Source organism: Dipteris shenzhenensis, chromosome 23, assembly GCF_047967505.1.
Source record: "Dipteris shenzhenensis isolate YYH24624 ecotype China chromosome 23, Dip_SZ_1.0, whole genome shotgun sequence".
Classification (NCBI taxonomy): Eukaryota; Viridiplantae; Streptophyta; class Polypodiopsida; order Gleicheniales; family Dipteridaceae; genus Dipteris; species Dipteris shenzhenensis.
The window spans coordinates 8,968,421-9,112,599 of NC_141618.1; the positions used below are offsets into that span (position 1 = coordinate 8,968,421).

The window sequence follows — 144,179 nt, forward strand, 5'->3', positions numbered from 1 at the left end:
GTGCTCACCTCCTCTAGTAGAGAATCTTGCTTTGCTCTTAGTCGTTGTAGCTTGTATCAAATCCCTTGTGTAGGCACCAAGCCCAATTCTATCTCCAGGTCCCAAATCCTCTTGTACTAGGACTTGTTCAACTTGCGAATATTCTTGAGCATTTGTTCCTATTGAAGATTCAAGGCCATGTGGATAGTTTCCAAAGTATTGTATGCTGCTTAGAGGGCAACATGATTGGTCTTTATTTTTCAACTCGGTCATGCGGTCGGCCATTTGAACCTAGAGAGTAGTTTTTGAGGCCTCAAGGGCTACATACCACTTGAACTGGCCCTTTGGACAAATTTTGCTGAGCTATCTATTGGGCACCCAATAGTCTACCAGGTGTCGAGTGTATGTAGGGCTAGTTTGCTTTCTTCTCTCAAGAGATGCCAGTTGTCATTGATTTTTTTGGCTCCAACACAAATTCATCAAAGAAGAAAAGGTTGTCAACATCTTCTTGCTTAAGAATATCGGTCTGGACCTTAAGGAGTGGTTAGAGCTCAAATTTGAAGGGAGCCATGTCTCATTAGGTAGTATGGTTGCCATCAACTTCATGGGACTCCTTGGCCTTAGACCTCTGAGACTGCTTAGACTTTTTGGAAGAGGTTGAACAATGCACTTGTGTCATAGCTTGCTTGGTTACACCAGATCAACCTTGTCTTTTAGGCATTACATTGGTGTAGGGGAAGGACTACCTACTCGCTTGGTCATAATAGGGTGCTTTGTAACCTCTTCCTCTCTATGCTCATTCAAGATAGTGCCTAGAGAGAAAGACATAGGAAGTGGGTTGGGCAAGGGAAGGGAGCTATTGTACGAGGTAGGTGCATCGATTGAGACACACTCGAACTAGATAATGCAAGCCAAGTAGCTTGTCTCGAGCATAGCCTGTACTTCCTCATGCAAAGATGAGCCCCAAGCTTACAATGGGCTTGGCCTCAAGTGGCTACTTGGATTTGTGAGTCACAGTTCTTAGTGAATACACCAAGCCAACCCACTTCCTTCTTGCTCTCGTACCTTGCCAGTGCCTTTGATACCAAAGCCCTTGGAATATTGCCTGCACTTTTCTCAAGCCCAATGTGCTCAAACAAGAAATAGAAAAATAGATAGATGCCCTTGTCCACAATCTTATTGACGAGATATCCTTGGGATGTACTATAGCTTCCCATATGGAAATGTGTATCGTAGTGATGGGCATTTAGGAGTGGTGTTGGCCTGGATGTGATGGGAAGCAGGAAGACATCGCAAAGACATCGTTTTCTCATAGGAACATATTTCCCCTTAATGAACAAATTGTTTTCGCTCAGGCTATAATAGTTGAGAAGGGCCTCAGCTTTGGCAGCATCCTGCAAGTTTTTCCATGGAACCTCGACGTTATCTTGGTGGGATGCATGAAGGATTCTTCTTATTTTGGGTCCTAACAATAACTACTTAGGGTTAGAGGAGGAGGAGGCCATGGTAGAAACAACGAAGATGATACAAGGGCTTGGAAGGTAGAATAAGATTAAGGAGATTGTAAGGGACCTTGAAGTAAATTGAAATGTGAGATGAAATGCCAATGGAGTTCCATATCACTATGCATGAAGAAACGGATCGTTTGAGCTGAGTAGCATGGAAATATACTCCCATAATCATTGAAAGAAGCTCGGAGTTAGGCCATCCTCTCCTGGCCACTTATGGGCTGGGAGTGCCTGCAAGGCCTCCCAAAGCTCCTCATTAGTAAAGGGCACCTTCAAACATATGCTAAGACTCTATGAAACAACTACAGCAGGGACCTACTCCCATACTGCCTCTCTAGCCAGAAGAGTGGCAGGTGAAGCCTCCTCCGACTGAAAGATCTAACGGTAGAAGACCGTGGCTATCTCAAAAATCTCCTGAGGGTCGATGTGTATATGTCCCTATGAGTCCATGAGTTACTCGAGCTGGATCCCTATAGACCGTGGTCTTGTGATCTGGAAGAACTATCTAGTCATCTTGTCACCCTGTTGGACCCATCAGTCCTGGGAAGAGTGATAGAAGAACTCTGCTCTATGACCTCTAGATTGTGTAGCTCCAAACATGCACACTCCAAGGGTCCTGCTCCCTGAGTCGCTTGATAGACACTAAGTCTCACTGAAGTGCTCTCTATCTAAGAGCCTAGCACTGGAGCTCCTAACTACTCTGCTAGATCCTCACAGCCACCCATACCTCCCACCATTCTATGGGTCGGTCCTTAGGTTGTCTCCAGAGCTTTTCTATTGCCTGCTACACCACCACCTCTTGTAGGAACTCATTTGGTATATGGACCTCCTTTTGGGGGAGTGTACGACAAGGCTACTCCAGGTGAAAGACCGTCGGAGAGTGGTCCGACATTGTGGGACCTTCTAGAATGCTGGTGGAGCCGCCTCGAAGTAGAGCCCAATCCCCTACGTAGAATCTATTTAGGCACTCCAGTAGCCCATCATGATGCTGTTGTCCAAAGGAGAAACGCAGGTTGCCTGAGAGCTTGGTAAACTCAGGCTCATGCCATGGATCCCTGCCACCACTGATTGCAAAAATAAACTGCTCCCAGGTACTCCTCTCCCTAGCTGGCATCTATGCAAAAGAGGCTTCTCTCTGCTTATCCTCCATGGACTCTAGGTTGTTGAAGTCACCTCCAACAAACCATGAGTTCACCTCTTAGAGGCAATCTGTAAGCCGCCGCCAGAAAATTGGCCAGGGGGTGCAGCTCACAATTGGCACTCTGAGTTGATGCTCGGCTTCTACTCAAAGGATTGGTACTAGAAATTCCAAAGGAACTATAGCTTCAAGTGTGTAAGCCATCTTGAATAGGGTTAGATTTATGGTTACCAGCCACACAAAACTTCATTCATAAAATGGGTTCCGCAGTCACTCACAAACTTGCTTGTGGTAGTCATGTTGATGTGGTAGTTGGTAATGATGTGGTTGCGTTGACATGGCACGTGACATAGCTTGATTATGTGTCACTGCTTACATGGTAGATGATGTGGCAAATATGGTTGGAGTATTGATATGGCAGATAGCATGATGTGGTATTGATGATGTGTATGCTGATGTGGCAAATAGGCCTACATGGCAGTCCACATGGTAGATGAGGATAGCATTGATGATGTGGCCCTGTGTGGATGAGGTGCCACGAGTCGCATGAAGAGAGATCATGACGTGTTAGCTAATTGACCAAGCCTTGTTGACCTTGGGTTGTGGCTGACCAAGCCTCTCTGACTCTAGGGTGTGATCTATGGAATAGCTATGTGGCCTTATCTTCCACGTGGTGTCCTCTCTCTCATATGGCTCTCAGGAGAGCCCCTCAAAATCGCAGGAGTTGTGGATGCCTTAGACACCCATAGAGGTGCAAGTTGAGTCATTTCCTACTGCCTCTGTTTGTAGAGCCATCGAAAGGCTTTGGTTTTAGATAGTAGTAGAGGCAATGCTGTGGTTGTAGAAGCTCGGTGCATCCATTGTGGGTCGCCATTTGTTGATGTCACTGTGTTAGAAGTAGGATGGTGGTAGATGGTGGAGCTAGCTTGCTCATTTTTTGCTTTGGAGCAGGAGTGTTGGCTTTATAGATGCTCTTGATTGCGTAGAAGCTTAGCACTACCATTTGTCGTGGAAGCGGTATGATGAAGGTTGTCGATAAAGGCTGCTATTGTAGTCGTTGGAGATGGGCTGCTATTGGTAGAATGTAGATGGTCAGAGCTTGAGATTGGAGGTCATTTTTTTAATGAAGGTTGTTGTTTGGAGCTTCGAGTTCATGGTAGTGCTGGAGTTGCACTATTGAACATAGGCGCTTGCTTAGGATAGGTCTTGGAAGATCGCCTTGGCTCATCGATGTGCACCATTAGAGTTGCTTGAAGAAGCACTTGGATGCACTTTGCTACCAAGAAGATGGGTGTCAGCTGGAGGCTTGCTTGCCTTAGGTCATGCTATCATGGGTTGTGGTGTAGTCACTCTGTCATGAGAGGAGCTACCAGTCAATTTGTAGAGCCCTTCTTTGTCTTCAACTCTCCCATGGAATAGCTCTTGAAGCACAACACCTCCCTTGAGTCATTAGCATTGACAGTAGCCGCCTGACGGAGCTGAGCATTCTCTTTTTATAGCACCTCCACCTGTTGCCTAGAAGAGCTTTGGGTCAACCCTTGTCTATTGTACTTTTGCCAACATATCTTTAAGCTTGATGTTGGCCCCTGCACATTCATGAGCTCACTTTGGACTTGGCAGCAATTGTTTGTACTTGTCCACCCACTTGGCCGTTAGCAGATCTGCCTCAGCCCATCTTAATCTTTCCATTTTCTCCTTGAAGAACCTAGCCAACTCCTTCTATAGTGTGATAGATTGTGATCTAAAACCTAGGGAGGGAGCTAGTGGTTGGCTAGGTAGTCAAGGGCTTGAGGTGCATGAACCATGTTCTCCCTTAGGATCTATCACTATGACTTGGTGCCATTCCGACCCTGGTGATTATCCTACATTAACAAAGGGTCAAGGGAGAATGGCTTAAGAGCAGGCAAACCTTGCAAACCAGAGGAGGCTAGGGTAATATAATTGCACTTGCTAGAGTCATCTCTGCTCTACTAGTCTCCAACTTGGGTTGCCACACTAATTGGCGGGTGTCTATTGTGTCTGGTTGATGGGTGTCTACTGTGGTTACTTCTTTATCTATTCACTTAGCAGCAGCAGGTGCTTCATCTACCCCTTGCTCCTTAGAGGTATCACTCTTATTTGCCCCCTTAGCAAAATTCTCCGATGCCAATCGCTCCTTAGGGGTGCCCTTGCCACTGCTGTTATTCCCCTCCAGAGTTTGATCTTGCTCATGCTCTTTTTTCCCTTGGCTGGTGTGGTCATGCTACTCTTCCTAACCGTATTCTTCCAAGTGGTGCTCATCGTCCTTAGCTCCTGATAGGCCTGCTCCTCCCGGCACTGGAATGGCATTTGGTCACTCTACATGGCTAGTTCGTGAGTTGGTAGTGTAGCATGAAAAGGTGGGGACAGAGCTTGCATTGTGTTTGTCCCCTACTCATCGCCTTCAATTGGGACTTGAACTTGAACGAAAACTTGCATACTGCCCTTAGGAATTCGTCGAATGCTTCGGTGCTGATTAGGTTGCCTTGTGAGATCGAGTAGCTATCTTCATTGAAGTAGGCGTCACACCATTGTAGAGGCTATCCATCCTGGTCTTGGGTGTGCCTTGAATCAAAATACCTACTCTAGTAACACTATGCTCAAGCAAACGTGAACATCATTGATGATGATGCTGGGGTTCTCAGCATTGTATTGATCTAGTATGTCTTCCACCATAGCCTGCTTCCATGATGGATAGGTAAACTTTAGGAGCTTATGGCTCCTTAGAACTCCCTTGATGAGCTTGTTGTCAAAATTTTCAATCAAGTGCAAAGGCGACACACAGGAAGGTGCCCTACGCCTCTTCTGACAATCTCTTCAATCTCTGCGCTCCTCCGTCACCACAAAGATTGCATAAAGATTGATTGAAGGTGAGGATGATGGAGAAGAGCAGAAAACAAAGGAAATTGCTGGGCATGACGGAAGCAAGAGGCTTCTTATAAGTGATGGAGGTAAGAGAGTTGCAAGAAATTGCAATAGCGAATGAAGAGGATGACGAAAACCCAAAACCAAATGTATCCAAACGAGATCTAAAATTGGACATCCCATTAGATGAAGGGCTGCATGATTAAGTGGAGTATCCCTTTCTTGGACATGATTATCTTGAATTAATGCCTCCACAACATTCAAATTGTCATGTGTTGGCATGCAGTGTATCTCTTCCATTGTCACCAACCAGCTAACTGGCACTCTTGTTGGCATAAAATTCACTAAGGCATTACCAACCAAGTAACTTGCATCCAAGTTTTGCATGACCAAGGAACCCATTGGTTGGTAAGGCTTCACTTTACTCCCATTATACAACTCGGGTACTACATTCTACTTGCAAATCTTCAAGTTGTATTGCCGCATTGAAAAAACTTCAGTTAGCCGATAGGGACCATTCCACCCAAGTTTGAAATCTAAGTTGCATTAATCCATCCGAATTTTTTATTGATTTGAAAAACTAGGTCAAATACGTGTTTTTTAAAATGTAAAACAGAGCAACTAAATTATCCAATTTTATTTGTACAAATAAAGTAACATAGTTTATTCGTACGAATACAAACAATATAAACAAACTAAACCTTCATTTGTAGCCTGTATTCGTATGAATACTCCATCATTTGCTTCTTGCCGACCTGCTTACTAGTGCCCCCACCTACATACCTGCCTACTAGTGCCCCCACCTGCGTACCAGTGCATAGTTTCACTCTCACACAAATAAACTTATCTCCGACGTTCGAGATTGGCACTCATCTCTCTTATGAGAGTTGTGTGTTGTAGTCTCGGTTTCAATATTCATGTTTGCATTTTTCATATCTTTTACGAGAGTCGTGTTGCAGTACTCTCCCCTTTGATTTTAATGTTTGTTTTTTACCTAAGGCTGGCACTTATCTCTCTTGTGAGAGTTGTGTGTTGCAGTCTCGATTTCAATATTCATGTTTGCATGTTTGCATTCGGGGCTAGCACTCAACTTTTTTATGAGAGTTGTGTGTTGTAGCCTCTGCTTTGATTTTAATGTTTGTTGTTTATCTAAGGCTAGCACTAATCTCTCTTGTGAGAGTTGTGTTGTAGTCTCAATTTTTATAGACGCTTTGAGAACCAATGATTATCTATTTGTACTAGAATGGAAACCATCTGGACAGGTGGTTGACCTATCTTGGACATGACAGTAAGAGACCATCACCATTGGTACATTGAGATGATGCGGACATGCCCAATAGATCTCCACGAGTAAGAAAACATGTTTGAGAACTATAAGTGCACTTGTACGCACGGTCCACTACATGCACCCACACAATGTCCTCCACAATGATTTGAATGCGCAAAATATTTTGTTGCACTTCTTCGAGTCAACCTATAAAGTATACTTGGGCATCTGTGATTGGGGAATGATGACACGAATGAGAATGACAAAGCACTATCAGCCTGCAAAGACAAATAGTCCCAACAACAAGCAAGCAAGCATTCTGCCACAAGTATCAACACATGGCAGTAAAGTGCACTGCAACAGATCCCCTTCCTTTTTCAATTGAGCAAAATGTCTACACAATGTCATATCACATTTTGAGAATGATTGACCATTGCGTACTAAGTGATTTGAGTAGTCTAGCACAAGCTCTGTTGGATCGGCTTTGGCGACTAGCTCAACATGGAAGGTCTCATAATCCTAGCAGTCGTCCAACTACAATAGAGTTATGTGGTGTCTTTGACATTGCATGGAGATGCAGGCTAGCTCTCACACCAAACATGGGACTTAGGCCTATGAACGAATAGATATCTGTTGTATACCATCGCATTGCGGTCCTGTACAAGCTTCAAACATGACTCTATTTACACATATTTGTAGCTTTAGTTTTTTTCAAGATGACTATGTAATCAACATTTATATTTCTTTCAAACGTGCAACTCTATCATGTGATTTATGATTTAAAGCAAACATGAACTGGGGATACAAGTGTTTATGGTATGCAAATCTACGATATACTGCAGTGTTTACAATTTGATGCAACTTTATGATTTAATGCAATTATTTTATGATTGAAAGCACTTGTGAACTCTTTGATGTAATCTTAATGTTTATGATTCCATTTGTTAATCAATGTGTTTGCATTTTAAATTTTCATATGTCTAAAATATGTTTTAATATGCTTGCATCTCAAATGCCTGCTTGTATTACATCCTAGGTTTACATCCTAAGTCGTATATTTTTAGGCTACACAATGAGCACTGAGGGAGACCCTATTTTCATGGATGAGAACCCCCACCTCGACGTGCCAACCCCCTCCGATGTCCCGGCAAGTTTTGTGTCTGAAGCGGCAAACCTAGTTGAGCAGCTGAATCACGAGGAGGCACAAGATATATTGCAAGAATAGAGAGAGATATTAGGAAAGGAGAGCCTAGGAGTGTTTTTTGTGGGCCCCTTCGATGAAGAGACAATGAGGGGAGAGCCATTGAGGCTCCAAGAAGTTGTGAAGGTATTCCCATCCGAGTTTGTGTGAAATACTTGTTTCTTCATTCTGGGACTGCCCCGTAATAAGTATTTGCAACCTAAGCTCCGACACTTGAGACATAAGACATTAGCACCCGTTGCAAAGATTCATAGAGGTAGAGGGATACATGCCAAACAACCAACAGGTTCCTGTATTTTTTATTCAACGAGTGTACGTGCATGATGTATTGCACCAACGTGTCGATTGTTCAGATAAGCACCACTTGTCAGGGACTAGAATGGGGTGACCTATTGAGCGCAAGAGAGCTCAAGAGGAGAACAAGGAGCTAGTATCTCAGAGGCCTCGCGTTCTGACTCCACAGGTCCATGCAGATTTGGTTGAGCTAGCTACCACTGCCCTACCTCGCCGTGAGGAAGGTGTCATGGTAGAAGAATTCCAAGATCGAATTGCTAGGAAAGATGAAGAGATTGCAACTCTATGAGTGAGAAACTTGAGACTACAAGATGAGTTCGCTCGCTATAGATCGATGTTTGAAGACATTCATGTGGATGAGACAATTGACGTGTTCAATATTAGAGATGTCATGAATTTGGATAGCCAAGGTCTACCATTGAACACTCAGGGCACTCCAGACATGGGACCTAGCATGTTAGCACCTCGAGATACTTTATTTTGATCAAATCTATCTGCAGCAACTTTGTTATGACATTTATTCTTTTATGAGATAAGCATATGTGAATCATATGTGATTTTGTAATAATGATTTTTTAATAATAATAAGTTTCAAATTGAAGCATTTGAGGGCAAAATAATACACACTTTTTTATTAACATCCAATTGAAAGAATAAATATATTCATTCAATAATAAGTGTGAGAATGTAAGCTTTATCAAATGAAAGAAAGTAAATTGAAAAACATTCATTCACATACGATTGAAAGAATAAAAAATATTCATTCAAAAGCAAGTGTAAGAATGTGAATACTTAAAAGTTCATGCACATAAAATTGAAAGAATACATATATATTCCTTCAAAAATATATTATTTCAACAATAAGTGCAAGAACTCAAATTTGCGGAGTGCAAATTAAAAAACATTCATTCACATTCAATTGAAAGAATAAATATATTCATTCAAGAGTAAGTGGAAGAATGTAACTTTATCACATGAAAGAATACAAATTACAAAATATTAATTCAGATACTATTGAAAGAATAAAAAACATTCATTCAAAAGCGATTGTAAGAATGTGAATACTTAAAAGTTCTATGGATCTTTGGAACTCATATGCATGAGATCCAAAGACAAGAAGACAAATTACAAATCACAAATCACAATTTAGAGATCTTAGGAACAATATCCATAGACCTCTGAACTCTTAACACAAACACAAATTTACATTCCCATAAGAGATCTTAGTATCTCAAATGAGATTATTAAGAACTCACACAAACAAAATAAACTCCATATACACACAAATCGCATAAAACAAACCCATTTACAAGAACACAAATCACAATTCACAAAAGAGATCTTAGAATCTCAAAAAAGAGATCCTAAGCACTCACACAAAAAACAACACAAACTCCATAATTCATAAAAGAGATCTTAGAATTTCAAAAGAGAGATCCTAAGAACTCACACAAACAAACACAACAAACTCCATTTTGATTAAGACCTTTAAGATTGCTTGAGAAACCTCCAAGGCCTACCTCCTTCTCTGTTCCTTTTTTTATCTCTTCTTCTCAACTAGAGAACCAAGCGCGAGATGAACACAAAAAGTTCCGTTGCATGCCTATATAGGTTTAGCAGCATGTATTTGTACAAATATTATATTCGTACAAATACAATAGGTATTCCTACAAATAAAGTTTATTCGTATGAGTGCAATTGGATGATGTGGTGAATTTTGAAAAAAACGTGACGTGGTAGCATTTCTTTGGCCGATTTTCAGCCCCTTCGAATCATTCGCCTTATTTTCTCAATTTTTTTGAATTACAAATTCAAAATTTTCTACTCAATTTGAAATTTGTTTTAAGAGGTCCCAACTTGGCATTATATAACAATACGAGCATGACCTTCTTCAAATGCTTAGGCACAATATGCTTGTCATGCCATGCTTTTCTCCTGTGTTGTATCAACTGCTATGACCAAGTTGCTTGGAGGCGCAATTCATCCAGGTGGCTTAGCTGATGCAATCACCTCTTGATTGCTTTGGAGTGATGCTTGGTAGCGATACAAAGATTGGGAACAATAAATTCTAAGGGAACCACTACTTCCAAGCCAAAGGCCATATGGAAAGGAGTCATATTTGTAGTGACCTTATAAGCAATTCTATATGTCTAGGGTGTAGAATGTAGTTTAGTATCTCATTCAGTCTTAGATGATTGCACTATTTTAGTAAGGATAAGCTTTAGCATCTTGTTCGTTGACTCAGCTTCACCATTATCACGAGGGTAACAAGTATTGAAACTGTATACATGATTTTGAACTCAGCCTTGAGCAACTACACGTCGTTGAGAAAATGTGAACCCTGATCACTAGCAAGATGTAGAGGGCATCCATATCTGTAAATAACATTTTCAAAGATAAACTTAGCAGTGTTCCGAGCCAAGTTATATTGGAGTGCCTTAGCTTCAACCCACTTATTTGCATAGTTACTAGCCACAATAATGCATTTGTTCTATGTGAACTTATCAAGTTTGAGAGGGCCAACAAAATCCAAACCCCATCTTTGAAAAGCTTCCAAAGGACAAGTAGGTTGCAATGGCATAGATCGATTCGACAATAACCGTCCAGTGTGCTGACAAACATCACAGTGCATACACTTAGTTTGAGCATCCTTAAACAAGGTTTCCTACCATAATCATGCCTGCAACACTTTTCTTCTTAAAGGAGCCGAGTGAGCTTCGTGTAAAACAATTGCTCGCTCGTGTGGCATAACCACCGACGAAGAACACCATATGCACACTAACGATAAAGGTGTCCACCAATTAAAGTGTATTTCCAAGCCTTGAAGGCTAATTGTCTGCACTTGTCACGAGGCATTGTATCAGGAAATGTACCCTCAGACAAATAATGCATCAACTCACCATATTCATTCACAATAATCAACTGCAAAGAGGAGGATCTGGGAACAGTTATGGGATGATAAAGCAGTCGATGTTGGTCAAGGCTTTGGGTTTTGCCTTAATCCCAAAGAGGTTGTTGTGATTTCCAAGGTGTTGAGATGTACTCCACGAGTTGGCCTATGAATTACATTAGCCGTAGCAGCTAGAGAGGTAAGTAATGGTTTATTGGGGGCTCGATCCATTAATAAAGGTGAGTATTGGTGCAGTTTATAAGTGTCTACACAAGTCTCTGGTGGTTCCTCTCAACTCAAATTAGAATCCCTCGCAGAGTTTCATGATGAAGGAATAGGTTTCTTAACATCTAGAAAGAATGTTATATGCTTGAGAAAGCTAATTTCCTGATGTGGAAGATTCTACGTAAGTAGCTTCCAATTACGGCTAGATTAGCGAGGTGCTTTGAGGTTAAACCCTTGTGTCGAGTTGGTACGTTGAACTAGAGAGCAGCTCTTCTTGGAGATCTGTAGGGTTGACATCAACATCGATGATAGTGGAGTGTTGGCCTTTCTATGGGATGCTGTCTTCCTTCCATTTAGGATGTTAGGAACATGCCTATTTTTTGGGGGAGGTGTGCTTGTAGTTGATAAACAATCCTATGTTTTTGGCTATTTGAGTGTCTGCTAAATGATGTGTGTGTGTTCATAAAAGTGAAATCTCCCTTGGTATTTTATGCCTTGCTAATGTTTGGAATACTATTCTCTAGGGTTTTTTCTCACTGCTATGCAATGCAAGCCATGAGCAATGGGCTGGCCAAATTTTGTCACTAGGTTTTTTTGGGTCTAACCAACCCGCCTTTTATTTATTTTTGTTTTAAAAGACTTGGAAGATAATTTATGAAAATTAGCTACGTGGCTGACCTTTCGTAAACATTTACTTTTGTTTTTAAAAACTACCTGGAAGATAATTGATTAAAATTAGCTACCTGACTGACCTATAATAAACATCCACTTACTTGTTTCCCTGATTATTGACCTTACAAAACTCTATACATTTTGTGAAATTACTAGGGGTTTGGCGATATTTCGCCATGTGGCGGTGAGAAAGTTCTTTGATTTGAAAAGTTTGAACACTTATTAGCACTGCCCCATTAGGGGCAGAGCTTTAGCTATTAGGAACTTCCTATTTTTGTTGCCCTTTAAAATCGAAAGAAGAGGTAGTATACAAGCAATTATACTCAGCCACTTGGCTTTGCACAGTGTGCCTCTTATTGGGTGACCTTAATGCACTTGACTCAAATATGATCACCTCACAAGCACCACCACTATCGTCTCCAAGATCCTCTCCATCCATCCTCTCCATCCCAAATTAACCTTTGCTGCTTGCAAGCTGCCCTTGGCTTGATAGGTAGCACTTTGACGTGTAGTTTAGGTAGCAACTCTTGTATTCCGGAGCCTTCAAGTCGCATTTGCATTATCAAGTGAAGCTTTGGATGCCAAAAAAGAGTGTTTACTAATTGAATTTCGTTTTGTGTGGTTTGAAAATGATGACAACAATCTTTCCATAAAAAATTGCGTCCTTTTTTATTTGTCATGCTGGTAGCTTCTACTTGTTAAAATTCTCATTGAGATATTTCTTCTCGTCGTTCTTTGTGGAACTTGGTTAGATGTCTAAGACAATGAGTCCTATTTTGGCTTAAAAAACCAGGTGACCTGTCGTACATTGCTTCCAATGGACTAAGCCTCGTTGAATCTTGTAAAGCTATGTTGTATGCTGTCATTACATGGAGAAGAGAAATGTCCCAATGACGATGTTGTGGGTCCACATGCATTGCTAGCATCAATTTGGTGGCGCTATTCAAGCACTCAATCAATCCATTGCAGTATGGATGATGAGGACTAGCAATTGATGTTTAATGTTCAGCTTATTAAAAACTATCTTCATGACTTCAGATTTAAAGTTGGGTCCTTGATCTGACAGCAGATATTTTGGACAACCATGCTTAAGAATAACTTTGATCTTTGCAAAAAAAAAAAAGAATGAATTTTGATAGTTTTTCAATAGCCCAGGCATCTTGTGACAATTAGTTAGCACAATTATATATATGAATTCCCTACTAGTTGGAAAGGGTATGGTGATGTCATATGGAATCAATTCAAAAGGCTCCGTTGCCTTGTTGATTGCATATCTCCAGCTAGTTTCTTTGTAGTGATTTGTAAAGTTGACAGAAACTTCAATGTCCTTGTAGGATGCGACAAAATCCGATGAAGTCAAGCAGTCCAAGGTCATTCATGCATGTATTTAGACTATATTATATTTTGAAAGAAGAGAGAGAAATGTGTTTAGTGTACTTTTAAAAAGAACGATTGGTAAAGACTCCAGAAAAAAAGAGCAAGTCTGCTACAAGAAACAAGAAAAGCCTCACAAGCTAATACAGATCAAGCTATAGCACAAACGTAAGTACGTGTCAAGGCTTTAGAAACGGGAAATGATGAAGATATGGAAGGACAAAATACAACCTATAAAAGCCTAGAGCAAATTAGAGGTACAAAAGAAGATCATGAAACATTAGGCAACAACTCACTGAAACAGCATAAAGTTCAGATTGTAACCTTTCTGAATATATCAGCTGGTTGCCTTGATGTTTCCATTTCTTATTGTACACATACCAAATTCTCTCTATTGAACAACAAAGGATGACAACACGTTGATTTAAGAACATGCTTGAGCAAGGGAATGATATTGCAGTACTTTCCAGCTTGTGCTCACGTTCTTACAAAATATACAATATATAAACAAATATGTCTACCAGCTGAAAAAAATGAATTACAGGGCGCAGTCCAGCTTATAATTGCATGGTCACAAATAGCAGGTCATCCATACATTATTACAGCATATGAAATAATTTAAGGTGGAGTGCCAAGCTTGGAACTAATCTTACCTACTGATCTCATACTCAAATATACTGTCCAATTTAAAAAGGAAATGAGTAGATAATTATTGAGTGATTTCGATGTCACCCCAGCCGACTGATCAGATGCCACTAATATCACAAGCGTTGGGTCTTCGAAGAGAGCCATTGCATTGATGGGCCAGAAGGCGGGCTTGAACTTCATAAGCAGGATCAGCTTTATACCTCTAATCGGTGCTAAGATGAAAGTGGACGACCAGTTTTTACAGACGAGATTTAACATCATGTTTGGGTGCCTCCTGCAAAAAGAAAAACATGAGGTCATTTTTTCCCAACCTTCAGCATCGTGCTCTCTTACCCAGGTAAAAGGGAAATTTCATTGCTAGTGAAATTAGTGTGCATACACATTAAAACAAAAGTTAGGTTACAATTAGATACCAATGAGATTCCTTTTGCAGCCCTCTGTTCCAAAAAGGAGCATGGCTTGTAGAAGGAACCAAAACTTTCCGACCACTTCCTTAACCTTTCAGTAACATAGGCTGCTCCTTTCGAATCACCCCAGAATACTACCCCACCCCTTCAATGCACGACAGACAATGTTAGAAAACAAAACAAAGAGTGTAGCAGTTTCCCCTGTTCAAAAAAGCTGACAGGACAAGAGACATTTTAATCTTCTAATGCTTTAAATAATTTGTACAATTAATACAAAAGGGATACTCCAGCAGCCAGAGACTTGAAACTGAAAACGCGTTTCTATGTAGGTCATAAAAAACTACGTGTCGTATGCCAACAACTAATATTCAAAAGAATGTTCTATTATCTTGAAAAAACACGACTTTGAATTCTGTGAGAAGTTGCATTCCCTGTCCATCTCAGTGTACTCAAACAGATATACATATATACAAAACATGTGTACATATATGTATGTACATTGCATGCGTGCGTGAGTGCATGCACACACACCCACACACTTTTTTATAATAGTGAAATCCATGTATGCTTATATTACAAGAAGTCGTCCCAAAGATGGGGCATGCAATTACAATGTTAGAAGATTTCAATATAAGACAAGCAAACAGAGTAATCTATCTGACGATCAGACAGGCAATCATAGAAAGATTGCCTGAGTGACATCCGGATGGAGTGGAACTTGGAAAAAGTAGAATCTCCAAAGACGCTATGAATTCTGTCTTTCCACACAGTCCAGAGTCCCCAATATCGACCCCAAGTGAGATTGAACTCTTGGCTCCAACCCAAAGAGCCCAAAAAGCTTGCCAAAGCAAGCAGTACCGGGCTCGGAGAGTTTATATTACAAGCAGCAGTCCCCAAAGAGGAGACATGCAATTACAATATTAGAAGATTTCATAGTAAGGCAAGTGAACAAAGTAATCTATCTGACGAACAGACAGGCAATAATAGAAAGATTGCTTGAGCGACATCCGAAAATAGTGAAACATGGAAAAAGTAGAATCTCCAAAGACTGATTTCTGTCTTTCCACAGAGTCCAGAATCCCCAATATCAAACTCAACAGAAAAAAAGGCACAAACACTTTTTTTTTGGGGTGAAGCACGCACACACACACACACACACACACACACACAAAAGGTTAAAAGAGTGCCATGCAGACTGGTGTCAATGGATCTTCACCCAATTACCTGTAAGCAGGGAAACCAAACCCTAATACTGATGAAATGTCCAAATCTGATGCTTTAACAGCGATTCCTTCGTCAAGAACTCGACAAGCTTCATTAATAACCGGAAAGAAAACCCTCTCCACAATCTCCTCATCAGTAACGACAAGGGGCTGCATTGGAGAAAACGTTCCAAGTTGAATGAGAAAAATGGCACTCCTCACTCATTATTATGAACACGATAAGATAATGAACCTAACCTTTCCATTAGGCATTATGTTTGCAAGCCTTCTTGATTCATCAAGAATTCTTTTGAAGTCTGGATCAGGATGTGCTTTACGTTTTACATCGTAGATATAAAATCCTTTTCCACTTTTCTCACCTGCAATATTTAAGAGAGTCAATGACACAAACACTGGCAGCCTACTAATGCCGCCTATGATCACGATCATCAATAGCCTGAACTAACCCATTCGGTTGTCTTGCATCAGCAACGGTATCAAGTGTGATCTGTAGCTTCGATCTGGATAAGCCTTGGCAAATTCTGATGCCACACTGCGACTCACTTCGTAACCTACGAGGTCTGCAAGTCTGCAGAACAAAGTAACGTGATTAATAAATGTCCCAACCCCATCCCTCATGCCAAAAAAATGGTAAGCTAAATGTTGGTAGAAACGAGTAATTCCAAGCTGGTCCTAAAGTACTTTGCTCATGTAAGAGGGTGGGCTTCCACAGCTTTTATTACATTATTCATGCCAATACATAGCTGAAAAGAATTCGACAGTGTCACCAGCAAGAACAAGAGGGCACTTAGAGACAAAAACTCCTCCAGGGACTTGGATTTGGCTAACAGGGCAGAGTTCTAGCCAAATAATCTTAGGCAAGCGCTCAACAGTGTTTCAAGAGCAGTAGAACAATTGAGATGGATCCAGCGGGGCTTGAAAAGCCCTATGAACCGATATTCCAGTAAGACGGATGCCAACCCCTTTGGAGACCCCCACCTTGATTCCCTATTCCAGCCTCAGTAAAAGGGAAAGGAGAAGAGTCCCCCTCCCCCCACCCAAGCCCCTCAAGATGATGTGAGAAGGGCCAGTGGAGGGGGGGCACACAAACAACATACACCAGTGCAAGACAACAAAGAAACGCATTAGCCAGTCCATGCCACATCAACCTAAGTTCATTTCAAAACAAACAATATTTTCTTTCATTAGATAGATCTCTCAACAACCTGAGCAAGACACATTACGACCTGTTCTTCTCTAAACCATAATAAAAACATAATGCCAACTGAATAAGGATTGGAAATATGAAGTGATGCACCCGACAGTTGGTGTCTCTTTGTATTTGAACACTGCTAAAGTGTATTTACATGAACATATGCTTGGATATTTAGCCATGTATCACATATGTTTCAAGTCAAGTACATGTTTTGATCTTAGCTCATGATACTCATAAGGATTTGCCCATCTATCCATGCAAATTCACTTTAAAATGGACCACATGGTTGATTTCATGCTCTTGAAACTCACAAAAGATTTAAATGGCCTGCATGTTTGGTTTCATGCAGCATCACTAACCCTTGTGGACAGTACGTCGATAGAAAATCATGATTGTAAGAACTTAGAAAACTCTAACACCCCTAGATTAAGGCGATATACTACAGGTCATTTGTAGAAACCATACGGAACACTTTGTCATGTTGAGATTAAACCCATGAACAGACTGCATGAACAGCATTAGTTGCTATTGATAGCTCTAAATTAACGAAAGCGATTTCAGCACCTTCAATCAGTCCATGTCCAAGAAGCTTTCAACCAGATGGCTCCCATAGAGCCCTTCATCCCCCCCTTGCTACATATTTGAAGTCTTCATTCTTGAATACAATGCAAAGAACACAGAAATCTGCATAGACTAGTAATGTTCTGTATGAGATTAGATTTCATGAATACATATGACAGTTTAAGATGAAAACTAAATTATCCAAACATGCTGTGTCATTACCATAGGAAAGAAGATTGAAATATTTCCAAGGGGAACACTGGCTGAATGTAACATTTGTATCAACAAATGTGTCTCAGTCAGTTCCTAAATTTGAGTGTTATATTTTAGCATCTCTCTCTCTATCCATGCACTTGGGATTCAATTTAGCATCTCTAAATGTAACGTTTGTGAAACATCAACAACGAATGTGTCTAAGTCAGTTCTTAAAACTGAGCATCTCTCAATTTAGCATCTCTCTCTCAGTTCTTAAAATTTGAATAATATTAATCTAGCATCTATCGCTCTACCTATGCACTTGGAGAAACAATTAACAATCAAGATGAAATACCAAGGCCTAACATGGAGAATTCTATAGCAACACTGGCCACCCTTAAAGTTCCCTACTTTATCCTAGGGCTGGACTTTTCACGTTTCTTGTTTTTTCGTTGTCTTCATTTCAGGATGCAGCTCCAAGATCCACTAGGTGATTAGGCAAAACAGTTTCAAGCTTGTGCTCGGTCACAAAGACCAAGCTTGCCTTTTGTTTAGGCCTTCCTTACACCAATGGGTGCTCGATTATGGAGCGGTCTCCTGGCTAAGGATTCCAGTTTGAACCATGCTTTCAAAAGACAGTCTTGTGACGTGCAGATCGGTACTAGTCATCCAGCGGGAATCCAGCTCCTTGGCACTCTTGAACTACAAGTGACACCCTGAATCCAAGGATCTAGAACAAAGTGCTTGCACACGTTATCACATCTGCATTTCACATTCTTGGCATCTTCTCATCTGCCACCTTTTCATTTTGCATAAAATGGATGAACCATGGAATCTTTGCATGCCGTTACTTTACCAAATCATTCATATCTGATCATGCACTCAAACACTAAAGCATATACGACTTTTTGTTCAAATAAGTTGCAGTGCGGAAACCCATGTGTTCATGCATGAAATTTTCGACTGCAATACAAGGACACATGCTTAATTTGCAATATAACCTATATCCAAAAAGTCAACCATTTTTTTGGTAAAGGGCCCGTTGAATCTACATAACAAGGCAGCTTGTAAAATTTAAGCCCTATTCAACAACCACCACCCACATACCTGAAAGGACCCATTGGCATCCCAAAGGCAGTGATTATTTGATCGATTCTGTAGACATCCACTCCAAGGTCTGCCAGCATGTGTGCTGAATGTGTATACGGAAAAAACATACGATTTACAGCAAAGCCAGTACAGTTTCCAACCACCACAGGCACCTTCTTGATAATCTTCCCAACATTCATAAGGTCAACTATTGCCTGTGAAGAAGTTTTATCCGAGCGAACAATTTCAAGAAGTGGCATCACATGAGCAGGGCTGTTGTTCATGTAAGCAACACCATTAGCTCCAACAATGTTCTTACTGTATATTCAAATATAACATCAAAAAGAACATACCAGATATGAAAGATCACCTGAAAAAATGGGCTCCAATGATTCTCTCTTGTGAATGAGTTCTTTGACCGATCAAACTTAGATCAATAGTAGAGGTGTTGCTGGCTAGAATACAATGTGAGGGGCAAACTTTCTCAAGGTCACAGAAAATTTGTTGCTTTAGTGGGATATTTTCAATTACAGCCTGATCAAAAGTACAAAAGAAAAACTTATCAAGCCAAAAAAACCAACCAACATTGAAACTATCTTCACTCATCAGGTCAGTACCCTGGTCCACTTTTGATAAAAGAATATGAGATATAATACCTCAATGACTAGGTCAACATCCCCCAAAGCATGATAATCAAGAACACCCTTAATTAGTGACATACATTTGTCACGATTTCCTTGACTCAAGCGCCCTTTTCTCACCCGACTTTCCAGGTTTTCTGTGACATAATGCAAAATGAACAATCAGCAAACCTTACATCAATGCAGAAAAAGAGACTGGATATATCTCAGGATGTTGTAGACAGCACTTACCTTCGATTCGCTCCAGTCCTTGCTGGAGGAAATTGGCATTCACTTCTTTCAAAACAACCTGAATATTGTTTAAAACAAGCGCAGTAGCTATTCCAGACCCCATAAGACCTCCTCCAATAATGGAAACCTTCTTGACAGGTTTTGGTTTCAGTCCAACATCAGTGACACCAGGAACCTGCAACCATATGCCAGCCATCATTGTCAGACTAATCGACCAACTCAGTCAAATAAAGAAGGATCAGCAGGTAAACCATATACCTGCATTTGGCCAACTGCCAAATGCAGCGCACAAGGAAGCATTCTTCTTGAATAAAGAGTAATTAACTCAACCCTAGAATGCCACATTGCAAACAATAACAATCCGCTGAAAAAAGAGAATAATGTTGAAGGAAAGCCATGAGGCTTCACAATCATCTATCACAAAGATAAGATGTAATATTTCCAAGGATGCTGCAATAGACCTTGGTAGTTGCACGTTGTGCAAAAAAGATGTGAACCAATGACTTTCCGGTTTCAGACAGAACGGCTTCCTTAAACGATTGCTCCTCCTGTACAGCAAACCAAAAAACTCTCTATGGTCATTATTCAAAGATAAGCTCATTGCAAAGTTTCAGCATCAGTATTACACTGAGGCTGCAAAATAAGCAGCTTTAATGGGTAGTGCTTTGTAAATATCAAAGGATATATATTAAGACACGCAGATCCCAATGCATTTCTTGAAATATTACCTAGCAAACAATATTTCAATCACCCACTGCCTTCTCATACTGATGATACTGTCATCTATAGGACAGGAAGCATTGTGCAAAAGGATGCAAATCCTACCTTAAGGCTCCCTGCAAAACCTCCAGAAATAATACCCTCTTCAACTGCATCAAGACACAAAATTGGATGGGAAACATTTGGGGAAGTCTTCATTGCCTGGGATCTTGCAAGATTCATAATGTTTCTAGACTCTCCAAGTGATTCAAGTTTATCTGTCCTATGCAGACTGACCACCCGAGGCCTGCGATGTTCTGCAATTTCTAATGCCCACTTTCGTGCTGCTGTCAAAAGTTCTCCAGGATGAACAACAGCATCCACTAATCCCAACTCCTTGGCCTCTTCCGAACTCACTGTTTGAGAGAGCTGACAACGTCCACATAAAAATTCAGCATAAATAATAACCCTAACAGGAATTGCTTTCTCCAAAAAAAGAAGTTGTAGCTTACTGAATTATTCGTGAAATGACATCACTTACAGTTCCAAACATTGTCTGAATGTGATTTAGTTTGGCGAGCAATTATGAATTCACCTAATGTTAAGGTCTCTCACACACACATGGTTGAAGCCTCCAAACCAAATGCTTGTCCTACTACAATCTACACGCCATAAAATTGATCTCGTTGACATCATGCAAATTTGAAATGGTACACCTGCATAAATATATATATCTGCAAATGAAACTGACCAGCCTCCAAGGTTGTCTAGATGCCTTGGAAGAGGACATCCATAGATTCAATAAGGATGAGCTGGAAAGGTCATTTGCCAAGATAGAAACTTTGGAAGAAATAACAAATTTCCCAAGAAAGGATTCAAATAATGCTACAAACACTCTCGGCACAAGGATGGCTGAAAAGAAAGGTGCCAACTAAACAGGTTTGGATATCCAAAGACAGAATGAGAGCACAGCTCAAGAGGAACCGACAGCAGCACCTCTAGGTATCTCTCAGCACCATGGTTCTTGCTGGAAGTGAGGCCAAGGCCAAAAACCAAACATCTTGAAAGTCAAGTTATGAAAAAGGGATCATCTCAAGCAATTAATGGTGTCACGTCCCCATAGAAGGCAAACGCCACAGAGGTTAAGGACAGAAGTGGAAATGGAGACCAAGATGACAATGACAAAGGCAGCATAAGATTTTTCATAAAGGAACGTAGTACCAAAATTTAAAGCATTATGACAAGTTTACAATAATTCCAAATGAGATTCACATGCATAAGGAATCCTAAATGTCCCAAACCATCCCTATGCACATAAAAGAAGCAATGTTCTTCTAGCATACTCGCAACTTGCAAGTCAACATCCCCTATAAAGATTGTCAAGCTCTACTAATTGTAAATAACCAATCGAGTGGTTAAGTGTTCCATATAGGATAGATTCAAATTTCACCCTTTACTTCATTTTAAAATGTGAATATACTCCCTAGGTAATCTAGGAAACCATAGAGTGAGTAGGTGATGTTTGGTCTCCATGTTAGGCACTGTGAAGACATGCATGCATCCCAATCCCCATAGTAGACTTAATAATTCGCAAGCACCCCCTCATCCCTCCAACTCAACCCATCATCCCTGCTTTCCTAGAGTCACTGAGCTCTAAGGCCACATCCATCCGCCTATCCTTTGGTAGCCTGCTCCGCAAGGGCGAGTTTCCTTCTTGGAAGGCGGGTTTCCTTCTTCATCCACACCAATAGCGTCCCTAGAGGCATGAGGGACGATGAGGGTTAGATGCATGCAATCACACACACACACACATTTTTTTTTTTTTGGGAAGTTTTTGATGCTTTATATTACACAGTGGCTGCCCCTGAATAGGGAGGTCAAAAGTACATAAGCTGAAGATCTCACTATATGACAAATATACATCATATTCTATGTAATTGGTTTGCAAACAACCGAGAGTATCTGAAAAAGGGAAAGTGGGAAAGTAGGATCACCAAAGACTATCCTTCCATAGAGTCTAGAGTGCCCAGTAATGAACCCAAGTGAAGAACATCTGCATGGGTGAATCCCAAAAACCAGAAATGCTTCTAGAAGGTAGCAATAGGAAACCTAGCTCTCAAGCTCTGCTGAAGAAGACCCAAGAAATTGCAGGTGTATGGACAATGCCAAAGGAGATGAGGCACAGATTCGCGTGGAACCATACATCTGTGACAAACAGTTGGAGCAATATGTCTTCGTGCCGAGAGCTGTCCAGACAGAAGAATCCCTAGCATCACCCGCCACAAGAAAACTAGTTGTCGAAGAGGAACTTTGAAGTCCAAAGCTGCCGCAATCTCTATCTCCACCAGGAGATTCAAGTGCAAGAGTTGATTTGCCTTATCTGAATCCCAAGGTGGGGGCAACAAAACTTTATACAAGGAAGATATCGTAATGCGTGCGTGCGCACGCATGCACACACACACACACTAGCAAGGTTTTGGATTTGTCCCATAATAACTAGGAAACGAGAACCCACCTTCTCCTTTCTACAAAGAACTCATTGGATAGGTTACCTTCTCATTTCTACAAAGAACTGATTGGTAGGTCTTTGATTGAAAAACGAAATTCCCTGCAGGTCTCTGAATATAAAACGATTTCTTCTGGAGGCTCCTTGGCTGAAAACAATTTCTTCTGGAGGCTCCCTACACAAAAATGAATTCTTTTGGAGGCTCCTGGCACAAAAACGAATTCGTTTAGGAGCTTTTGGCAACCCTGGCAGCTCTCAAACAGCACACAGATTGCTCTGGTACTCAAAAATTAGCAAGACGATTTGTTAGAACAACCCTGGGACACTTTGCCTCTCTTTGCCTTATAATTTCGCCCCTTTTTTGCTTGCTCCTCAAGCCAGCTTGCTAAACGTTGCCCTCTGACTATTTTTAGCAATGGGATTAATACCCCCCAAACCTTCAATCCTTTGCCTTGGCCCATGGAATTAATTGCACTTAAGTGGCCTTTTAACAATTTAAAACAACAAAAGGACTAGGATATTCACTTGTATATTCCTAAGGTCTACATATTCACCTGTATATTCCTAAGGTCTAGAAATTCACGTCCCGGTGACATCTTCCTTGGGATAGGGTGGCCTGATTGTCAAAGGGGTGGCATGCTTTCTTCATAGGGATAATCCCCCTGGTTTGTCTCATATGTGGTAAGCAAGTCATCCAAAGCTCGCGTTGGCAGTGGGGACAGTGTGTAGGAGCCAATTGCCAATATCACAGTCTAGGTAGCATGATGCAGTCTCATAACGGGGGGCAGCAGACACGACCTACAACTACCCTTGTCAATATATGGCATGATATCATCTACACCTTGTGAGCCATCTAGGAGTAGGGTACCAAGGCGTCTAGGAAGACTTCCGAAATGATTTCTAGAAGGCTTGGCCAGCGGTATCTTCTACATTCTCATGGATCGAGGTATCTGTTTGTTAGGACTGCCTTCCAAGCAGCGCTACAGTTACACTTTTGTAAAAAAGTGTCCCACACAGTTTTTTGCCAAGTGGCCCCCTTCCATTTTGGTTCTCTCTCTCTCTCTCTCTCTCTCTCTCTCTCTCTCTCACACACACACACACACACACACACACAGAGTTTGTAAATCATTCGGACTTCCTATGCATGGGCTTCCATCACAGGTGTTGCAAAATAATCATCCAATCATCTTGACAATTGTTTTCCTTTGACAGAACCAATTTGAAGGCAGTGCTCACAAGTACTTGTACCCACTTGTTGTATAATCCTCCACACTAGCTGTTGGTGCCGGCTTCCGAGGTAGTGAGCTCAGACTCTCACTCTAGGCACTAGACAAAGAAGGCAATTGGATGCCTGCTTAAAGGCAATCGGATGTCCTACAGATGGAAATAGACTACACAGGTAGGCCAAGGCTGCAAGAGGGGGGTATCCAATAGAAATAAATAACACAGCTTCTCAGATTTCAATCTGAGCACGTGCCCCTAACTCAAATAGCATCCAACAAACTTTGAGTTGTCATGTGCCCTTGATTTTGATAACATCCGGCTTGACGGACTGCAATCAGAACCACACATGCACCCGACCTATTTGTCTGCAAGGCAACCAACACTTTACTTGCCATGCCTCGTGAATTGCTAAACTCTTGTATTGTTTTCAAAGCTTCTAACACATGGTATTGTCTCCTGGAAAAATGCATATACATTAAAGATCTTTCAGATAAGGTCAAAAGAAGTGTAAACGATATTAAATGCATCCTAAATTGGTGGCAAGATGAAGACATGTTTTAAAAAATCAAGCCCTTATTGCTTGTAGCTCTAGTGGGACATCCTTGTCATAAACATACAAAATTCCATTAGAGAAAGTCGAATTATAGCACATAAACATTAAAATTGAAGTTTTTAGTTTAAGCATAAAAAGACAATAGACTGTATATACCTTTTTAAGGCTAGAATAAGTCCAATCATACAAATTTAGATTTTTTGTTGTTCTAAAGACCAAAAAATCTACACAGAAAATAAAAGAGAATGAAAGACAATAGACTGTACACCAAACATGGCTGCATTACATACTAGCATCATTTCAATGGCCTTTGATAGACCGACGAGTCGGGGCAGCCGTTGAGTACCTACCAAACATGAAAATAAATGTTTTAGGAACAGCACTAAAATAGGACAATGCCCATGAAAATATAATGGTTACCTTTACAAATAAAATTCCATCGGAAAGGATTATTTCAAATACAAGATATCTAACAGTTTGAACTAATATAATTGTAATTCCAAGTTTTAACTTGAAACTCAAAACTAACCACCAAATCCTGGAATGATTCCGAGCTGTAGCTCAACTAAACCAAGTTGAGCCTTTGGTGCTGCAATTCGAGCATTGCAAGCCTGCATAAAACATTAGCACATGCCCAAAACATAAGCACACATGCAAAATCAAAACTAATTGTACCACAACACACCTTTGAGAAAATTCAAGATTTTCATTGCTGGTACAAAAACATGGAAACATAAAACTAAGATTGCCACATACCATGGCTAATTCTAAACCACCACCCAATGCAAGGCCTTCAACTGCAGCAACCGAAGGTTTTTTTCCAGCTGTACAGCATAACAAACAACAATGTATTAAACATCAGTTCATTTTTCATATGCAAATAGAAAGTTTCTTGTATGATATGCCTATGATGAAACACTTAACTGAAGGTGCGGAATAAAAGTACTTTTTTTTTTGCTTCTTCAATATCTAATCATTTTTATTTACTAGCCAAAGGAAAAACGTGGCAGCAATGCTCAGCTCAGGTGGCATATAAAACTTAGTTCAAGGCACCCATGGCGCAATTAGAAAGCTCATAGAACCTTGAACTTAGAAGGCAAACTTTGACATTGTGAGAACTTTCTTGGCCGTCAAATAATTTTTGTTTCCCACCAAGAACTTTCTCATTACATATCGATCGACTTCATTTGACTAATAATTCACATTGTTAAAACTCTCTAATACCATAATTTAAAAAAAAACATTTTGCATAACAACTTCAAATGTTGCTTCATCTTCATTCATTGTTGATGGATCAAAGAGAGGACAACCTTAATATAATAGCATATACAACTTACAGGTCTATCAAATGAATTTTAAAATCAAAATTTATTCCATTGAATGTTTGGGACATTTGGAATTTTGAGGGACATTCCAAATGTGAAGAGGCTTTAACCACATTGAAAACTGTAATATAACCAACCTTAAAACCTGGGAAAACATGTCCTTTCAATAGTAATCAATTGAAACCCAAAGATAAAATTAAAGTTTTATAAATCAAAACAAAAAAGGGAGATGGTACACAACTTTAAACAAAATTATGCGTAAACAAGAAAAAGATTAAAAAGAAAACTTAGTAAGCAAAGCTATGCTTCGATTCTCATCAGTACCCAAGCATAAGCTGCCATGTGCGTTTCAAAAAATTTCGGTTATCTCTTCGTATAAACACATTTCTCACTAAAATTGAAATCCTCTGTGTGTGTGTGTGTGTGTGTGTGTGTGTGAGAGAGAGAGAGAGAGAGAGAGAGAGAGAGAGAGGGGTGTGTGTGTGTAGAGGGTGTGTCGTGTGTGAGAGAGAGAGAGGCCTGCAGCCCTTGCTCCAGCCTTCCCATCAGCTCCCTAGCCTCTTCAGACCAGCCTGTTTCCCTCAGCTACCTGCTGTGCCATATCAGAGTACAAAAAACAGTGTTTTGGGGCATTAATTACCTGCCGTACAGCCCGCCATAGCTCCGTACAGGTGTACGGACCTGTACGGCCTGTCCCGCCCTGCCCAGGCTGCTGCTGCCAGTTGATTCCCTGCTCCTGGGTCACTATTGTGCAGGGTTTTGCTCACGGACTGCATCTATACGCTGGTTCTGAGGGCTCTCTCTTCCCCTTTCTCTCCTATTTGGTTTCTAGGTCCTGTGTACTCTTTCCATCGCTAGAATCTCCCTTCTTTTTCTGAAATATTGTTCATCTTGGAACTTTTGCTGGTTTTTTCTTATACAGAACTTGTATTTTCTTCTCTCTAAATCCCTAAATCTTTTTGGGTTCCATCTTCTTCAAAAGACATGGCTGAATACTCTTGTGAAAAAACTTTTCAAAAGGATCGATCGCTTCAATGCAAAAAGCAAAAGCAGGCTGAGGGTCAGCATGACCCAATGCATGATTCTGTTGAAGCACAACTGGTTTATGATGTCATGCATGAAGGATTTGCAGACACAAGGAAAGAGTGGAAAGACTCTGTTCCATCGGTTGGTCTCATGGTTAAGTGGATGAAATTGTGGATCCAATTAGAGAATATGCCAAAAATGCAGTTATTTTATTTTTCCCAGGTTAGATGCCACCTGTTGCAGAGGTAGGCAACTGGTTGACCCGCACACTGGCTGGCTTGTTTGTTCGGAAGGTACACTATGCAGCCAGAGGTTTTTTTGAGGTCATTATGGTAGATGAGATTCACAGGCAAATGCTTTTGGAACATTCGCCACTCTTTTTTGGGCAGCAAATGGTGCACGTTTTGCCATGGTCTCCCACTAGGGATTTTTAGGCTTTGATCCGACACAGATGTCCGGTCTAGGTTGAAGTTGTAGACTTTCTGCAATGCATGGCTCCACTCTTGCCTAAAATTGCAGCAACTTTAGGCAAAGTGGTTTGCCGACCGTGGCCTAACGGCAACTCTAATCGATTTTACATTCTCTAGGATACTGATAATCCCACACCAAAGTCTTATTTAGTCATGGTGAACAATGTTGACATGGGAAGTGCATTTATAAATTGAAATGGGGATTATTTGCAGGGGCTTGCTTTGAATGTTAAAAATTTGAGCACATGGCTTCGCAGTGTCCAATGAGTCAGCATAAAATGCCTCCTGCCACTTTGCCTGTTCGAATGCCCAATAAGGATGCTCCTGCCTCTATTGGGAAAAAAATTTAAGGTAATAGACAGTTTTTTGCGAATCAGGATAAAGGCAAAGCTTCAGTGGTTTCAAATGGGACTGCTTCTTCCCCTTTGCTTCCTGCTATTCAACCCTCAGCAAAAGGACCAAAAACTCCAATTGATGGATGGCAAAGTCCAAGAAAAGTTATTTCTGTTCGACGACCTCCACCCCCTCGCACTTGGAATGGTGCATCTTCTGGTGGAAACTCTCCAGAGGTCAATTCAGGAATTGGGATCACATGGGCTGCAGTGACAGCTAGCAGAACCCTCTTCCTTGAAGAAGAGGTTGCTGCTTTGCTGTCTACTCCTCAGGCGGATGTTTCTTCTCAGGGAAGAGGCCCTGACCCTGAGGTAGAAATGCAAGGTTGACATCCTGTAGGTTGCTGCTGTATATGCTAAAAATGGGGAGAGGGTGAGAGACAAGATCTGAGGCACGAACTGATGTTGATAGATTGTGTTATCAGAGCAAGTACATAGCCTCTTTTATAGGCTGGGCAAGCCTTATCTTCCCACACTGACACCTCATAGATGAGGTCACACACAAGAGAATCTAGATCCTATAATCTAAGGGAGGAATCCACCTACCACATGAGGTGGCACAAGTTGCCTCAAGACTCTTCACACTCACACAATTGTAGGACACTCCTAGGACTCTAGGACCACACACACTAGGACTCCGATTCCAACAAACCCCCCTTCAGAGCTAGGGTGAGAAACTATGACATCATCCAGACTGTGCATCCCAGGCAATCTCAGAGGCTAACAGCTGAGCATAATTCAGAGGTTGAACCAAGCACTCTCATGGCTTAGGTGTCAACGTGATCAGAGACTCAAATCTGAGCATGGATGCATGACCAACTCATAGGTCTAGGGAGTACACCAACATCCTGGAACTCGGCCGGGCCTGATAAAGGAAAGACATAACAATCCCCCTGTCTCCTAATTGGGTACATGGAAATAAGCGGAGCCTTTTATAGGACAAGGCACACAAAATGACAAATTATTACATCATTTTAGGGGGACTACCCAAGGTAGAGTACCTAACACACATGACTCTAGAAAGCCCACTCTTCATCTATCACCTCATGGAGGGATAGACCAGAAACAACAGCAGTGCAGGCTTGTTCCTCAAGTCCAGAAGGTGTAGCTTCATCGTCTTCGTCCTCGCTCTGCTCCGCAACCAGATTGGCATGTTCTTTGGCTTGTACCTTTGCCATCTTCTTGAAGCAACGATCCTCTAGATGGCCAAGCTTCTGACAATAATTACATTTAAGAGGTTTTCCTTTCTTCTTGGGCTTATTCTTGAGAAAGAATGCTTTGCCAGATTCAAAGGAAGATTCTGCTTTCTCTGTAAGCCTACGGTCCTCATCAATGAGATGAGCTACCATATCCTTAAAGCTCATATTGCGGCTGACTCTTAGGACAGCAAGGATCTCATTGTACTTGGAAATGTCTTCAATACTTGAGAGAAGTACAGCAACTTGATCATCATCTTCAACAATGGCTCGGATGGCAGATAATTGTTGGAGAATTGACCCAAGATTGCTCAAGTGTTCATTGAGGGTTTCAGTTTCCTTCATCTTGAGCTTGAAGAGTTTTTGTTTGAGAAATATTTTGGAATTATTGATCTTATTTCCAAACAAATTCTCTAATTTTTCCCAAACGTCATTTGCAGTCTTATCAAAATCCACATGGTGGATAAGGTTGTCAGCTAAAGCTAGGCCAATGATAGCCATTGCTTTATCATTTTGGTTCTCCCACCAACTGATTCTAGCATCATCACTTTGGGGTTTTGGCTCCTTGCCATTGGTGATATTCCATATGCCTTCTCGCATAAGAAGAAGCCTGAGTTTTGTCTGCCAAGTTGGGAAATTGCTCCCTGAGAATTTCTCGATGAACGAGGAGTTTTTTATGCTATCCATTGGTGGGAAGGTCTTAGCTGTTATTACAGCCAGTGTCTAAATCCCTTACAATGTTTACTCAAATTTTGTAAAAAAAGGCCCAAATTTTACATGGTAGAAGCTTTAATTATGCCAAAGGAAGACACAGGACAGAAAAGCCCTAAATTTTTGGGTTAGGGTTGCTGCAAAATCAGGGTTTGCAAAAAATTGGTTTGCAAAAAATTGGGGCTTTTCAAAATTTCCTAGAGCATAGTGTTCTAGCAATACTAGGGAAGCTTCAGACCATAAAAGCCCCAAGAAATTCACCCAAAATGAGGCCAAATTCTTGAAAAGCGCAATTTAGGGTTTTGGGCTCAGAAATGGGCTGGAACAAGCCGCTCTTCAGGTCGTCATGGAGCAGAAGTGCTAGGTTTCAAGGTCGGTCTGAATCCCTTCCAAATGTGGCAGCGATTTTGGAGCTGATGACAGCTTGAACAGTAAGAAAAACGAGCTGGAATCAGTTCGTTTTTGTTCCCTGAAGCACCCTCCTCCAAAATAGGGTCGATTAATCAGCAAAAACGGGCAGCTTCATATGGCAACAGTAGCAGCAAAAATCACCATTTGGAGGCCAAAAATGTGCTGGAATTCTTCCACGATGGTGGCTCATTTCAGACGCAGGTCGTCGAGGCAGAATACTGCTGCTGGAGATTGCGTAGATCAGGGGTGGAAGGAGGAGAGCAGAACTGAAGCGGCCATCTGACAGCAACGTGGAGATGACGGAAGAGTGGCCCAGCGGAGGAGAGAGGTACCAGGTAGAGGAGTTAGCAGGAAAGTGTCGGAAGAGTGGCCCAGCGGAGGAGAGAGGTAGCGGGTAGAGGAGTTAGCAGGAAAGAGGTAGCATCAGCGTGGGTAGGATTACAAGGGATGCGTGAGCAGATTGCGAGGGAGGCATGAGTAGACTGCCAGGGAGGACGGGCAGAATGGCGCAGCATCAGGGAAGATAGCGGGTAGAACTGGAACGGCCTGCTGGTCAGCAACGTAGACATGGCGACGTGCGGTAATGTTATCGCAGAGACATGGCAGGAAAATCGTGCGTGATGAGGCAAGGCTCAATCAGGGAAGACCTGCTCTGATACCAACTGTTAAAAATGGGGAGAGGGTGAGAGACAAGATCTGAGGCACGAACTGATGTTGATAGATTGTGTTATCACAGCAAGTACATAGCCTCTTTTATAGGCTGGGCAAGCCTTATCTTCCCACACTGACACCTCATAGATGAGGTCACACACAAGAGAATCTAGATCCTAGAATCTAGGGGAGGAATCACACCTACCACATGAGGTGGCACAAGTTGCCTCAAGACTCTTCACACTCACACAACTATAGGACACTCCTAGAACTCTAGGACCACACACACTAGGACTCCGATTCCAACAGTATATAGCTGTTTCTCTCCTATAAATATCTGTAAATATGACTGCTCATATCAAATTCTTTACACTTAATGTTCAGGGGGATGTGTGACAGTAGGAAATGGAAATCTGTGTGGCTGTATATCAATAGATTTCAGCCTAATATAGTGGCATTACAAGAACACAATCAACATGTCTATGCAGGAAAGACAGGTCATTACTATGGCTATGATATCTTCTATGCTGGGGAACACTCTTTCTTAGGTGTAGTCTTTCTGATTAAGCATGGGCTTCAGCCAGTTATTGCTTAACATGACAATTAAGGCAGATGGATTATTCTTCAATGGATCATTCAAGGCGAGGTGTTTGAATTTGCTTCTGTCTATGCACCTCAATCTTCTCGGGATAGAAGTGCAATTTGGGATGCCATGCATGGAGATATCATGCCTTTATATGTGGGGATTTCAATAATGCTCCGCAACAGGGTGACAATACATCAAGAAATACTCATATGTTAACCCTTGAAAGGCATGCATGGTCTCAATTGCTGATGCATCTTGATTTGGTTGATCTTTGGAAGGAATTGCAGCCTTTGTCACCAGGATACACTTTCCAACATAATGCCCTTTCTTCTTATCAGGCACAACTGGATCGCTGGTATAGTGTAGCTCCGCAACAAAATGATGATTTTACATGCAAAATGTGGATTGACTATGCCTTTGTGCATTTAGATTATGCACCGTTATGGTTGAGGTTATCTTTTTATGATATGCAAGATGATAGACTACCTCAAAGGCGACATCTGATTGTCAACAATAGCTATTTGCAGCATGTTGTTTTCAAGGCAATGGTTACTGAAGCATATCAATCTCTATCTTCTCAGAGCCACTTTGATATTGATAATGCATGGGATTCTTTTGTTTCCAAAATGCAAGTTGTAATTAGAGGTTATGGCAAGTCTTACGTGAAGACTCTGAGGGAAACTCTTGCTCAGGCCAAATTGACTTGTCAAGACCTCACTAAACTCAGTCATCTTCGTCCCTTGTCCTTGCATGAGCAAACAACACTATGCCAAGCTAAACATTGTCTTCAAATCAATGATCACAGGAAACTGGCTAAATGGGAGACTAGAGCAAGACAAAGAGCTTTTACAGTTAAAGGCTACTCTTCCAAACAATTTCTTAAAAGCTTGCATCAGAAGAGATTAAAAACAAACATTTGTAGGGTGCTTCTACCTGATGGTTCATGGACTACATCACGGTCACAACTTGCTTCTGTTTGTGTACATCACTTCTCTCAGCAGTCTGGTTCTGCAGATCCTCCCTCGCAACAGGTTTTGTCTGCAAGAAATTTACTTTTGCACCATGTTTCTCCTATTATTTCCACTACTCAAGCTTTGGAATTGGAAAAACCTTTTACTGAGAGGGAATTGTCAGATGCAATCAAATCCTATGGTAGATGGAAATCTCCAGAATGGGATGGTCTTATAGTTGAGTTTTTTCTAGAATATTGGTCTCTTTTGAAGCATACATTGCTGCATATGGTGAACTCTGCTTGGCAAAATCAGAAAATGCCAGACACATGGAAGAGAGGTCTTGTTAAACTCCTTCCAAAAAAGAAAATTTGTGAATCTTTGGCTGATTGGAGACCTATCACGCTTATGCCAGTCAGATACAAATTTACTACCAAAATGATTGTTGATCGGCTAAAAGGCTATTTACATGATGGGTTGCATCCTGCACAATATAGTTTTGTTCCTCCTAGGCATATCACAGATAACATTGCTAATGCTTATGTTGGAATCAAATATGCCAAATATATGCAGCAGGATGTTTTGCTATTGCAAGTTGATATTGCCAAAGCTTTTGATACTGTTAAGTGGAACCTTATTTCATCAACTATGCAGGCCTTGGGATTTGGCACAAAAATGCAGCAAGTTATCAATTGGCTATATCAAGATAGTAAAGCTGCCTGCATACTTTCAAGGGATATTTCTACAACCTGGACTCTTGGTTGTTCTCTTCGGCAAGGATGTCCCCTCAATGCTTTACTATTCGCCATAGCCACTCATCCAATGCTTCAATATATGGACCACCTTTTGGACACTGGCATGTTGCACGGATTGGAAATTCCTGGCAGCCGTAGCATGATCACTCAAGCATATGCTGATGATTCTTTCTTTACCCTGAAAAATACTCAGAGCTATCTCTCCATGATTATGCAGGCTCTTTCTACATATGGTTTGGCTGTTGGTCTTCATGTCAATTTTCAAAAATCAAAGCTACTGCCATTGCATGCTAAAGACTGGCATAGTCTTTTGTGGCCTAGGAAAATTGTTCCAACTTCTCAATTGATTCGACATCTTGGCTATTCTCTAGGTTAGGGGCTCACTCGTTCTCAACAAACTGATTGGGTGCTCACAAAGTTGAGGGTAGAACTTGAATATTGGAAGCTTGCAACTTGGCCATTACATGTTCGATTGCGAATAACGCAATCCATTTTGATAGCATACATACAATTCTATCTACCTCTCATCATGTTCACTAAGGCAGATCTGGTTTCCTTTATGTCTGCTATCATTGAGATTTTCTAATGTTCAAAAAATGGCAAGAAAACTCTCAGATTACTCTCTATGCATCGTCTCTACTCTCCAAGAATGCACGGGGGTCTAAACATACTCAATATTCAAATGCATATACTTGCTCACAGGGGAAAAATGATGTTGCAGTTTATGCAAGGGGATCAGCCTTGGGCTTTCATGATCCGCTCTCTTTTGTTGCATATTGATACTTCTGCTTTTGGGCATTGGCAGCCTACATAGTGGGATTTTCTATTTGGCTCTATTCAAGGCAAGATCAGAGGCTGCCCTTTTGTCTCTTGTTTGCTTCTTGATTGGAAGCATATTTTATCCCACTTGGAATGGCATGGCAGGGATTCTTTGTCAGGAAATTCCTTGAGGGCTGAGAATATTTATTGGTCCAAAGTATTCCACCCTCCTTTGGCTATACAAGAACCCATGCATTCTTATTTTATATCTTTCAAAGGCATTTCTTCTGTGGCGGATGTACTTCAGGATGATGGCACGCTTTTATCTTTTTCTATGGCTACTAGCAAATATGGTTTGGGAGCTCATTATCGTCCTTTATGGCATAAAATTTTCAAAATGCTTCAACCTTTGTTGCCGGTACCTCGTTTGGAACTTCAGGATAGGCTTGAGGATTGGACTCTACATTCTTCTTCCTCTTCAGCCCGTCCTTTGAAGCTCTCACATATCACAGTGCCTTCTCTATATAAAGTGTTGTTACTTCCGCCTTATATGGATCGCCCACTAAAGTGGTGGAGAAAGCGGCTGCGTCTCCTTTGGCATTATAAAGTCCCTCTTCAGCAACAACTTTTCTTTTGGCGAGTCCTACTTGGCATTTTTCCATCTGGGCAGTTACTTGCGCATAGACATATTGCTCCGGCTGTTTGCCACAGATGTCTACATTCTGCTGAATCTGTGCTTCACATCTTTTGGCACTGTCCACACTTGTGATTTCCTCGCTCTCATTCGATAGGGGCTTCGAGCGATATTTCCTACTGTTACTTTTGGCAGGTTCTTCTGGTTATTTGGTTTTCATCCAGCTAGATAGGGTTTTGATTTATTTTTTGTTTGGGTGCACTACTGGGCAATGTGGACTCTATGGATGGACAAAAATCATAGAGTCTTTGGTGATCCTACTTTTTCATCTTTTGTTTTTTTCAAACGATCTTTGCGGCAATCATTTTATGATTGCTTTCAGACTCATTTGATTGATCATGATGTATATATAGCTTATACAAAGATTTTCAGTTGAGTAGTAGTTACTCCACTTTTGAAGTAACTATGAATGTAATTATTTTACAGCAATAAAATATTTCTTCTCACAAAAAAAAAAAAAGTGTGAGAGAGAGAGAGTGTGTGTGTGTGTAGTGTGTGTGTGTGAGAGAGAGAGGGAGGGTGTGTGGTGTGCGCCATGGAGAGCCCTGCTTTCTCCTCCTCCCTGGTCGTACCCTTGCAGCCCTCCGTCCCCCTCCAGCCCTCATCCGTACACCCTCCGTGCCTCCTTGTGCAGCCCACGCCCTCTTCTGGTTCCTCTTTGTCCTCCTCCGTACAACAGCCGCTGCCCGTACGGCTTTCTGCTTCATCAATACCTTCTGCTCGTCAGCCTGTTTCATCTCAGCCGCCCTGTACAGCTTCTCCGTTGCTGTCCATACCTGACCTGCAGGTGCCTTTTCCATCTGATCCTACTGTTCCAGCCGTACGGCTGCCCGTACAGCCTGTACGGTCGACTGTTCAGTCCCAGCCTGCTGCAGATTTTGATTTTTTCTTTTTTGCTGTCCCTAGTCCTTCAGCTCCTGCTTCATCTGTACCTTCTTCCCTGTCGTTGCAGCCTGTTTCTGTTTCTCCTTTCCCATCTTTTCAGTTCCAGCAGCAGTCCTCTTCACGTCTTTTCCCGATGTATCATCCTCCTTTCTTCCTGCTGCTTCGCCAAATGGGTCCTTTGTTTTCTCTGCTTATACTCCTCCTTCCGTGCCTGATCCTCCTGCTCGTGTTTTTATTCGGCGAAAGCGTGGTGGTCTCCTTGCTTCGCATTTATTCAAATCTACAAAGTTTGATCTGGCGGATGGTCCTTCTTCCTCCCTCCAGTTGGATCTTCTTCGACAACTGTGTGCTGCTTCCGTCACAAATGCTCTCTCCTCGGGTTCTCCTATGGTTTGCGCTTTGGATTCTGCCCTCTTGGTTTCTGGTCTTCGATAGGCTCAGCAGTTTGAAATCTGTCTATATTTAATGGGCAGGATTCTTTCTGCAGCTCAGCTCCGTCGCTGGGCTGAAGTTGCAATGGGCCCAGATCTTGTTTCTTCCTTTATTTTTCTGGGCAAGGGCAAAGGTTTTTATTATGCTCGGTGTTCTTCGACTAAGGTGGAGAGCCTTGTCAACCGTGCTGGTGTTCCTGGGGCTGGTTTCTTTGCTTATGTGATGCCCTGGGATCCACTTTTTGATCCGGCTGCTTCTCTTCTCACTCACTGTCCAGTTTGGATTACTCTAAAAGTGCTACCTGTTCCTCTTCTTCCGCATCTTACTACCCTTGCAACGCTTTTAGGGAGGCCTCTACATGTTCCGAGACAGGAGTTTTTGCAGGCCACTCAGGATGTTCGCATTTGTATTTTATGGGATATGCTGCAGTCGGTGCCCTCTTCTCTGGATCTGGATTTGGGATTTGTTCATCCTTTGCACATCCGGCTGCAGTTTACATCTTTTCCTACAGCTTGTTATTGGTGCCATCAGGTTGGTCATTTCGCACGGGCTTGCCCTTCTGCTGCTAGGACCACTCCTCATGCTCCTTCCTCAGTTGTCAAGATTCCTCTACCTTCTCCTCCGGTATTCGCTATGGGCTTCCCTAGATAAGCTTTCTTTTTCTGCTCCAAAGCACTACTAGAGGAAGGTAGATAAATCCAAGGATGATCTTTTTGTTGCTGCAACAGTTCAGGCTTCCTCTCCTATTGAGCACCATCAGCCTCTTTCTCCTCAGGATATGGATTTGCCTTTTGAAGTTGAAATGATGGGTCATGATTTGTCTGATGCAGCTCTTTCGTCAGATGCTCCTTCTCCAAAGAGTACAGATGTTGATCCAGTTCACATGCTTGTGAAGACTGTGCCAGAGTCTGTTTCTGTTCAGGATGCAGATGTTTCATTTTCTCTGGAGTCTTTTCATCCTATGTTGCAACAGGTTTTTGACCCTGTGATTCAAAAGTTCAGGCTCCCTAGTTATATTAAAAAGAATCACAAGGGCAAAAAACAGGTGGTTTTTATTGACAGTGCAGTTTCTTCATTGCATCTCTTTTTACAAAGCAACAATCTTAAACTGGAGGATGTTGTGTTTGATCCTCCTCCACCTTGTAACTTTTTACTTGGCTGCCTCATGACTTTTGCTCTGAGGCTTAACTTGTAAAATTTTCCTTTGTACTTATTGGTGGGTTTTTACCTCTTTTTGGGGTTTCCCACACAGAAATATAAGATTTCACTATATTAAAAAAAGTGTGTGTATGTGTGTGTGTGTGTGTGTGTGTGTGAGAGAGAGAGAGAGAGAGAGAATGAGAATTAAATAAGGTTATTTATCCATGACAAAAAAAAAAAAAAAAAACTAGTGTTAACACAAGGGAAACCAACGTACATATAACAAACCAAATAAAACACCAATGCAAACCCAAGGAAACAATTATTATCATTATTTTTTAAATTATCCAGTTATTTATTTATTTTGAAATTTTAAACAATAATAAATAATAAAATAAAGTACGAAGGGGGATTTAAAAAAGCAATAATAAATAAATAAGCTAAACTAAACAAGTACCTAAGGATAGATGACCTCCAAAAATAGAACAAACCTAAGAAATAAAAAGAAAATGGGGTTTGAAGCTCCCACTTTGGATTTTGATTCTACGTTCAAGGATTCTACACATACCCAAAGCCGGAATTCCAAAGACATAATGACTACAATGTAGGATAGAGTGGAGTTCCTTCATTACTTTTCTTAGGTAGGATTCAATTACTAAATTGAGAGATAAATGCACTCTTGTGCAAAGACAAGAGGACTTATAAAATTGGAAAGAAATCACACCATATTTAGCCACATCCGAGATTTTAAGTCGATGTGAGGCATTCATATGATTCAACAAAGTATACTCAGGTTTGTTGTCATTTACCATAGTCATCAACTTCTAAACCTAAAGAAGATTGAGTAATGCTAAGATCCAAGAAACTACAATAGTTTCCACTGATTGTACAATGAAGTTCACAAAGCTCTCAAGGAAAATTTCGTCCACCAAAAGAATTTGGATCTTTGTACAAGAGGATTGCTGCCCCCCCTCAATGACAAATTCAGCGAGGTGTGGAAACCAAGATAGGACTCAAAAAGAGAATTCAGAGTGGTGGTAATCATCTCTGAATATGGAATAACTTCATCTATTCCTGAAGCTTTGTGAGGTGAACATGTGTGTGTGTGGGGGGGGAGGGGGGAGTCGCTCTTGGGCCCTATGGACTCTTTGGAAGGACAGAAACTCATTGGGTTTTTTGTGACCCTTCTCTAAACAAGTTCTCTTTTTTTCGACCGTCCCTCAAGCAATCCTTTTATCATTGTCTGCATGCAACATTGAATCTCCCTCATCCATATGGGTATGAGATAGCTCTCTCTTCAGGCAGGAACTCGGGCATCATTTCTTGCTGCAAACATAGTCTCCAAAATCTCTGAAGCTGCCTTTGAGGTCTTGCATGACCAAATGTGAGGAATAATGAACCTCTTGACAGAAAGAGAAATCACAGATAGAGCTTGTGCATCCCTAGAATCCCATCTTTTCTGCTCTATTGTGGGAGCCACTGGAGCAGCAGCTGTGTGAGGACTCCAAACACCTCATTGGGGTTATTCTAAGCCATTTTTGCCAGATAAACTCAAAAAACACAGCGAACTAGACAAGTAAAATCCCTTCCTGGGATGTAAAATGCACTACCAGAGTCTGCCAAAGAAAATCTGTCCACAGTGACAATCACTGTCACAGCCTATCAAAGGCTTGAAATGCACCACAATGCTCTGCAAATGCCCAAAGATCTGCAAAGAAAATCTGCAAAAAGTGAAAAAAGTCAGCAATTTGACTCACACTGAGTCCAAAACTGCTTACAAATCTCCCAAATGGTCTTTCAACTGCCAAATTGCATCCGAATGCCAAAAGCCCCAATTTCTTTAGGGAAATTGCATCCAAAAGCTAAAAGCCCCAAAAATGCCTGAAATTGCAGTTCAAAACCAAAAGCCCCAAATTTTGGGGTGAAATTGATATATACCTAGATGAATCCAGGAACATTTCCAAACTCATCCTCTAAAAACACAACATAGTGCAGTTTCAATCCCACGATAGTCACTCATAAGATTGAAAACTGTAAACTCCATCACGCATAGCAAGGACTAGCTACTATGACATCCCCACTGACGTCATCAGCGCCCAACAGTGGGTGTAGACCATAGTATAAAAGTATGCTCTCACACATACAAATCCACACACCCACACATACTTGAGCATCCATTTATACAAAGTGTTCGTACTGAGTTTCTGACGGCACTCCGAAGGTGAAGGGCAAACTCAGCCATGACAAAGCCTAGCACTAAAGGAGAAGGCAAATTGTGGCAAATTCACCAGAAGCCCCAAATGTCACTCAAATTTCAGGTCTCCTGCAAAAGCCACAAATTTCCACCTGCTACAAAGAAATGCTAGCTTGAATCCACAGCCAAACAATGGCTCAATGCACAAATGCCTGCCAAAAACACTTGCAAATGTGTATGGACACCTTCAACTTGTACGGAACTGACAGTATAGAACTGTCAGTACGGATTCCGTACAAGGTACGGACAGTGTACGGCCAACTTATATGGAGCGCTGCACTATACAGACGCCCACACGACTTGCTGTACGGACTACGGATGCAACAGTACGACGCAGTTCACGAACAATCGTACGGAATGCAGCAGCAGCAAGAATGGCTATATGGCACTGATGCAACAGGAGTACGGTTTGCACGTACGGCGCTAACAGGTACGGACGACGACGGCAAAAACGTGCGGTGGTACGGACAGCAGCTAGTACGAAATCCGTACAGTCGTACGGACTGTACGGAATGGAGGCTAGAGCAAGATGGAGCGGAGCAGGATGAAGGCAAGAGGTCAAGCACGAAGGACTTGCTCTAATACCAAATGTTCCCGGGAGCAAGGCGACCAATGAGCAAGAGTGAGTGTGAGCAAACGTAAGTGTACTGAATAGAAGAGTGGAATGAGTGAAGTACAAAGAAAGAGTGAGGGGTTTTGTTTAAGTGACAAAACCCTATTCTATCCACTAACCGTAGCTTTTGCCACTCATAATAGAAACAAGGGCAAGGGAAAAGTTTCAGCTGGTAGGCCGACTCATACACATGCTGGTCATTCCTCTCGTGGAAAGAACAAGAAAAAGAGATGTAAAGGAAACCTAGGCATGACATCACTGAGTGCAAGAAGACAATGCATCTGAAAAGAAGGAGTCAAGTCTTGCAATTTCTGGTGCTCCTAGTCCAAATGACAGGCATGAGAAAGCCAATTTTGCACATGATCAACATTGGGATTTTCTTGTTACTTGTCAGTACAATCCTTCAATTCATGATGCCTGCATGATGGTTCTAATGCATGGTTCTTTGATAATGGTGCTAGCAAGCACATTACTTCCTGAAGGACGTTATTCAGCTCACTTGCAAATGCACCAAACGGGGGAACAGTTACATGTGCAAATATTATTCAATAAAAGGCATTGGGCAAGTTGCCATTACTTCAGTATTTGGTGGTCTAGTAAGTACTATATGTTCTAGGCATCCGCAAAAACCTCATATCCATTTCAGCCATAGCTACCTGTGGATATCAGGTTCTTTTTTATGGTGTTAGGTGTGCAGTCTATGATGTTACACATGCTTGTACTATGGTGTTGACTGGCACAGGACTTTACAGACTTGATGCATATGACATATGTAGATACTTATGCTGTTGATGCTTCTACTATGGCAGATACTCATTTATGGCATGAGAGGTTTGGACATCTTGACTTCGGAGTTTTAGTAAAGTTGCATACATAAGATATGGTTTGTTGATCTTCCTAAGATGCATATGCCTTCAAAGCATGTCTGTGAAGCATATTTACTTGGAAAGATGCACCGTTTTATATTTCCCAAGGATGGTGGGAGAGTTGGTGCACCCCGCAAGTTGTATTCGGTTCACAATGATGTTTGTGGCCCCATGAGAGTTGCAGCCATAGGTGGATTTTACTATTTTGTGACTTTCATTGATGACTTCACTAGGTACACCTGGATTTTTGCTCTAAAGTCCAAATCTCAAGTCTTCACATGCTTTAAGCATTTTATTGATATAGTAGAGAATGAAAGTGGACTGAAAATTGCCAACGTCAATACGGACGATGCCCAACCAAGGCATTGAAATCAATCACACCTTATCAGACTTCAATAGGCCATAAGCCCAAAATTTCTCACATGAGGACTTCTGGTTGCTTAGCATGTGCACATGTGCCTTCATAGACACGGACAAAATTGGATGGCAAAGTTGTCAAATGCATTTTTATTAGGTACAACTCAAAAAGCAAGGGCTACAAGCTCTACCAACCCCGCACGGGCAAAGCTTTTGTTAGTAGAGATGTTTTTGATGAGTCATCATCCATGCCTTTGCTGGACTGTCAAAAACAGCCCACAATTCAGGCATCAGCATCAGATATTTTTGACAACTTGATGTCTTTGTTTGAGTTTGACCACCATGATGATGCCACATTTGAGCTCCTCCACCTCCTAATGGTCATTTACAGCCACTTGTGGAGTCTGAAAATCAGCAACACTTACAGCATAATATGCCTCCGATTGGTCAGGATATTATGCACAGGGCAATTGATCAAGATAGAGCTGAAATTCAGGAGCCCAAAAGACTTCCCCGTTGGCTGTTTGACACTCTCAAAGACATCAAACAAGATGCTCCTCTGCCAGCCCGTACTAGAGCAGCTGTCAGAAAAGAACATGTAATTTGGTTGCTTCTGCATTGGTTGCTACAACATCCAATGAAGAGCCACTATGCCATAAGGATGCCTTTGAATTGGTTGCAGGCCAATTAAGTGGAATTGGATTCAATCCATCAGAATGACACTTGGGAGTTGTGTGACTTGCCTCCTGGCAAGAATTCTACTGAAACTAAGTGGATATACAATGTCAAACTGAAAGCCGATTGTTCAATGGACCGTTACAAAGCCCGTCTTGTTTTCTGTCCCTCCGGCCAGGAGACAATTTTGATTGGGATTGCATCATAGGCCTATTTGGCATATTCTCACCATCATGCTGCAACCTTTTCAGCCTATCCCCCGCCTGTTTACTACACTTTCTTTAATGGAATTTAAAATTTTGATCGAGGCATTCCAGGTTATTCTACCTTTTCATTTGTAGATCTTACTGCAAAAAATGCTTATCTTCTTTTACTCCCAAAGCCATGGATTTGGGAGCGTGGGTTTCATATTTGGCATCTTGACAAACCTCTAGCCTGGTGGAAGGTTTGCCTTCGCTGCATTTGGAACAGTAAACTTCCTCTCACATCTGCTTTTCTTATGGCGTTGTTTGTTAGGGACACTGCCGGTGGACTCTTTCTTGGCTGCTAGGCGTATAGCATCATTGGTTCGCCCATCTTGTTCCCCTGCATCCCATAAATTTTCTTCCTAGATTAGGGTTTTATCTCCATACTCGCTTTCCTGGCGTTTCTTTTGGCAGGCTGTTTTGGTTGTTTGGGAGATCTGCCTCTACACCTGACTATGATTACTTTTTCACATGGTGTCGCTACTGGCCTTTATGGTCATTATATCATGCCCGGAACTCTCACCTATATGGGTTTTCCTCTGTGGATCTTTATTGTTTTTTGCGATCCTCCTTGCGTCGATCCCTTCATGATGCAAACGCCCAAGGAGATCTTCCTCCGGCCCAATTAGAAGATTTATGTTTGTGTTTGTGTGTGGGGTGTGTGTGTGTGTGTGTGTGTGTGTGTGTGTGTGTGTGAGCGCTGATCGACGGAGCTGCTGCTGCTGCCCGCGGAGAGAGACGGTGCTGCCCATGCCCTGCGTGCATATGCCTGCTGCTTCCCTGCGCGAATTTGCCCGTGAGCATCTACCCTGCACGCATCTGCCTGCGCCCATCAAGCCTGCCCGCTCTGCCCCTGCGACCATCAAGAACTTCCTTCAGCCACGTCGCCCCGCTGCTGCTCGCCTGCTCTAGCCGCTGCTGTCCGCCTCTTCTTGCCATCTGTTCTCCTCTCTTTTGCTGTGTATTACCCGTTTCATATCTGTGCATAACCCCTGCTGCCCTCTTTCGTCCTGACTTTGGCCATTATTGGCCCCGGCTGTCTGCTCTCTTCTTCTTTCGCTGTATCAATCCTGCCCTGCTTACCTCCATGGAGGATCATATTAAAAGTTATTCTCGGAAGGACTTCTCCCGGGACCCCAAAAGACAACAAGTAGAATTGTCTACTTCAGCCTCTGAAGATGCTCACTATGTTTTCGATATGCTCAAGGATGAATTTCACCAGAGCCGGAAGGAGTGGGCCAAACCTCCCCCGACACTTAGGTAGAAGTTGAAGCTGCCCTCATTGGTCACTCCTCTCCGGAAGTTCTCTCAGCAAGCAGTTATCATTTCTTTCCCTGGGAAGTTACCTTCTGCAAATGATGTGGCTTAGTGGGTTCAGGCTTTGTTGGGAGGTTGCTTTGTTGAAGGAGTATACTTTGCTTCTCAAGGTTTTTATGAAGTGCACTTTTTGGATGCCTCATATCGTTAGCAGATATTGGAGATGTCCCCTCTATTCTATGGCAGACAAATGGTGCATGTCATGCCATGGTCGCCAAATAAGGATTATCACGGTCTCATTCGACATCACTGCCCTGTATGGGTTGAGGTAGTGGATTTTCCGGACTATATGAGGGCTGAGTTACCTAGCCTAGCAGCTACTTTGGGGCAAGTTGTATGCCCATCCCGTCCATCGGGTAATCGAAATCGGTTTTGTATTCTTTGGGATACAGATCACCCAACCCCTCCTTCTATTGCGGTAGAGGTGGAGGATGTTCCCTTGGGCGAAAAATATTTTGACTTGAAATGGGGAGTATTTGCAGGTGCTTGTTTTACTTGTCATAAGTTTGGCCATCTAGCTTCACAGTGTCCTGCAGTCCTCCATCAGCTCCCACCTACGGCTATTGCTACAGAAAATACTACCCCTCCAACTTATGGTCCAGCAAGTTGGGTAATGTGACATCTAAATCTGCTCTTTCCAAAGAGAGTGTGGTCCATGTTTCAGCCAAGCAAAAGGATAAGGGAAAGGGCAAAATTTCAGAATCTAATGCCTCTCCCATGGGTGCCTGGCAGCAACCCAAAAAGGTATTTGCGCTTAAGCCACGACCGTTACAATCTCGGCATTGGGATGCCTCTACTTCCACCCCTGGTCAGGCCTCTATCTCTGCTGATAGCCTGACTTCTCGATTATGGGTTGATGTGCTCAAGAAAGGCATTCCTGTATGTGACAATGATGAGGACGATAGAGCTATTGATCCACGAGGCCAGGTGGATGTCGATGTCATGGCTGATGCCTGACACCTTGTACCTTTACTATGTTTCTCGGTTCGACTGTACATATCTTTTATGTCTGCTTCAATTACTTGCATTACATACAATGTCCAAGGTCTTTGCAATGTCAATAAGTGGAGACTTTTTTGGTACTGTGTACATAGAATGCACCCCGATGTAATTTCCTTAAAGGAACACAATCAACACTTCTTGGCTGGCCAGCAAGGCCACTTTGCTGGTTATGACATCTTTTATGCTAGTACAATGCACTTTTCGGGGGTATGCATGCTAGTGAAACATGATATGCAGCCCACGGTTGCTTACAATGATCCCCAGGGTCGATGGATGGTAATCAGATGCATTTGCCATGCCGATCTTTATGAAATAGCATCAGTTTATGCCTCTCAAACTTCTACGATAAGAGCTCAAATGTGGGCCTCCCTCAAGCAATATCCATGGCTGTCTAATGCTTTTTTGTGTGGAGACTTTAATAACTCGCCTGCCATGCAAGACAACACCACTCATCGATCTCACATGATCCCCACTGAGCTTCGACATTGGGAGGATATGCTTTCTTTCTTGCATGCAGAAGATTTATGGCTCTCAACAAGGGATAGAGATATGGGTTATACATACCGTCACAATGCTTTCACTCATTACTGGGCTCGACTTGACAGATGGTATTTGTTTGCATGCTCAGCAGTATGTGCATCTCTTTTCTCCGCAGCCTGATTATTCGATGCAAGTGAATGCAGCTACGTCTCAATTTCTTACGCATGTTCAGCCTATATTGTCTCGGGAACAGGCTCATGCATTGGAGCAGCCATTTATGCTCAATGAACTGGATGATGCTTTGAGTCATTTACGTAAAAGCAGCTCTCCCGGTTGGGATGGATTGACTACTGAATTTTTCCATGCATTTTAGGGTGATCTCAAGGACACTCTTCTTCTTATGATCAATCATGCTTGGGCAGAACAATCTCTTCCTCCTTCTTGGAAACATGGCCTTGTCAAATTGATCCCAAAAAAAAGGTTGTGTGAGACAATGGCTGATTGGCAGCCCATATCTCTCATGCCAGTCATTTACAAACTCATTGCCAAAATGATCGTCCTTAGGGTTCGATTTATCTTGCAGGCAGGACTTCATCCCAGGCAGTATGGGTTTGTTTCCAGAAGGCAGATCACTGACAATATCTCCAATGTTTTGCTTGCGATTGAGTATGCCAAATATTCTAAACAAGATGTTCTCATTCTGCAAGTGGACATTGCGAAAGCATTTGATACTGTCCATTGGGATTTTATTTCTCAGACTATGCATAGATTGGGCTTTGGCCCTCGGCTGGTCCATGTTATCTACTGGTTGTATTCTCATGCCACTGCGCAGTGTCTGCTTGGTAGTGGGTTGTCAAGGACATGGACTATGACCCGTTCAGTGAGACAGGGATGCCCTCTTAGTTCGCTACTGTATGCCATTGCTACTCATCCGTTATTGTTGCATATGGACCATCTTGTAGATACTGGGCAGCTTCATGGCTTACAAATTCCAGGTGCACAGCCATTTCTTGCACAGGCATATGCTGATGATTCATATTTTATGCCCAGGAATTCTCAACGTGACCTCTCTCGTTTGATGCATACGTTGGATGATTTTGGCATAGCTGCTGGACTGCATATCAACTTTCAGAAATCGAATCTTCTAGCATTGAAAGAAGCTGATTGGCACGCACTTCTCTTGCCAGGCCACATTATTTCTTCCCATACCATTGTGAGGCATTTAGGGTATCCCATTGGCTGGAATATTACCCCTCAACAACAGCTTAAATGGGTGCTTCAAAAGATTAACAAGAAGCTGGAATACTGGCACTTGTCAACTTGGCCTTTACATGTTCGACTTCGGATAGTACAGTCTATCATTATGGCATATGTGCAATTTTATTTGCCTCTTCTTCACTGGTCTTTTAAGCATTTGGCTTCCTATATGTCCCAGGCTATGGAGATATTTTGGAAAAGTAAATCTCATAAAAAGGCTTTGCGACTACTTCCCATGCAATCTGTTTGTTCTCCTAAGACTCATGGGGGACTGAATATTCTCAATCTTCAATTTCATATGTTGGCAAGAAAGAGCACTATGATTGCTGATTTTTTTCAGCAAAAACAGCCATGGGCTATTATGTTAGCAGCTATGTGTGGAAACATGAGGTCTCACGCATATGGGCATTGGATTACAGATCACTGGGAAGCAGTCATAACTACATTTCAGGGGAAAATTCCTGGCTGTCCTGTTTCCACTGCTTTTATTCGTGATTGGAAGAGAATTCTCTCTTATGCTAAATGGTCAGGTGCTTCCTCCCATCATGGTAATTCTCTTCGTTTGGAAAGCATCCATTGGAGCAAGGTGTTTGAATCACCTCTTGCTTTACAGGCACCTATTAAAGCATATAATCTTATGAAATTGGGCATAAGATTTGCCGGAGATGTAGTGGATCAACATGGTTATGTGCTTTCATTTCCACAAGCTTGCAGGACATTCCCCTTGGGTCTGCATCATAGGCCCATTTGGAGAATACTTACAACTATGTTGCAGCCATTTGTTCCTGTTCCTCCGCTGTTTGTACAGGACAGATTACTGGACTGGAATCTGACTTCCTTGTCTCCTGCTACCTGTTCACTTTCAATGCATAATTTGACATTCTCGATGGTTTACAGATTTCTTCTTCCACCGCCATGGATTGATAAGCATGGCAACACTCTTTGGAATTTGGATAGGCCTTTATCTTGGTGGCAATCAAAACTCAAGAAAATTTGGAAAGCTAAATTTGAAGGAAAGAGAGAATGAGTGAGAGCAAGAGGGAGTGAGAGAGTAGGAAGCTTGGAAGCTGAAGACGTAGTTGCAATAGAATAGAGTGAAAAGAGTACAACTCAAAGTGAGAAAGATAAGGTTTTGTCTTAGTGACAAAACCTTAGTAGTCACTAACCATAGTTAGTGAACTAACTGCGGTTAGGGGGAAAAACCTCTTAAAGAGGGAAAAGTGCCCCTAACTAGCTTATTATATTACATTGGTCACTGCTGAATTATATCTATAATTCTAACACCCCCCTGCAGTGCCAATGTCATGTACAAGGCTGATCAATCACCAAATGGATATAAGTTCAGGGCACTGCGAAATGCCTCAAACTTCTCACGTGGTAGTGCTTTGGTGAAAATATCTGCAACGTTGTCATGTGTGGACACAAAGATCATACTGATCTCTCCTGCATGCAACTTCTCTCTGACGTAGTGATAGTGAACCTCAATGTGTTTCGTGCGAGCATGAAACACTGGATTCTTTGCCACTGCAATGGCACTCTGACTATCAGTGAGAATTGGAGAAGGACCCTCCAAGGACAGATGAAGATCAGCAAATAAACGTCTCAGCCAGACACATTCAACTGTTGCTGTGAAAGCTGCCCTGTACTCAGCTTCACATGATGAGGTAGCCAAGATAGATTGTTTCTTGCTCAGCCATGAAATGCAAGATTTACCCAAAAAGAAACAATTGCTACTAGTGGACTGCCTGGTGTCATAATCACCAGCCCAATCTGAATCACTGTAGGCATGCATTTGCAAGTCACCCCCCCTGGGAAATAGTAAGCCAAAAGACTTGGTGCCCTGCAAATAACGGAAGATGCGCTTAACTGCCTGCCAATGCATAGTTTTGGGGCTGTGCATGTACCTGCTCACTTGAGATACTGCAAACTGAATATCAGGCCTAGTATTGCAGAGATATATGAGGCATCCAACAGCTTGACTGTAAAGTGTGGCATCAACTGATTCTCCTGCATCATGCATTGTGAGTTTCAGTCCCGGTTCCATAGGAGTGGATATGGGCTTACACTCTTGCATGTTAAATCTGTCCAAGAGTTTTTGAACATACTTGGACTGAGACATAACAGTGCCACGTTTCTCATGAGAGAACTGGATCCCCAAATAAAAGTGAAGCAGCCCCAAATCTGACATGTCAAAGTTGGTCTGCAAATCAGCTTTGAAATCTGCAATTTTGTCTTCATTGGACCCTGTGAGCAGTAAGTCATCAACATAAAGAAGGATGACTAAGATTTCCCCCCCATCCATCTTGATGTAGAGGGTGCTCTCAGTAGGACTATTGTGCAGCCCCTTGCTGGTCAAAAAGGCATGTATTTTGGCATACCATGCACGAGGGGCCTGTTTCAGCCCATATAAAGCTTTATTAAGCTTGCATACTTGAAGTGCATTTGCTGTAATTTCAAAGCCCGGAGGTGGTTTGACATACACCTCTTCCAGCAAGTCCCCATTTAAGAAGGCTGTTTTTATGTCCAACTGATGAACATTCCACTCAAAATGGGCAGCCATTGCAATTACTGATCGGATGGTGGTAATCCGGGATGTAGGAGCAAAAGTCTCCTCATAATCTATGCCCTTTTTCTGAGCATAGCCCTTAGCAACCAGCCTGGCTTTATATCTGTCAATGGAGCCATCTGGCTTCCGTTTGACTTTAAATACCCATCGTGTGCCAATAGCATGTTTACCCTGTGGCAAGTCCACAACATCCCAAGTCTGATTTTTAGCAATGGACTGCAATTCATCGTGCATGGCATTCATCCAATGCACATTACCTTTTGCGTCTTCAAATGTGGCAGGCTCCTCTTCATCAAGGAGAGTACCTGCATATGCTGATTCCACTGAATTAGCACCTTCCATGTGCCTTGCTGCACTGCGAGTCCTGCCAGGTAACGGAGCATCAAGTTTACTCTCCCGGAGAGTCTGTAACAGCCAGTTTGGGACTGTTTTTGCTGCATGTATGTCAGCAATTTCTTGCTGCACCACTTGTTCCACTGCCTGTGGAGGAGGCATGACATCCTGTGGCGGAACTGAAGCATTTGAAGGTTGCTGTAAATTATGATTTGGATCAGAAAAATCAGCAGGGGAACCCAAAGCAATGGGTAGCAACCCTTGAAAGACATCTTCTGAAGATGAAGGCATTTGAAAATCAGCCTGAGTGTGAGCTGAATTTTCAGAAAATATCACATCTCTACTTACAATGATTTTGCGTGTAGCAGGATTGTAGAGACGATACCCCTTGCTTTCTGCACTGTATCCAACAAATATGCATTTGATGGCTTTATCTGACAATTTGTGCCTAAATTCAACTGGCACATGTGCATAGGCAAGGCATCCAAAGACTCGGAAGTGATCCACTGAAGGCTTCCTGTCATTCCAGACCTCAAAAGGAGTTTTTGTTTTTAAAGCCTTAGTGGGAGCCCTGTTCAAAATGTAATTGGCACACATCAAACCCTCTAACCAGAATTTATGAGGCATGTGTTTGCTTTTCAGCATACATCTGTCCATCTCCATGAGGGTTCTATTTTTCCTCTCAGCTTTGCCATTTTGCTGAGGGGTCAGCCTGACTGTGAGCTGATGCACAATACCCTTTTGTTTGAGGAAAGCATCAAATTCTGCAGATAGGTATTCCCCACCTCTATCCGTGCGTAATGTCTGTATCTTGAGCCCGGTTTCATTTTCAACCATGGCTGAAAAGTGTTTAAACACTGTGAACACTTCAGATTTCTTTTTCAGCCCATAAACCCAAGTAAAATTGGAGTAGTCATCAATAAATGTGACAAAGTAGAGATGACCACCCAATGACGGAGTCCTCATGGGACCACAGACATCACTGTGTATAAGCTGCAATTTGCGAACAGCTTTAACTGAACCATCCTTCTTGAAGGGAAATCTATGCATTTTACCTAAAATGCACCCTTCACAGGCATGTGGAGGAGATATCTCAAGAGGTGGCAATGCATCAACCATTGAAAATTTCTGAAGTGTCATTAAGCTGTTGTAATGCATGTGGCCATATCTGGCATGCCATAATTCTGCATTTTGCATGGCAACTGTAGGGGTAGAAATTGCCAAAGCATGAGCTGCTCTTTTCTCAAAAATATCAAGCTGAAAAAGCCCACGCAGCAGAGTACCAGATAACATTAAGGCATAGTTAGCTTCCCTGTCTCGGACAGCACATTTGTCATCCTCAAAGATGACCTGAAATCCCCCTCTGTTAAGAGTGGACACTGAAAGGAGATTTTTGGTTATGAGAGGCACATATAAGACATCAGAAAGTCTGAAAATTGAGCCATCAATTGCAGTGAGCTCAACTTCTCCTGTGCCACGTACTGAATATGAGGAGTTGTTGGCACAAGTGACTTTCTTACCAACAGGAGGTGGATGCAGGGAAGTAAAAAGACACTTCCTAGAAGTGATGTGCTTGGATGCACCGCTGTCAAAATACCATGTATTCAGTGTTTCATTAACACTGAAAGCAGATGCATCTGTAGAAGAGTCAAAACTGCAAGTCAAAAAAGCATATGTATCATCACTGCAAGAGGCTGTACTATCCCGAGCATCTGGAACAGCCAACCTAGAATCAGAAATGCAAGATAATAAGGCATAATCTTGACCAACAAAGTTGGCTGCAGCATCCCCACTGTCAGATGCACAAGGTGCTGAATCTGAAACAGCCATTCCTGAGCTGTTTTTCTTTTCTTTTGCAATCCTTTTCCTGCATTCTGCTATGTGATGACCTGGCTTTTTGCAGTAGTGACAAAAACCCTTCTTTTTGGGCTTACTTGCATCACTTTTAGCCTTTTGTGAAGGCTGTCCTGACCCACTGGAAGGCTGATTTGCTGTTGTCTTTGCCTGTCCCTTTGTTTTTTATTTAAATTTTGAGAGCATGGCTTGTTCACCTGCACGTGAAGCCAAATTTTTCCTGGTCTGCTCTTCCTGAAGCAGAAGTCCTATCAACTCATGAAAAGTGAGAGGATTTGCACCCCCCCTCAATGATAAATTCAGCGAAGTGTGAAAGCTGAGATAAGACTCAGGAAGAGAATTCAGAGTGGTTGTAATCATCTCTGAATCAGGAATAATTTCATCTATGTTTAACAACTGCTCTCTGAGATCCTGTAGCTTTGTGAGGTGAACTGACATGGAGTCACCCTCCTCCATATGTGTATTGCTCAACTCTCTTTTTAAGAAAGATACCCTGGCATCATTCCGTGCTGCATACATGCTTTCCAAAATATCCCACGCTGCCCTGGAGGTCTTACACGACCGGATATGCGGAATGATTGATCTTTTCACTGAAAGAGAGATGCATGACAAGGCTAAGGCATCCCGTGAATCCCATCTCTTTTGCTCTGGAGTATTGACTGTAGATGCACCAACAACTTGTCCTGCAGCTGCACCCTGTGCACGACCTCTTCCACCTCCTTGCTGAGGAGGGGTAGCAGGTGCAATGTCTGCTGGTCGGATTTCATCCCCATTGACATAATCCCATAAATTTCGAGAAATCAGAATATTACGTACCATGAAACTCCAGAGGGAGTAGTTGGTACCATCCAACTTGTCTTCCTGTGAAAGACCACCGAACTGGAACTCATTCTGATTTTGATGGGCCATATCTGAGAAAGAGATTGAAGCAGATACAAAGCTGAATTCCCTTACTGGGAATAAAATGCACAACTCCCAAAAACACAGCCAAGCACGGGCTGTATATGCAACTTAAATTTCTGTACTTGAGCTGTCAGAAATCTGTCCAAGCATCAAACACTCTCCAAAATCTGCCAAAAGTGTTCCAAACACTCCAAGAAAGGCAGTATGTACTGAGTACTCCAAAAAATGCTCTCCCAACACAAAAGCCCCAATTTGTGGCTAGAAATTGCAGCCAGAAAGGGGCAAATTTACAAAAAGCCCCAAATCTGCAATTTGAAAACAAAAGCCCCAAATTTTAAACTAGATTTTTAATTTTGCTCCAGATGTAGCTCCAAAATTGCACAATGATTGCAATGGCTGCAATATGCAAAATGCCCCAAATGTACTCCAAAACAACTGCACCAAACTGTAGTTTTCTGCAAGAGAAGCCTGTCAAAGAACACCCGAGGCTAACAGCAACCGGTGTAGATCTGCACGTACAGACTGTACAAACTGTATGGTAATTGTGGAACTGACCGTACAGTACGGGAAGCAAGAGCGGTACAGGACTGGTGACGATGTACAGCTCTGAAGTGCGGAGCTGTACGGTAACCTTGTACGGCTTCCTGCGCAGGTACGTCGAGCAGATATGGGAGCTGTACGACAAACAAGTACGGATGTTGTACGGCGCGCAGGTACGGAAGCAGAGCGCTGTACGGTGGCAGATGGCGAAACGTACGGAGCTTGTACGGCGATGTACGGCGGCAGATGGCGACACTTGTACGGCGATGTACGGTGGCAGATGGCGACACTTTGCGTCAGGATTCCGTACAGTCGTACGGACTGTACGGACAGATTGGAGCAGACTAAAACTCGAGGCTGAGCGTTGGAACTGAAGGGAGCAAGGAGCTCAAAGCTCTTGGACCTGCTCTGATACCAAATGAAGGAAAGAGAGAATGAGTGAGAGCAAGAGGGAGTGAGAGAGTAGGAAGCTTGGAAGCTGAAGACGTAGTTGCAATAGAATAGAATGAAAAGAGTACAACTCAAAGTGAGAAAGATAAGGTTTTGTCTTAGTGACAAAACCTTAGTAGTCACTAACCATAGTTAGTGAACTAACTGCGGTTAGGGGGAAAAACCTCTTAAAGAGGGAAAAGTGCCCCTAACTAGCTTATTATATCACATTGGTCACTGCTGAATTATATCTATAATTCTAACAAAATTGCCATTGAAACAAAGGCTTTTCTTATGGAGATGTATAGTGGGAGCTTTTTCCATTGGGGTGAAATTGGAAGCACGTCGTATTGCTTCTTCTTCCTGCCCCCGTTGCTCTCATCACCATGAGATAGTTCCCCATTTGTTATGGTCTTGCCCGCACTCTCGGATATTGATCACTCATGTCTCTCATTTGCTGCGGCTCCGGTTTCCCTCTATCAGATTCGGGAAACTCTTCTGGATGTTTGGATGCTTCTCATCTCAGATGTCTCCATTCCTCCTTTTCTTTCACTGGGCTCGTTTTTGGGTACTATGGACTATTTGGACACAGAGATTGCATTTTAGGATGGGACAATAGTTTCCTCAGGCATATGCTTTCTTCAGAATGTCCCTCAAGCAATCTTTATATGATAGTTATGCTGCGAGGGACTTGGATGCTACTAGCCTTGAAGTGTTTTCTCACTGTTTTTGAGTTCTTCCATTAGGCTCTCTTTTGGAGTCTAATGTCATGTACATTGATTTCATGTTAATTTTATAGTTACTGGTTTCACCAAAAAAAAAAAAAAAAAGTGTGTGAAAAAAGTGGTTGTGTGTGTGTGTGTGGTTCTTCCATTAGGCTCTCTTTTGGAGTCTAATGTCATGTACATTGATTTCATGTTAATTTTATAGTTACTGGTTTCACCCAAAAAAAAAAAAAAAAAAAAGTGTGTGAGGAGGTGAGATTCCGTGCTAGCCCTCGTGCTCCCACGCTACAGCTGCTCCCTCAGTTTGATGCCCTCGAGGTTTCGTTTGACGCCTATTTTGTGTCCGTACGCTCTGTCTGAAAATTCAAAATATATTTATATTTATATTTTTATTTTTTTCGTACTATCAAAAATCCGTACGATTTTGTTCGTAAAGCTAGGAAAAACCCGTGCGATTTTGTCCGTACAGTCAAAAATTCCGTACAATTCTGTCGGTACAGTTAGAAAAATCCGTACAGTTTCATCCGTACAATCAGTAATTCTGTACAATTTCGTCCGTATAGTCAAAAAATCCGTAATGTTTGAAAATTCGTACTATTAGATTTTCGTACAAATTCATCTGTATTGTTGTCCATACAGATTCTGCTGCTGTTGTACATGCCGTGCTTTGCTCCTTGTAAGGCTTTGCTGCTTCTAAGCCTTTTCCTTGACTTGAATGGCGGATTATTCCTATGAGAAAACTTTTCACAAAGACAAGTCGGTTTCCAACACAGTTGATGGATTCAGATGATTCCCTTCATGACGCTCAGCTTGTTTATGAGGTTATGCATGAAGGGTTTGAAGACACCCGCAAAGGTTGGAAAGATCCACTTCCCACCACTGGCATTATGGTGGAAGTGGATGATATCTTTGATCCAGTTAAGGAGTATGCAAAGCATGCCATTATAAATTTCTTCCCAGGACGGATGCCTGCTGCAGCAAATGTTGGAAATTGGTTGACTCGAACCTTGGGTGGTTCTTATGTTAAAAAAGTTCATTATGCAGCGAGGGGCTTTTTTGAGATCATCATGGCTGATGAGGAGCACCGTCAGGTTTTGCTGGAGCACTCTCCTCTCTTCTTTGGCTAGCAGATGGTTCATGTCATGCCCTGGTCTCCCACCCGGGATTATCAGGCATTGATTCGGCATCGTTGCCCTGTTTGGGTAAAAGTTGGGAATTTTCCTCAATGCTTGTCTTCTCTTCTACCTAAAATTCCAGCTTCCCCCGGTAAGGTGGTATGTCCACTGCGACCCAATGGACGAAACGCTTCTGCATTTTGTGAGATACAGATCATCCCACTCTAGCTTCATATTCAGTTACCGTGAATAATGTTTCCATGGGGAGTGTCTTTTACAAGCTCAAGTGGGGGCTGTTTGCAAGTGCTTGTTTTGAATGCAAGCAATTTGGGCACATGGCTTCACAATGCCCTTCCCAAGCTCCACGGATGCCAGTGCAAGCTAAAATGGTTCAGCCTTTGAATAAGAATGCAAATGCCTCTTCTGTGGTAAAAAACAAAGGGGTCAAACGATTTTTCTCTGTTCAAGACAAAGGCAAAGCCTCGACTGTCTCAAATGGTAATGCTTTTTTTCCTGTGCCTTTGTCCTCTCCACCTCAGGGGAAGGGGGAAAATTTTTTGACTAATGGATGGCAAACTCCTCGCAAAGTAATCTCCCCCAGGCGACCTTTGCCTTCTTGGACTTGGAGTGGTGCATCCTCTCATGGGAAAACACTTGCTCAAAACTCTGGTGTTGGCTTGACTTGGGCTGCTGTGACTGCAAATCGGACCTTGTTTCCTGAAGAAGAAGTTGCTGCACTTTTGTCCTCTCCTCAAGCTGATGCTTCATCCCAGGGTAGAGGCCCGGACATTGAGGTGGAAATGCAGACGTAGACAGTCCGTTAGTTGCTGTAGATACATGTCCCATAACTATAAATATGCTTGATCATCTGAAGTGTGTTACTCTCAATGTACAAGGAATGTGTGATGGTCGCAAATGGAAACTGGTCTGGATGTATATCAGGCAATTGCAGCATGATATAGTTGCTTTGCAAGAGCATAATCAGCGTATGTATGCTGGTCAGATAGACCATTTTGCTGGTTATGATATCTTCTATGCTGGAGAGCACTCCTTTTCTGGTGTGGCTTTTTTGGTAAAGCATGACCTTCAACCTATTGTGGCTCTCAATGATCGCCATGGTAGATGGATTATTATTCAATGCCTTGTTCAAGGGGAAATTTTTGAATTTGCATCGGTTTATGCCCCCCAATCTTCTCGTGATAGAGCTTTGATCTGAGCTGCCATGCATAGCTATCCATGGCGACAATATGCCTTCATTTGTGGTGACTTTAATAATGTCCCTCAATCAGGTGACAACACCTCAAGCCACACTCATATGTTGGCTTCTGAAACACAGGCATGGTCTGATTTTTTGCTTTAGTTGCGCCTGGTTGATCTCTAGAAGGAATTACAGCCCATGCTTCCGGGCTATACCTTTCAACATAATGCTCAATCTTCTTATCGGGCATGCTTGGACAGATGGTATCAAGTTGATCCACAGCATTGTGATGCCTTTACTTGTCAAATTCGGGTTGATCATATCGGATCATGCTCCTCTTTGGTTGAGGCTTTCCTTACATGAATTTCCCACTGATAGATTGCCTTGCCGAAGGCTTTTGCTGATTAATAATAGTTATCTGGAGCATGCTGACTTTAAAGCCTTTGTCTCTGATGCTATTCAGCCTCTCTCGTCAGATACACATTGGTTTGGATTATGCCTGGCAGGCTTTTATTGCTCGGATGCAAGCAGTTATTCGGGATTATGGCAAATCCTATATGCAAGCCACAAGGGAGACTGTAGCACATGCCAAATTTACTTATCAGAGTTTGACTGAGCTTGCTCATCTTCGCCCTTTGTCTTCAGAGGAAAGCATGCTCTTATGTCAGGCTCAATTCTCTCTTCAAGCTAATGATCGCAGAAAGCTTGCTAAATGGGAAACCCGATCCAGACAACGGGCTTTTTTGGATAAAGGCTGCTCTTCCAAGCAATTTTTAAAGAGTTTATACTACAAAAGACAGGCTGTATTCCGCTTTGAGCTTGCTCTCGCGGGTTTTTGTTCTTACTTAATAGAAGTCTTTTTCATGGAAAAAAAAAAAAGACAGGCTGCTGTTCTTCATCACCGCAGATTTGCGTAGGAATTTCTGGAGGAGGCTCTCGAAATCCCTCAGAAATAGAAAGATCACTCTTTTCTTTTGGCTTTCTATTCATGGAGGGATTGTAATGACTGTGGAGATCACGATTTGGGGCTGATTCCACTTGCCCTCGCTGTCATTCTACAGAGGAGTCAATGCGACATTGCCTTTGGGACTGCAATCAAGCGAGGACTGTTTGGAAAGGAGTTGCTCGGATACTCAGCATTTTTCATACTTCCCCTTTCTTCATGACTTGGGGCTCGGTCGCATGGTTATCCCTTACTGGGCCCCAGGTATTTTATGAGGGTGAGCCTTCTTCTTGGGCACTCTCGATCCGTCGACATGTGATAGAGCCCTGCTCTCTTCAAGATGTACCACATATTCCTTTCAGAGCTTCACATGTTTCAGTGTGGACACCTCTTGGGAGATTTTGGCTAGCATTTCCTCTTGGCACATTTGGAGATCCAGATGCACAGAGGCCTTGGATGACACCCAGATACACCCATCACAGGTGTTCACGGGTATTTGGAGTGACACGGTTCACACTTTGATAGCCATATGGGCTAGCATGCAAGGCCCTTCACGGGCAGCCTCTTCTAGGAGGACTGTATTTCTTCAAGTTTGGAGGGGTTCTCCCTTTTTCTCTGAGGTTGCTACCGGATTGAGATGGCACTATAAGCCCCAATCCTTTCTTTTTGGCTCTTGAGTTTTTCATGCATTGCAAGGTGTATCCCGTATTCCCGTATGGAGCTTGCTCTAACGGTTTTCTTTAATACTTAATAGAAGTCTCTTTTTTACAAAAAAAAAAAAAAAAAGACAGGCTGCCAATATCTGTCCAATCCGGATGCCTGATGGTTCTTGGTCAACATCTCGTTCAGAGCTTGCTGATTTATGTGTGCAGCACTTCTCCACTCATTTTGGGCATGTGGATACTCTTTCTCCTCCAGTCGTGTTTGCACATCAGCTTCTTTTGCAGCATGTTCATCCAATTCTGTCTGATGCTCAAGCTTTGGAACTTGAACATCCCTTCACTGAAAAAGAATCGTCTGATGCACTGAGATCCTGTGGCAGATGGAAATCTCCAGGATGGGATGGTCTCACTGTTGAATTCTTTCTTGCATTCTGGGATCTTCTTAAATTCATCTTGCTGCAAATGGTAAATACAACATGGCAAAATCAGCAGATGCCTGTGTCATGGAAAAAGGGTCTTCTCAAGCTGATTCCAAAGAAGCAGCTACGTGATTCACTTGGTGATTGGAGGCCAATCACGCTCATGCCAGTCATTTACAAGATCATTGCCAAAATGGTGGTTGATCGGATTAAAAGTTATTTGCATGATGGGTTGCATCCCTTCCAATATGGCTTTGTTCCACGTCGCCATATCACAAATAACATTGCCAATGCTTATTGGGATTGAATATGCCAAATACACTGAGGCAGATCTTACATGTTTCATGTCTGTCTTTATGGAAATCTTCTGGCGATCCAAACATGGCAGAAAAAGTCTCAAGCTACTTTCGATGCATCACATTTGTTCTCCCAAGATGCATGGTGGATTGAACATCATGGATATTCATGTGCATATTCTTACCCACAGGGGGAAAATATTGCTGCAATTTCTGCAAGGTGATCAGCCTTGGGCTCTTATGATTAGGACTCTGGTCACTCATATCAATATTTCTGCATTTGGTCATTGGCAACTCGATCAATGGGATTTCTTTTTTGGCTGCACTGATGGCACTTTGCCTCGTTGCCCTTTTGTTTCCCGCTTGCTTCTTGACTGGAAGCATGTTCTTTCTCATCTGGAATGGAATGGACGGCAATCTTTGCTTGGGAATTCTTTGAGAGCTGAAAGTATTCACTAGTCGAAAGTCTTTCAGCCTCCCTTGGCTTTACAGGAACCTCAACGTTCCTACTTTGTCTCGTTTAAAGGCATCACCTCGGTTGCTGATGTTATAGATGATGCTAGTACTGTGCTCCTCTTTTCTCTAGCAGCCACTACATATGGATTGGGCTCTCATTATCGTCCTTTGTGGCGATAAATTACTTCTATGCTTTCGCCTTTTGTTCCGATTCCTCTTTTGGAACTCCAGGACTGGCTGGAAGATTGGACTTTGACTTCTCCAAGGTCCTCTTCTCGTCCTTTGAGGCTATCTCAGATTACTGTACCTGCATTGTATAAAATCCTTTTGCCTCAACCTTGGGTTTCAAAGAGAGGTGATTTTGGTTGGCGAATGCATCGCCCAGCCAAGTGGTGGAGGAAAAGATTACAGCAACTTTAGGCCTATAAAGTACCGCTTCGGCAACATGTTTTCTTTGCTGAGTTCTTTTGGGAGTGTTTCCATCTGGACAGCTATTAGCTCATCGACATTGCTCCTGCACTTTGCCACATATGTTATGCTTCTTCGGAGACTGTGCCTCACTTGTTTTGGCATTGTCCGCGATCGAGATTCCCATCTGTTCCGTTTGGGAAGTTCTTCTGGCTATTTGGGTTTCATCCATCCAGACCGGAGTATCATCTTTTCTTCGTTTGGGTTCGCTGCTGGGCACTATGGACTTTATGGACATATAGGAATTGTAAAGTCTTTGGTGATCCTACTTTCTCTATGTTTGGCTTTTTTAGGCGTTCTGTGCAGCAATCTTTCTTTAATTGCTTGTAGACCCGCTGCATAGATCATGAGGTCTTTTTGGCATATACAGCAATTTTCAGTTGATGTAATTGTAGCACCTTGTTTTGAGGTTGCTACTCATATAATATAATCAATCAAAGATTTCAACCCAAAAAAAAAAGTGTGTGCGTGTGCGCTTGTGTTTGTTGTTATTACCGTGTCAGCTTCTCCAAACGCTATAGCACATACCAACCAAAGTGGACATAGGACACAAGGAGGAAGGAGCAAGAAGATGGATCAGCCCAAGACTTGGAGCCAAAGAGCACCCCACACGTTAACAAACTTATACACGGAGGAATTAAAGTTAGATGTCACCAAAGGTATTCAAGATGTTTGAAACCTTCAAGACAGCAATGCAGAAAATTTTTCTTCCACAGGGGAACCTTTACAACAAGCCTAAGAGATCGCTGTTCTATCTATGCTACGTGAGAAATATAGAGAAGATGTTCAGAGATCATCAAAAGAGAGTCCAAAGTTGTCATCTCCTATGTCTTCACCTTCTTAGATAGTTCATTTTAAACATGCTTTCAGTTAGTAGCTTTTCTGCTTCTAGTTCTCCAGTTCACAATACAATTCTTTGTGTCCCCTTTTAATTTGTTCTCTTGGCATAACAAAGAATATCTTTAATGAGAGAAACGAAAAATTATCTACCCTAATGTTCCCTCCTCACTAACCACCTTCCCAAAAACGGATAACTCCAACCCGAGCATAAATAGAACATGGAAGGTAACATTATGATTATCATGCTTTCTATGGAGGTATGTGTTAACTAGTTTTAAAAACCTTGATATGATTGTATATGTACTGAAAATGTTAAATACTTGATATGAATGCCCCCTATGCAACCTCTCAAGAACCTTCCCTTTCCAAGAACTTGATCGGTCTTATTATTTAGAAGATTAATCTATATCTTTAGCTCTCTTACTACATTGCTACACCCAAAACCATTCAACATGGCTGATGATTCAGAAATCAAAGCAAAATTTTGCAAAAAGAGAAAAACTGTACCTTCAATCGTATCTATCATTATGTCGATTGAAACACGTCCCAAGAGTGATGTGTTTCCTATCAATCAAGAACAATCCATAGTAATGAAAAACACATGATATAACTTCTCACCTATGTATAATTAATACATAGACATATGAAAACAAAGTATAACCACATCCACTTGTACAATCATGTGTACCCACATAAACTACACATCCATTCAACAAATCTTAAGAGGAGAAAATTCGAAACAATCACCAAAAACGAATTCAAACTATGTACAAGTGCTACATACACTATCGTGTTGGAGTCACAACTTCCAATATAGAGGGAAACCATGAGGAAGCAATAGTATTTGTGGAGTGCGATGCGGAACCATGAAACCGGCCTTCAATAAATTAAAGGGCAGTAAAACTAACAAGTAACCAGCCAACATTGTTACAGTAACAATTCAACAAAAGTATAACCAGCAGATTGGGAACTATAGTGCCCTGCACCAAGACAAAGACACTTCCGGTATTTCTTTAATTAAGTGAGAGGCCCTGACATCTAGGCTACATAAAGGATACATTCCTTCTTACAATTGGGGCATCCACATACCTTGCATAGCCCTTACTGTTCACCGCTATCACTAAACCTGGCAATAAGAATCCATCTCTATTCCAGATTGACTGCACTCAGCCTGGAACTATTACTAGCAGCCCATTCAGCCACTCCGTTCCCCATAGCTGTCACTAGTTTCCAATACTCATCCATCTGCTCAAAGCAAAGAAAGAAAGCATACAGGAGCTTTTATATATACCTAGATGAATCCAGGAACATTCCCAAACTCATCCTCTAAAAACACAACATAGTGCAGTTTCAATCTCACGAGAGTCACTCATAAGATTGAAAACCATAACTCCATCACGCATAGCAGGGACTAGCTACTATGACATCCCCACTAACGTCATAAGCGCCCAACAGTGGGTGTAGACCATAGTATAAAAGTATGCTCTCACACATACAAATCCACACACCCACACATACTTGAGCATCTCACACATACAAATCCACACATACTTTCTCCACTGTCCACAACTGCTATGACCAATACTCTCTCACCCTATGGGTCGCACAACTTGATTCCCATAAGAGAACTGGCACCACAACACAGCAAACACTATGGCAGTCACACCTGTACCATCCCTCTCGAGGTTCTACGGATACTTCCCATCCCAAGCATGGATTCCTGACCCCTGCCTATTGAGCAACGAGGCTGTACCAAGATGTGCCGTCTGCCTAGCAACCACTGCTTGCATGTGACCCATCTCCTAGAGAAACCAAAAACATATTCCCACACGAAACATGTTACTTGCCAAAGCCAACAAATACGATACAAAATGAATTCGAACCCACTTGCATTCAGTGCTCTTCCCACTCTCAGTAGGCATCAGATTTCCAAACATTAGCCCTGCTGGGCCCTGCTCTCACACCCATGTGACCATAGGCATCCATTCTCAGTGCAAACACTTGCATTAGAACCCACGAGCTGTTACTAGCAGCCCTTGCAGGACCACACACTCTCCAGCCAACTACAAGTGTCCATTGACTCACTGGAATACCCAAACAATGGGTGAAAGCATAATTGAACTACCCACGATGCTCAGAAGCACGAACAACCACTGCAAGCATTCATTGTGAACCATCCTGCCAAGCAAGTCTCTCCAAAAGAACACAGTCCAATACTCACGGGAAATCACTAGAAAGCATGTGTGGACCCTTTACCAGCCCGGAGTTAAACCCAAACTCTTCCACGAGCCAATGCACAACTCCTTGCTAGCTTCCTCCACCTATTGTCAACTTAATTATCTGCCCCAAGCATCCATAACCCAAATGCCCGTGCACGCAGCCCAAACCCTTACAAACAGCCCACATGAGCTTTGTAGTTGGCCAGCTCGAACCCCTTCTCTTGCCCGTACAAACTGTACGACAAATCTATGCATAAGGTTCAGCTTTGCCACGCAAACCACAGGAGAAACCAGCTGCATCCAAGAGCACCGTGTACCACCTTTGAGAGTCCATACTATAATCCGTGCACAACCTTCTTCTCTAGCAGCGAATGAATGAATTGTACGGCAGTCCGTACGAGCAGCCGTACGATTCCGTACCAACAACGACAGAGAGCTCCATACGGCTGCACACAGACATTAATTGCATTCCGTACCTCACTGGCTTCCTCTGTTGGGTGGCGCGGATGAGCTCGTGAGATCCCATGAGAACCTGTCGCCCGTACGTGATTATCCCGAGCCAACTTTTCCTTCATGAGGCCTTCCAAAGCCTTCCTTTCCAAAACCAAGTGCATGGGCTTGCCACGTGGCAGCCCATGCCTTAACTTCCCCCAAGGGCTTTAATTTGCCCCTAGGCCCCCTCTAGTGGGGCCTTTCTAAAACCCAACCAACGACCAACTTCAATTTCTAAGGTTCTTTGGGCCCCTCTTGGCCCTAGACCTCTTATTTGCCCCCAAGGCACAAATGCTAGGGGTTCTAGCACATCAAGCAACCCTTGACCTCACCCCTTGTTTTCCCAGGGTCTTGACCACATGCAGGCCAACATGCATGCGCTAGAAATCACACCCTCGTGACAACATCCAACTATAGTTCCACACGTGGGCACTGAGCATGGGGTGGATTTCAAAAAACAATAGAAAGGAGAGACAAAAGTGACTATGGTGAAGGTAGTCAAAGGGGTTCATTGGTTTCCTATGGTTGGGGAAATACAATACAAAGATCTTGCTTACAGTTGAAAGAGGATCAACAAGATGTAAAAATTGGCACTAGAGCATGGATGGGCGAGGATGGCGACAACACATGTAGAGAGCAAGCACATAAGAGTTTTGTCAAGACTCATAAGAAGTCAAAAGGGTCAACCAATCATGCACAATAGCTACAAAAGCATCAAACTTTTGGCAGAAGCAGTTTCTACCCCTACTGTGAGTCTCTTGAAGAATCTGCATAACGTTATTGGCCAAAACAACTCAATGCGTGCTGTGAGAGTTCTCGAGCTAGAACTAGTGCAACATGCATGGCATAGCACTTCTAAGCTTTTGCCAAGCTACAAGGCTAATGCCATTCCCGCCCCCCCCCCCCCAAAAAAAAAAAAAAAAAAAGGGTCTACAAGCAACATTCTCTAAACACCAGTTTCACAACAGCACTCATGAAGCAGTTTCCATACAAATTTTAATCGCTTTCCTATACAAAGTTTTTTACTAAAGTAAAGAAACCTTCCCAAAAATTTTAGGAGAATTGAAAATTTTGATCGTTTCCACACATGTGGCTAAAGCATTCAAAAGCTACCTAAAGTCAGCAAGCACAGCATATACAGAATGAAATAGATGACATGGCAAAGAGTTCAATTTCGATAAAAAGCTCCCACACATAAAACTATGCAAGTATCTGCATTGGATCTTGGTTTTATTCCTATTTTGTGACACTTTAACATCAAGACTGTCAAAAGAGCAACAACATACCTGTCCTTTGTACCTCCAACAATGTGGCTATGTCAAACCCACCAGAAAATTTTGCAGATTCACCTGCACACATCAACAAATAAAACAGTGAACTATGATAGTATCCCATATCCCCAAATTTATCAAAACAAATGACAGAAAGTAAGATGCTACAATCATCTGCACCCACTCTCATTTCTCTTTTTCTTTTTTTCCATACAACCATCTCTCTTCATTGAAAATAGACCCTTGTACAGAATGAAACAAATCCCTGAACAGGAAGCCTTGACCTTGTCCCTACTTGCCATGTCATGAGCCGAGCCCCTCTGCTTAAGAATATAGTGTAAGCCCATGTACAATGCTTAGCACTCTCACCCTAGAAAGAACAGCACTTACAAAAAGAGGATCTGGCTGTCCTCTGAAGTCAAGCACCCACTTGTTAAGCCACAATGCTGTCTAAACAGCAGAAAGAAGGCCATTTAAACATGGATGGTGTCTGACAATATCCTCTTTCTCCAAGGGGAGAGCTTGGCTCAAAGCGAGTCTAATCTCATCTTGAATGCTAAGGAGAGAATGAGTCCTACATGCGGAAGAGAAGAGCGCTAGAAATAAACCGATGTTCATGATCTGCAATAGAGAAGCTAATAACTAGAAGAAAGAGATGCTTCCAAGGAGACATCCTATGAAACACCTCAAATATTTAGTCGTTCCACCCGGCAGTAGGTTGTACGCTTCACGTGGGTACACTCAGCATCCTTGCTCTTCAACCGAGAGGCACCCATCGAAGTGCCGCTTCCATCATCCGCTTACGTCGGGCCAGAAGGAAAGCAAATACTCTCTTCGGACCAGGAGGGGACGGGTTTTTTTTTTTTTTTGAGGGGGCGGGGCGCTACTTTTCGTATTGTCATTCAGTATCTCTCTCTCTTTTTGCAGCCTCATTTGTCATGGGGCACCCCTTGAGCTTGCCCCCTATCAGATCGGATATGATTATGTCGTATTCATCATTGATTATGCACGCTTAATGGCTCCACCATTCCAGCTCATTGTATCAGGTTTTTTTCTCTCATAGACCTTTCAGTCTTCCAAAGACTTATTATTAATAGACTTTTTCCCTTCTTTTTTTTCTCCTTCACTGTTTGTCTTTCAGTTATGCTTATGCTTCCCCACATAGATACGAACATGCTTTCGCTTAGATGAGTAGACACTACCACATTAGGTCCAGATACCGCGCCATAGACAAGAGAGCCTGCATTCTACAGCCAACTCCGCATAGCAGAAGACTTCCCCAAGATCACACGACCTTCAATGAAACAACAACTCATTCCATGTGCATTCAAGTAGCATCAAGGCAAGCTAGAAACTGAAGATGTGCATAGCTTGTAGTACTGCCAAAAACAGTCTATAAATATGCTCCAAAATGGACAGACCCCTAATACAACGTGTGGCTCAGTTCACCACATCAAGCAGCAGGATGATGCCTTGATGTGGGCTTCTGGATTCACATAGAAGCCGTCCTCTACTTTCACCTGGCACCCTCTTTCTGTCCTCACTTGTGTGCCTTTAAGAGGCTCTACTGGGAAAAACCTCTGGAAGTAGAGCATGCGAACAGAGAACTGCACCCATCTCCCCCCCCCCCCCCCCCAAACACCCCCTCCTCCCTGTCTAGCCCCTTCGATCTGTGCGCGTCACTGTTAGTGGGAAGAAGGCCCGCTTGCTGCGTGTCTGTCCCGCACAGGAGCAAGCAAAGCTCGCGGTCCTTTGCTGCTGCTCGACGTGCTACTAGTTGGCACCACAGCTCACGGGCTGTGGCCTGGTACCCAACAGCCCCTTGTACTCGATGCTGCTCACGGGCCACAGACACACGGCGGCACCTAATCCCCACTAGTTGACCCAGCGCCATGCTCCAGCCCGCTGCCTGTTCACGACCCGCTCCAGTATAGCTGCAACAGTGCCAAGCTCGCCATCGTCTGCAGCCTCCCTGTTGTACTGAGCGCTATTCTTCTTTGTATATCTTACTCGATCCTCCTGCTTCAGGACTGGCGAGAAGCATCCAGTCAGCCAATCCTTTTTGAATACAATGCCAGTCCCATCAAGCTCAGCTCAGTTATTGAAGGAAGAGACCCAAGTCAATCAGCAGCTCCTTCGAATACTCCTTTCCCATCCTTGACTGTGAGCTTGCTTGTACAAGCATCTTGGTTGGGCTCCCATTCATTCTTCCTCAAGTGAATCACCTTCGAGCTTCTCCAATCCAAAGGTTGAGTTAGAGGCCCTTTTTGGATGGTGACGAGTTTGTGCCACTCTTGGAGGGCTTTTCTCACAACCTTTTCTCTCCTTCCTTTCCTCAAGGGTGCTTCCTGTCCCCTCCTTTCACCCTTTTCTTCCTAGTGCCCGCCTTCCAGCGGGAGGTGCAGTTTATTACTTATCCTAGTGACACGGCTCTTTGATAGCGGCCCTTGGTCTCGCCAGAGGGGCTTCATGGTAGCACCCTCGATTCCCCATAGCTATCAAAGTGCTTTTTTCACCGTCGGATAAGCAACAGGTACAGCAGGCAGTAAATCTTCTTCTAGACAAGCCAATGATAGGCAGGATCGTTGGCCTCACTCCTTCGAGAAGACGGATCAGGGATTGGATTTAGGCCAGCCTAGCACTAGATGGTGACCACATTCAGGAGGTCACTATCTATGGACGTGGAGTTTTCCTCCTATAGCTTGGCTCCCCAGATACTGCTCTGGCTCTCCTGGAGAGGAGGGGCAGCATAGTTTTAGAGTACCCCTCAGAGGCAGAGTCGGCAATGGTGATGGATGACGGAGTCCCTCGACTTAGGATGGTGGTAGACAGCCCGGACACACTTCCAGAGGTGATCCTTCTGGAGACCTTGGAAGGAGGTACACTTTGCCACCGTGTGGAGGTCTCCGGTCTAGTGTTTGAGGTGTAGGCAAAAGGGACACCTAGCCAGAGATTGTAAGAGAGGACTGAGTAGGGCCCATCCCTCCTCACAAGAGACACGGGGGCAGCATAGTAACATGAGAGAGGGCGGGACTCCGAGTCCACCTACGCAGGCACAACAACGATTTAAGCAACAGCAGGTGGAGTCCCAGACTCCTTGGGTGGAGCCCTCAGAGGGAAGATGGACCAAGGCAAGGAAAAAGAAGAGGAGCAAATGGGCCAAAAAGAATCAAAGGCATCGTGCCAACCACAAAAGGAGAGCACAGACAGCGGCTCAGGCATAGAGAGATCAAGATGGTGACCCGCAAACAGGAGCATCACGTGACCCAAAGAGAGTGCCTTCGACTTCGGGACATTCTTTGGGCCCCTCTGGAGGAGAGACTCCATGCCTCCCACAGGACCCACAATAGCATCAGGAGCGGGCATCAGAGACCCCCAGAGCACAAGAGCACTAGTGCCCCCGCCCCCCCTTGGAGACTGGAGAGGACGTCACAGGGACCGCAGGTACCACCACCGCAGCAACCTTCTACGCCTCCTACTAGTGACAGCAGATGACCCCACCCAGCTGCCTTACCCACCCCCCAAGAGCCACCTTCCCCCTCTTCGCCACCCCCTTCTACGCCTTTCCCACCTCAGCTTTCTCCGTCGGCCCCTCCTCCGACGGTTACCCTCATCACCCGACCTCCCCGCCTATCCCCTCTCCCTCCCTACAGACAGCAGTAGCCTCACTCGAGGCCTCCTTGGGCACCCCACCAGGCCCGGTGATGGGCTCTTCTTCGGGGGGTAAGGGGAAGGCGGGGGCTTCTTGGGAACCTGCCTTGCACTGAGGGCCAGTGGCAGCAGTCCTACAGGTGGATATTCTCCGAGGCGCCACTGACAGGGAAAGGTTCTCCTCTGATGTGGAGTCCCTACAGAGTGTGGCAGAGATTGGTAGGAGGACTCATCCAGGCTAGGACGTCTTGCAGAGAGAGTTTGAGAGGCAGCCGCTCATCTGGCACCCGGAGGTTAGAGACTCAAAGGGCCGTATGCTTGGGCAACGGACTCATATCGGATGGGCAGAGTGGGACAGTGGACCAGCCTAATCCTTCGAGACTTGGAGACGACTTCCCAGAGAGACAGAGGCTCGGAGGCAGGCTCTCTCTTATCTCCGAGGAGCATGCACCAGGATACAGGGGATTGAGGAGGTGATCCCGGACTCTTGGTGGGAGGGATAACGGAGCCCTTGGACCCCCATTGCTGGTCAGGACAATTCTAGCGGACAGGGGTACCAATCCGGATACGCTTCTTTAAGGAGACTCTTGGCTTCCCTCAGTCTCGCTTTTACTGAGTGGGACCGAGAGGATCTCTACAAGGTGAGTCAGAGATGGATGAGGAGACAGAGGCAGACTTAGAAGACTTAGAGTGGCTAAACCCTACTTGGATGAGCTGATCAAGCTCGCTTTTACCTACTTGGTAGAATTAGGATTCATCCTATATCTCTACTATCATACTAGTTTGGCATCTGGTACCATGTCTTTGGGGCTGCCCTGTTGTACAACAGATATGGCTAGCGTCCTTCAGGATTGTCGCTAGCACGCGGAGGATGAGCAAGGATTTCACGTGGGGGATGGTGGCCTAGCTCACAGAGAGAGGCTACGCCTTTGCGATCGACCCTGTCACGCCGGCTTACAAGATACATGGGCAGCAGGTTTCCTAGATTGAGGTTCACAAGGCAGTTCAGCCCTCCCGTCCACGCCCACCACCTCCCCTGGAGGATGGGGTTTGGGAGACTGTTTCCAGCATTACTCCCTGAAACCTCTGGGTGGCTCGTTGGTTGCAGCTGGGTGATTGGCGGTCAGGCGATTTCTCCGACAGCTACCTAGTAGCCATTTGGCAGGATACCATATTTACCCTGCGCTCCATTTGGGAGTGCAGTACTCCAAGCTCGAGAGCGACAATCGAGAAATGGGAGCACGTCCGCCCTATCTGCGAGAGGCATTCGCTGGGTATATAGACCACCACCATGGTTGCTAGCTCCTATTTCGGAATCTCTATAGGCGAGGTGCCTTGAGATCCAGAAATGGGTGTTGTTCCTTGTAGCTCAGCAACCTGCTCTTTTTCTTGTTTTCATCAACAGCTCCTTTTGGAAGCTGGTTGTATGGCTTTTCAAACATTAATAGAATTTACCTTTCTTTAAATTTAAAAAAAAAAGAGGCTCTACTGGGCTGCAGATCTGGAGCACTTCTGCTCTTCACCCTTGATGGTGATCTGCAGGTTGCCGCTGGATGCATAAGGGAGCCAATATCTAAACCTGATATATAAATTTCTTGATACTTCTCAAATAATATGGAAATTTCTCAATGCTTCTCAAATATAAGTACAACTAACAGTCCTTCAGAAACTCACCAATCAGAACAATCGCTTTGACATCATTTCGATTGCATGCTTCATGAAATTTTACTTTCAATTCCTGAAGAACTGCAAAAAGAATCAAAGTCAGCACAGCATTAGTACATATATCTTAAGCTTTCAGTCTTACAAAAAGAATAAATAGTCTCAATACAGCAAATGTGATAAAACATGTGCATGGCACTATATTGACAGAGAGCTAAATGAAATAATTAACTACAGATTTGAGTGAATACCGAAATGTCCAAATGGAAAAAACAATGTAGCAGAAATTATGTCTCTCCTCATTTGAAATCTCCACTGACAGCCCTACAGTTGTGCTTGAAAATTATCAATAAGAAGGAGATAGCAGTACATGCACATAGAAAGCAGATGACCATGTCTTCTCTTCCCACAATTCAAGTGGCTAGCCTCATAAGGCTCCAGGTGGTTTGATCAATAGCGTCAAAGTTGTAACAGGCCAATTATGTGTGCTAGGTCAGACACACACTCATTCAGCATAGGGGCAATCCCATATAAAGTAGCTATCAATAAGCTTCTTCAGCGTACTTCCAATCAGGTATACGGGTAGACGGGGTCAGAAAGTTCCAAATGGCATGCCTGATCATCACAGCAACCTCCATTAGACAGTTGTTTGCACAGCTCAGGTATATGGCAGAGGGTTATCGTGGGAAGTGGAGATAGAGGGGAGAGCAAAAACATGGAGCAGCCCTTAATTGAAGTTGCAAGAAATGAAGTAAAAAGGGGCTGTCAACATGACAAAACCCTTTCATTAGACAGTTGTTTGCACAGCTCAGGGATATGGCAGAGGGTTATCAGGAGAAGTGGAGATAGAGGGGAGAGCAAAAAAATGGAGCAACCCTTAATTGAAGTTGCAAGAAATAAAGTAAAAAGGGGCTGTCAACATGACAAAACCTAAAACCCTTGGTTCAGATAAAACTCAGTCCACAACTAGCTATAGTTAACCAGCTCTGAGGATGCTCAAGACAATGAGCATTGGATAAGGGCCATGCAGTTAGAATCTGATTCGATCATTAAGAACAATACATTGGAACTTGTGGATTTGCCCTTAATGAGGAAAGCTATTGGGACAAGTGGGTGTACAAGATCAAAAGAAGATCTGATGGTACCATTGACAGGTACAAGGCAAGGTTGGTTACCAAGGGCTATTCTCAGAAAAAGGAATAGATTGTGAAAGATTTAACCTTTGCCCCACTTCAAGGATGACCACCACTAGGAGTGTTGTTTCATTGGCTGCTCATTTTGGTTGGAAAGTACATCAGTTGGATATAAAACTAGTCTTTTTCAATGGGGACTTACATGAAGAAGTGTGTGTAAGTCAGCCTGTTGGTTTTCATATGCCTGGTCAAGAACATAAAATATGCACTCCATAACGCACTTTATGGGCTGAAACAAGCCCCATGGGCTTGGTGTGAGACAATTCAGACATTTTTACCAATCAGGGACTACAGAATAGTCCAACTGAGAGTACCCTTTATGTTGAGGTGGCCAAAAAGGATTTGTTGATTGTCATCCCATATGTGGATGATATGCTGTCTCACAGGTGCAAATGAAGAGAAAATTGCAGAATTCAAGAATGATCTTAAAGATGCCTGATCCCGGGCCTTTTACACTATTATTTTGGCTATTGGTTTATGCAAATAGATGGAGGCATTGTGATCAAATGGTCAAAACACATTCACGGACTACAAAGGTTCAATTTCCAAGACTACAATCCTAACCATGGAGCCAGGGGTTGAGGCTGTCCATGCATGATGCAAGTGAACCTTTTGATGATGATGTATACAGCCACATTGTTGAATGCCTTATTTATATCTACAATACCTGTCCAAATATTCAGTTCAGTGTCCTAGTTGTGCAAGTATATGCACAGGGTAGGGAGGATGCAGAGCCGCCCTCCCACCCAGCGGCCCAGTTGGTATGCACAGGGTATTTCCAGGTTCTTTTTGCAGGCCTTCTGGAAGGCCTTGTGGGTGAGATGGCGGCCGCGGAAGATCTCCTACTTCCTGTGGCTTCTTGCCCACAAAGGTCTTCCAGTGGGGAGCTGGTTGCGGCAGATAGGCCAGGACGGACGTTGTCAGATCTATCATGAGGACGAGGAGTCACCAAAACACTGCCTATGGAGCTGCACTCGCGCCCAGGAAGTGTGGAGGTGGACTTTCGGGATCCTTACTCGCGCAGCACCGGAGCTAGGATTGATCACTTCGGGCGCGTTCTGCTGGTGCAGCACCGCACCTGGTTTTCATCATTTATTCGAGGCCTGTCAGCAGGACCCCACATTCCTTATTACACAAGGGACGTGGGGGCCGCTCGAGAGTATCCCGCAGCACCTGGCAGAGGCCGGCACAGGAGCTCAGGAGAGGCAGCCAGTCTGGGAGATTATCAGCAGCATCGCAGGTTGGCACATCTGGACCTCGCGCTGCGCGCAGATCCTCGGTGGCACCTCCTTATCGACTGCCCAGATCATGACTGACATCTGGAGTGAGATTATACATACCCTCAGAGGCCAGTGGGACCAGATACAGGGGGACTCCCGGGCCGGCCGGGAGAAGCGGAGACGCTTCCTCCGGGTTTGGGACACACAGGGCCTCTTCTTCGAGCAGGCTTCGCAGGGCCTTCGGTGGCGCTACTCACCACCTCTCTGGCTGTTCATTCACACTCGCCTTATCCCTCCGTGAGAGAGAGCTTTACTTTTGTTATCTTTTTGGGCTGCGTCTGATTTGTGAACGCAGCCCGTCAGCTGCAATGCTGACCTCTTGTATCTTGTTTTCGTAGTAATATAATTAGCACTGTTTTTTCGGAAAAAAAGCATATGCACAGGGTAAAGACACATCATTGGTGTGTTGTAAAGCGTGTTTTCAGATATTTGCACTAGACTCAGTATCTTGGGGGGTTGACTCTGGTTTGCATGCTTTCAGTGATTCAAATTAGGCTGGGGATTATGATACCAGACAATCCATCAGTGGAAACTGATTCTTTATTGGCAATTCATACTTTCTTAGTTGAGCAAGAAACAATCCACTATGGCAACAATCATCTTGTGAAGATCCATATAGGACAGCCTTCACAACTACATTAGAACGTGTATGGATCAGGAGATTGATGGCCGTGGTTTGCAACCATCTACTCCCATACTCACTGAAAGTTAGAGTGCTATTGAAGAGGCACGGAATCCTATCTTTCATGCATGCACGAAACACATTGAGATCCATTATCATTAAGTCGGAGACAGACTGCATGCAAGAGAGATCAGTTTGATCTATTGTCCTACACATCAAACCATTACAGATCTTTTCACCAAGGTCCTATCTAGAGAAAAGTTTGAAGCTTTCGCAAAGCTTTGGGCTTACTTCCATTTGGTGATTGAGATCATTCCTTGTACACCACGACATTGTCAATGCACGAGGTGTTGGAAATATTGTAATATTTAAGGCAGTGGCAAAGGGCACTTTTCCCTTCTAAGGTTCCCCCCCCCTGATTCTTATGTATCATACAATGAGCTCATCCAACCTGAAAAAACAAAGTTTGCCCCCTCTTGAGCGAGCCCTTGTCCTACTGTAAAGAGGGGATGAAAGTCTGCTGCCCTATAGAGTCTGCAAGTTGCAACAGCCATCTAGGGATGGTTCTAGCTTCCAGTGAAATAGCCCTCTCCTTCTGACAACCTCTTGCACATCCGCATGTCTAATAGGCTCTTGGACCAAATCTAAAGCATCCAAAGGCTGCTGTACATCAGCATGTGCAGGCTTGATATTCTCATCTTCTACTAGCTTCTCTGAAGCACCTTCAACTACCAATGGAAGCAACACTTAAAACACATCCTGAGTGCTTGTACGCAGCTGTCTATCAAGGTCCATCATAAACTGATCCGAGTTTTCTACAAAAATCACATCTCTATCAACAAAAATCGTTCTTATTTGAGAATCGTAGAGACTGTAACAAATTGTAGCCAACAAAAATGCATTTAATTGCCTCATCATCCACAGCTTGCTTCTCAACTGACTAGGCATATGTGCATACGCTACACAGCCACACACCCTGAGCTAGTCCACCTTGGATTTCTTCTTATACCAAGCCTCAAAGGAAGTCACAGTTTTCAAGGCCTTGGTGCCTCTTTCCTTATTCATACATCTGGCCATCTCCATCGAAGACCTATTCTTCCTCTCAACAACACCATTTTGCTGAGATATATATGGGGTTGTACACTGATGCATAATCCCTCTTTCCTTAAGAATTCTTTGATGACATCCGACATATATTCCATACCTCCTCCTTTTCTCAAAGTTTACGCTTTTGCACCCAGGCTCACTCCCAACCATAGCAACAAAACGTTTGAAGCACCAAAAGACATCTTTATTTTTTCATTTAAGGAATCTACCCATGAAAATCTGGAAAAGCTGTCAGGTGACAAAATATAGATGCTACTCCAAAGATGGTGTCCTCATAAGGCCACACATCACCGTGTATGAGCTGTAATTTCTCTCAGCTCTAACAGATCCATCGTTCTAGAAAATGCATTCTTGTGCACTTTTTCCAAATTATGCACCCTTCACAGACGTGTCTAGGAGGAGTCTCAAAAGAAGGCATATCATGTACCATCATTCTTTAGGTGGGGAGAGCAGCAAAGGACAGCTTTCAAACACTCAAAGAAAAGTTAACAACTGAGCTGGTCCTTGTTGTTCTAGACCTACACAAACCTTTTGATGTGGATTGTGATGCATGTGGAGAGTGTGTGGGAGCTGCTCTTCACCAGGATGGTCGTCATGTCGCCTACAAGAGTCGGAGACTACGTGATGCTGAGAGGTATATGGGTATTTATGAGAAAGAGATGTGGCCTGTAATTATGCACTTACTATTTGGAAGCATTATCTTCTTGGGGGTGATTACATAGTCAAGATGGACCATCAAAGCCTAGTTCGAGTAAAGTTTTGAAGGAATGTCAAGCCCCTCCTTATGCAGGTCATCGGGGTATTTCTTCCACTATTCAAGCTATTGAGAGGTACTTCTTTTGGCCAGGAATCCGAAAACATATCCACAAGTTCGTGACCGAATGTCTTACATGCCAAAAAGTTAAGTATCACAGACAAAAGACTCCAGGACTCCTGATGCTGCTTCCAATACCGCAGAGGCCATGGGAGAGTATTTTATCGTTGATCTTCCATGATTGAAGAACGGGGATGATGGGATATGTACCATAATTGACAGGTTTAGCAAGCAAGCCCACTTCATTCCAGCTAGAAAGACTATCAAGGTTGACCATACGGCCAACTTGTTATGGCGCAAATCTTCAGGCACCATGGGATCCTAAATCAATTCTAATTGACCGAGACCCCAAAATGACCAGTTTATTCTAGAGAATGGTCAGAAATTTGAGTTCTCATCTTCATTTCACCCTCAAACGTCCGAACGGTCAAGGAGAGAGCACTAATTCCACGGTGCTAAACCTTTTAAAGTGTTACGTGTTCAAACAGAAATCTAAGTGGGATAAGTACCTCCCGCTAGCAGAATTTGCATAAATCAACACCACTCACAGCTGTACAGGAAAAGCCCCTTTTGAAGTAATATATGGGAAGATGGTTTTACCACCTATTCTTACGATCAAGGATGAGATATTAGCAGCTGATCAGTATGTTAGAGACCTCGATACAGCATTCTCTCAGGTTTGGACAGCAATCACAAGGTCACAGCAAAAGCAAAAGCAAGCTACAGATAAGCATAGGGAGATGAACCTCTAAGAAGGAGATTGGGTACTCCTCAAGTTCGAGAAAGCCAAACTTAGAAAGATGAAAGAAAAAGAAAAGGTATACCTTAAGTTGTCTCCTAGATACTATGGGCCATTTCGGGTTAGTAAGCCCATAAATGACGTCGCATATTGACTGAGCTGCCAAAGACTTGGAAGATTCACAATGCTTTTCAGGTGAGTCTTTTAAAGAAGTACCAAGGACCAAAACCCACAGAACCAGTTCAAGAAGAACCACCAAAAGTGGAAGAAATGGAGGAGATCCTCCAACCAGAACAGATTGTATATCACATAGAACCCAAAGGCACGGTTAACCGCAGGTACCTTGTCAAATTCAAGAACTATCCGGCACTCGATGCGAAGTGGGTAAATCAGGAGTTCTTTTATCCTCAAGTTTTACAATTGTATCAAGAAGATTTTCAATTGAGGGCAACTCATTAGAAGCCGATGGGGTGTCACAAATTTGTGCTTCTCCCAAGAAATAAAGAGGAATCTTTATTAGATCGACTTCACTCAAAGAAAGTTGCCTTTGCTTAACTAGAATAAGTTTTTACTTCGCTTTGCATTGGTAAAAGATATATGTAGGGTCGCCTACAAGGAACTAGGATTAGTCCAAGAACTAGAATGCATGCATTTTGACTAACCTTTAATGGGTTAGAGTGTTGGTGTTTGTTTGATTGATGTGTAGGACTTGGAGGAGTGCAAAAAGGCACATAATTTATGGAGCAAGCGCCAAAAAGCAGGTCCCACAAGGCAGAAAGCAACAGGAGCTCCTAGAAAGTGGCGCGGCATGCCCCATTTAATGAAGGGGCTACTAGGGCTAAAAAGGCCATTAAAGGTGCCCTAAAGATGCACAAGAGTAGAAAAGGCATCTTTTTATAAAAAGTAGCCTTTAGAAAGCAGGTCTAGATTTTTGCTAGGCCAAGTCTATAAAAGAAGAGCCTCAGAGCTCCAAGTATCAAGAAGTATTGTACTCAACTTCATGCTCTTCTCAAATCCAGTTGTACAAAGTTATTTCTATTGCAATAAAGACCTTTAGGGGAGGCCAGTCCTTCTTTATGGCCCCTAGTGCTATGTACCTTCTCTTTCCCTCCTCTCCCGGCTCACCCTCTTTGCTATGATTTTAACTCCACCAGCCCTGCATGGGTTTCCAAGCATTGTACGGTTAATCTCAGTGCCAACCCCTACTCTTCTTGTTCATGCAAACTGTTCCAAAGGGAGAACCCTTGCTGCGATTTGGTTTCCAGCCCACTTGGGAGCCCTTCTACTTCTTCCTTCTTTGCTGCCAATCAATATCATGTGTTGGAAAAGGTTTCACAATTCCTCTAAGTATTGCTGCATTTCGTTGCGCTGAAGTTTGATGCCCTCAAAGATCTCCAAGGTATGTTGAGTGTATTTCACTTCTAGTGCTGCTAGCTTGCTTATTGATACTACCACTTAATCTTCCACTGGTCCCACTTGTGCTTCCAGCATGTTGACCCGTGCCTTCAAGGCAATGTTTTCTTTGAACCGATCGCTCATGTCAATGACTTGCTTGACCTGCTTTTTGCACCTATTGTTCGCCTTTATGGCTTTTGCCTTGGCAGTCTTTAGTGCTTCTATCTCGTTCCTTGCTTTTGCCACCTCTCCTTGGGCCTGCTCTCTTTCGCCTACCATCACCCGAAGGGTGTCCTTGTCTTCTTGTCTCTTTCCTCAGAGGGTTTTGGCTTCCTACTATGGGGGTTCGTCCTTGCGGGGCTAGGACCCTTCGCTCTTCCCTACTGCGGGTTCTTTCAGTTGTTGATGCTCTATGGTCTTGTGCTTAGCTCAACTTGTCCTTCAGCAATTCTACATCCTTCGGGGCGGGCTCGTGCGGCGGTGATTTCTTGAATAATCTTTCGAAGAAGGGGCATCGGGGAGGAGGTGGTCTATTGCTTTCGTCCTAGTTCTTGCTAAGCATGCATAGATGGGCTACATCTGGCTGTACGTACAAATTTGTCAACTACACTTGGATATTCCTAGTTACTAGTTTCGACCAATTGACAAGTTCATGATTTGCGGCCTTTATCACCTTTTGTACCATGGTCTTCGTGTTGTCGGTGTCGAGCCTACGAATGACAGCTCGTTCCTACAGAAATCGAAAGAAGTTGTCTGCCTCAGTGTCTTTCATCCTGCTTGTGAAGTAACATTGTCCTTGGAGCCATGCCTTTTTCGTCACATTTGGTGGTGGAAGGGTTGGCAGTTATCTCTTTTGGGTTTCATAATTTCAGCACCTTCGCCACCATTTCTTCATCTATCTTTACTAGTTTTCCCCCATCCAAGAAGCCTTGTCGACGGCCTCTTTTGCTAGCTACGAGCCCATAGTAATTTGTGAAATGCCTCTAGGCCCGTCTTTTGCAGCTAGTTCCTCGCAAGTTGCGGGAATACGCATGTGTCATGGCCATTCACGCAAGGTCCAACATATGTCATGGATGCAAAAAGATTTACAAAAGGTGGTCAAGACTTGACAGTCTAGACTCTAGGTACTCCTATCACTGCCAAATCCAAAACTACGATCATCCTCACTAGAGGATGATGAGGATCCATGAGACTCCTGAGTCCTCACCATAGTCACCCTCACTAAGAACTTTTCCCTCCTCATCATACTCCGGCTCTCTAGCCACAGAGGTGTCCTTACCAACGCCTGTGGTCAATGTGCTCCCGGAGCCACGCCTCACATAGCAAACGGGTGCCCTACCACGGGCTGTGGATGCTCCTCTACCATGAGTGCCACCAGCTTGAAAGGTGACCCTTCTCCTAGTACGAGTGTGGGACACTCGTCAATCTATCTCCTCTAGCTCCAAGTAGAGGTCCCTGAAAATCAAATTCTTGTTTGGATCGCGCTATGTGGCGACACTTCTAAGCTTGTTCACCGATAGCTTGCACTCACCCACATTTACCTGAAAAATTGAGGTGTGGATTACTAGTTAGAACTTAGAAATCACAAGTTAGAAGTTAGAACTTAGGACTTAGGACTTAAAAGTATTCTACTTGTCTGGACATAGCCATCTCATATGCATGTTGTGCTCCGACTGTTTTGTGCTAAGCTTGTTGTGTATCTTTGCGTGTAGGAGAGAGTAGGTGGACCAATTTCTCTCACATGCACCCAACAACAATCCTAATATACATCACACATTAATGTAAGTAAATGAGTTACAAGAGATACCATCCAAACTATACACACGAAAAACTCCTGTTTCACTTTGTTGTGACCCCTTGGCTGTAGTGGAGGGTATCCCTTTGTTCTTCCTTCCTTTTGACGCAGCAGCGGGCTAATTGCTTTTTTCTGAAGATCAACTTTGACAGTGACCCTTGGTCTGGCAAAAGGGGCTCAAATGGCAGCACCTTCGACTCCCAATACTGTTAAGGTTTTGCTCTCTTCGAAGGATAAGCAAGAGGTTCAAAGTGCAGTGGGGGCTCTTCAGGACAGGGCCCTGGTAGGCCGGATTGTTGGGCTCACCCCCTCAAGGCGACAGTGTTACATTTCTCTCAACTAACTACTGATAATCACGGGAGCTAGCACCATAACTTTCCACCCAGCCAACCTTGCTGGAGCGTGAGAGTACACACAGAGAAAATCGAAAAATAAAACATACGTGAAAAGTCCCTTCTCATTCTCTCACTAACTCCAACAAGCCCCATCTCCCTAGATGGATCTAGATGCCACATGCCATCATTATAGGGCCTTTCCTAATGCATCTTTTTTTACCCCTCTCTTGGGATACTTTGAAATCCTTTGCCCCTAGGCACATTTCTTGCATTAGGCCCTTAGCCTTAAATCCACCTAGTCGGGTGCTATCAGCCCTCACCTAGGACCTTGACATTCATTCCCTTCTGATCATTTACATGAAGCGCAAACAAATATATTACAAACGTAGATCCTTAAGGGAAATGTCGACTAATTCTTCCGAGGTCATGCCACCTCAGCTAGAGCGTAACATTCCTTCCCTCTTCAGACATCAGTGTCCTCGATGAAATCTGGGAATGCTCTCCGTAACTGGTATACGGATTCCCAGGTAGCTTCCAATAGAGGCAGACCATTCCATGCAACCAACACCGTGGGTATCTTCCGATTGCACACTTACATTGTTCCTCGGTCCAGGATTCTTGTTGGTTTGCGTCTTGCATTATCCTCTATCTCCTGAAACAAAACCACACCTTCGATTAGTGAGTCACCAATATGCAAAAATTTCTTTAAACGAGAAACATGAAACACGGGGTGCACCTTGCAACCCCGTGGCAATTCTAATTTATAGGCTACCTTGCCTATTCTCTTTAGAATTAACCACGGCTCACAATAATGAGGTGATAACTTAGCACACTCTCTTGAAGTTAACGACTTCGAGTGCGAAGGAACTCTGAGAAAAACTTTTTCTCCTTCCTTAAATTCTCTTATAGACCGGTTTTCATCCGCATACGCCTTGGCTCTATCCATAGCCTGGCGGATATTAGCTCTCGCAAGTGCTAGCATCTCCCGCATCTGAACCACAAAGTTCGCGGCACTAGGCACTTTCTGAGGTACTCCAACTATAGTTAGATTTGCTGGTCTATAACCATAGTTCAGTTCAAACGGACTGAACCCTGTAGAGGAATGTTTTCTATCATTGTAGGCAAACTCCAACAATGGCAACCACTTGTCCCATGTATGTTGCCTCAATGACACATATGCTCTAAGCATATCCTCTAAAATTTGGTTCATTCTTTATGTCAGACCATCCGTTTCTGGATGATCCCCACTACTCATTCCCAACTCAATCCTTAGTGTCTCAAATACCGCAGTCCAAAAATGACCGGTAAATTTGACATCTCTGTCTGACACTATGGATCTGGGTAATCCATGCAGACGAAATATATGTCTAATAAACAAATCCGCCACTTGCGGGGCACTAACTGACTCCCTAGTTCGAATGAAGTGAGCCATCTTGGTAAGACGATCAACCACCACAAGGATAGAATCATACCCTCCTTGTGTCATAGGCAGACCCACAATAAAGTCCATGGAAATGCTCTCCCACTTACTTAGTGGTATCTCCAAGGGCTGTAAAAGTCCGGGTGGCTTCACCCGCTCGGCCTTACTTACCTAACACAAAAAACAACGTGTCACATATTCATGAATATGCTTTTTCATATTTGGCCAAAAGAAATCTCGCTTCATGAGATCATATGTCTTCTCGACTCCTGGATGTCCCACACATGGGCTATCATGGCACCGTTGAATGACTCTCTGCCTGAGATCATTCTGATTAGGTACTACTACCTCGCCATTTCTTTTCAACATACCATCCCTTAAGGTATATCTTGCATTAGTTTGGCCTTTTCTGGATGCCAGGTCATCCTTTTCGTTTTCCCCGGGTTTTAACACATGAGCCTTAGGCCAAAGGCTCTGGACAAACTCGCCCACCTTTTGAGTTTCTCTAATCTCGGTCATTAGAGCACTCTCTAATACCGTGAAACTCATGTTATGCATAATGCGTGACAACGCATCAGCAACTTTATTATCTTTTCCTCTTTGGTACCGAATCGTCAAATTAAACTCCTGCATGAGCTCTGCCCACCTAGCTTGGCGGCCTCTCAAGTCAGGTTGTTTACAAAAATGTTGCAGAGTATCATGATCAACATCCACATAAAACTTTGATCCATACAAATAATGTCGCCATGTTTTCAAAGCATGGACAATAGCATACAACTCTAATTCATGAGTTGGCCAATTCCTTTGAGAGGGAGAAAGCTTCTTGCTTTCAAAGGCTACTGGCCTTCCCTCTTGAAGGAGAACTGCTCCTACCGCAATGCCACTTGCATCGGTTTCCAGGAACAACGGTTTCTGGGAATCAACTATTTTTAACACCGGTCCTGTGACCACAGCTTGTTTTATGGTGTTAAAACTTTATTGTTGATTCTGTCCCCATATAAAAGGTACTTTATCTGAGGTCTGATCAGTCAATGGCGATACTATTTCGGAATATCCTTTGATATGCCTTCTATAAAATTGGACAAATCCCAAGAATGATCGCAAAGCGGTCAGACTCTGAGGGATTGGCCAAGTTAGTATCGTAGCCACTTTCTTTGGATCCATTTCTACCCCCTCTGGAGTAATTATGAATCCTTAATATTCAAGTCTAACCATACACAGTATAGTTTTCTTTTTATTTACATAAAGACTGGCTTTCCTCAAAGTACTGAACACTATTCTTAAGTGTTCGCGATGCTCAGTAATACTTTTACTGAATACCAGAATATCGTCAATAAAATGTACTACAAACTTTCCGATATACGGACATAGTAAATCGTTCATAAGCATGACGAATGTAGTTGGAGCATTGGTAAGTCCAAAGGGCATTACCAAAAACTCATAATGACCAAACCTGCTTCTAAAAGCGGTTTTATGCACATCCTCGGCTCTAATACGGATCTGATGGTAGCCACACTTAAGATCTATCTTGCTGAAAATTATGGCCCCATGCAATGCATCTAACAAATCATCGATCCGAGCCATCGGATACCTGTGCTTAATAGTGATATTATTCAATGGTCTGTAATCTATACAGAGGCGAAACGTGTCATCCTTTTTCTTCTTTAATATCACTGGCGAAGCAAAAGTTTCTCTGCCCCAACTTGAGGTATTCTTCCAGTTGCCTTCGCACCTCCGCTTCTTCGGTAAAACTCATTCGATAGGGAGGTCTATTTACAGGTTCTGCCCCCGGGATTAGTTTGATCTTATGCTGAACATTCCGCTTTGGAGGTAACCCATAAGGTAGCTCATCCCTAAAACAGTCAGAGAACTCCTCTGCTGTAAGATCAGCCAGCTTGGCCATTTCACCACTTTGCGCAACATCAGTGCTAGCCGAAGAATCATCAACCGGCTCTACCAATGCTGTACAAAGAAATAAAAACTCTTCTTAAGCTTTTCGGATTTCCATCACGGAAACCAACGGTCCCTGAGATACATCTTTCTCACCTCGTAAGACATAAAGCACATCATTCATCTTGAATTGATATACGTGCTTTTTCCAATCAATGGTTGGATTCTTCCTAGAATGCCACGCCTTACCTAAGGCTATATCTGCATGAGCAAGCTTAGTCATTTCAAAATCAAGCTTCTCAGCATAGTCCTGAATACGAAGCTCCAACTGGGTAACCCTTTGGTCCCATACTTCAGTTGAACTTCCATCTGCCATCCTGACTGTATACGCATAGTCAAATGGACTAGTCTTTAACTTCAGCCTCTTCACGAGCTTGGAGTTAATTACATTGTGAGTTGACGCCGAGTCAAACAACACAATGACATCATGATTGACCACTTGCCCTTTCATCTTAATTAACTCCGTATCATTAAAGGCTGTATACCTCGTTGCTGCGGGCTTAGATAGGATGTTATCAGGTGCACTCATTACTAGCTTAGCAACAGACACACATAACAAACAAGGTATTGACCTCTGAGAAGATCCCGCTAGCTGAATCTGCATCTGTTCCGCTCTGGGACTTCCCTCCATTTCCACGTCGCATTCTGAGACTACCATCTCAGCCATCCGACGATCCTAGTTTCGTGGACAATCTTTCCACTGATGAGGCTGAAGGCAACCAAAACACAAGCCTTCTCTCCTCGCTTTTTCTCTTTGCTCTGGGTTTAAGGGAGACTTTGACCAAGCCAGGGCTGCCATTGGTGTTACTTTACTCTTCACTCCAATGGTGGTACTTGATTTAGGAGTTTCAGCTGGTTTCGCCTGCTTGGCTTGACCACTCGGCTGAGAACCACTCCCTTTACTAATCCACTTCTTCTTAAACCCAGATTTCTTCTGGTACCCATACTGGGTTCCGACCTGCGCAAACCCACTTGGCCTGCTGCCCTTGGCATCTTCATAGTTCAGGGCTATGGCTATTGCATCATCCAACGTGTTCGCATACTTAGCCCGAACTTCCATTTTAATCCGATCATTCAATCCAAATATGAAATCTTTCACTTGGATTGATTGAGGTAGGGTTCATCAACCTTCATTACGCTCTCTTGAAACTTATCAGTGTATTCTGCCACTGACAAATTTCTCTGACGAAGGTTTCTATACTGATCCCAAGCTCAGGATGCTTCGTCAGGAGGTAAGAAGTGTTTCCTAAATTCCCTTTTAAACCCCTCCCAGGTAGTGGATGCAATACCATCTTTCTGTTGTTTAATCCACCACCGATCCGCTGCCTTACTAAACATGTGGGTGGCCTCACGGATTTTCTTGATATCATTTCTGATTTCACAAATGGCGAACGCCTCGTCCCATTTGTGTAGCCAGGTCTCAATGACATCAGAACTACGGTCATTCATCCGACCATAATACTTTTCCAGCCTATAATTGGCAATATTTGGTACTTTAGCCCTCCTAGGCTCGACCGTATGGACACTAGACTCCGGTTCCATCGGAGTCTTTCCTTTCTCATCTCGAGAAGATATGGCAGACATACTGTGTATCACTCTTCTAAGTTCAGACTGCCCTGCATTTGCCTGTAACTGTTGCACTAATAACTGCTGCAAGGCATCCTCAAGTAATGCAATCCTGCCAGATAAGGTGTGAACTACTGGGCGCGACACCTGCTGGGTCGGCCGGACTCCTGACTCTACAGGGTCCATCCTGGAAGCTCCTTCTTCTGCTTCCATTCAGGTCAATGGGTTTTTTTTTAAATAATAAATAATAAATAATAAATAAACACCACTAGAAACTGTAATTACAAACTGACAAAATTATGACACAATTCCCTATACTAGGGAATACCTGCAATCCCGACAACTACACTGACCAGGCATAATCCAAAATCCGACTTTTCCCTATGCTAGGGAAATTCCTGCAATCAATTCCGACTCAAGCACAGAGGTATATACACAAGCATAATCTGACCCTGCTTTGAACCACAAGCCTACATACGGGCTGGCTATCCCTCCATGCAAGCTGAATATTCCACACAAGCTAAGTTCAGGAAAAAAAAACAAAATGATGAAAACAGGAGCAAATGATGTCGAAAGTCCCCTGGTCTGTTCGCTCCTGACACCCGATTTGACTCTGTGCTAGATCACGATGCCGGATATCAACACTCGCAATATCTGCTAATTCGTCACGGTCCCCTGTGTATACGATCTTCCTGCTACAATTGAACCAGTAGATGGTCGTAGATCACGAGCAGCAACACTGATGGTGATCTCATCAGCTGCATGCAGCTACATTCGAATCGCTATACAGTTACGCCCTTCGAATTATCCGCCTGCTGTCAACAATCTGTTACCTCGACTGCATCACGCTGTCCCGATCGTCAGCGAGATGGTCACGATACAGTGTTCTAGCAGGTGTTTTTCGTAGACCCGTCACACTGCTCGACTCGCAACTGGCTTGCTCGTAGTCTTCGATCAATTGTCACCGAAATCTGCTGATGAAGACTGCTTCCCAAGCTCGCCTATCACGAATCTCTATGTCCAGTCACGCTGCAAAAAAATCACCCCTTACACGTAACCAGCACAGAGAATTCCAATTTTCACTGATGTACCATCTCGTGACGACGGACTAGCTCTCGCTTCCACGACCTGCTCGCTACCGTATCTGATTCGAACCCCTCTTCAATTCAGCAAAACAATATTCTGTTCGTAGTTTCTTCACAAACCACACTCACAATCAACGAAAGTTACATTTCGCTGACGACAGACTGCACCCCTTCACAAGCGTGATCCCCCGAATCGCCACACCATGTGCTCTGATACCAAATGTTACATTTCTCTCAACTAACTACTGATAATCACGGAAGCTAGCACCATAACTTTCCACCCAGCCAACCTTGCTGGAGCGTGAGAGTACACACAGAGAAAATCGAAAAATGAAACATACGTGAAAAGTCCCTTCTCATTCTCTCACTAACTCCAACAAGCCCCATCTCCCTAGATGGATCTAGATGCCACATGCCATCATTATAGGGCCTTTCCTATTGCATCTTTTTTTACCCCTCTCTTGGGATACTTTGAAATCCTTTGCCCCTAGGCACATTTCTTGCATTAGGCCCTTAGCCTTAAATCCACCTAGTCTGGTGCTATCAGCCCTCACCTAGGACCTTGACATTAGTTCCCTCCCAATCATTTACATGAAGCGCAAACAAATATATTACAAACGTAGATCCTTAAGGGAAATGTCGACTGATTCTTCCGAGGTCATGCCACCTCAGCTAGAGCGTAACAGACAGATTCGGGATTGGCTTCAGGCGAGTTTAGCCCTAGGGGATGACCACATCCAGGAGGTCACCATCTATGGGAGAGGGGTCTTCCTTCTCCAACTGAGCTCTCCAAAGACCACCTTGTCACTCGTGGAGCAGAGCCCTATCTTTCTTGGTCCTCATCTAGTCTTCCTCTTCCCTTGGTACCATGGCTTCACAGTGGCGGACATGGACACGACTCACCACGTACCTCGCTTCCAGTGACACTCCGCTTCTCGGGGCTCCCAAAGGAGTATAGATCCATTCTCCAATCTATTGGAGGATGTTTTAGTACGCTGTTGGAGTCTCCTCCTCCTTCGGCAGCCACAGTGGTTGCAGATGATGGGGTCCCTAGCCTCAGTGCCTCCGATGCAATCAGATGGGACACTTAGCTCAGGAATGCATGAGAGGCCAAGGTAGGGATCCTCCTCAGCCTAGGCAGGAGCAGGGGGCTCCCCCTCAGCCCAAGCAAGGACAGAGGGATCCCCAGCATTGGGCCAAGCAGTCAGATCATCAGCAGCACTCGCAAACACCTTGGGTCGAGCCCTCTCAAGGGACTTGGACCAAGGTTGAACACAAGAAGCCCAGCAAGGCAGCCCTCAAGCGTGGAGAAGCTAGCAGAGGTTGCCCCTATGGAGCAGAAGGAGGACAGACTTTCTTTGATCTCCCGACTGAGCCACAAGCGCTAGCAGAGCAGAGTGCCCAGGTCCTTTTGCAGCAGAAGCCTGGAGCCACCCCTGAGCAGGTCTCAGTGGACCCTCCATCGGGGCCGCTGACCCCCTGCCTTCGCCCCCCCCCCCTAAACCTGCAGTCACCCGTACCACCCACCCCCCCCTTCTTCTTGCCCGCCTCCCCTCCTTGCCTCTAGGACTGAAGCCCCCTCCGCCCCCTCCGTTACCCGTCCCCCTTCTCTCTCCGCGGACCCGTGCCTTCAAGCAAGGGGGTGCCAGAGTCCTCTCCCTTACAACAAGCCTCGGGCCCCTCTTCCCAAGCGCAACCTAGTCCGAGTGCATCCTCCATGCAGCAAAGCTCAGACGGTCCGTTTTTGTAGCTTCCAGGTCCCAGGCCTCGTCCAGGACAGCCTCTACCCAGAGAGTTCTGGCGGCTAGGACCGTGGAACTATCTTGAGATCCCTCGTAGATACCCGATGGCTCTAGAGGTGTCTATCCTGATTTTGCAGCCCCGAGGAGGCTCTATAGGAGTGTTTGGCTCGCGGTCGCGCCCTTTCTGGGGGTTTCTCTTCGCGGCATTTGGAGAGGAGCAGTGGACTCCCACACTGTTCGACCTTATGATGCAGTAGCAAATGTTTGACATGATGGAGGAGTGGCTTGGCCCCCCGGGGAGGGAGATGTGGGTCACCCATGGTCACACCGCCACTTTTCAACTTGGCTTCTCAACTGACTGTCGAGAGCTGGGTGTTGCAGTCTGTGTGCTTCGCCTGGGTTCAGCTGAAGCTGGCCACGTATTGGACTCTACAACTTTGTGCAGATAGATTCCTCATTTTTGAGGCAATGGGCGACCAAGGTAGGCATCGAGCCAGTTATGCCCTTGGTGCGACGCCGTACTGACACAGATTACTCCCCATCTAAACCCCGCAACAAAGTCCCAAAGGTCTCAGGTTTCAGTACACGCTCCCACTCATAGGCGAGCTCTGTTCTCCACTCCCCCCACCTCCCCATGAGTTGGACCATGGTGAGTTGGAACGTACACGCGCTCCACAACCACGCGCGTCAATAGCCGTCGCATCTATTACTTTGCCATGAGTTGCAGAGGGCAATGGTTGGGTGGACAGTGGACTTCCTCTTGATCCATGAGCATATGTTTTCAGCCGCAGATGTTCGACATAGATGGCACCTCCTTCCAGGGAGAGGCCTTGAGGTATGGTCCCCCGCGGTTGGCAGGAGTGGGGGAGTCTGCATTTCGGTGTCCCACTCTATTGGAGCGGATGTGTACGATCAGGGCGAGCTCATCCCAGGCAAAGAAGTATGGATGGGTTTGAGGGTTGGGGACTCCAGGATTGGGGTTCTCAATGTGTATGCCTCAGCTTGTAGACAGCAACGACCTGCCTTCAGGAGGTGGTTGACGGAGTCCCTCCCGGATGTGGACTCGTGGATTGTTGGAGGTGACTTCAACAATCTCGAGTTTGAGGAGGACAAGCGTGGGGGTGCTTCTTATTCCGGGATGCCGCCTTCGGAAAGCAGCACTTGAGAGCAGTTCATTTTCTCGATCTACGATTGGGACCCCTGGAAGGAACCAGAGTTCTCTAGGTCTCCTCGCAGTCTCAATTTCTCCTTTGGGCAGCGGCGGCAGGATGGTCTACTAGATTCTATGTCGGAGATTGGTCGGACCTGAGACAGTGGAGACCAACCACTCTCCTTGACATTATGTACAAGATCTTGGCCAAGGTCTTGAGCTTGCGGCTTCACCCTCACCTAGTGGACATCATCCATGACATGCAGATAGGTTTTGTCCAGGAGCGTAGCATCCTGGACAACATCTTTACTTTCTAGGAGGCACTGGATTGGGCTAGAGAGGAGTCTCAACCTCTCGCGATTTCGCTTTTGGATTTCAAGAAGGCTTATGACAGAGTGGAGTGGTCTTTCTTGGAGGGCACCATGCAAAGGCTTGGCTTTTCGGATCGTTGGATCAGGGGTGTCTCAACTCTTTATGCAGGTAGTTCGAGCCAGATACATATTGGTGGCTAGACGGGGGAGGCCTTTTCGCTTTCCCGCTCGGTTCGAGAGGGATGCCCCCTTGCCCCTTTCTTATTCCTCTTTGTGGCCGAGGCCCTAGGGTCTGTCAGCGGGACTCATGAGGATGAGGCTCCCGATTCGGCAAGAGGAGCAGCTGCTTTTGGACTCACAATTTGCAGATGACACAGCCCTTTTTGTAGAGGGCTCAGCTCGGAGCTTGGATGCAGTTAGGGAGGCCTTGGCAGTGTATTGTCTAGCCTCAGGCTCTAGGATCAACTGGACCAAATCAGTCGGCTTTCTCACAGCGACAGAGGTGGTACACGAGATCCAAGATTGGGGCTCAGCACTAGGCTTCCAGTGGATTCCAAGGGGGCAGACAACGAGATACCTTGGCTGCCAGGTTGGCATTGATATTTCAGCAGAGCAGCAGATCTCCCCGGTCCTAGAGAGTGTTTGGCGCAAGCTTTTGTACTGGAGCAGCTCAACCAAACTCTCTTGCAAGAAGGGCCTTAGTGGCTAACCAAGTCCTCCTTGCTACCGCCTGGTACATAGCCTCGTGCTGGTGTTTTCACAGGGGATGCATGGGACAGCTGAGGCGCTTGGTGCGCAATTTCCTATGGGCAGGATCAGATGGCACACGTAACACCTGAGCCATGGTAGCCTATCAAACAGTGATCCTACCCCAGGCCCAGGGAGGATTGGGCATCATTGATCCGGAGATGCAGAGCAGAGCCTTGTTGGGCAAGTTGGTAGTGAGGGGCCTAACTCCAGGTACAGAGCCCTGGAAGCTTCTTCTGCAGCGCGGTCTCCTTTGGAACACCCCCCGCACGGGTGGTCAATTGCAGCAGTCACACATATGACTCTTCTCGGAGGCCCCCCTTACAGAGAAGGGCTCTCCCTTGATGTGGAGTCTCTTCAGAGTTTGGCAATGATTGGCAGGGGGTCTTATCCGGGCTAGTCCTCAATTTTATGAGGAGTTTGCACGACAGCTTCTGATCTGGCACCCGGAGGTCCGGGATCAGGATGGTCACATGCTAGGACAGAGGTTACACATTGGTTGGCACAGTGGGACAGCGGCCCAACTCGATCTTTCAGGACGTGAGAAGTACGATTAGAGACCCTCTCACATCTTCGGAACGCGGGCCCGAGGATGGCAAAGATCGAGGCACCTGCCTAGGATAGGAGCCCTTCTGGGCCCCCTCAGGGCTGGAACAAGTGAAGAGAATGGCAGGGGAAGGGCTTCTTTTATAGGCTACCCTGCACCCCTCCCTAGGGCTGCCATTTATAGGGGCTAGAGCTGCCACTTATGGGGCCTAGGGCTGCCATTTATGGGGGGCTAGGGCTGCCTTTAAGGGGCCAAGGGACCAGCCAACCAGCCCCAAAAGCCCTATAAATAGGGGGCCTCCAGGCCCTCTTTCCTCATTCAGTTCTCCCAGCACTTCAGCCTCCTACAGCTCCTCCTCAGCCCCTCTGAACAGCCTGACACTCACCCCCAGTGACCCTTAGACCAGCCTCAGACTTTGGCATCAGTTCAGCCCTCTGGGAAGGTGTTCATGCAGCGCATCAGACAGGAGTCGGGACAGTGAAAAGGAAGGTTTCGGGTCTGTTTCAGCAGCTCTTTTCAGTTATCTCTTACAATTTTACACAGCTCATTCTCAGCTTTTTATTTCAGTCATCTCTCAGCTCTCTTATAGGATCTATCACTCCTAGCTTTCACTCTCTCACTCACGCAGTAACCCTGCATTCCAGTGGACAGCACAAGCCTCTCCCTTGCCTTGCAGAAGCCTCCTACATCCTCAGTGTGGACAGCATCAACGAGGTATTGGTCGGCGTTGCCTCTCAGGTCTTTGGGTTTGCTATACGTGTGCACAATGAGCAGTTCGGAAGCGTGTTTTTTGTGCTCTCTCGAAGAGAGTTCTTTGTATTTCTCAGTTCTCCAAGTATAAAGCCAATTCTCCCCTGATTGGGGGAGGGGGCCCTCAGTGGATACAAGGACCCAATCGGTTGTCGACTCTACTCTCTCTCTACCCTCATCCCCCTTCTCTCTGGGTGATCCAAGCTGAGGCACTAAAGAAAGAGATAACACAACTACTTGAGGTGGGATTCATCTTTCCTGTTGATGATTCAGAATGGATATCTCCTGTAGTTGTCACACCAAAGAAAGGAAATAAGTGGCGAGTTTATGTGGACTTTCGTCCTTTGAATGCATGCACTAAGAGGGATCATTTTCCTTTGCCATTCCAAGATGAAATACTAGACCAAGTAGCAGGGCATGAGATGTATTCTGTATGTGATGGGTATTCTGAACTTTCAAATTCGTATTTGGGAGGAAGATCAAAAGAAAACATCATTTGTCACACCTTGGGGAGTTTTTGCTTACAGAGTGATGCCTTTTGGGTTTACCAATGCACCAGCTACATTTCAAAGGTTCATGAGTCAAGTCCTAGAGCCTTACTTGGGAAAGTTCATACGGGTGTTTTTAGATGATTTTTGCATTTATTCTCGGCGTATAGATCACATGGAGAAGTTAAAGATGGCCTTAGCTAGGATTGATGAAGCAAAAGGGTGTCTAAATCCTAGCAAGTGTCATTTGGCTCAAACAAAAGTAGTCTTGTTAGGGCATATTGTGTCTCAAGAAGGCTTGCAAATGGATCCTGACAAGGTTCAAGCAATCATGGCATTGCCAAGTCCTGAGAATCGTGTACAACGCTAATTCCTCGCTAAAAGTTTAAAGAAGGTCTTGCTGTGAATTACACGATCAGATTACCGTTGCATATTACATTGGTATCATAGCTTCAGTCTGTATCCAACTTGACTACCGCGAGTGTATGGTTGTGTTGAGATCCGGAAAGGACACACAATCAAGCACCATGGAAGGGTCGGGAAAAGGACTCAACCTTGAAGACTTTGAAGAGGAGAAAGACTACCAACAAAATACGCTTCCACCAAGTGCTCAAGAATTGATGGCGAACCTTCTAGAGCACAATCGGGTCCTCCTACAACAACTCGAAGAACATTCATCCCAGCTAGAAGAAAGCAGAAGACAGCAGGACTAGACAAAACAACGTCTGGAGGAAAAAGAAGCAGAAAAGCAACTAGAAGAAAGAGGAACCACACATTTCAAAAAACTGCTCTTGTTGATGCATGAGGAACGCAAAAATGAGGAGGCACTGTGACGCGCAGAGCTCACCTAGGCAGAGAGGCAACAAAAGCTACACCAAGAGGCGATCCTTCTCCAACACAAACAGATGTTAGCTGCTATGCAAGCAAGTTAAAGCGTAGCAGCCATCACCACCACATGTTCGTCATCGTCAAAGGTAACACCACTCACTCAGTCCACTCCAAATTTTGTTAAGTATGATGGTAAGTGTGACCATTCAGCAATTTTGCAATTTATTCATCAATTTGTAGCTCATTTTCCGTTAGCGCAGATTCAAGATGAGCAAGACAAAGTCCACCTCGCAGCCCCTCATCTTACAGGTGAGGCAGTGACCTGGTGGCAACATTGGGCTAGTAAGAATACTGACCCAACAACGTTTAAGACAAATTTCATTTAGGCAACGTTTCTGACTGACCTCAGAGCCCGTTTTCTCCCACCCCAATATATGCTTAACCTGGAGGAGGATTTTTCTCGTCTCTCCCACAATGGTTTGCCTGTGTTGACATACTACTAGTAACAAGGTCATCACGCTGGCGCAGCAGTTGGGCATGACAGAGAGCGCCAAGATGAAGCAATTCATTCGAGGAGGACACCAACATCTGTCATACCATTCAGAACTTCGACCCGCCGGATTACGAGCGGGCGTTGACTCTCGCACAGGATCAAGAGATGATGCTAAACAGGGGAAAGCCCAAGCAGGTCCAGAAAGATTCCAAAGCCCCACAGCAATCAAACAACAGAGCGGATAAGGATCAGAAGAAGGACAACCCGTTCCAAAAGAAAGATGGCCAGGCTTCTCGTCAAAAGGAGTCGAAGCCCAAGATGACTTCGGATGAGAAGGCTAAAGCGAGCATTACGGGAAGCTATCTACAGCCCGATGAGCAGAAGCGGTACCACCAAGAACATCGTTGCTTTCATTGCTATCACATCGCTCGGCATGGCAAGAAGGATTGTCCGAAGTGGCTTGCCGAGAAGGCTGCGAAAGCGCCTACTTCGTCCGTCACCAATGTATTGGCACTTCCAGCCCCGTCTCCATCCTCAGCTACGAATGTTGTCTTCCCTACTTTGAATGACGTTCCCACGGTGGTCTTTCAAGATAATAAGGAGGGCGATTTCTCATATCAAAAGAAGGCACTCATTCGAGCATAGGCACAACTAACGAGCATCAGTTTATTGTCCTATTTGATATGGGGAGTTCAAAAGATGCCATCTCCCCTTAACTTACCAAGACATTGGGGTGCACCTTGGTGCCTCACGAGCTTGCACTGGACGGGTTCACGCCCGCGGCTTACGCACATACATCACGCATAAGGCCATCCATTTCACTTTTTCACTTCAGAAGGCCATGTTTATGCAGGATTTTATTTTGACTCCTTTGATGGGGTGCGACATGATCCTCGGAATTCAGTGATTCCGTGAGCATGTACCGACACCTGATTGGCGGCAGGACACCTTCACTATTGTTGAAGGTTTACCTGAGCCCGCCGTGATGCGCGGCGATCAGAGCATACCAGATCACTGCAGCTCAAGCTGCTCCTCCGATGGGGCAAGCAATGGTGGATCTACTCCAAGAGTTCCAAGACATCATTCTACCACCCCGGCTTCCTCCCAACCGACCAGAAGACCATCGCATTGATCTACTTCCGGACTCGATACCTCCAAGTAAGTTCCCGTATCGACTTTCCAAGGCTATGGAGGGGGAGTTAGAGCATCAATTGTCTCAATTATTGCGCGAGGGTTTATTAGACCACCTTCTTCACCTTTTGCTGCACCCATTCTATTTGTGGTAAAGAAGGATAAGTCCGCACGACTATGTGTCAACTAAAGAGCACTCAACAAGCTTATAGTAAGCAATAAGTTTCCTATGCCCTGTATCGAGTACATCTTAATGGTGCAAAATTTTTATCAAAGATTGACCTCAAGAGTGGCTACCATCAAGTCTAGATTTTTGAAGCTAACATCCCAAAGACAGCTTTCCAAACAGAGCGAGCTCATTACGAGTTCATCGTCATGCCCTTTGGTCTGAAGAATGCACCTCAACAAGATGATGTCACGGGTATTTGCAGAGTATATTGGAAAGTGCATGTTCATCTTTCTCAATGATATCCTTATATTTTCCACAACAGCCGAGCAGCATATTAAGGATGTGCGATGTGCCCTACAATTATTACGTGACAACCAGCTATACCTCAACGCAAAGAAAAGTGAATTCGGCTTGTTCGAAATTCAGTATTTGGGCTACATCATTAGTGCTCAAGGAATTTTGATTGGACCCAGAGAAGATTCAAGATATCACAAGTTGGGCTATCCCCACAACGGATCAGGAGATCCGATCCTTTGTGGGTTTGTGTCAAGCATACAGCTCACACATGGATGGTTTCTTGACACACGCAGCCCCTCTTACAGATTTACTCATGGGGGTAAAGACACGCAGACAAAAAGTTCAAGTCACATGCAAGCTTTGCAGGCCTTCCATGACTTGCAACGGTTGGCCACGACAGCACTAGTTATGAAGATCGCATCTTGGGATGATCCATTTCTGGTAATCACACATGCTAGCAATGTCGCCATCGGGGCAGTTTTACAGCAAGAAGATAGGCCCGTGGCATATTATAGCAGAAAGCTTAACGATGCCGAAAAGAACTATCCAATTTATGATAGAGAGCTCCTCGGTGTCATCCAAGCATTAAAACATTGGAAGCCTTTCCTATACAGACGGACTTTCACAGTTAAGACAGATCACCAAGCCCTTAAGTGGCTTCAAACAATGCCTGGTTCGCAATGGAGCGATCGGCAACAATGGTGGAGCTAGATATTCCAGCAGTTTGGGGGAATGATCAAGTACCTTCCCGGCAAAAACAACCCCGTTGCCGACACTCTCAATCGGAAAGGTTCCATCCAGACCATTGAGCAAGCCACCGTGCTCGAACTCAAAGGAAAGGATCTTGATAGCATGAAGGCACAGTGCACGGAGTCAACAGAGTTTGGCACGCAATTCCAGTTAGCCACGACGCTTGCTCCAAGCCATTACTCATAAGAGGACGGTTGGCTTTTCTATAAGAAAAGATTATGTGTACTCAAAGACAAACGGCAGTTGCTTCTTCATGATGCCCATGATGCCCTTACCAGTGGTTCACAGAGGTATCAACGGGACTTCGGAGAAGTTAGAGCGCTATTTCTATTGGCCAAAGATGCAGAAGGACGTATATGGCTATGTTCAAAATTGTCAGATATGCCAAAAGGTCAAGGCTTCCCACAAGAAAGCGACAGGCTTACTTATGCCATTGTCAATCCTCGACGGTCCTTTTCAAAACATAGGTATGGATTCACTGGGGCCACTTCCAGCATCCGCAGGTACGCATAATACTCAATGTCTTACTATTGTTTGTCGCTTTAGTAAATATTGTACGCTTATTCCTTGCAAACAAACGGCCAGTGCTGAAGATGTAGCTCGTTTGTTTATCAAGTATTGGTATCCCATTGGAGGGTTGCCAAAGACCATCACATCCGACAGGGACTCCAAGTTTACGTCCAACTTTTGGCAAGCCTTGTTTGATAATTTTGGTACTAAGCTGTAGATGTCCAGCACTCTCCATCCGCAATCGAATAGCGAGACAGAAAAGTATAATGGTATGGTGTTTAATATTTTAAAAGCATATTGTCATGATGCTCAGTGAAAGTGGGAGCAGTTTCTTCCACTTGTGCAGGCCATTCAGAACGATACCTATTCTTCAAGTATTGGTCGCACACCTTATGAAGCTGCGTTTGGACGGCGGTTTACATCACTCCTCACCCGGATGGTGTCTCCATCTCTTCAAGCCAACAAAACCACCAAATCAATGGCAGAGATTACAGAGTCTGTGAAAAGCTGCATTGCCAAAGCTCAACCATCGTACAAGCGCCAGGCTAACAAATCCAGACGAGATGTCCAGTATAAAGAGAGGCAATGGGTGTATTTACACATTATCAAGCAAAGATTGAAGCAGGTGGGAAAGCGATGCCCTAAGCTGTCCTTCAAGAGCTTCGGACCATTCCCTATTATTCAGAATATCAACGATGTCTCAATGAAGTTACGCCTTCCAGACAGTTAATCTATGCACAATGTGTTTCATGTAGCTTGGTTGAAGCCATATTTTGGACCTCCTCTTTCAGAGATTTCCGACGAGCAACAACCCGAAATTCTTGATGAAGCCGAAGTTTTGCAGCCAGAACAGATCCTTCTTCATAAATTCAAGCATGGGTCAGGATGCAGGATCTGGGAGTTTAACACCAAGTTCCGTGATTAAGGTACCCATGAAGCAGTGTGGTTGGACGAAGATTTTTTCCAGGAGTTTCCCCAAATATTGGCAGACTACTTGGAAGCAATGAGCCTACCGCCAAGTTAAGGAGGGAATGTCACATGCACCCCTGCACTTGGGTGCAAAGTGACACATTGGCTACATCGACAAGTGCGTGATAGTTCCCTAATAGGAGATTGTCGTATGTTGTGACCCCTTTGTAAGCCCTTGTACAGGGACAGTCAGGCACAAGCTACGTAAGTTAGTCTCTCAGCCTTAGGTCAAGTCGGAAGATAAGTCCTTGTTCACAAGTACCCACTGGAGAACTGTAGGGTAGTGTTTCCGTGTTAGGTTTAGGGATAGGTTTAGGTCCAACCTAGGATAAGAGCCCTTCTAGGCCCCCTCAGGGCTGGAGTTAGTGAAGAGAATGGCAGGGGAAGGGCTGCTTTTATAGGCTACCCTGCACCCCTCCCTAGGGTTGCCATTTATGGGGGCTAGAGCTGCCATTTATCGGGCCTAGGGCTGCCTTTATGGGGCCAAGGGACCCGCCAACCAGCCCCAAAAGCCCTATAAATAGGGGGCCTCCAGGACCTCTTTCCCCATTCAGTTCTCCCAGCACTTCAGCCTCCTACAGCTCCTCAGCCCCCTCTCAACAACCTGACACTCACCCCTAGTGGCCCTTTGACCAGCCTCAGCCTTTGGCATCAGGTTCAGCCCTTTGGGAAGGTGTTCAGGCAGCGCATCAAACAGGGAGTCGAGACAGCGAACGGAGTAAGGTTTGGGGTTTGTTTCAATAGCTCTTTTCAGTTATCTCTTACAATTTTACACAGCTCATTCTCAGCTCTTTATTTCAGTCATCTCTCAGCTCTCTTATAGGATCTATCACTCCTAGCTTTCACTCTCTCACTCATGCAGTAACCCTGCATTCTGGTGGACAGCACAAGCCTCTCCCTTGCCTTGCAGAACCATCCTACATCATCAGTGTGGACAGCATCAAGGTCTCAGTATTGGTCGGCGTTGCTATACGTGTGCACAATGAGCTCTTCAGAAGCGCGTTTTCCGTGCTCTCTCGAAGAGTGTTCTTTGTGTTTCCCAGTTCTCCAAATATAAAGCAAATTCTCCCTTGATTGGGGGAGGGGGCCCTCAGTGGGTACAGGGGCAGCCAAGTCAACGGCCACGTAGACGTCCGTACAACCATTCAGGCAGCTTTGCGCAATCAGCAATCAGCACACAGTCAACAGGCAGTCAGCGCCACATCATCACAGGTCAAAAAATGCAGCCGAGTTTTTGGTCAAAAGTCAACGCCTTGACTTTTTTTGTCAACGTTGACTTTTTGACCAACCTAGTCAACGGTGGGCGTTGACCAAGTAGGCCAGGCTGACCTATCAGTCTATAAAAGGGCAGCCTTTGGCCCTCACTCTTCATCCACTCCTCAGGCCTTCAAGCCTTCAGAGCCGCAGCAGACCAGCAAGGTAGCCTCAGCCTCTTCAGGGATCTAGTGAGGATTCACCTCCTCTAGGTAGTCTAGTCTTCTAGTTTTGTAGTGAGGGTTTCAGTCCCTTCATACAGTTGTATTCAGCCCTTTGGGCATTTGTATCTATTTCCTCTTCGGAGGTCCACTACATTCTCTCCCTCTGATTCTCTCACTCACATCCACAGCTCACTTTGTGTATTGAGTGCATCATCTTGCATTTGCAGTTAGTATTGAGCAGGAGAGAGAGTGAGGATAGTCTATCTCCCGCTACACTCTCTCTACCCTCATCTCCCTTCTCTCTCTATGGTGTACAATGCCAATTCCTCGCTAAAGGTTTAAAGAAGGTCTTGTAGTGAATTACACGATCAGATTACCATTGCATGTTACAAGGGCTGGAAACCTCATGAAGACAGTGGACACTCGGCAGCATGATATACCCCACTTGGAGGCCTTGCCATGTGAAGAACCAGCCTTCTCAATAATGCAAATGTGTGCAATGCATGCAGAATTTGGATGCCAATCGGCCCTCCAATGGGGAAGAGCGCCCTCATGAGAGTACTTGTTTCTGTTTTGACCTACATGCAAGGTGGGAGAGATGGCAGATGAATGCAAGGTGAATGAAGAATGCTACGTGAGATTCACAATGAAAGGGTGATACCCTTTCATTGATGTCCCTTGAGATCACTCAAGTTCCATCTTCCCATTTACACCTACCCTTAGCCTATGACCCATGCATCTACCATTCAATGCACCTTAATGCACCCTTCCCTTCCTATTGCCCCTAGGACCTAGACACGTGTGTGCACATTTTTATTAATAGAATAGGTATCACATGTTCAAATTCGATGCCGTCTGAAGCAGTGGCTCCAGCTCAACTAGTCCTATCTACTCAGATGATCCACCGCCATAACAAATCGGTCGGTGTCCATCATAAATACAAATACATGTAACACCATTGGCGTATAATATATAATAATGTTTTAATGTCTACAAATCACGGATTAGTGATTTCTCTTGTCATGACAATCTATCAACTCTCTTATAGGATCTATCACTCCTAGCTTTCACTCTCTCACTCACGCAGTAACCCTGCATTCCCGTAGACAGCACAAGTCTCTCCCTTGCCTTGCAGAAGCGTCCTACATCATCAGTGTGGACAGCATCGAGGTCTCAGTATTGGTTGGCATTGCCTCTCAAGTCTTTAGGTCTGCTATACGTGTGCACAATGAGCTCTTTAGAAGCACGTTTTCCGTGCTCTCTCGAAGAGTGTTCTTTGTATTTCTCAGTTCTCCAAGTATAAAGCAAATTCTCCCCTGATTGGGGGAGGGGGCCCTCAATGGGTACAGGGACCCAATCGGTTGTCGACTCTACTCTCTCTCTACCCTCATCTCCCTTCCCTCTCTATGGTGTACAACGCTAATTCCTCACTAAAGGTTTAAAGGTCTTGTAGTTTTTTACATGATCCGATTACCATTGCATGTTACAAGGGCTGGAAACCTAATGAAGACAGTGGACACTCGACAGCATGATATACCCCACTTGGAGGCCTTTCCACGTGGGCATCATAATGAATCAGGTCAATCCCACTTATCCTCAAGTAGTTGCAGCCATGGACGATATACTTACCAAAGGTTACCTCAATTGAAGAATATTTGCCTAACATTAAGGACTTACCCTTTTGAGGCCTGATCTCCAAAAGCTAAGGAATACCAAAAAGTTCCTACTTGGAGGCGACCTAACTCTAAATCTCTCCGTTGGATCTCTTTGAGTTTTTCATAAGAAAATGAAGAACACATATTGAAGTATGACTTGACTGAAAGGATCGTCCAGATCATGTATATTCACAAGGCACCAACCTGTACACCAGATCCTAATTTTTAGATGGATTCCAAGACTACCTGACAGCCACTGTGTATTCAAATGGCCCCCAAGAACTCACAGCTTGAGATCACGGAAATCAAGGCTGCTCAAGCATCCATGCAATTTCAAGCTGTCTCTCTTGGTTTCTCTTGTTTTCAGTTCTGCTCTGTGAGTGTTTGCTGTCTTCTCTCCATTGTTGCTCAGCACCGCTACACTTCTCACAGTTGTTGGAGAGCTAAATGCCCATCTTTGCACAAGGATCTCAGGGAAAACTCCTCAACTACTGGAGAAAACGTCTGTTGAAATGAGGGAGCTGCTGACTGCTGAGATGGAGAGAATGGGGGCAGAGGAGCCCTATATATAGGCTCGCCCCCCCAGCCCAAGACAACCAACAGCAGGGTAGGGGGCAGCCGACTAGGCTGGTAGGTACAGCCGCCTGGGCTGGTAGGTACAGCCGACTAGGGGCAAGGGGCTATAAAAGGCCTCCCAACCAGGGAGCCTACTAGGTGCCATGATGGCAGCCTAGTGGCAGCTCTGGGTAGGCCCCAGAAAAAGCCCAAACCTGCCCCAAACCTCCTCCATGTTGTCGTGGACTGGGCAGCGTCCATCTCTCTCTCGCTCTGCCTCTCCCGAGAGGGCAAACCCACAAACACGGCCCTCACTCTCCTCACATTGAGCGGGCAGACCCACAAGCAAGGCCCTCACTTAGTGAACCTGGAGATGACACCTCTAACAACGACAAGTCTCCAGCCTCAAGAAGGAGATGGGTGAACAAATAGACCAACAAGCGCACTCTTTGGCAACTCAATTTTAAGAGGGAATGGCAAGCATTCAATTGACACTCCAATCTCATGCTCCCCTTTCTTAAGTACCAAATGAAGCAAGCAAGGCTGTCAACAAAGGTAGTGGCTATACTCTACATGGAGGAGCCAACACTTCACTACAAGGAGAAACCTCTCATCTTGGAGGTTCTCACTCAACTTCTCAAGGCAATAGCTTGGCCAAGTGCTTCAAGGTTGGTACAGCCTTGGACCTCATTGCATTTGATGGTTCCTTGAACCCTGAGAAGTCAAATCAATGGGAGAAGAAGCTTTCTCTCTACTTCGAACCTCAACCTTTTACTGTGGCAGACATTGCTTCCACCAATTGAACCATCCAATGGTGGGATCATGTTCGAAGCAAGATTCAAAGAGGTTTTCATCCTGCTATCAACATATGGGAGGCAACGACTGAAGCTATGAACAAAAGGTTTGTACCTTTAGGTACCAAAAGAAACTGCTCTCCCGATGGCAATGTTTCAGACAGAGAGTGGGCAGCTAGGCTCATCAATATATTGAGAGCTTTCACCAGTTTCTTTTGAAGACAGTGGTGAAAGACTCTAAGGAAAGCCTAACCGTCAAGTCTATGGGAGGTATCCTACCTCACCTTCAAGAAGAAGTGGAGTTAATTCTCTCCCAAGATTTTGGATGAAGCTTATTTGATGGCAGAAAGAGTAGAGAGCAAGTTGAGCTCTAAATCTGGCCATCCTCCAAGTCCTATCCATTCTGGTCTTCCAAGAACTCGAACGACATCAGCAAACTCTTCTCAAGTTGGAGGTCACTCCAAGAAGTTATTATCCCCTAAGGAGTACGCAAAGCAAACAGGAAATAGGTTTTGCACTCATTACAAGAAGCCACGACACTCTGAGAAAGAATGCAAGACAAAGCATCATTCTGATACACAAGTGACAACTAAAGTAAGTGTAAGCTCAAGACCATTTCCATCCTTGGCTCCAATTGATGACTCGAGCTTTTCATAGCCATGGATCTTCCCCTCCAATTGATCTTCCTTCAGATTCAAGAGAGACATTGTTCATCACTAACGGACAAGTCAAGCAAAAATTGGCGAGCATCATCTTTGACAAAAATTGGTGATCTCATCCAGCTAGTAATAACAAAGCCTTCTCCATGCCACCTTTCACCTCTACTTTCAAATATATCAAAGTCTCTATAGAGCAAACAAAAATTTGTCTTATAACTCTTAAGAGATACTGTCTTGTATTAGAAGACAATTCAGGTTGTCAAATCAAGTGGTTGATTTGGTCAAGAACATTGAGAGGAAGGGAGGCACATCCCTAAATTACTTTAAGGTTGAATTCTCCTCACTTGCATTGTGATTAATCTAACTACATGAGCTCCAGCACACACCTGTTGAAAGAAGCTATGAATGAGAAAATAAGATAAAGCAGAGAAAAAATTTATGTGGCACACTAGGACTGTTTCAAACATTTTGTTGCATTCAATTTAAGGTCGCAATGTGTGATTTCATGGCACAGGAGGAGGGCAAGTGGAGAGATTTAAGAAAACCGTGAGCTTAAATCTAGCACGAACAAAAACAATCAACCAGCTTGCCCACCATTAGGAGGCAAGGTAATAAATGTGACATGTTCAGCACTTGAAAAAAGCTTTTAGACTCATGAAAAGCCAAAAAAACAGCAGTTACTTCAAGTAGCTTTCATTTTCGGCAAGATACACAAGTCATACGACTCGCAACAAGTTCACTAATTTGAAGCATCAATAGTGACAACACTTAGGGATCACTGACCGCTTCAGATTAAAATGTAAACGCAGGTGAATGAGGTTGTAATCATGGCAATGATGTTTTTAAAAATGTGTTTGTATGGCCAAATTTTTGTTGGACTGTACCTTTGAATCCATCCTCACCGAGCAATTTTTATATACCTTCGGGCAGCAATTGGGGTCTTTCAGCAGCTTGTACGGCTTTTCCTAATCTGCCCTTGATCTTTTGTAATTGAGTGGAATACATCAATACTGGGCATATTTTGATGCACCTTGGCCACTATAAGCTTAGGTCTTTCACCATATTTTACCGCTTTTCATAAATTGCTCCTGATTTTGTAATTGACTAAAAAATTGCGCCAAATCTATCCAAATTTATCACGTTAATGAAATAAACCCACTCGTGCATTTGCGAAACTTTATAGAAGTTCTGTTTAATAATATCCAAAACAACTCCTAGCTGAAAATTAAAAAATCAGCAAGCTATATTTTGTATAACAGAACAGGAGAAGAGGCCAATCATTGATTTCAACCATTAAGCTGAAAGCGAAAAGATTACGCACGTGGCATTGCAAGAGCGTTCACGGGAGGATTTGCAAATTTGATGATGGCGACTCCATCGGCACCAATGTCCAAAGAAACTGAAATCTTACTCATGTCGGCAACGCAACGTGCACCGATCGAAATCCAGCTCGCCAGTAGGCCGCGACCGTGCTTAAAGTCGCACGTTAAATATCGGATTAGCAGGCTATATCAAATTTAATGCCAAGATAGCAGTGGTCTTTGCGGTTTGTGTGACATTATTTCATTATGATATTTAACATGTGAATTAGGACGGGTTCACACCACCCACCCATCCATGGAGGAAAACAAGGTGAATGATATTTAATCATTCATAAATCATAAAATTTAGGACTTTCACAAAAAAGAAATTTCTGAATTTTAGCTCTTCTTAGAGAAGAACCTCTAGCAGGCCAAAAATGGAGAGGAGCATGGTCGCCGAGAGTGGTGGTTCACACCACCCGGTGGTCACAATTTAACATAAGACTCAAATTTAATGCAACAAAGGGTGATTGGCCTACTCGTTGAAGGAATCTTGCATGACCAATGTGACAGTGTTTAGCTCCCAATTAGTGCCTTTCGCACCCTTTCTTTTTGCTCACCCAAGGAGTTGTTGTGGCCTGCCCAATGGGGGAGGTCTTAGTAGAGTCACGAGTTTTTCTGAAGCGAATTTAATCCTAAGTGAGCTTCACTATACCTAAAGACTTTGCAACCTGTGGACTTACGAGTGAATTGGCAATGGTGGATAAAATTGAGATCTGTTGTGAGAAGAGTTATAATGATGCATAGAGTGTTGATGCTCTAGTTTGCTCACTCCTGACACGTTCACTCAAAGATCCTCGGTGTTCATAAACAACCAACCCTGTGCAGTGCTCGAGTGAAGATGCTCGCTCTTGCAATCCGTTAAGTGCTGAATGTGCATGCTTGGGGTGATGAAACAATTTTCAACAAGAACTAGGAGGTCGGGGTTGTTGTTGAAGGGAGAACCGTATGATGACGGGAGACCCGAGTTACTAGGAGGGTATGGTGGCAAAACAATTTTCAACAAGAGCCAAGAGGCTTCTGATCCGAACATCATACAGTTCTCCCTTGGAAGTGTTGGCATTATCAAAAGGCTACTACCTCGTCTTCCTTCAATCGAGTCCTCATGATTTAGGACTGGCAAGTACTAGCCATTGCTCAAATGCTAAGGCACGAGGATTGAAGCCGCAAGATCATTGCAGGGTTGCGGCGTTGTCAAGGAGGGCCATCAAACGGACTTGGTGTAGATGATGGTCCAACCTCATCATGGGAAGGAGCTCGGGAGGATGACGAGCGCTGCTAGTCGGTCCTAGACACAAAGATTACAGGTACATATGGTACGGTTGTATATTGAGGTTGTGGGTTGGACCACAACTCTAATATGCCTTGGTGGAGATCTCTTCAACCTGTCGCCAAGCCTTGTAGTAGCAGACAGGTAAGAGCTTGTAGCCAAGGTACTAAGTGCAGGACTTAGGGTATCAGCACAGTGTCGGGAAGATCTTGTCCCGACCGAAAGAGCTCTGCTTTGGGAACTTGCTCCGGTGACATTTGGGTCCCCACCTCAAAACTGTTCTCTACTAGAAAAGATACTTGCACTCTCACCTTTGCAAAACTAGTGTTGGTCTGAGTTCCCACTTCTTTGCGTGACTCAGATGTTGCTCAACCAAGTGGAGCCAACAATAAAAGGGCCTATGCAATCGCAACTTTAGCTACCTTAGAAGTGTGAAGCGTTGGCATTATCAGTAGGCTTCTGCTCTGAGGGACTTGCCTGGAAAGTAGATTGTGATAGGTGGCAAACAACAATATTGCCTGCAACCAAATCATCAATGTCTGGCAGCTCCTATCTTAGGAGCAGTATGGGTGGGTGCTCATCAAGGTGCATGGAGTTGGGCATAATTCTCCAGCCTCCCCGTAAGGCGATCATTTCCCCCCCCTTTAGGCTTTCAGCCTCTTCTATTGCTTAGCGGAGCTTGGCATTCTCCATGTGCAGAGTCTTGACCTCTTGGAGAACCAATGGGTTTGCTCTCGTCTTTTGCACATTCTCCAGTGCAATTTGTAGTTGGAGGTTTGCTACTGCTGGATTAATCTTCTCATCTTTGACCTGGCATTTAGGGAACGCAATCTATCCAGTTCACATTATTGATTGACATATGGTATGTATGCAGACTTTGGCGTAGTAAGGAGTTACTTTCCACCAGCTCGTCGTATACAAATTTCCTACAAACTGTCTTGCTCAACAATGAGATCAACCTGTGACTAGCTGTGTGTGCCTCAAAAAAATCAAGCCAGCTCCTCCCAATACTATGTTTGAAGAAACAAGTTATAAGTTAATACATGGGGAGGAAGCCAATGGGTAATCTAGAGCTCGAGCAGCATAAACCATATTCTCCCTAAGAATTTGCCACTACAACTCAGTGGCACTCCTATCCTAATGATTATCTTGCATCAGTAGCAGAGCACTAAGTGGGAATGGCTCGATAGGACATAAAGTTTAAAGAGTTGTAGGAGGCACATGGAATGTGATCGTGCTAGTCGAAGCTGCCTCAGTTACTCCTCATGTTGCTTGGCTGGCATTTCTTGTGGTTGCTCGGTGTTGGTGTTACCTGTAGGCACCTCCTGCCCATGTTGCTCAGTGCCTGCTTCACCTATGGTTGCGCTGTCAGCATATGTCCCTGACTTTGATTATTCTTGGGAACTGGCCTCGCTGCACCCTCTGCATGCTTCTTACCTCTCTAGTCACTATGCTCCTCAAAGCCATGTTCCTCAGAATGTTGCTCAATGTCTATGGGTTCTGGCTCCTTCAATGCACACAAGAATGAAGTTTGGCCACTATACCTCACCAGATGTGAGCCTGTAATATAGCATGTGCATAAATGGGGCCCGAGCTTATAGTCGGTCTAGCCTTTGTTGATAGACTTCAATTGCAATAATTCGAAGGTCTTCTCAAAGATGGAGAACCAATCTACTTCATTGCCATCTTCTATTGCTGTGACCATCCGAGCCACATTGTCGTGGCACGTACCACACGCTCTTCTTCAATCCGATGACCTTTGAAAGGAATCTGTTGAAATGCTTTGCTTATCAGATACCCTGGTGAAGACGAGTAGCTCTTGCTATCAAAATAAGCATCACTGTGTTTAGTAATTGCTAACGGATCTGGGGCTGCTGGTGTCTTGACCCTGAACACTTCTTCGAATAGGCCAGAGTTTGGACAGACATCCTGAATTATCATGTTATGATCTTTGTCATTGTAGGAGTCGAGAATCTCTTATGCCAAGATTTTGTTCCAAACTTACTCCCACGATAACTTTGCAAACTTCAGGAGCTTGTTGCTCCTCAAAATCCCTCTGACAATGTTGTTGGTGAAATCTGTGATCACGTGCAAAGGCGAGACACAAGAAGGTGCTCTACACTTATTTTGATGATCGTTATGTGCCCTACGTTCCTCCATAATCAATAACATGGCATAGGTTGCAATAGACGAAGCGACGATGAAAGTGGTAAAGAAGGCAATCGAAAATGGAAACAAAGAGAGCAGAGTAAGTGACGAAGACGATGGTAAGCCAAAATTAAGTATAGATGACCATTAGCTAAAAATGGATGTCCAGTGCATGGTTGCATGATTCAGTAGAACAACCCCTTCTTGGATATAATCAACTAAAATTAATGTCCTCATAACATTCAAACTGCCACGTGGTTGCATGCAACGCATCCCTTCTAGTATCACCACATAGTCAACTGGCATTCATGTTGACACATAATCAATCAAGGCATTCACAATCGAGTGACCTGCACCTGAGTTTTGTGCAACCAAGGAGCCTGCTGCTCGTTAAGGCTTCACTCTACTCCCATTATACAACTTAGGGAACACATTTCCGTGCAAATCATCAAGTTGTAACATCCCATTGGGAAAGACTCCAGTCAACCTGTAGGGCCCATTCCATCCGAACTTGAAATTCGTTTGAAGGGGTCCTTGCTTAGCATTATACAGTAATACAAGCATACCTTTTTCCAAGTGATTAGGCACAATATGCCTATCATGCCATGCTTTCCTCCTACGCAGAATCACTTGTTGTGACTAGCTGTCGGAGGCGTAGTTTGTCCAAGTGGCTTAGCTGATGCAATTGCCCCTTGTTTGCCTCGGATTCATCTAAATGATATTCAATTTTTTACCACGCGGAGATTGGGAACAATAAATTCCAAGGGAACTACAACTTCTAATCCAAAAGCCATACGAAAGGTGTTAGATTCATAGTGATCTTATAGGCAATTCAATATGCCCAAAGCATAGCATGAAATTTAGCATCCCAATTGCTCTTATGGGACTGCATTATCTTCGTCAAAATTAACTTGAGTGTCTTATTAGTTGATTCAACTTCATCATTACCACCAGCATAATAAGTGGTTGAAACTGTATGCATAATCTTGAATTCATCCTTTAGCAATTGCATAACTTCATTGAGAAAATGTGAGCCTTCACTATAACAAGCTGTAAGGGGCATCCATATCTACAAATTATATTCTCAAAGACAGACTAATCAGTGCTTCATTCCGTGTTATGACACTGAGTGCCTTTGCTTCAACCCACTTAGTAGCATAATCAATAGCTACTATGATATACTTCTTATGTGTAAACCTGGTAGGTTTGAAAGGACCAAAAAAATCGAAAACCTATATTTGGAAGGCTTCCCAAGGACGAGTAGGTTGTAAGGGCATAGATTGATTGGGCAATCAATGCCCAGTATGATGGCTCACATTACACTACATACACTTAGTTTGGGCATCCTTAAACAAGGTTTTCCACCATAAACCTCCTTTCAATACTTTCTTTGTGGTCGATTCTCCCTGTTAATGTCCACCAGATGGACTCGAGTGAGCTTCTTATAGAACTATATCTCGCTTGTGTGGCAGAAACCTGATGGTGGAGAACACCATCTGCACATTGGCCGTATAGGTGCCCACCAATTAAATTGAATTTCCAAGCCCTCAAGGCTAATTGCCCATGCTTGTCTCGTGACATATTGTTAGGAAAGGTGCCCTTAGATAAATAATCCATCGACTCATCATACTCATGCTCATAGTAAATCCACTATAAAGAGTTCGGCATCTGGAAGTATAGCAACGACTCCTTGAGTATCTTCCAGGTTTGGTAGCCTAGACAGTCAGCCTCTACATGATTTTTCCTAGGCTTATGAATAATCTTAAAATTGAATTCCTATAAAAGAAGCATCCAATGTAGGAGACATCCTTGAATGACGGTTTCGCCCGATGATCAGCATAAAAATAGAAGGGTTCCTGAGTAAATAATGCCTTAGTTTTTGCACATTGAATACATGCCCAAAGCCTCTCACTCAATGGTATTGTAGAGTTAAACTCAGTGGGAATCAATAATTGATTGGATAATACACTAGATAATCCAACCAACCATCTAGTTGAGCCAAAATAATGCCTAGCGCATATCCAAAAGCATCTACATGCACATGGAAAATGATGTCTCATCTCGATTTCCTTCAATGGGTGTAGTAGCAACTTGGCTTTTCAAATTGTGAAAGATCATAGTAGATTGAGTAGTCCATTCAAACCTGGCATTCTTTTTAGTCAACTCATACATTAGATCTGTAATCTTGGCAAAATCTTTAATCAAACACCTATAAAAACTAATGAAGCCCTCAAAAGAATGCAATTGAGTGAGATTATCAGGCTCTTACATTTGTTAAATAGCATGACTTTTACCTGGCATAGTGCATATACCATCTTGTGAAATGACATGCCTAAGCAAAATACCAACTCGGACATAGAACACACTCTTAATTGGATTGAGTGAAATATTAGCTTGTCTACATTTCTGAAATACTTTTTCCAAGTAGCAGAGATGATGTTTAGTTGAAGAATAGACACAAAAATCATCCAAATAAATGGCGATGAATTCAGTTAGGTAGTCCTAGAAAGTTTCTGCCATAAACTTCTAGAAAGTTGATGGTGCATTTCTCAAACCAACGGGCATCACTCGGGTTGCATAAGCATCCCATTCTGTAATAAAGGCAGTTTTAGATTGATCTTCTAGAGCTATAATAATCTGATTGTAGCCACTATGACCATCCCATAAATGAGTATATCTCATGGCCTGCAATTTGATCTTAGATCCCATTAGTGAAAGGTATTGGAAATGGGTAAGGAATTGTGCTAGTAATCCACGCATACTTGGAGCTTACAAGTTTTCTTTGGCACCACAATGGGAAATAACCAATTACTATGGTCAATAGCATAAATGGTCATTGATCAACCATCCATACTCGGAAAGGAGATGGCTTGAATGTCTTGAACTTTGGTCTCTTAGGCAATTTCTTCAGAGATAATGTTTACTTGAACCACCATCTACTATCACACCTGGTATGGTCTACTTTTTTACTTTGATGGTGATCACAAGTACTTCTTTCATCGACCACTAGGGTGTCAATTAGGTATGGCGACTAAAGAGTCAACCGTTTTCGGCTGCTCGAATGATTCCTTAATTTGTTGAGTGAACAAATCATGGCAATACAGAACTATCCACATCAATTCAGCAAATGTCAAACTGATTTTCATATTCTTGAATATTTCCCATACTTGGGTTAGCTCTACGCTAGAATCTGATGATGTGCTCAGTCCTTATGCATTTCCCTTAGGCATTGAATATTCTCTTGGCTATGTGATAGGTAGCTAAGACTGCTTGACTGGCATCTCCAGTTAAGGTGTCTTGCCCTTCAAATCCCTGGCAAGTGTAGCAACAAATTCCTTTTGTTCCTTCCAATTGACATCTTTGTATGAGGAACCCATATCTGCAGATGTTGCAATTGAACCTTTTGACTTGTCATCACTTGGGCATCAATTGCATCCAGTAGCTCATCTACAACTGCTTGGCATTTTTTATCCACTTCTTTTCATCCACATTTGTTTTGAGGAACTTCAAATGTTCAGCCCAAATTGGACTGTTAGTACGAAGATGGTTTTCTCCACAATGAAAACATTTGATCTTAGATGAATCTGCCTTCGGTGGCAATGACTCACGTGTTGTGGGGATCTTGTAGGAACGCTGATGGAGTACTCCTCCAAACTACTATGGGTTGAGAGCAATGCATGCAAATGCCATCCACTAGTGTCTCTCTACCGACTCCCGCCTTGTTGCAATCATGAATCCATAAGGAGAAGAAGAGGGAGGGGAGAGGGAGGTGGAGAAGGGAGAGGAGGAGGAAAAGCAGAAGAAGGGAAGAGGAGAAAGAGGAGAAGAGAACATGGCATTCACAAAAGGTACTCTAAGGTAACAAGAGACAACTCCAAATAGGAGGAGGAGAGATTGTATTCCAATGTGTGCAACCAAAAAGTGAAGACCAAAGTCAACCATTTGGCCTTTTACACATGCCACCTTTTGAAAGGAGGGCCAACCCCAATCTCTTTATACGACTCTCTTTCCTCATTCTTTACAATCAACTTGGGCCATTTGGCTCCAAGGCACAATCCTAGCTCTATGGACTTGCCACTATCCATCAAGTGACATCTCTAAGTGGCGGTGGCATATTGTTAACCGGTCGGTTAACATGCCCCCCTTTCTACTCTCGATCCAGTCCTCTAGATCATGCAAAGTTCATGGTTATTGGAGCATTGTCGATGAAGATCATTCCTGGTGTGCACCCGTGCAAACTTTTGCCATTTGCAGTGCTTCATAGGTCTTCACTATATCTTCTATTGGGAAATTGTATTTGGGAAGATGGATATTGCATCTGATAGCATTGGATTCACTATAATTAGCATGGCATGGCATGAGTGATGCAATCGTGGAGGGATCGCGGCTGAGTACTCGTGACCTTGCAAAATAATAAAAAGAAAAAGAAAAATCTAAGATGTAATTAGCAGGAGGAAGGTGTTAGTAGGGGTTGACGTAAGGTCCTAGTGGTGTTAGTGTTAGTAGAGTAAGTAAAGTGTATTCTCATCCTCCTCCTTAAGTCCTATATTTGATGTGAGTGGGACTTGTATTGGATTCTCATCAAACTATGTCTTTGACTTGCCATGCTTATAAGTTCAAAGTTTTGCATGACATTTGTTCTTACTTCTCTACTTTGAAGTTCTTTCAAAATCCATTTTATGGATTATATTTCATTGATGGATTTGCTTGGAAGTATTTGAGCCCAATAAGATTGTGGCACCATCTAAAGCTTTATTTGTCTGAGTTGTCAAATCAAGAGGAGTCTGATAATACACCATACAAACCCTCAAAATGAGGAATATGGCTGAAGGGGTGTATTGCATTTTAGGTTCTAGGAAAGTCCTCTAAGTCAAAAGGAATATTACATTGGGAGGCTCAAATGGTTAGGTGGGTACAAGTGTTAAGCATTAACAAGAAGAAGAATAAGAAGAAATAAAAAGAGGAGGGAGAGTTAGAGTTAGCTAATGAGGGGTGGGGTTAGTAAATGAAAGTGAAAATAAATCTTTAAAGATAACAAGATAGTCATCCAGTCCCCTTTTGATGTCAACAGATTCACCTAGTAATCAAACTCATCTTGTAAAGCTGTTGGTGTAGGATCACTTGTTCTTCTATATGTGGAGGAGTGCCTTGGGATACCAGGGGTTGATGTGTCTTTGACTAGCTACAAACCTTTACTTGTGAGGAGCTTCTTCCATAGTAGCAATGTGTTGTGAAGGGCTCCTGTAACTTTTGTCACAGCAAGCTTTGGTGGATCTACTCCATTTTTATGAGTAGGTTGTTGTGGGTCTATTGCTCTGGAGTTGGACTAAATGCCATACTGAAGAAGTGGTTTTGTATTTTCTTGTGGGGAAATGAATGAAGGCCTTAAACTATTGTTGCCTTGCCCATTGTGGACCTTGCCGTAGGTTCTTGTGTTACTACTCCCTTTTTAGTAGGAGGTCCTTATGTATCTAGTGGTGGTGTATCCTTGGTTGTTGGTGTTGTAGACTACAACCTGTTATGCTGCTCCTATGATCTTTGTGGGTTTAGAGGGGTGAAGTTGACCATGGTACAAGCATAAGAAAGTGGGCTGCCATATTGATGATGCTTAGGGATCTACATTGCCATCTTATGATCTTTGAGCTTGTAGTAGTCCTTCCTAATCCCATCTTTCTAGTGCCTTTGTCAATTGCATCCTCTAGCCAGTTTAACTTCCATTGTCTCACCATAATAAAGTGATGTATGTCCTCTAGAGAAAATATGAGTAGGACCATAGTGTCTCAGAGATCTTCTTCTTTTGTTGAGCCCAAGTTGCTTTGGAGAAAGTTGCCAATGAAAATAATTCATCATTATCATTGGAAGGTTCTTATGTGACTTCCATTGCATCTGGCATGGTTGGTGTGACATGTGTAGCTGTCACAAATATTGATGCAAAATTTCTTACTAAGGAAGGTTCTTCTATAGCTCCCAAAGTAGATTCCATTCTTTTCATGGTAGGTTCTTGTGTCATTGTCTCTTTTTTGGAGATAGGTTCTTGTGTAACTTCTGTTTGCCTTGAAGACGATGCAGTGAATTCAATGGCATTTTGATAGAGTAGTGGTGGAGTAGGTTCTTGTGTTACTGTCTCTTTTTTGAGATAGGTTCTTGTGTAACTACTCGATAGGAGGTAGAGGATGTTCTTTGTGTGGGATCCTCTGATATTGGTGCTTTTCCCTTGTCCTTTTGAATATGTTATTATGGTTCTACCTTTTTTAAGGTAGGTTCTTGTGGTTCTTATCTCCAATCTTGGCCTTGATTTTTCATAATTGGTAGGCCCGAATTGGATGTTTGCCTCTCATTGTTGATGATGATAATTTTAGAGGCTTTGGCCTTCATTCATTCTTCTACTCTTTATTTAGCACATTGTCATTGCTGCTTGAAAATGATGGAAGTGCTGTTGTTGCACTAAGTACCTTGGGTACCCAAATATAAGTGTTTCCAAGGTAATATCCCTAGGCCTCTAGTAGTCTTATGGGAACCCAACGGTATTGTACCTTCCTTTTTGGATGGAATCATTTGTTCTTCATTGTCAGAGTTTGTTGTTTACATACAGGGGTGGCTTTTGATATCGAGGTTTTGTTGGAACCCAAATGTATGATTCACCTTCAAGTACCCTTGGGCTTCTAGTAGATTTTTTAAACTCCACACTTGCTTAGTTGCTCTTCTTCTTCATTTTCTTTGTTGGTGAGGTGCTTGTTGAGGTTGAGAAGTGGAAGTGATGTTGATGTTGATGTTTGAATGTTGGGCCAATTGGTAGTGATTATTACATCTCAATGGATTGATTCATCACCAAACAACCCTTTGTAAGTGTCTTGCATCCACCTTTTACCAAGAATTGCGGCTTCTTTTAAGGACCTACCTATAGGAGCTACTAAAAACTTGCAAGGCACAACGTAATTGTCCATGGAAACATTTAGCAAGGCACAATGTAATTGTCCATGGAAGCATTCAGCATTAAAGAGCCAACAACCTTAATTGAGATACCTCCTATGGATTGAATTTCAAAATCACAATCTTGAAGGAGTACCTAGCCGAGATGTTTTAATATTTCCCAAGAAATAAGGTTATTGCTTGCTCGCCAATCTGCCGTGGCCTATATTCAGCATGTCACATGTGCTGTACTACTGCTACTGATGTCAGCTCTACCCAAAGTTGAGATGGGGTAATATCTATCTTCTTAGTATCAATGACATTATCAATTCAAGGTTCAATTTGATTAGGTAGTACCGCCCTTATGGTGTAAAAAGGTGTGATGGCCGTAGGTTTATCATTGTCAAGGTGCATAAATTGAGTTCCTTTAGTACTTGGCATGTCTATTGTGCCATTTTATGGATCTAATTTGTAGAGTCTTCTAACTTTGGTAAAGGAGAAAACTAAGAGTCTTTGGGACTCTTCTCATTTTCCTCTAACTTATAAGCTTTGAATACATTTACCGATGTCAACCTATTAATGGTGTTAGATTTTGCCTACAAATAGATTCCTTGACATAGGGTGAGCCTTCCAAGTTTGAAGACCCACCCTCATGACTTGGTCATCCTTACATAAATATATTCTATTTGAGCTCTAGTCATTGACCAATCTTGTCATTCACATGAAAAGTCTATTTGAGCTCCAATCATGGAGCAATCTTGTCGTTCACATGAAAGGTCCACCCAATATGATGTCATAGCCATATGGTTGGTTGGGAAAGTCCATTATGACAAACCACACTTGGTAGGTTAGACCAAAGGCCTTAATCTTGATGTCTTTTAGAACTGCTATGATTGAGCTATTGCTCCATCATCCAATTTGACTATAAGGTTTGTGCTATCCATCTTAGGTCATCCCCACTTGGTCCAACACTACTTAGTGACTATGCTTACACCAGCTCCTCCATCCAAGATTGTTGTCATGCTCTTACCTTGGTAGGAGATGGGAAGTGCTGCGTTGGTGTCATCACTTTCAAAGTACTGGTCAATTATGTTTATGGGTACCTTGGGAAAGCATTCGCGATCATTTGGTGGTTCAACTATCTCAAGATCAGTGGACTTAGGAGCTACTATTTATCCATTCAGCCAAACAAAGAGGTCTCTCCATAGAGTGGGATTATCTTGTAACAGTGTGATCTCAGTGGGAGGCTAATCCTGCAATGTCTTGAGGCCCAATGATAGGTTCTCTACCTATCAATTTTGACTCTTCTAAGCCATATAAGGACATGTTCTCATCCTCCTTTACTTGTTGCCAAGTGGGGTCCTCTTCACACATCCGTTGCATTAGCATGGACCCTTCCATTGAAGAGCGTGAGGAAATTTCCTCTTCCACTCTTTTGGGCACTTGCAAGGATTTAGGGGGTCTATTGATTGCTTGGTGCCTCGGATAGATTGTATGAGCTTCTTTTCTTTCCTTGAGTCTTTGCTCAAATTTTTCTTGGCACTCATGTACCAAGTTTTGTGCCTCCATAAGAAGTTGTGTCTCTAGCAAGGGGTTTGGATATTTGTCCTGACTTTTGGGCTTTATGGCACTACCTTGGACATGGATCCTTAGTGATACCTTGATTGATTTGAAAAAGGGATTGATCAAGCCTCCATTTGAGGAGAAACAACCAAAAGAAGATGATGTGGCTAGGGTGGTAGTGCCTTCCTCAGACCCATCCTGGATGATGACCCTATCATGGCCCTTTGTAGTCTTAGTGGCTCGTTTAGGATTTCCACATATGGAGTTGCCTCTCTAAGTTGCGATGTTCTAGCCTTATCTCTTTTGGCCCACTTTCAAAGTTCCTTATTGAAGGCCTTAGCCTAAGCCCTTGTAATTACATTTAAGGGTACCGAGAGGACACTTGGCCTCTCTCAATGCTGAGAAGGTTAAAACTTGCATTCTTAGGTGTAGTAGCTGGCATTGTTGGTTTCTACCTTGAGCAATCCTTATACAGGTGGTCAATTCTACACCCAGTGCACAATGGTTCTTCCCAAAGCTAAGTAGTTCCTCCACCAATACTTGATTCATGGGAGTGATTTGTGGTGGTGGGGGTTGAGGTCCCTTATTCAGCAAGCGACAAGATACAAGATATAAGCAGTATATCCACTGATCTCCTGCTATGTGAGCCACACCCTTATCTTCAAATTTGACCACACAACTCATAAGCAAATCATGGACCAATTTTTATGTATTTTTGGATTCGGGAATGATACCCCCCTTGGAAAACCCCGACAACATCTCAGGGGGGTCGTTGTACCCCTCTATCCCCCCTTCATGGAATGGGTATAAGAATGCTTGGGTCCAAAGCATGACCAAAAAGCAATCTCTAAAAAAATGATGAGGCTCCACATACAACACTTGAGGTGGTGCTGAATAAATAAGGTGGGGGGAAAGAGTTCTCCATGAGATGTCTGGTGGGTACAAGCCCAACACAGCAAAGCCGGTTCTCAAAACAAAACAAAACAACAATCTCCCACTTGGAGGCTGATCATAGTAACTCCACTGTTACTACACTCATTGAAATTCTTTGGATCTAACCATTCCTCATATTGTTTCTCATTCTTGAAGACCGATTGAAATTGAGCAAGAGCTCAATTTCTCCCTGGTTACCACCTTAGTCAACATGTTTGCAAGATTCTGGCTACAGTGTATCTTTTCCAACTTCAACTGTCCATCCTCCAAAATAGATAAGATGAAATGATATCTGAGTTGTATATGTTTGGTTCTTGAATAGAAGGCCGAATTCTTTGCGAGATGAATAGCACTCTGATGACTATACAAGCTACAATTTTCTTGTTTCTTCCCAAGACCTCCATAAACCTCTACAACTAAATCATCTCTTTACTAGCTTTTATAATGGCAACATATTCTGCTTCTATTGTAGAAAGTGCAACAACCTTTTGCAACTTTGAAAACCACCTTACTACTGTTTGACCTATAATGAAAACATACCCGGTGGTGCTCCTTCTTCCATCTTTATCACCTACCATATCTGAATAAACATATCCTTGTAGAGAAATGTATGAACCTTTAAAACATAATGCATGAGCAGTCGTACCTCTCAAATATTTGAGAATCCACTTTACAGCCATCCAATGTTCTTTAACTAGATTGCTTTGCAGCACCCAAAGTCCTTCATTGCAAAAGTAATTGCCAACCTCCTCTTGAGAACATCATGCTAGACCTTGCAATGAGCATTTCATCAACATACAATAACAAGGTCACATATCTGCCATTGTCTAGTTTTTGAGAATAAACACAGTGGTTTGAATGACATCTACTAAAGCCTTGTTCTGCCATAAACCTATCAAACTTCAACTACCACTGCGTTGGAGCTTGCTTTAAACCATACAGACTTTTCTTCAACTTGCATATCAATTCCTCCCCTCCTTTGACTTCATATCCCTGTGGCTACTGCATATAAATCTCTTGCTCTAAATCCCCATGAAGAAAAGCTATCTTCACATCTAGTTATTCAAGCTGCAAGTCTTCTTTTCTATAGCCATAAGACTCATAATAGTTCTGATCCAAGTCATTTTAACAATAGGAGATACTATTTTATCAAAGTCTATACCTTTTTTTTGTGCAAGCCCCTTTACAAAAAGCCTTGCCTTGTACCTCCTTTTAACTCCATCTTCTTCCTTCACCCTATAAACCCATTTATTCTGCAATGATATTTTTCCCATAGGCAAGCGGACCAAATCCCAAGTTTGGTTTTGTAGCAAAGATTCCATTTCCTCTTCATGCCTTACTCTTACTCCTTTTTCCATTCTACCTGCATTGCTTCTTCATATGTTTCTGGTTAACTAGAATCAGTCAACAAAACATAGATCCCAAGACATCGTGACAAGTCAAGAAGAAGCAAATTCAAATCCAAAAGAAACCTAGAGTGCTGGCATTGTGGGAAGGAAGGACACCTGAAGAAAGACTTTTGGTCACGAAAGAAAAACGAAGGAGATGGATAGCAAGAGAATATGTAGGAAGAAAATGTAGTAGGTAGTTTGTTGTAAGATGCCATAATTCTTTCATTGGATACTATTATTGATGCATGGGTAGTGGATTGAGGGCTCTTTCTTAGGACTTCCCCCTAAACTGTGATCTACCCCTTTGCACATTAAAGGCTACATTAATTGATGTTTCACCAGTGCTTTTTTATCGCATTTCATTGCTAAGGAGAATAACAACAATATCATAAAAATTTAAAGTGTTTGACCTAGAAACAAAGTTACTCACAGCCATGACCAAGCTATCCCAAATTTCTATTAGTGAGCACAAAATCAAGAGAGTTTGAACCTCATCTTCAAAGTTTACTCCTAGAGACCTTAGATGGCTTGTATTTGTGTTGAATTGATTCAAATGATTAGCTATAGACCTGTTGAGAGATCACGCTCAACATCATGTTATCATATGTGAATAGCACTAACACATATAGAGTGCTATAAAGGAAAGGGTTAGATGCCTTAACCCTAACCCTACATGGGTTTGTATATATTCTACGTTTTCAACTAAATCTAGTGTACAGTTAGTCATTTGTGATGTGCTCTCTAGTTGTGCCCTCTCTCCTCATCTCCACTCTTCTCCTCTCCCCTCTTCATATTTTGTCATGGTATCAGAGCATGGTTCTGCCTTCTACTAAGGCACCATCCTTGTGAGAGTTATTGAGAGAGTGATAGATCGAGAGATTGAGTGATTAAGTTTCCATCTTTCATTCCGTTGGTGAAAGAAATTTCCATCCATAGGATTTCCATTCATTTGAAAGAAGAATTTTTGCTCATTCTTCTTCTTTTATGTGAGAAAGAGAGACTTTGACTGTGTGAGTGAGAGTCCTTTTTCAGGTTTGAGTGTTCTTCCATCCATTTTTTGGTTCTCTAAGAGAGATAGGGAGAGATTTCTTTCCATTAGTCTCCTTAGGGAAAGAGAGATAGAGAGAGAGTGAGAGATTTGCTTCTCTAGCAACAAGCTCCCTGCAAAATGAGTCTAATGACTCCAGCAACCTATCGAGCAACTACCTCTCCTACATAGCAGATCTACTACAACATGGCTCCATCAACCTAAAGCTCCCTACCTCCCAGCTCTTGGCTGCATCTACCACTGGCTACAGCGGCTTCCTATGCAGCTAACAACACACAAGGCAAGCAAGCTTCCATGGTCGTCTAGCCAGCAGAGTAAGCAACGACCTCTATAGCCCTTCCAAATCTTCAGCAATTCTCTACAACTCCAACGGGCTCGACACAGCTCCAATGGGCTCCTTGTTGTTGTAATCAACGACTCGCTTGAGCAACCAGTTCTCTACACTGTGTTGCATCTATAACAAATGCCCAAGTGAGGAGGATCTACTGCTATAGCAATGCATCCAACGACCAGCCACTAGCTACCTCTACATCTCCAACAATGAATGCCTACTCCTGCAATGACAAACGAGCCTCTACATGCAATGCAAGCTCCCATTAATGACCGTCCAACAACGACCACTCCAATAGCTCAACAAGCTCTATTCGACCACCAACGCTATCTCTACTGCACTGCATATGGCCGCCTAGCCATTCAAAGATCTGCCATAGACAATGATCCTCCCGTCTTCAAAGCACTCCTGCACTGAAGGCAAGAGACACACCTCTAAAAAAACACATCTCCAACTAGGCAACTTTTGCCATAGCCACCCACGACGGACTCCTCTCCAGCACTCCTTAATGAAACGATGCCAAAGCTCCACCAGACTGTGCCTCTAATTAGCGACATCCACTGTGGCTCCCTCCAATGACCAAAGCTCTTTCATCAATGGACGTTGACCTGCGCCATCAACGAAACCTTTAGGAGATTCTGTTGGAATCTCTAAGATTTCAATAGCATCCACGTGGCACAAAAGCCACCAAACCTTATCCTCAAGGTTGGTCAACATACCCTGGTCAGTTTAACTTGATCAGGGTCGGGTCACCATAGTGAAGTGTGGTCTATATGCTACCACATGGCATCCTATCTACCACCTCAGCAGACCTTATCTGCCATGTCACACACCTTCAGTAAACTGACATGTGGTAGCAGATAAGCCACCTCACACATGCCACATCAGTACCCTTGGCCATTTGCCACATTATCCTTTGACTAGTCAACTGCCAAGTTAGCAAGTCAAAGTCAAAGTACCCAATCATACTTTGACCAATCAAACTACCACGTGGCACTCTGACCCCCTGCTTGGCACAGTTACCCCTTCATTGGCACACTTGGCACTTTGCATGTGAACACACATTTGCCACATCACCATAGTGCTCCACTGGCACACCTCTTAATAAGCACAGTGCCACATCATCACTACATGTGACTCACAGTACCACATCATCATATTGTACATTTTCACTCTTTTTTGCCCCTCCACCTAGATCAAGCTGTCAAAGAAGATAGCGTAGTGGAAGCGGGAACACCCAGATATGAGGAAGAATAGTAGGAGGGCAAGCAGCCTCCAAAACACAGTCTATTCCATACCAGAAGGAAAAAGACAGTACATCAACCAAGTGAACACACTAAAGAGAACTAAAACCACAAGATAATACCTAACTCGACTGATAAGAACTAACCATGGGTACAAACCATGGTCTTACTACTACTAACTACTAACACACCAATCATAGTGCCGATAGGAATATCCAGCTATCCATAACATACCTCTGGGATAGCATACCCGAGCTTGTCTTCCAACACAAGCCGTATCTCTTGATCCAGGAGGAATTTGAGGGTGCTACAAAAAGGTGAAATGATTGATTTTTTGTGCTCTACATGCTCGTCACATCATGTGCACATTTTGGCACAAGTATCACTCACTTTTGAGCCTCGCCAACAAATCCACTTCCTACACGCACATCTGCCTCTACATCAATGCATTTGACCCAGCACATAAAAAGAACCAAAGAAAAGAAATTATTTTCTGTTCTTTCATCGATCGACGGTTGGTATAGATCTAGATCAGAGTAGACTAGATCACCATAGAGGGGACTCTTTGAATTTCCTCAAGTTGCCAATCTAAGCCATGCCCAAAATTCCTGACTCGTTCCTACTTGAAGTCAGTCCCTACGCTCACATACGGTTTCAAATCATCACATTATCTGAAACCTGACGTTCATCAGTTCAGTAAAGCACACTTCAGAGTGTTTAGAGGCATTGCCAATTTATTAGTGGGCAGATAGCACATTATTTGATTTCACACACACATGCCATCATTGTAAAGCCTACTTGGCTATTTCATAGCATTGTGCACATCATTTCAGCCTTGTAAAGCCTCTTGGCTATTCCCGGCATCATTTGCCACAATCCTTGTAATACAGATCGGATTATATATTGCAGTTTTATCTTCATTGATAGTTCAAATTTTACTTGCTACAGTGAGTGTTTTGTAGTTGATTTAGACAGTGATCTTCACAACACTTTGAGTACATTTCTTGCACCATGTCTACGACTAGTAACCTCAATCTGGAGGCATTTGCTAAGCTAAACAACTCTAATTATGGCATATGTAAATACCGAATGGAAACCATTTTTGTACTTCAGGACAAATGGGAGTATGTTGATGGATCTACACCTAGACCATTGGATGATCCAGCCACAGTAGTAGCTCTACTCCACCTATTGTCGTCACATCACTAGCAGCGACGAGATCTACAGTAGGATCTCCAGCTACACAAATAGTTTTTGCACCTGTAGCAGATCATGCCATTGCCTGAGCTCAGGCAGAGTGGGATAAGAAAGATAAGTACGCATATCATTTGATCAAGCAGAATGTGCAAGGTGTCATGCTAGGACAACTCAACACCGTCAAGACATCAAAAGAAGCATGGGATCTGTTTGCAGCTCTCTACAAGTCCAAGTACACTTCCAAGATTCTCACACCAAGAAACCAAATCAACCAGAGTTTTTGCAAAAGCGAACCAATTTTGGCAGAAGTACCTCTCGAGCACGAGGTATTCTTGATTTGATACATACAGATGCATGGGGTTATACCTAGATCCGCAGCATCAATGGTTCACTTTACTACTTGACTTTCATCGACGCCTACAACATATATTTTTGGGTCTACTTTCTGAAAGAGAAATCTAAAGTCTTTTCTAGATTTCAAGAATTCAAAGCCATGATAGAAAACTAGACAGGAAGAAAGATTAAAGTCATGAGATCAGATAGAGGAGGTGAATCCATGTCTTCAACATTCATGAACTTTTGCAAAAGTCACGGCATTCGAAGACAATTCACTTGTGCAGATACTCCTCAGCAAAATGCAAGAGCTGAAAGGAAGAATGGTACTTTAGCAGATAGTGCTAGAAGCATTGCTTAGTGAGAAGCATCTTCCGAATCAATATTGGGCAGAAGCAATAGCCACTGCAAACTACTTGCTTAATCAGCTTCCTAACAAACTGATATAGGGTATGACACCTTATGAAGCATTCGCTGGACACAAGCCACACATTGGGCATCTCCACATATTTGGTTGCATAGCATATGCCCACATACATGATGATCATTGCAAGAAATTGGATGCAAAGTCACACAAATGCATCATGGTTGGCTATAATGAAGAAAGCAAAGCATACAAGTTGTATGATCCCATCAACCGCAAGGTCATTATCTCCAAAAATGTAATCTTTGATGAGGAATCGGAATGCAAAACCTCAAACACACAAGAGATAGACACACCGAACTCAGTCATCTACAGAAAAGGTTGATGAAGAAGAGCAAGAATTGCCATAAACACCCCAACCAGAGCCACAGCAGCTCAGACGGTCTACTAGGGAAAGCAGACCACTAACCAGATTGACATATGCTCAAAAAGGCAAAGCAATTCAGGTTGAAACTACCAACTATGCTCTTATGACTACCATCATGGCTATATAAGAGAGTGGAAAGATTAGTGTTAGGGTATGGAGTCCATCCCCCCTTCGCCCAATAGTGGACTCTCATCCCCCCTCCCAATCTACAACCTCTCAACTAGACCTACCCTCATTTATAGCCAAAAGTTCCCACGTCCCCCCAAAATCTTTTTTTAAAAAGTGAAAATGCTAGGAAAAAAGAGGCTCGACTCCCCAAAATCCTTTAAAAAAAAGTCAAAACGCTAGGAAAGAATAGGCTCAACACTACTAAATCAGTATGGCAAAAAACCTATAAAAAAGAGTGGAAATACCAAAACATCAAGGGCACAAAATCTCAAGAATTTTTTTGGGGTCAAAGTTACCATATCAACATGGTTGAAAATACAAAGAATGCTGCACATCACCATGGCAACAAAAATTAAGAAGAAAAATATGGTTGCAATCTCCACATGGGATTGTCTTCAAAACATGTTGAGAGAAATGTTATATGGTGTTTTAAGCATTGAAACATGAAATTTGACATATAGGATTTTGTTTGACATGTGATAGAAATGCCATGTGTAAAAATGCCACATTTGCATTTCCATTTCCAAAATGGTAATGTGGAATTTTGACACTTGGAATTTTGGCCATCAATGCTATATGTTGACGTCCCGTATCATCATGCTCACATCAAAAATGTCATGTGGCATGAACCATGTCATCATCTTGAGAGTGAAAATGTTGATGTGGCACCTCTAATGTGGCACTTTTAGTATGAGCTAGCTGGTAGAGTAGATTCGACATCAATAGTTTGGCTAACAAAAGGGTGAAACGGCACTTGCCATGTAGTGCTTATCAATGGTACTTCCATGTGGCTTAGCTATCATGTGTTAGCTTATGTCAAAAGTGTCACATAGCAAGTGCCATGTAAATATTTGGGCCATCAAAGTGCTTACATGGCAATTGCTACATGGCACTTCTGGGATAAGTTGACCTTTATAATGACATAAGTGGCCATACATTTGTAATTAAGATAATGTATTTGTTAGAACCCAAACATAGCATATATATTTATGTAGATCCTCACGTCAACTCTCCATTCTATGCATAAAAGAAATGCCAGAAGCTAAAGTTCAAAGCATGTGATGAGCTAGAGTTGTTGATGGCACTTTAAAGTGGAATCAACATATGAGTCCCTCATAACATTTCAAAAGTTAGGGTGAAAACTTTGAGATTTCATGCTTAGGTTAGGTACGTCCAGGTTGACTCAAGTTTCTTACACCAGCAATCTACTTAATGGTGGTAAGCAAACCTTTCCAACTCAGTCTAAAGTTATTGAGACAATGAAGTAGAGTTAAAATCATGTAGAACTAAAAATAAGAAAACTAGTAGAGTAAAGAGTATGGACATATATGGTCCTTGAGAGGGCTGCAAATCCCTATGAGCCACCCATTCTCTGATGAAAGATTATAGAGGGTCACTAACATGTTAGAAATTTTTATATTTCTCAAGCCAGTATCCAATGTTATAAAATAAGTGGTGAACTTTTTGCTTTATTAGGGTTTTTTACTTCTAACCTCAATTAGAGTGCATAAGTTGGTCAACACACATCTTTTGACCCCAACGGTCCATTCTAGGTCTTGTCTATATGACTACCCTAGCTTATTAAAGCAAGTTTTGCCTTGCTCGCACACCTCTCCCCGTGCCTCCCATGCCCCCTAGCTTTGAGTTCATTGCAAAGAACTTTGATTTCATTGGACAAACTTACAGCCACTAGGTCATTTTTTATCTTAGCCAACATCTGGAGAACTTCTAGAAGTGGGTGACTCCTCTTAGAGGAATTGCACCATATTTCTTGTTGATTCCAAGCTCTTTCAAGCTTGGTCAACCTATTTTTTATTGTTTTTAACTTTTTCTTATCTCCAAAACTAGTTTGCCTCTCTCTTGGGGCTTATTTTCAACAAGGCTATCTATGTTGTGAAGCTTTGGAGCTATTTGAAAGTAAGGCAACCTATTTTTTTGGTGGGTTTTTCCACTTATTTACATATGAAGTAAATGTTTGGAGAATTAACACATATTTCAAGGTGTTTTAAAGGATCTTTTTGTTGTTTTGAAGCTGTTTCATTACTTGCATGATTGTTTGGGGCTTTTGAGAAATTTCCTTCTATTTTAAACCTATCTCAAGCAGTATTGTCACAAGCACAACCCATATTTTGCACTTTTGGGTGCATTTTTAGTCCACTCAGTTAGGAAACTTGCTATTTTTTTGTAAAATAGTGATAAAAATCAATATTTTCTTAGCTTTTATTGCATTGAGAACAATCTTCATCTTGCTAATTTAGTCTGTTGGTGTTCATTTGCTATAGTTGGTCCCAAAATGCTAAACTATTGGTTGAACTAAACAACCAAAAGCCACACCCACCCTTACTTGATCCGCATTAAGCTGTCTCCCATCTTCACCCATCATGCATTTACATCCTTGAAAGGAATAGGCTTTGTAGTTGGCTATTGGTTGTTTATGCCTTGTTGAACCATGCATTAGCTAGCTTTTAAGAGAGAATTCTAAGATTGTAGCACACATCCTAGTATGAAATTTTTCTCACAAATTGAGGTGCATCCTCAAGCCTTGTTTAGGCTCTAGCTGTGATTTTTATTGCTTGAGTAGGGTATTCACAACATGTAAAATTTGTTGATATTTATTTGCACCTTCTTGTTTGCTCAAATGGCCCATCAAAAAGTGAATGATGTCTTCCAGTTGGTTTCCTAGGAGGATTGGTTGGATGGCATGAATTATCCTCCTTGGTGTTTTTTGATTTGCAATCTATTGGTTACTAAGGGCATTTAGGATTATGTTACAAGTGATGAGACCCATCTCAGTCCTATAGTACTAGGTACTCCTCCATAGCAAGGGGGTCATAGTGGTATAGGTCATGTGCAACAAGGACAACAAGCTACCCCAATTGGGCAAGCACCTACATGTATACTCTTGAGCAAAGGAGGTTGGATACATCTAATGCTCAAGCCTTGTCTTTGATTTCATGGAATATTAAGAGGTTTATTGCCTATTTATTATCCCTTGTAACAAGTCTTGTCGGACTACTAAAGATGCCTGAGATATTTTGGAAAATGTGTATCAAGCTTGTATGAAGCCAAGAGTCTCATATTTGCATAGAGATCTTGATAGAGTGCACAAGTATGAGCGAGAATCTATGTAGGAAGATGTCAATAGGATTCAAGGTTTGAGATCAACTCTTGAACATTGATGATGTCTTTTCAATGCGAGGGAAAGATAAGACTCCTTGGTAGAGTATAATCTTTATTTTCATACATCTCTCAAACTTTCTTTACTTTTTAATGCAAGGCAATCATAATCACCTCACTTTTCAAGAGTTGGTAGCACTCTTGTTGTAGGAGGAGCAGACACAAAAGAGTCTGGCTTCCCATTTCTATAGTGGGAAGCATACTTTTTTAGCAAAGTATGAGGGCAAAAAGAAATATCAACCAAGCCATGCATCTAGCAATGGTTTTGGACATGTACATGCAAGTGGGAGAGATAAAAAGGATGCCCCAAATCCTTTTGAGAAAGGCAAGAGTTATTATTGCAAAAAGCCTAGTCATCACACTAGTAAATGCCCAAGAGACTTGCAAAAGAGAAGAAGAAGAGTCTGATATGGCAGTTTCAAACTCAGCTCATCATGTAGGTTTTGATGATATTTTTGTTCATTTGTTGAGCATGATTGAGCCTACTTGTAGCTATGATGTCTCTTGGGAGTCATACATTTTTAGCATGAATGAGACAGCTAAGACATGGTACTTTGATAGTGGTGCTGCCACCATCTCACCTCACATAAATATTTATTTGATATGTTATCCAATGCATTGATTTGCAAATTAGTTTCTTGTGCCAATAATTCTTCTTATCTAGCTAAAGGGATTGAAGAACCTTCAGTCATATCCATGGGGATGGTTCAGACCTTTGCATCCAAGATGTTTTGACATCGCTAGGGTTAAGAAGAATTTACTTTTTGTCTCTTCCTTCCCTTGAAGAGGTTACTTGCTGGGTAATCTTTGAAGATGACCAACATAAGGTCGATGATAGGGAGAGTGACTATGCCTTGCTATTCATCGGTACATTATGTCATGAGTTATTTTAGCTTGATGCATATGACAAAAGAGTGGCTTTGACCTCTACCATGTAGAATGCAGAGTTATGGCATGCCAAATTTGGGCACATAAACTATGGCATCCTTATGTTATAAAAGAAGCGTAATATGGTTTTTGCCTTGCCTCATTTGGAGACCCCTTTGAAAAAAAAATCTAAGGGTTGTATGTTTTGTAAAATGCATTTTGGGGTTGCACAATTCACACCATGGCACGTTTGTATTAAGATACTAAGATTTGATGCTATTCATAGCTCTTTTCCATTTCCTAGGCATGGACCAATTTTCCTTAGAATGTAGAAGATCCTCTTCCAATTGTTTGCAGCATTGTTGTGGCATGACTATTGTATTATATTGTGGTGGATCATTCTAGGGAATCTGGTGATTACCCTATGGTTGTAACATTCTTGACATCGAGCTGGTACACATCCCTAAAACTTCTTCTTGCTGCCCTTCTTCTTTTTATCACTACTAGTAGAGGACTCACCTTTGATGGAGGAACCACCTTTGCCTTTTGCAGTGGCAGAGAATGTAGCATCCCCATTGCCGCCTCCATCTCGAGCTTTAAGCCTCAATTCCTCCTCCATAAGTAAAGCACAAAACTCCTCAAATGACAATGTTTGGGGTCTCACCTGAGTGTTAAGCACTGTTACTAGTCCATCAAACCTTGGTGGACATATCCAGAGACACCGCCGAGCTAGCTCTTCACTAGTCTTTTGTATCCCAGCACCAGCCATCTGGTCATGCAAATTTTTTATTTAGGTTATGAACGCCTCTATTGTCTCTCCTTCACTAAACTTCTCAGCTGTGAGTTGATTCTCTGGGTTCTGGATCCTTGTCTGATTTCGTGTCTCATACTGACTCTTCAATATATTCCAGGCCACAATTGCCTTAGATGTATGTTGAATCAAGGTCAGAACACTATCAGTAGTACTTGTAACCAGGGCACACAGAGCATCTGTGTTCCTGCATTTCCAAGCTCATAGAAGGTCGGCATTAGGAGGTACCGTACTCTCGGATTTGCTGGGTCGAGGGTTCCTTGTGGTTAGTCCCCAGTACTATCTCCAGAAGCTCATATGAATCTAGAATAGCAGTAATTTTAAACATCCACAGAGTGTAGTTCGTACCATCTAGCTTGCCTTTAGTGAAGGTTGGTCAGTGAATCCTCAACGCTTGGATTGTTAGTGCAAGCCGCTTCTTGTTGCCATCACACACGTATGCTGTTGAAGCCCTCGCCTCTCTTCTATTCTTCGATCCTTAGAGCCACCTGGGCTTTAATACCGTGTTAAATTACATGGCACAAAAGAACAAAAACTGAACAAAGAATAGAGAGTACACAACAAACTGAAGATGAATAAAATTTTCCCTCAATACTGATGTAGTAAAGATGATGCCTCCGTCCACTCGTGTGCTCCCACAGTAGTGGAGCTTAGATGGTGATCTAGACAGATACTAGGTGAAGAGGAGCTACTAGCTAGAAGATCTAATCTAGTACAATGGATTGGGGAGGTTGCCTCTTTATAGGCTATGAGGGTTGTAGTCAGATCAAAGTAATCGGTGGAACTGACCAGTCAACCTAGTCAGTGAAGCTGACCAACCAACCTAGTCGGTGGAATCGACTAGTCATCCATGGAATATTCATGGAATATTTTCTATACTGTCGCCTTGGGGGCTCTCGCCCTCGAACCCCCACAGGGGGGCCGTTGGCCCCCCTGGGACCCCCCCAGCAAGAATAAGGTGCTCCCACACAATCACCTTTCTACCATTAACGTTCTCATTGATAGACCTCATCTAACATGCAAGTCAGGATCCATCCAGTGTCCTAGGCTCACACATGGCTTCTCCTCATATGGGGGCCTTACAACTTGAGCACCTTGGACCACTGGTGGTTACTAGGAGGGTGGGGCATTGAGGAGGATTACCAAAAAGCGAGCGACAAAAAGCGAGCGAGCCAAAAAAAGCGAGCGATAAAAACAATAAAAGATTTATAAATCCCCCATTTTAGTAGCAAAAAATAATAACTTATTCAAAAGTGCATATGTTCCCTCAATGCTAGAAGGTTAAACATGCATATAACTTTAAAGCCATTAACACTAATTTCACATCATCCATGAGACAGTTTGTATGTTTAATTTCCAAGTCATTGTATGTATCAAAGACAAACGCTATTGCAATCAAGTTCTCTCTTTCCACTAGAGTAATTGAGATCATCTTTCCAAGGACTCCTTGCATGGATTAGTCTAGATTCCATGCATATGTAAATGCTTAGCTTTTTTAACTCTGTTCACTCTTGGAACAAAACCCATGTTTCTTTGTTATTGCAAAAATATCCTTCCCTAATGATTTATTCTTACCTCCCACTAATCTTACAATGCAGGAAATTGACCACAAATTCATATTTTGGTGCATTAAATTTTACTAGATGGTGCACAAAGACATGATAATCATCTAAAGTACGCCTTGCCATTTGATTTGATATGTAACATGACCCTGTTTGGACTTGTAAATCAAAAGATACAGGGATGTGAAAATGTCCTCTTTTGGGCCAAAACAGGGAGCACGTTAACGCGCTCCCTGTTTTGGCCCAAAAGAGGACATTTTCACATCCCTATATTTTGGCAAGATGTCAACATTTGATTGTTTTGGCCCAAAAGATGAGTTTTTAACATCCTTGCATCTTTTGATTATAAAATATAAATGGCATAATGTTACATATCAAATCAAATGACAAGGCATGATTTAGATGAATATCATGCCTTTTTGCACCATCTAAAAAACTTAAGTGCATCATAATATAAATTTTATGACACATAACCACCTTTTTGAATACTTTGTACTTCAAGCAATTATTTTATAAAAAACTTAGATTCTATCTTTGCTTCCTTAATTTTCCAACCACTTCAACTAATTGTTACTCGCTTTTTTGGGCTTGCTCGCTTTTTCTCGCTCGCTCTATTGACTGCCTCGGCATTGAGCATATGTAACAGTGTGTACTTCCATCATCATGTAAAATAACAATTTCTTTCCCATTTATTTTTTCGTTCATTTTTAACAAAGCATAAGGAGAAAACTTACATGATTTACCTGAGTTAGAAGTGTTGCCCTCTTGCTTGACTTCGTCAATTACGTTAATCTTTATGGTTGGTGCCTTCTTCTTTTACGGATAATTATTTGCGTAATGTCCCTCTTTGTGATAGTTGAAACAAGTTCCCTTCTTTAAATCGGTCTTCTTTTCTTCTTTTGATTTGTTGTGATCCTTCAATGATGTGGTCAATGGCATAAAACGAGAACACGGTTTGAACTTAAAATTCTTGTCCCTCTTTTGAAAAGAAACAAAAGGTTTTTTCTTTTCTCCATCCTTGGGTATCCCGTTCTTTCTTTCACAATTCATAGGAGCAAGTGATATAGGCAAACTAAAGGAATGAGGATTAAACATGTTGATCTTGGCTTTTATTTTAGCCTTAATTCCAGATACAAATTTCCTCTTTTGTTCTTTCTCAGAAATCCTATCTATGGTAGATTGCCAGAATCTCTCAATGTATAAAGCAATAGTCTCTTTTTCTAATTGATGCAAACTATCCCATTGTTGATAGACTTCAACTTGAATTGTGTCGGAAGAAAGTTTTTCTTCAATTCCTTCCAAGTAGTTGGTCGTCTTTTACTGTTTTTGACTACATTCCACCATAATGCCACATTGTCAACAAGCTGATTAACAACACATTTAATTTTGTCTTTTTCAGGAAACCTTTCACCCTAGAAATAATCATCATGCTGGCTAATCCATGCTAAAACAATTTTTGCATCTTTCTTCCCATCATATTTTTGAAAAGTAAAAGATTTCCCACTAATTTTATTTTCCTTCTTTTCTCTTAATGCAGACTTAACAGCTCTACAAATCACTCCCTCAGAATCAGATCCTAAAGTACTCTCATCTCTCGCATGTCTCTTCCTTTTCTTTTTCTTAGTTCTCTCAAGCTCTTTCTCTAATTTCTCTTAAGGATGATATCTCTCTTGCAAAAGTTGAAGGTGAAGTGCATTAATTTTCTCTTGAACCGTTGGAGATGGTGGGAGATCCTATGCCATTTTGTGAAAGGGAATAAAAACAAATAAACTCTCGTGAACACTCAATAAAATAAAATTTACTCATTCATTTCACTTATCTCTTCTGCTCTTGCCACCCAAGTTGAGAGTGTCCACCAGCATTGCAAATCGTCTTTGCTTATGATGGTATCAATATGTGAGAGAACCTTCTTGACGCTTAGTGACAAGAGATTTACAACTTTTGGATGTTGTCAAATATGAAGTTGCTGGAGTAGAAGAGCTTCCAAAAATCAGCTTGGAGAAAGCTATCCATTTGCTTGAGTTATGAGGGAAATAGTGAAAAAATAAGAGGGGTAGAAGAGGAGTAGAGAAATTTGATAGTTTGTTGAGGGCTTGATAATTTATCAGATAAGATCTCACTCTCTTGTCACTGGAAAACTGCACTAATCACCTTCTTTCACGTTTTTCCCTTTAATAAGCACGTTCAGATCTGCTTCTATGGTCAGTCTTAGCCCAAACGGACCAAGGAATGGATTCAGAGGCCTTGAAAACCCTAGAGCTGACTCCACAAGTGATTCCATGACCAAAAGTTAAAGAGCTTATCCCCTTCTCTCCCGCACACGTGTGACGCGCAGATAGAGTCTACTCGTAGTATTTTTTTTCAGCCGACTATTTTCTACCGATTGGAGAGGCTTAGAGGGCATATGCATTGGAGTAGAGAGATAAGAGTTGGATAGGGAGGTATGAGAGAGAGATGGCCCGTCATGGCAATCGTGAACAGAGAAGAGATTCTCTATTTCTTCTCAAAAGGAATGACTTTAATAAAAAAGATAAGGGCCAAAAAATTAAAGCTCACATTTACCACTCTCCCACGTACCATTTGAAGCTTCCCTTGAAATCTAAGATGACGGCTACCTGAGCTCTCTTCCAAACACTTCTTTGGAGAAGTACTTTCCAATTTCAGGTCCTTGTGGAGCGTAGCAAGTGCTCTAATACCACTGAAATGTGAATTACAATTCTAACACATACAATAGCATTAAAAATTGAATATGCACGAAAACAATTGAAAAGACAAGAGGCAATCACTGGGTACAATATCCCCTCTCAAGGTGTGTGGCTCGTGATCCCACACCAAGAGTATTTATAATATTGAAATAAGTGCATGAGCCATTGATACAAAGTTACGTATTTATCTCTTGAATATCCCTTTACCACACTTTTCTCTTGAGCATCCTTTTACCATACTTTTCTCTTTATCACTCCTTTACTCACGATCTCATCCAAAATTTACATGCCAAAAAGTGGGAAGGATTATAAGCACTCTCCCTTATAAAAAATGTAATAACTCTTGGCCATTTAATACATTTAATAGCACTAGCATAAAACCATGGCATTTAGCCTTTATTCCTTTGAGCTTGTTTACTCCCATCCATCCATGTCATTTTCTATACTCAATAAACCAATTCACCATTAGTCAAATACTTAGCGAAATGATATACATCAAATATCATTGATTATCTACTCATGCTAATAAGTAATGGTCTTTACAAATGACTACCCCATTAATGTGATTATTTATTAATGGCATCACCCATGATACTTATTAATGTGATTATTTCTTAATGGCATCACCCATGATACTTATTAATGGCACACATTTAGTTAAGCTTAATGGCACACATTTAGTTAGGCGTCCCTGACTAAAAAACCATTCAAGTATTAATGGAACCCCCACCATGTCTGGTACGATCCTATAAATACTTTGTCATTTTGAACAAGAGTTTTGAGAAATACTTCTCGTAATAGTATTTGGGCTTTACTCTTGAAGCTAATTTAGGCTCCTTTTCCACTAATTATCTCAGCCCATGACCTTCCATTAAATCCTATCTATATAACTCCTACTTTGTCATTCCTTTTACCTAACCAACTCTCCAAATCCCACTCCCTATATATCCTCTCAATGCCTACTTCCAAAAATCACTCTCCTGATCAAAGCAAAGGTACCTATCCATCCCCAACAAGATCACCAAATGTTAATGTTAATTGGGAACATGCCTAACTTTGCTTTTCTATGTTTTCGATTCATGGACAAGCATCATGGTTTCCAAGGTGGAAAAAATACAGTGAGAGAGAGAGATTCGGAGAGAGAGAGAGAGAGAGAGATTCGGAGAGAGATTCGGAGAGAGAGAGAGAGAGAGAGAGAGAGAGAGAGACTTGTATCATTCTCATCGTAATTATGCTCATCAGTTGCCTTCCATAACTATCTATTCCATTAACCTTAAAGGGTTCAAAGATTTACAAGTTGCGGCTATGCCTTTAAGTGAATATAGAGTCTACATCCATGAAGCTACCTAACCACACACATGTAGAGCCAAATTGGAAATCTCTAGATCAGCTTCCATCTAGCTATACAATCTATACCTTGTGTGATCCAACAGCCCCCCCTACAATGGAAGAGAGCCTACCCTTTTAGAGCATTTGGGAAATGATGACCATCTAGATTCCCTCATCTACTTGCACTCTTTCCTAGATCTCCTTTTCCATCCTTATCCTGGCATCCCCACCAACTACCTGTGGGGGTTAAAGGTCACTGTGCCTTCACCCCAGTTATGTACAATACTCAAACACATATATAAATGAATGAAAAAGACGATTAGGGTGGTTCTGCACCCACCAAAACTTGTGTGGCTCTCTGTCTCCCTGTATCTCTCTCTCTCCTTCTTCCATTCTTGCTTCCGTTGAGAGCACTCTCAACTGGTATCAGAGCCCGGGTGATCTAGCTGAGCGTGCGTGAATGCTTGAAGCTCAGCAGCTCTGTGGGAGGAAGGAGAGGTGACTTTACTTGCATCCGAGTGTGTAGAGACCTTGGAGGAACCTTTGGAAAAGTCACTTTGGCTTTGCGAAGTGGTTTTGAGAGCCTGTTAAGAGTTTTCAAAGAAAAAGTCGTTTTTTGAGCTTTTCCCTGTTCCGTTCGATGACAGAGACTCCATATTGACTTGTAGAGGCAACTATTTCTTGCTTTTGGTGTCCACATTACTTCAGGAGCTTGGAAACACCTTCATTCCTGAATCTGGGATCATTTCATTGGATTTCTGAGTTACCGTGTCAGTTCCTGCGTTTTTTGCCCGGGTGTTGGAACTCAAGTTTGGAGCAACCATTTGCAGATCTGTCAGTTCCGGTGAACTCAGGAGGTTCTAAAACTTCTATGTTGCTCATCATTCACACTCCGATGGAGTTTACAAACAGCTCTGTTTCCAAAAACGTTTTTCAGTCCGTGTGTTGGACCCAGTGATTGAGACCACAGTTTCCAAAACCGTCTGTCCCATTGCGTTCCAGATGCCCAAAAACCCCTACCTGTCAGTTCTTGCGCGATTCAGTGGAGGATTTTCAGAGTTATAGATCTCTGTGTATTCGATTTCGTCTCTCTGTTATGCATTTTTCATTCTAAGGTTTTGAAACCTTAGATTTATGCCACATGGCAGTGGATAAGTGTTGACTCCCATTTTGCACTCATCGGTTGGGATTTTGGAGTTCTGGCAGAAGAGAGATATTTGCAGATTTTCTTGCTGAGTCCGATTATGCAATGGCGCCCATGTTTTGAGGCATCTCAGGTTCTATTTTCAGTAGCGCTCATTACCGTGGGACTATGATTTCTTGAGCATACCTTATGCAAATCACTCTGGTTGCAGTTTGAGGAGTGTGCGCTCATTCGTGGTATGCATTGGGTTGCAATGGATGATTTATAGGCCATTTGGATGCATTGCGGTCCTTGTTGGATGCGCTGATAGGCCCAAATTGCCTTGTGGGATGCTATTTTTTATGAACGCTTTGCACATGGATGCTATTTTATGCCGAGGGACAGCTTTGACACATTGTTGGTGATGCACTGATAGTGCTATGCTCTCTTGGATGAGATATAATTGATGCATATGCTAGTGGACAATGTTTATGCTTGAGTCATTTGGCACTTATTGGCATTTTCTTTTGGGCCAGATTTGCTCATATGGATGCATAGTATATGCACATGAGTCAGATGCATCTTTTGATGCTTTGAGCTTTGAATTTTGGTGATATTTCACTCTATTGTGGCATACACATTTGGGTGCACCTAGTATTTGGTTGATTCTCTCTTGCAGGCACTAGCATTTGGGATTTTGTTTCATTTGTATCATGGCATCCTCTTCCATGTCTGAAAAGGAGTTTTTTAGCATTAAAAAGTTTGATGGGACAAACTTTTCTTTGTGGAAAGAACAAATAAGGGATGTGCTGATTCAAAAGAAGCAGATTAAACCCTTGGCAGGGATTGAAGCTAAGCCTGCAAATATGTCTGAGGATGATTGGAATGAGTTGGATGCATTAGCAAAGTCTACTATTAGTTATGAGAAGGAAACTGCCTCTAATAAAGTTTACGTCATGAAGAGGTTGTTTGAGCTGCAGATGAAGGAAGGGGTCTCCATTGCTTCTCACTTGAATGAATTCAATATTATTTTCAGCCAGCTTCAGGCTCAAAAGATGAATTTTGATGCGGAGACTAAGGCCATATTTCTCTTATGTTCATTGCCATCCTCATGGGATACCTTCCATACAGCTGTCAGTAACTCTGCACCTAGTGGAGTACTGAAATTTGATGATGTTGTGGGTAGCTTGTTGGCCGAGGAGATTAGACGGAAGTCTATGGACGGCAACAAGCAAGATGCAGCCTTAAATGTGCAAAGGGGCAGATCACAGTTCAGGGGGAAGTCCCAAGAAAGAGGGAAGTCTCGTAGCAAATCCAGGGCACAAAACATTGAGTGTTACCACTGTGGCAAGAAGGGCCATATGAAAAAGGATTGCTACAAGCTGAAAAGAGAGCAAAAGGATAAGAAAAATAATGCAAATTGGGGTGCAAATCAAAAGGAAGAGAGTCCAAGGGAGGACAAAGGAAAAGTGAAGATTGAGGAGATCAATGCAGTCACACGTGATAGTGACAATGATGTTCTCTTCATGTCTAGTTTATTTGCAGAGTTGCTTACCACTTCAGATGATGCATATTCCCAGGATTGGATTTTGGATTCTGGTGCTTCATTCCATGTTACTCCCCATAGGGAATGGTTCTCCACTTATGATAGTGGAAAGACAGGTTGTGTGCATCTTGGAAATGACTACGCATGTGACATAGTGGGAGCAGGTGACATAAAGTTTTCTTTTGCAAATGGGTCTGCATTTGTTTTGAAACATGTGAGACATGTGCCTAAGCTGACCAAGAGTCTTATTTCAGTGGGTCAGCTAGATGATTTTTCACACCACTTTTGGCTTTCAAAGTTGGAAAATTCAAAAGGGCTCTATGCTTTTGGCCAGGGGTGCCAAGTGTGGGACTTTGTATCCCTTACATGTATCAGGGGTATTTGATCATGTTGTTGCAATAACCGAGCAGCCAAGCACTTCTTTGTGGCATTGCAGGTTGGGGCACATGAGCCAGAATGGAATGAAACTCTTATGCCGTTTGGGTTATGTACTGCATTTGAGTTTCTCTGATTTTGAATTTTGTGAGCATTGTCTCTATGGGAAGCAAACTAAATCAGCCCATAAAAGAAGGGGAAAGAAAGAGTTTGAAATGCTTGATTTGGTGCATTCAGACGTATGTGGTCCCATGCCTACACGGTCATTAGGCGGGGCTGAATACTATGTGACATTCATTGATGATGCAACTAGGAAAGTGTGGGCTTATGCTATAGCTCGGAAGAGTGATGTGTTCCAGGTATTTCAGAAATGGCTGGCCTTGGTTGAGAATCAGTCAGGTAGAACGCTTAAATGCCTACGGACTGACAATGGTGGAGAGTATCTCTCTCATGACTTTCAACATTTCTGTGATACTCGTGGGATTAAGAGGGAGCTTACATCCCCTCGTACTCCAGAGCAAAATCCAGTTGCAGAAAAGATGAACCGTACCATTCAAGAAAGGTTGCAATGCATGCTTTCCAATGCAAGTCTTTCTGGTGGTTTTTGGGCTGAGGCAATGAAGACTGCAGTGCATGTGATCAATAGATCACCTAGTAAGAGTTTGGATGGTGGTATTCTTGAAGAGGCATGGAGTGGAAAGAAGCCCTCTTACTCTCATTTGCGTATATTTGGGTGTGAGGCATATGCACATGTGCCAAAAGAGCTTCGAAAGAAGCTAGATCCTAAGTCTAGGAAATGCATCTTTCTGGGTTATGGTGAAAGTGGAGAGATGGGATATCGTCTTTGGGATCTAGAAGCAAAGAAGATCATACGCAGCCATGATGTGGTCTTCAATGAGAAGAAGATGCATAAGGCACCCATGAGGGATGTGGAAATGAGGAGAATCACTTTCCAGGATGTGAATCCACGTGCATATGTTTATAGACAGCAAGCTGTCCATGCACCAAATGTGCAAGAAATGGTACCACCAGATACTCCCACAGGTATACAATCAAGGGTAGATGATGGACCATCTATTGGTGGAAATGATGAGCCAAATGTGGCTGATATGCAAGTGGGACAGCAAGCTGAAATGCCCTTGAGAAGATCATCTAGAGTGTCTAGACCGCCTGATAGGTTTGTTCCAGGGGTAGACTATGTGATGCTTACTGATTGCGGGGAGCATTCTTGCTACAAAGTGGCTATGATGCGTGAGGATAAACACAAGTGGGAGTATGCTATGCAATCAGAGATGAGTTCACTTATGAAGAATAAGACTTGGGACTTGGTTTCTTTGCCACATGGAAAGAAAGTATTGCCATGTAAATGGTTCTACAAAATGAAGGTCACAGGTGATGATGTGCCTAGGTACAAGGCCCGTTTGGTTGCTAAAGGGTTCAAGCAAGAGAAGGGTGTGGACTTTGATGAGATATTCTCTCCGGTTGTGAAGATGACCACACTTAGATGCATGCTTGGACTAGTGGCAGTAGAGGATATGGAGCTTATGCAAATGGATGTCAAGACAGCTTTCTTGCATGGGGATTTGCATGAGGAAATTTACATGGTGCAGCCGGAAGGCTTTGAAGAAAAGGGCAAAGAGCATTTAGTTTGAAAGCTAAAGAAGAGTCTCTATGGTCTTAAGCATGCACCTAGAGAATGGTATCAGAAGTTTGATGCTTTCATTCGGTCCCAGGGTTTTAGAAGGAGTGAAATTGATCACTGCCTCTACACTAAAAGGGCTAAGGATAATAGCCTGATAATCCTGGCACTATATGTGGATGATATGCTATTGGCTAGCAAGAATACTTATGAGCTAGATGCATTAAAGGCCAAGTTGCATGAGGCCTTTGATATGAAGGATTTGGGACTTGCAGGTCATATTCTTGGTATGTGCATTATGCGTGATCGGAGTAGGAAACTCCTTTGGCTTTCCAAAAAGAATATGTTACAAAAGTATTGCAGCGTTTCAATATGGAGGGGGGAAAGGTAGTGAGTACTCCATTGCCTCCATATGTGAAACTGAGTCATACAGATAGTCCCAAATCAGAAGAGGAGAGGGCCATGATGGCCAAGGTTCCTTATGCATCAGCAGTTGGGAGTCTTATGTATGCTATGATAGCTACTAGACCAGACATTGCATTTGCAGTGGGAGTTGTTAGCCGGTATATGGCTAATCTAGGAAAGAGGCATTGGGAGGCAGTTAAGTGCATCATGAGGTACATGAAGGGTACCAAGGAGATGTGCATCTGCTTTGGTAAAGGAGACATTGGTGTACTTGGGTACACAGATTCAGACTATGCAGGGCATGTGGATAGTAGGAGATCCACTTCTGGTTATGTGTTCACCTTTGCAAGTGGTGCAGTGTCGTGGATGTCTCGCACACAAAAGTGTGTTGCTTTGTCTACCACAGAGGCTGAGTATGTTGCAGCCACAGAGGGTTGCAAGGAGGCTATATGGCTTGATCGGCTAGTGGGAGATTTGGGGATTCATACAGGTGTACCGACATTGCATAGTGATTCCATGAGTGCTATTCAGCTAGCACAGAATCTGGTCTTTCATACAAAGACCAAACACATTGAGGTCAGGTACCATTTCATCAGGGAGGTAGTTGAGGACAAGTGCATAGAGCTTGTCAAGGTTCATACAGATGATAACCCTGCAGATATGCTGACGAAGAGTCTACCTAGTCAGCGGTTTGAGTATTGTCATGTATTGATGGGCATTGGATAGTATGCTCACTAGTTGTTCTCTCTTAAAGGCACATTGTCCTTTAAGTGGGAGGTTATGGGGGTTAAAGGTCACTGTGCCTTCACCCCAGTTATGTACAATACTCAAACACATATATAAATGAATGAAAAAGAAGATTAGGGTGGTTCTGCACCCACCAAAACTTGTGTGGCTCTCTGTCTCCCTCTATCTCTCTCTCTCTTTCTTCCGTTCTTGCTTCCGTTGAGAGCACTCTCACTACCATCATGGTTTGCAGGTATCAACAATTGAGCCTTGCAGTGCATGTTAGTCCACTATAGCCCTCAAGATCCTTGCCCTTCTTGGTCTTATAGTTGCACATGTCGATGCCTCATCCTAGGGATGTGGTCACAAGGGGGAAACAAATAGATGTTCTAAAAAAAGAAATTGGAGGTAATATCAAGAAATTGTGTATGAAATGCTTCTTTTAGAGAAATCAAGAACCTTGTTCTTGCAAATTTGATTGCATTAAACTATTCAATTGCCAATTTAGTCCACACCCTAAAAATAAAGATGAGGACACTACTGAGCTAGGACATGGTAACATCTCTTACATTATTGTGTGTTGCTCGTTTAATGATTGTCACTCAATTATGTAGGTGATACTAAAAAGTTTATTGAAAACATAGGAATGGAGGTTGTTGTGAAAGAGCTATTTACTTTTGTGTTTCATCCTCCTTCACTATGGATGAGATTTTCTACCATGGAGATACCTTGCTATGTTGTTGTATAATGGGGGACTTCGTTTTGATGGGCTTGGACTTTGTTGGTGGAAAGAATAATGATGCTTACACGTAGGCTCATGAGTTCTTCTTAAATGTGGCTATCAAGGATAAGGTCTACAAGAAGATGGGCAAGAACATAAGGTGGTTAGCTAACTTTGTGCTACTTGACTTCCCAATTGGTTTTGAGATGAAGGGGGAGGTTGGGATTCCTCCATGGAATAAGCTCACAAAGGACCACTTGAGATCTGGTATAGTTTTGGGTGGTTGCATCCACATTGGGTGATGATGGGTGGTTGCCTCTTATTTGCCCATTGGTAGGTAGGCAATGCTTGTTTTGTTTTTGCCTTTTTTGATGAATTCACATACAACATTACTATTTGCCTATATGTCCTTCGTGTAATAGCAATATTACTTATTTAATCTTTCAATGAAAGACCATGTATTTTTTGGATGGAGTGGTATCTTCAAATCCAAGGTTTGGAGGTGGTGCATCATGTCTTCTTCCTTAATAAAATTCCTTATGGTCACTTGAAACAAGGTGGAGCTAATATCATGGTGCATTTCATTGAGAGAGCTTAAGCTAAGACCCCTTGATTCATTATGAATGAGCTTATATGTATTTTTCTTTAATGCAAGGGGAGGGGGAGGGAAATCCATGCCACATCAACTTGCCAAGGGTTGGCACAACCCCCTAACATAAGAAAGAACTAGCCATGTCAGCTTGACAATGGCGAGTTTGTTGTCCACCATCGACAGGGTGATATGGCTTATTTTTTTGGAGGGGAGGGGTGTTTGCTAACCATCAAGGTCTTTTTTTGGCCCAAAACAAAAAATTTGCCACATTATCTTATCAATGGTCAGCAACCCCCCAATTGGTAACATGACATGGCATCCCACGTCAACTTGTTGAACATTGGTAAGCAGATGTAATTTCCTTTTTTTTGTAGGGGGGTTTTGTCCAACCATTACAAGCTGATGTCGTAGGTAGGTTTTTTTTAAAGGAGTGAAAAAAAATGCCATGTCAGCTTGCCAATGGTCAACAAACCCCTTCTCCCCAAGAAAAGAACAAGCCACGTCAACTTATTGAGGGCAACAACTTGATGTGCCATGCCATGTCACTTAATGCCACATTATGTTACCGATGGCATGCCATGTTTTTGATCATGCATGGATGATAAGCTACCTGAGATGGGGATGTTGTGATTGTATTGTGTGTGTAGAGGGAGAGAAGTAGAAGATATTTCAATTTAGAAGCATGGGGCATTATTAATTTAATTTACATGCACTAGTGAGGTCGAGCGAGGGGTTTGTCCAATGCAGGTGTCCCCTTTGTAGCGGTTACAATAATTTTTTCAATCATGTGTGGAAGGTAATTTACTCAGGATGGGAATTGTAATTGTATCGTGTGTATTCAAAGAAGCACCCCACATTTTAATCTTGAGTTACATGCAGTTTTAAGGTTGGTCAAGGGGATTGTAAATTCACGCGTCCTCTTTGCAAGGGTAACAATGATGTTTTTGATCATGTGTGGAAGATAGGTTTCCTGAGATGGGTATGATGTGATTGTATTATGTGTGCAGAGGAAGCAGAGTGAAAGATATTTCAATTCAGAAGCACAATACATTGTTATTTTGAGTTGCATGCAATGGTGAGGCCAGGCTTGGAAGATATTTCAATTTAGAAGAACCCAGCATTGTTATTTTGAGTTGCATGCAATAGTGAGTTTGGGTGAGGGGTTTGTCAAATGTAAGTTTCCCCTTTGCAGGATTTTTGATCGTGCATAGAAGATAAGTTGCCTGGGATGGGTATGTTATGATTGTATTGTATGTGTAGAGGGAGCAAAGTAGAAGATATGTAAGTTCAAAAGCACAATGCATTATTATCTTTAGTTTTGTGCAGTAGTAAGGTCGAGCATGGAAGATGTTTCAAATTAAACACACTCGGCATTGTTATTTTGAGTTTCACGCAATTGTGAGGTTGGGAGACGGGTTTTTTGAATGCAAGTGTCCCCTCTGCTATAATGCATGGTGGATGATAAGGTGCTTGGATGAGTATGTTGTGAGGGTATTGTGTGTGTAGAGAGAGTAGAGTGGAAGATATATCAATTCAAAAGCACAATGCGTTGTTATTTTGAGTTGCATGCAATAGTAATGTCAGATGTAGAAGATATTTCAATTCAAAAGCACCCTACATTATTAATTTGAGTTGCACATGTTGTGAGGTTGGGCAAGGGGTTTGTTTAATGCAAATTTTGCCTTTGCAGTGATGACAATGATGGTTTTGATCATGTGTGGAAGATAAGTTGCTTGGGATGGGTACATTGTGGTTGTATTGTGTGTGTAGAGGGAGCAGAGTGGAAGATATTTCAATTCAAAGGCACAACGTATTATTATATTGAGTTGCATGTGATTGTGAGGTTGAGCAAGGGGTTTTTTGAATGGAAGTCCCTTTACAAGGGTGACAATGATGTTTTTGATCATGCATGGAAGATAGGTTGCCTGGGATGGTATGTTGTGATTGTATTGTGTGTGTAGAGGGAGTAGAGTGGAAGATATTTCAGTTTAGAAGCACAATGCATTGTTATTTTGAGTTGTGCGCAATAGTGAGATCGGGCATGGAAGATATTCCAATTCAAAAGCATCCCACATTGTTATTTTGAGTTGCACACAATTGTGAGATTGGGTGAGGGTTTGTCCAATGCAGTTATCCCTTTTGCAGGGTAACAATGACCATCCTTTAGATGGTTAGTTGCCTCAGATGGGTATGTTGTGATAGTATTGTGTGTGTGTAGAGGGATTGGAGTGGAAGATGTCTTGATTCAAAATCACCATGCTTTGTTATTTTGAGTCACGCATAATAGTGAGGTCAAGAAGGGGTTTGTCAGATGCGAGTGTCCCTTGCCAGGGGTTACAATGATGTTTCCAATCCTGCATTGATGATAAGTTTGCTTAGGAAGTGTATGTAATGATTGTACTATATATGTAGGGGGAAAGAGTGGAAGATATTTCAATTTAGAGGCATCTTGCTTTGTTATATTAGTAATGAGGTCAAGCAAGGGGTTATGCTTTTGTGTTGCTCAAGTGCAACAAATAAGTGACAAAAACCATATACGTAGAGGGTTCTATCAAAGGAAAGAGTCATGAATTGCAAGGGTTAGATTGCCATTTTCAATCGGGAGGTCGGGAGAGAGTCTGGGTAATGATAGCGATCCCTTTGCATTATCGTTAGAATGTTGTAATTATTTCATGGTTTTCTGGAGGATTAGAATGATAAGAACCATTTGGGGGGGGGAGAGAGAGAGGAGAGAGAGAGAGAGAGAGAGAGAGAGAGAGAGAGTGAGAGAGAGAGAGAGAGAGAGAGAGAGAGAGAGAGAGAGAAGACAATGTGGCAAGGATAACGAACTAGACAATTTAGTGCAGGTAGAGGGAAGGGAGTGGGGTGGGGTGGGATAAAAAGAGGAGAGATGAGAGAGGCGATAAAACTTAGAGAGTACAAAGAGATACAAGGAAAAAACTGCTCACCATTTTTGGGCTTTTTCGAGGCAATCCACTTGCCATTTATGCAAACCCCTTGTTACGATCTACCTACTAAAAATCATTCCCCATGTAAATACAATACATTTGCAGCATTCAATGCATTGGAAAGATAGCTATGTTCATGGACTTTAGTTTCTAGAAATATAATTATATTAAATGCACCATGATGATTCTTGGAAATATAAATACATTCAATGCATGATTATAGTAAATATAATTATATTAAATGTTGATGATGAAAATCCTTCCATATATAGCAATTATACCCTTTCTCCAAGTACCTTAGTCAAAATCTTTCACTTGACAAATGCAACTACCTCTTTCTTGTCTAAAGTATTTATTCAAGATGTTTTGCTTGACAATCAAGTACATTTTATTTTTGTAAAGTATTATGGTATGTAGAGCATTTTCTTCTCCTCATGGTTGCCAAATAGCTTTCATCTCATTAGAGTTCCTTGCTTCATTTCTCTTATTCTTTACCTCTCCTCAGAATCATTCATCTTTGTCAAAGCATCGTAATCTCTTTGCTTCTTTGATCTTGCCTTGTATTTATGTGCTTCTACACTCATGTTACTTGTACTCATCTTTGTTAAAGCATTCTCATATCTTTATATTTGTTGCCAGTTCAATCTTGCCTTATAATTGTGTGCTTCTTTAATAGGAAGATAATTATCCTCTACTTTCTTGTCTGTTTATAGTTACTTACTTTAATCTCACCCTATATTTGTCTATGTCTTTTTTATTCATATTGCTTCTTTTCATCTTGTATTCAGAATGGTCATTTTCTCAATAATAGCAAGGTATCATAGATATATTGGAATGGATTGTTGACTGACAAAGAGCTTGTGAAGAGCACAAGAAAAGACATGAATCGTTGACACAGTATGAGAAATTAAGTTTCTACTTAGAACTACCATGAGAAGGATAGAATAAAAGGTTGCACAAAGAGCTAAACATGTTGAGTGTAAATAAACAGAGTTTATAAACTTTTTATTAAAAAAAATTAGTTACTAGCACACATTTTAGGCGGTCCTCAAGGTGGAAGACATTTGCAAAGAAGAATATCCCCTTCCCTAAGAATCTTTAATAATTGTGGTCTCATTGATAATGACAATATTGAGCACACAGAGTCAAGATTGGCATCATTTCTAATCATTTTTTACCATTTGGGCATAATTATTATGGCATACATTGACACTAATTTTGCATAGTACTTTTTATAAGTTTTGACATATCTTGATTAGATTTCAGCTTTGTCTTCACCAATAAGTGAAAAGTGATTTTTCAAGGTAATTTTGAAATTTTAGTATCTTTTTGAAAAGCACTAATCAAAACATCACTTTTTGCCATATTTATTTTGTATTCAGGTCATGTAACACCCAAATCATATCAACTACAAACAATATCAATCTTGAGACTTCAAAGGCTAAACATGGAAACAAGTTGAATATACTAAAACACAAGCACAATCTAAATGGGACAAAGAGGACAAATATGTCTATTAATTGATAAAACAAAATATAAAAGATGCCATTCTTAGATAGTTGAATACACTAAAAACATCAAACAAAACATGGGAGATGTTTCCAAATTTGTATGAAGTGAAGAATACCTCTTGCATTTATTACTTAGAAATGAAAAAATCCAAGAAGTAGAAATTAATATGCCTATTAATTAATAAATCAAAATGTACAAGATGCTATTCTTAGATGAATATACTGAAAACATCAAACAAAGCATGGGATATGTTTGCAACGTTGTATGAATCAATCAAAGCTTCTAACATCAAGACATGCTTGTGTACTAAGGGTCAAAAACATTAATACACAACAACATCCAGTACCTCCTTCTAAGCTATAAACACGTTGCATCATTCATGGTTTGTCTAGAACATTGATTGCCTTGAGTTTCTTCACAAAAATGATTTGAGATCGCAACAAAATCTTAGATCAGAGAAGAAGTGACAAGATTTGAATGAAAAGCTTGAAAGCACATCTGGATGCACTAAGAGAGTTTTGCAAATACTCGGGAATGGAGGTCAATATAGACAAGTCAAAGGTAATGGTCATTGGGACACATAACAAACAAGTAGATGTCATATTTGAAGGGGAGCCCCTGGAAATAGTCAACTCATATAAATATTTAGGGCTGGATTTCACCGACAAATACAAATGGAATGCATGCGTGGGAAGGAGGATTTTGGCAGGTCTAAAAGCTCTATATAGCTTCCAAAATAAATGCAAGAAGGTGCATTTGTGGAATTGGGAAATGAGAAAGTTTATGTACACCATGCTTGTGCAGATAGTTATCCTTTACGGATGCCCCGCTTGGGCATCTACACTGTCTAGGATTCACTGGGAAAGAATAGAAACTTTACATAAAAAATTCCTAATAGGGGAGTTAGGGGTTAAGGCACAGACACCCTACCCCATCCTACTGGCTGAAACAAGTATGAAACCTCTAGAAGGTGAAGGATTATGTCAATTCATGGCATACCTCAACGAAGTTGAGAAGGTGGATGCTGGCAGGATACCACATAAAGCGATGGAAGCTACACAATTCAGTGATTGGCACAAAGAAAGGATAAAGTGGA

The 144,179-nt window shown here is 42.9% G+C and overlaps 1 protein-coding gene across 1 annotated transcript; it reads right to left on the reverse strand.

Moving 5' to 3' along the window:
* Nucleotides 1-13,850: 13,850 nt before the first annotated feature.
* On the reverse strand, nt 13,851-101,901 carry LOC147886955 (peroxisomal fatty acid beta-oxidation multifunctional protein AIM1-like). Its single transcript, XM_087394905.1, has 18 exons — nt 101,680-101,901; nt 69,107-69,178; nt 63,797-63,859; nt 60,307-60,363; nt 25,360-25,427; nt 25,133-25,214; nt 24,894-24,949; nt 20,447-20,749; nt 20,083-20,169; nt 19,622-19,796; nt 19,406-19,527; nt 19,120-19,283; nt 18,768-19,022; nt 16,156-16,277; nt 15,947-16,068; nt 15,711-15,859; nt 14,493-14,631; nt 13,851-14,353 (listed from the first exon to the last, which is right to left on the reverse strand). The coding sequence occupies exons 1-18, from the start codon at nt 101,771-101,773 to the stop codon at nt 14,318-14,320; spliced, it is 2,166 nt and encodes a 721-aa protein (XP_087251031.1). The 5' UTR covers nt 101,774-101,901; the 3' UTR covers nt 13,851-14,317.
* Between the last annotated feature and the right edge of the window lie 42,278 nt (nt 101,902-144,179).

Excerpts from the sequence above, each read along its gene's own strand:
- LOC147886955 (XM_087394905.1), bottom strand. The coding sequence starts at position 101,773 with ATGAGTAAGATTTCAGTTTCTTTGGACATTGGTGCCGATGGAGTCGCC. Across the intron at positions 63,860-69,106 it reads CAAAGCGATTGTTCTGATTG|GTGAATCTGCAAAATTTTCT; the intron begins GTGAGTTTCTGA and ends TGATGTGTGCAG. Across the intron at positions 15,860-15,946 it reads ACATAATGCCTAATGGAAAG|CCCCTTGTCGTTACTGATGA; the intron begins GTTAGGTTCATT and ends TCTCCAATGCAG.